Genomic DNA, 119,108 nt, shown 5'->3' with positions numbered 1-119,108 from the left:
TATGTAGCCAAAACTGGCCTTGAATTAGACATCCTCCTCCTCAGTCTCCTAAATGCTGAGATTACAGGCATGAGCCACCACGCCCATTTTAGCATCACTTTAAGTGGCTATCCTCATGTCACTGATGAGGGGACTGGTTCAGGGTGACAGACTTACTTGCCCAGCATCTTTCCACCCACAATGATTGGCATAGGACACAAAGCCTCAGGACTGAGAGCATCCAACCGCAAAGATTCATATACGTCATCCTTGGACTGACTAGATGGTCACACAATCTAGACAAAGCCACGGGTCTCAAGCTCCAACTGGGGACACTGACTTCTAACTAAAGGCAATGCCTCAGCCTCGGGGGGCGGGGGAGAATGCAGAGGTGGTTACATACAAGTCAGGCGCTCCCTAGAATGAGAAACCTTTTCCCCTAGTTAAAAAAAAAAAAGATTTACAATCAGGAATCCAAAGTGTTTAGGCTTCCGCTGTTCCGTGTTGTTTTGTTTTTTTCGGGACAAGATTTCTCTTATAGTCCTGGCGGTTCTGGACTCACTTTGTAGACCAGGCTGGCCTCGAACTCACAGAGATCCTCCTGCCTCTGCCTCCCAAGTACTAGGATTATAGGCATGCGCCACCATGCCTGGCCAGGCCGTCGCTTTTTTCCCCCTTCCATTTTCTTGAAATAAGGGCTAACTATGCAGCCCAAACTGACCTCAAACTCGAGGCAATCTTCCAGCCTCAGCCTCCCCATTATTGGGATTAAACGTGCTGGCTACCACCCTCCCGGTGCAGGGATGCACGAGGCGGATGTCTTTCTCTGGTCCTCCTGCCGCTGGTGGATTTGGTGATCTGCTAATCCTCAGGAACTCCGGGACCTAGCTACAAGGCACAGGCTAAACCCGGGACGCGCAGGCGCACACCAACACACAGCTACGGCACCGGAGAACGAGGTGGGCGGCCAAGTCCGTCAGTGTCCCGTCGTCCCTGCAAGTAAGGTGCCTCTCTCTCCCACCGCTGGTCGTCTCGCCTCCTCCATCCCGTCCTGCTTTGCGGCGCAGGGGCAAGATGGCTGCTGAGAAGCAGGTCCCGGGTGGAGGTAGTGGTGGCAGCGGCGGCGGTGGCGGCGGCGGCGGAGGCAGCGGTGGTGGACGCAGTGCCGGAGGAGACGAGAATAAAGAAAACGAACGCCCTTCAGCCGGATCGAAGGCAAACAAAGAATTCGGGGATAGCCTGAGTTTGGAGAGTATCCTAGAACAGTGGCCTAACTCGCAATGACTACGTGTCGATCTGGAGGGCTGGGGGCGGGCGAGGCAGCGGGGTGCTGGCACCTGGGCTGCGGGGGCCGAGGCGTGCAGTTTCTCCTGCTCTTCATTTGTGGGATTCACAGATTCTGGGTTTGCCTCTCTTCTGGTCTTTCCTCGCAAGCTCCTCGCCTTCTAAGCTCGCCCCCCACCGCCCAGGTGGTGTGGAGATGTTGGGCAGGGTCCCCCTGTTGCCCCCCAGGTGTCCGGTTGGGGGGCTGAGCTGGGATTGACATTCCAGCTAGCACCCCGTAGAGAGCTCCTGGCCCGTACCTTGAGCCCCTGGACTGTGGAGCGGAAACTGCAGTCTTAACATTTCTCTGTAGGGCTATTGTTGGACAGCTGTTGTGTAGTGGTTAATAAACCAGCTAGATGCTTTGAAAGTGGAGTGTGTAGGGTTGCTTTTTTAAGTAGGTCTTGTAGGCATTTTTTGTCTTGTTGGAATCTTCACGAAGAGCTGGAGGAATTGCTTTCTTGGGTATACGGGTCGGCGTGGGTATGGTTGTTGGTGGAGGCGTCCGTGCTGTGTGGTGTGTGCAGGTCAGAGGTCAATATCGTCTTCCTCACTCTCTACGTTGGGATTTGAGGCTGAGCCTCTCATTAAATCAGGAGCTCAGCACCCGGGCTAGACTGGATGACCAGGAGGCCCCAAGGATCTTCCTGACTTTGCCTTCCCCAACTTTGGGATGACGTATGCACCGCGTTTGGCCTTTTTACATGGGTTCCGGGGAGTCCCAAGTCATGTCCTCGTGCTCAGACGGCAAGTCCTGTGCCGGCTGAGCAACCTCCCCATCATTGTCCTGTTTCTATCAGTTTATATATCATTTGTGTGGTTGCAATAGTAGTATGTGGCTTTTTTTTTAATGTTCTTTTTTTAAATTTTATTTTATGTGTGTGTTTTCCTGCATGTACATATGTGTGCCACATGTGTGCCTGGTCCCCATAGAGGCCTGAAGAAGGTGCTGGATTCCCTGGACCCGGGGTTACAGATCCTTATGCGCCTCCATGTGGGTGCTGGGAGTTGAACCTGGATCCTCTGGAAGTGCAGCAAGTGCTTTTAACCACTGAGCCATCTCTCCTGCTTCTTTTGTGTTTGGCGTCAGAACTCTTGCGCATCCTCTCTGTACCTTCTGAGCACCGAAAATACGGGCACACGCCATTGCTGGAGTCCTTTGTGGCTTTTTGAAATGCAGATCAAATGGAGTTGATTTAGAGGAATTTCTGAAATAAAACATTAAGCGTTTTGTGTAGATTCTCATGGATTGAATAGCTTTATTTTTGGCTCCGGTAGTATCCTTAATACCTGTTAGAATGCCCTGGTTTTATTATGGACTCCAGGAAGAAGAAAAATGAATACTTTTTTATGGAGATTGTCTTATTTTGGTTGACATTTGCTGGTCATAGGTTTTGGAAGCGTGACAGCTGTTAAGGAAAGTTGAATTTGGCAAGCACTGGTGGCAGTGTAGAGTCTGTTTGAATGAGTGACGTGTGCACTCCAGGTAGGCACCTCAGAGGCAGCATTTAGAGCACAGCATCTGGGTTTCGGACCCCGACCAGCACTGTCTTCCCTTCTTGTCTGAAAATAGTAACGGCTGGGACAGTTCACTTTTCTGTAGGTTTAGCCTTGTCCTGAGCCAGGACAACTATTGAAAAGTGATTAATTTAGCAGAATCCCATGGTTAATGTGCTTGGGCTCTTACAGGAGGTTAGCGTGAGCTTTTCCTTGATCTCGGCCCTAGTTCTTCAGATTATTAAGGAGTCCCAGCAGCAGCATGGCTTACGGCACGGAGACTTCCAGCGCTACAGGTCAGTGTCCCGCACACCATGTGTGGCAATAATTGTGGCATGTTCTAACCTAGCTGTTTTTGTTAATTCCTTGCACACTCTGCTGTAGTGGAAAGTGCCTACACAGTCCAGCATTTATATTGAGGCTTCAAAAGGTATGTACTCTAAGTTGAAATTTTTATGAAGGCTGGAGAAATGGCTTAGGGATTAAAAAGCACCAGAGGACCTGGGTTTGATTCTCAGCCCCAGATGCCTCACAACTGTCTGTAGATTCAAGTCTCCGGGGTTGAAGCTCTCATTGACCCGTGCCAACACTGCATGAATCTGCTGCACCAGCGAACACTTAGGCAAACACTCGTACACATAAAAGTAAAAATTACTTGTTATGGTTGGTGTGGTCTTTGATTAAGGAGGTTGAGGCTGGAGAGATGGCTCAGTGGTTAAGAGCGTGGCCGGCTCTTCCAAAGGTCCTGAGTTCAATTCCCACAACCACATGGTGGCTCATAACCATCTGTAATGTGATATGGCGCCCTCTTCTGGCTTGCAGGAGTACATGCAAGCAGTGCACTGTATACATAATAATAAATAAATAAATCTTTTTTTTAAAACAGGAGGTTAGGAGATTCTCCCTGCAAAGCCACTCTTTCTTTGTATTTTTTCCTAAGTATTTTATGGGGAAAACTTTGAAATACGCATTTTTGCTAGGCTCTTAGTGTGTTGGTGCATATTTTGTGTGTGCTTACAGGGTCCAATATGTTTTATGACTTATAAACTATTTTCATGCTTATTTTGACGCAGGCTTGGTCAGCAGAAACCCTTTCAGGTGGGCTCTTTGATATGACTGGCCCCAGTCTTTCCTTATTAAGCCAGGCAGACTGTAGTCAGATTTTTGTATATAATAGAATGTACCCTTTTTAGGGGCTGCAGAGATGGCTCAGAGGTTAAGAGCACTGTCTGCTCTTCCAAAGGTCCTGAGTTCAATTCCCAGCAACCACATGGTGGCTCACAACCATCTATAATGAGATCCGGTGTCTTCTTATGGCCTGCAGGTGTACATGTAGACATACAGAAATATAAATGTACATAAAAAAATAAATCTTTAAAAAAATAGAATGTACCCTTTTCTTTTTTTGTTGTTTTTTGTTTTTTGTATTTCAAGACAGGATTTCTCTGTGTAGTCTTGGCTGTCCTAGACTTGCATTGTAGACCAGGCTGGCCTCTGCCTCTGCCTCCCGAGTGCTGGGATTAAAGGTGTGTGCTGCTGCCACCGCTGCCTAGCTGAATGTACCCTTTTCAAATGACACTTGATTTCATTTTTATTGGGATTGAGCCCAGGGCAGTTGCACACTTGGCAGGAACTTTACTACTAAGCCCTACCTTAGAGTACGTCTGTTTTGGGTATGGAGTTTGGCTTAGTTGTTTTGAGCCAGGGTCTGTATGGTCTGCATTGGCCTCCAGCTTGCTGTCTTCTGCCACCTGCCACCTGCTTGGTTTATAGGTGAGCACCGGGCTTATTGTGTTCTTGTTGTTTTGTTGAGAGAGTCTCACGATATAATACTGGCTGACCTCAGAATTGCTATGTAGCCCAGGCTAGCCTTAAAGTCAGCTTGCCTCAGGCTGGTCATACAGGTGTTGCTCTCCATGCTGGCAGTCTCAGGTTGTTTGTTTGTTTTTTGTTTTTGTTTTTTAGTTTTTTATTTTTTTTTATTTTTTTTATTTTTTTCGAGACAGGGTTTCTCTGTGTAGCCTTGGCTGTCCTGGACTCACTTTGTAGACCAGGCTGGCCTCGAACTCACAGTGATCCGCCTGCCTCTGCCTCCCAAAGTGCTGGGATTAGAGGTGTGGGCCACCACACCCGGCTAGGTCTTTTTTTTTTTTTTTTTTTTTTTTTTGGTGGCAGCTTCTCACAGTGTGACTGGGGCTGGTTTGACAAGTTGGCTCTCAGCTGTCTGGAACTCCAGTTCCAGGGAATCTGAAGCTCTCTTCTGGGCAGGTGCCCATGGAGTCCAGAGGAGGGTGTTAGGTCCCCTGGAAGTAGAGTGACTGCTAGAGGTGGCGGTGAACCACGCATGAGCTGCTGGGAGCTGAACACAGGTCCTCTGGAAGAGTAGGAGGTGATCTGACCTACAGAGCCATCTTTCGGTCCTTTGTTTTTAGAAGGCTTGTATTTATTTTGTGTTCACATTGTTTGTGTGTGGTATGTGCTTGCCGAGGCGCAGCTGTGGAGGACAGCTTGAGAAGGTCGCTTCTCTCCTCCCACCATGTGAGTCTCAAGGGTGGAAGTCAGGTCATTGGCTTGGTAGCAGACATCTTTACCACCGTGCCTTCTCCCTGGCCCCAGTTTTGGCCTTATTGATGGCATCGTAGAGAGGTTACCATGGTTAGAGGCCAAGTGGGCTAGAGTGAGGAAGCAGAGGACAGGAGGCCAGGCAGTTAGAGAATTGCTCTAGGGTTATCACTCTGTAGAATAACCCCATAGTTACAGGAAGGGTTTGTCCGGGTGTGTGCATGGTGCACGTGTGTCCCTTTCCCAGAATAAGTTCAGACTCTTGGCTAAGGCAGCATAAGCTGTGAAACGTCCCAGGTGGTAAACTGCTCCCTTACTGCAGAAAATGCTTAAAGCACTCTCTGAGGTCTGCGATTGTTTCTTCTCTCATGATTTGAGCATCACAGTGTTAAATCAGGTGCTGCGTGCTGATAGCTGGGAGCAGCTCTACCTCGCATTTTCTTACACAGCAGGCTCTCATGGAAACGTGCCTCACTAGCCCACAGTTGCTGTGAGTAAACATCTCATTATTGCTGGCCTTATTCTGGGGACTTGAGCAGCTCTGAACTTGTCTGGCACTGCAACTGGCACCACTCCACAGCTGTGCACATGCAGGCCACACTTCCACAGGGGCTGTCTCTCACTCTCTTTTCTTTTTCCTTCTAGCAACAAAAGTTGAACTGTACTCTATCGAGCTACCTAATAAAAAGCTTGTAATTACATACCCCTTATTTGGTGTTCCTCCCCCAGTCCAAGGCACGGGGCTGGCTCCATTCTTTTTTTTTTTTTTTTTTTTTTTTGAGTTCCACATAGCATATGAATTTATAAAGTTATAACAGCAGAACTTGTTTGTTACCTTAGAGACCCAGAGATTAGCAGGTACCATGGACATTTTCATAGATTTTGGGTGTAGACTTCATTATTTGTTTACTTGGGCCTTTCTGAGATGGAGTCTTAGATAGCTCAGGCTGACTGTGTAGACAAGGTCTGCATTGAGCCCCTGCTCCTCCTGCCTCGGTCTCCGAGCGCTGTGTGTGCACCGCTGTGCCTCCATCTCTGAGTGCTGTGTGTGCACCGCTGTGCCTCCATCTCTGAGCGCTGTGTGTGCACCGCTGTGCCTCCATCTCTGAGCGCTGTGTGTGCACCGCTGTGCCTCCATCTCTGAGCGCTGTGTGTGCACCGCTGTGCCTCCATCTCTGAGCGCTGTGTGTGCACCGCTGTGCCTCCATCTCTGAGCGCTGTGTGTGCACCGCTGTGCCTCCATCTCTGAGCGCTGTGTGTGCACCGCTGTGCCTCCATCTCCGAGTGCTGTGTGTGCACTGCTGTGCCTCCATCTCTGAGTGCTGTGTGTGCACTGCTGTGCCTCCATCTCTGAGTGCTGTGTGTGCACTGCCAGCCATGTTGGCTCCTATGTTTAGTAGTCTGTATCCTGGAACCTTTTTTTAAAAAAATAATTTATTTATTTTTATTGTATGTGCATTGGTGTTTTTGCCTACATGTATGTCTGTGTGAGAGTGTCAGATCTCAGAGCCACAGACAGTTGTGATCTGCCATGTGGGTGCTGGGAGTCAAACCCGGGTCTCTGGAAAAGCAGCCAGTGCTTTTGACCGCTGAGCCATCTCTCCAGCCCCCTGGAAGCGTTTAAGACTGATTCTGGGGGCTGGAGAGGTGGCACAGGAGTTAAGAGCACTGACTACTCTTCCAGAGGACTCAGGTTTGAGTTAATGGCTCATAACTGACTGCAGCTCCAAGGATCTAACAGCTTTTTTTGGCTTCTGAGGGTACAAAGCACACAAGTGGTGCAGACACACATGTAGGTAAAGCATTCTATACAGAAAAACAGTTTTAAAAATCTTGCTAGGCCGAGCGTGGTGGCACACGCCTTTAATCCCAGCACTCGGGAGGCAGAGGCAGGTGAAATCACTGTGAGTTCGAGGCCAGCCTGGTCTACAAAGTGATTCTAGGACAGCCAAGGCTACACAGAGAAACCTTGTCTCAAAAAACAGAACAAAACAAAACAAATCTTTCTAAAAAGTGTGCTGGGGGCTGGAGAGATGGCTCAGAGGTTAAGAGCACTGACTGCTCTTCCAGAGGTCCTGAGTTCAATTCCTAGCAAGCAGCACTTGGTGGCTCACAACCATCTATAATGTGATCTGGTGCCCTCTTCTGGCGCGCAGGTGTACGTGCAGGCAGAGCACTGTAGTCTTAGTAATAAATAAATAAAATCTTTAAAATAAAATAAAATAAAGAGTGTGCCAATGGGAATATATTTAAATATTTTAGGCAAGATATGTGGCTTATACATGTAATCTTAACACTTGGTAAATGGAGGCAGGAGGATTGACTTGGGGTTTGAGGTCAACCTGGGCTATGCAGTGAACTCCAGGCCTGCTTGGGCTGCAGTGGCCAGTGTGTGCTGGTTGGGTAGCTGTTGGGCAGGTGACATGATGTCAGTAGTCACCATAAATAGTCCTCTGAAACTTTGCCTTGGTGTGTTATAGACTCTTTGGCCCACAGTCCCACTGGCTTGACTGAATGGTTCTGGTTTTGTGTTTCACCACAGGGGCTATTGTTCTCGAAGACAAAGAAGACTCCGGAAAACACTCAACTTTAAGATGGGGAACAGACACAAATTCACTGGGAAGAAAGTAACGGAGGAGCTCCTGACTGATAACAGGTGCCAGGCTCTGAGTCCATCTTGCTGTCACTTGGACTCACCTGTGCCCAGCAGCACACTCAGTCCTTGCACTCTCTTGTGTGTCCTCTGACAGAACAGAGCAACGCTGGGGTAGCTGTGCTTTGCTCAGTTGCTGCAGTGCCTGTCTAGCGTACACAGGACCCTGGCTGTGATCCCCATGGTAGCATACACACCCGTAATCCCATCGCCTGGAAAATGGAGGCGGGAAGATCAAGAATTCAGGGTCGTTCCCTTGGCTACTGAGTGAATTTGAGGGCAACCTATCTCAGATTGCCCCTTCTGCACAAGGAAAGATCAGTCTGCGAAGTAATGTATATTGAGCATCTCCGGGGAATCAGTTTCTGGAACTTTAGTTTGGACCAGATGGTTTTCTTCCTGCCTGGTTGTATAGATTAGGTTTAAGGCTGGAGAGACAGCTTCCATGTGAGAAGCTGGGTAGTAAGCCAGGCAGTGGTGGTGCACGCCTTAATCCTAGCACTTGGGAGGCAGAGGCAGGCAGATCGCTGTGAGTTCGAGGTCAGCCTGGTCTACAAAGTGAGTCCAGGACAGCCAAGCTACACAGAAAAACCCTGTCTTGAAAAACCAAAAAAAGAAAGAAAAAAAAAATGAAAATTAGATTTGCATCTGATGAAGGTTTTGTGATGCCTACTGCCACTGAGCCACACTTCAGCCCCAAGATCCTTTATTTTGGTTGGACAAAGTTTTTAAAAGATTAAAGAGCTGGGACTGGTGGAGCAGTCCTGTGATTCCAGCTAGTCGGGGGGCTGAGGCAGGAGAATCTGCTTAGTGAGCTCCTGCCTCAAAACAAAACAAACATAAATGGCCGGGAACATAGCTCAGGTATGGAGAGAGCACTTTGACACTGTCCATGAGCCTGGCTCTAAGTCTAATTCCCATTAAAAGAAAGAGGAAGGGGACTGGAGAGATGGCTCAGTGGTTAAGAGACTGCTCTTCCAGAGGTCCTGAGTTCAATTCCCAGCAACCACATGGTGGCTCACAACTATCTATAATGAGATCTGGTGCCCTCTTCTGGCGGGCAATAGAGTACTCATAGACATGAAATAAATAAAATCTTAAGAAAAAGAAAAAGAGGAAAATAATACTATGCAGAGCAATTTAGAGATCGCTGAGGATCTTGGCAGACTTAGTTACTGACCCCTCAGGAAGTGCCAGCCGCAGCTGTGTTAGGTGTGTTAGTGCAGAGTGAGGTGCAGAACGGTTTGTGTCCCGCAGTCATGCGGCTACAAGGCCCCGTTCTCCCGAGCAGGCACTAGCACTTCAACATAACTGTCCCCTTGAGGGTTTTGTATGTTGATTTGCTTGCTTGCTTGCTTTGAAACAGGGCCTCACTTTGTAGCCCAGTCTTTCCTGGACCCTGTCATTCTCCTGCCTCACTTAAGCCCTTGATTACTGACTGGTCCTGTGCTAGGCCGGCCTAATTTGAGGGGGTAGAGACTTTGTTTGGTTTTTTTGGTTTTTGGTTTTTCGAGACAGGGGTTCTCTGTGTAGCCTTGGCCATCCTGGACTTACTTTGTAGACCAGGCTGGCCTCGAACTCACAGCAATCCTCCTGTCTCTGCCTCCCGAGTGCTGGGATTAAAGGCGTGCGCCACCACCACCCGGCTGAGGGGGTAGAGACTTCTCAGTGAGATGTATCCATTAGTGACTAGCGATGTGAGGTGGAGCCTCGTGGTACCAGAGATGCTGACTTGGGGCTTGTTCTGTGAGGACTCCTGAGAGAGGGGCAGATGGGAGGAGAGGCATGCGCTAGCGCGGTCTCCTGGCCTCTCTGGTTCACTCTCCCCGCTCTCTGTTGTAGGTACTTGCTGCTGGTTCTGATGGACGCAGAGAGAGCCTGGAGCTATGCCATGCAGCTCAAACAGGAAGCCAACACTGAGCCCCGAAAACGGTTCCACTTGCTGTCTCGCCTTCGCAAAGCTGTGAAGCATGCTGAGGAACTGGAACGCTTGTGTGAGAGCAACCGCGTGGACGCCAAGACCAAGCTAGAGGCTCAGGTCACTGTCTTAACACCCAGTTTTACTTTATTGTGGAGATTAGACACGTGACTTAAAAAGGGCCACAGCGAGACAGAGCAGCTTCTTACATTATACTGCAGGTTCCGTGGCCGGACACAGGCTCGACCACTGGGCTGCAGCTCAGATCTTCCTTTCAAAGGATGAGTTAGTCTCTCTTATTTTTCAGTCTCCTGGTTTTTTTTAAAAATAATTAGCTCTAATTGCTTGATTAAAATCAGGCTTCAGGCTTCTTTTAGTGCATAGGTAGAAAATTTTATTTTTTATCTTTTTTGTTTGTTTGTTTTTCTAGACAGCGTTTCTCTGTGTAGCCTTGGCTGTCCTGGACTCACTTTGTAGACCAGGCTGGCCTCGAACTCACAGCGATCTGCCTGCCTCTGCCCCCTGAGTGCTGGGATTAAAGGCGTGCGCCACCACACCCGGCATTGGTTTAGGTTTTAAAAAATATTTTGTGTGGATGTTTTACTTGCATGTATGTATGTGCACAACATCTGTGGTTGGTGCCCATGGAGGCCAGAAAAAAATGTTGCTACTGAGTTACAGACAGTTGTGAACAGCCATGTGGGTGCTGGGAATTGGCCCTGGGTCCTCTGGAAGAGCAGCCAGTGCTCTTAGCCACTGAACCGTTCCTCCAGCACTGCTTTTGTTTTGTGTGTTTGTTTGTTTTTTGTTTTTCAAAATAGGGTTTCTCTGTGTAGTCATGGCTGTCCTAGACTCACTTTGTAGACCACACTGGCCTCGGACTCACAGCCATCCGCCTGCCTCTGCCTCCCGAATGCTGGGATTAAAGGCGTTTTGTTTTTAAAACAAGGCCTTACGTAACTTGGACTTAACTTTATAGACAAGCCTGAATAAGTACTGAGATTACAATCATGTGCTTGGCTATTTTTCTTCAGGGAGTGGGAAAATGCAAGGTTTTTCATCCTGGTTGGCATCACATTCACACTCCTGCCTCACTCTCTGAGTGCTCTAGGATTTTAAAGTGTACAGTGTCATGCCTGGCATAGATACCCAATGTTAACAGCAACAACAAAATTTGTGTGTGTGTGTGTGTGTGTATGCACCCGCATGTGCAGTGACACATTTGTGGAAGTAAGGAAAAGGAAAAACACCTTGGGCTTTGGGTTCCAGGGATCACATTGAGGCTTTCACAGAAACACTTTTGTCTGCTGAGCGTCTCAAAGGCTCAGTGTTGAACCTCTGATGCTTATGGAACAGTCTAGAACTGGTTATTAAGTGAAATGAAGTGACCAGATGTAGATGCCGTTCGGAATAAGGTCCTTAAGCCGGGCGTGGTGGCGCACGCCTGCAATCCCAGCACTCGGGAGGCAGAGGCAGGTGGATCGCTGTGAGTTTGAGGCCAGCCTGGTCTACAAAGTGAGTCCAGGACAGCCAAGGCTACACAGAGAAACCCTGTCTCGAAAAAACCAAAAAACAAAACAAAACAACAACAACAAAAAGAATAAGGTCCTTTGCCCTGAGCTGTGCCTTGGTTTTTGAAGTTTTGAAGTTCTCTCTGGTCTTCGTAGTGGCTTCCAGGCCAACCAGAGCTGCAGAGTGAGACCCTGTCTCCAAAAGAGAGAGAGAGAGGGAGGGAGGGCGGGAGAGAGTCAGCCACCATGCGGGTGTTGGAAGCCATGGGCTAGAACATTAGTGGTTTGTGCTGAAGCAGCTGTTTGTGGTAGCGTGCCTGACTAGTGTGTACAGAGCCCTGGTTCCCCCCATAGCACACAAAAGCACTTCTGAAGAGTCCTCGTTATCCGTTCTTTCTGTCCTCCTGCAGGCCTACACAGCTTACCTCTCAGGAATGTTGCGCTTTGAACATCAAGAATGGAAAGCCGCCATTGAGGCTTTTAACAAATGCAAGTAAGTCCTGCAGGCCAGACGCGATGACTGGCTTCAGTTACAGCCACTTAGACTGCAAAACCCTACAACTGTTGTCCTGGGAGTCAGGGCAGTTCCTTTGTCCTCTTTCATCCCTAGAATGTACCACCTTCAGAATGCTGTGTTTTGATTTTGGCCGTGTGGTCCGTGTGAGTTTGTTTTTTTAAAACATGGCTGCCATAATGTCTGACATTTCTTTGCTTACAGAACTATCTATGAGAAGCTTGCCAGTGCTTTCACAGAGGAGCAGGCTGTGCTGTACAACCAGCGCGTAGAGGAGATCTCCCCGAATATCCGCTACTGCGCATATAACATTGGTGAGCAGGCGCATCACGGCCCCTCGTCTGACTTGGCTTGCTGGGAGGCACATGTGACTTTCCCTGTCTTTTAACATCCACTGTGGCCTGAGGGTATTTGTTTTACTGTTTGGAACTCACTATGTAGACCAGGCTGGCCTTACACTTAGAGATACCCAACTGCCTCTGCCTCCCACTGGCTGGGATTAAAGGCCAGCACCACCACACCTGATTAGGCCTCAGTTTTGATGATCGTAAAAAGTACAGCTGTCTGATGTGCAGTGTGGCACACAAACCCACATACACACAGATGCATGCATGTGTACATGTATGTGTACACACACACACGCGCGCGCGCGCGCACACACACACACACACACACGAGACAGTGCTTGTCTGACAGCCCTGCTCTAATTTACAGACTGCCGGTGTGGTGGCGCACGCTTTTAATCCCAGCACTTGGAGGCCAGCCTGGTCTACAAAGTGAGTCTAGGACAGCCAAGGCTACACAGAGAAGCCCTGTCTCCAAAAATCAGAAAAAAGAAAGATCTCCAGACGGTGGCTCTTTGGTTTTGCTGGTGTCCCTTTGTCTTCTCTACCCCCAAGAACAATTAAGAGTTTGCAACCAGTGTCGTCTGTGACTGCTGGGAGGAGCTTCAGTTCAGCAGTGAGACGAAGTGAAAGATCAGCGTTCTCATGGTCCCTGTGACCTGAAAATGCTGTGCTGGGAGCTGAACCCAGGCGCTCTCTAAACGCAGCAGACACGCTAACCACTGAGCCATTCCCAGCCCCACCAGGGAAGTGCTGTTGCACAGTTGAGCCCACATTAGCATACCATGATTTTTCACAGGCCATAATTACTCTTAGGACTCAGCTTGGCATGGAGCTCGTGAGAATTTACACCAGTTATATGACATGCAGCCACCACTGTTTCCACTGTTTGCAAGGCTCCAGTCGGGTTCATTTTGAAAATACTCATCTTCAGAGCAGATGGTGTTGAGGGCCCACTGCAGTGTGCTCTGCTTCCTGCCCACTGCAGTGTGGTCTGCTTCCTGCCCCCTGTGGTGTGGTCTGCTTCCTGCCTGCTGCAGTGTGGTCTGCTTCCTGCCCCCTGTGGTGTGGTCTGTTTCCTGCCCCCTGCAGTGTGGTCTGCTTCCTGCCCCCTGCAGTGTGGTCTGCTTCCTGTCCACTGCAGTGTGGTCTGCTTCCTGCCCGCTGCGATGTGGTCTGCTTTCTGCCCACTGCAGTGTGGTCTGCTTCCTGCCTGCTGCAGTGTGGTCTGCTTCCTGCCTGCTGTGGTGTGGTCTGCTTCCTGCCCACTGTAATGTGGTCTGCTTCCTGCCTGCTGCGGTGTAGTCTGCTTCCTGCCTGCTGTGGTGTGGTCTGCTTCACTAGAGGAGAAGTGACTATTGGTCTGAATTAAATTGAGTGGTTATCAAGAGAAAACAAAAAACCCTTAAAGATTCCCTTCTCTCTCTGTCTCTCTCTCAGGGGACCAGTCAGCTATCAATGAACTCATGCAGATGAGACTGAGATCTGGGGGCACAGAGGGCCTCCTTGCTGAAAAACTGGAGGTAATCTAAGACATACATGTTTATGAAAGGGGATTTGAAAAAGTCTAGACATGCCGGGTGTTAGTGGTGCATGCCTGTAATCCCAGAACTTGGAAGGCAGAGGCAGAAGGATCTCTGAGTGCCAGGACAGCCAGGGCTACACAGAGAAACCCTTTCTTGAGAAAAAAGAAGCCTAAACATAATTCATTCAGTCCCCGGGGATATTTACTGTTAATATATGTACCTACATTAAGAAACTGTTGGCAAAAAAAAAGAAACTGTTCCCTAAATATTTATTTATTTGTTTTTTTTTTTTTAATCTACTTATTTGTGCTCTGCCTGCATGTATGTCCACAGGTCAGAGGAGGGCATCAGATCACATTATAGATGTTTGTGAGCCACCATGTGGTTGCTGGGAATTGAACTCATGACCTCTGGAAGAGGGATCAGTGCTCTTAACTGCTGAGCCATCTCTCCAGCCCGGGCTTAGTTTTTTGAGACAGGGTTTTCTCTGTGTAGCCTTGACTGTCCTGGACTCACTTTGTAGACCAGGCTGGCCTTGAACTCACAGAGATCCACCTGCCTCTGCCTCCCGAGTGCTGGGATTAAACGTGTGCACCACCACTGCCCAGCCTGTTCCCTAAATATTTAAATACTTAATTTATATGTATGCTTACTATCAATATATTATATGTCTACTATTTTTTTATAGTTCTGGCTGGCTTAGAAATCACAGAGATCTGTCTAGCTTTCCCAGCTGAGTGCCAGGAACAAAAGCATATGTCACTATACTTGATTTATAATCTTACTATGTATCCCCTGCCTGGTCTGGATCACCATCTATAGACCAGGTTGGCCTTGAACTCATAGAAATCCATCTGCCTCTGCCTCCCAAGTGCTGGGTTAGGGTGTGCATCACCATGCCTGGACATTATACCAGTGGGGTAGGGGCGTGGTGGCACATGCCTGTAATCCCAGCACTCTGGAGGCAGAGGCGAGTGAATCGCTGTGAGTTCGAGGCCAGCCTGGTCTACAAAGTGAGTCCAGGACAGCCAAGGCTACACAGAGAAACCCTGTCTTGGGAGGAAAAAAGAGCCATTAAACCTGGCAATCTTTTTTTCTCTCCCAGAGCAAGTAATAGATTCATAGAAAAAGTAAGGGAAAAAAAAAAAGAAAAAAAAAAGTGAGAAATGTAAAAAATAGGGGGAAGAATTTTGACTTTCCCTCAACTAAAATTCATGATTCCAGGGAAAATGTGAAACAAGTAGAAATTCTGTGTGCTGTGTGGTGTGCTGTGTGGGTGGAGAGACAGCTGACGGGCGCGCTCTGCCCACCCGTCACAGGCCACTCTGAGAGCTTCACACTCTGAAAACTGCTTTGTAGGCCTTGATCACTCAGACCCGAGCCAAGCAGGCAGCTACCATGAGTGAAGTGGAGTGGAGAGGGAGGACCGTGCCAGTGAAGATCCACAAAGTGAGGATCTTCTTGCTGGGCTTGGCCGACAATGAAGCTGCTATTGTCCAGGTGAGGAGGGTGGACCCAAGGTGCTGGCGTCCGTGTGTATCCGAGAGTCATCTAGAGCTCAAGATGTAGTGCTACTCAGGTGTTTGTCTCGCCAAAATAGAAATTATCTTAAAGCTGTTTGGGAGTTGGTAAATGTAGAGTTTTTTTATATAATTGTTTTGGAGCCAAAAATCAGGGAATTACATTTATTGAGTCTATTTACAGTCACAGTTGTGGGGAAAAGGAGCTTTAAGAGGTTGGCTTAGCAGAGGGCCACACTCAGGCCAGCAGGTGGTGCAGCAGCTGTTAGGCTCCTGGAGTGTGACCCGATGCCCTCGCCTCTTCGCCTCAGGGCTCCGTCTCACCCTGGCCATTCAGGAGCCCCTGGATGGACCAGAATCTCTTGTTCTGTGTGTGCTGTGCGTGTAATAACAGTGCAGAGCTGTACTTGAAGCCACTCACTGGCATAACTACCTGCTTGTGGCTGTGAACAACCGGATGGCGCCCCAGTGATAGAGCTCCAGCGGTACCCCTGAGGCGGCAGTGACGGCCCCTTAGAGCTCCCCCACAGGAGCTGAGGTGCTGTGGCCTCTCAGGGCAAGAGTGTCTGATGCCTGGCAGGTAGTGGTGCACCCCAAGGTTGTCTGCTGCAGCCTGTGTTGATGAGGGTGTGGTAGCGGCCACACTTTGCAGCCACTGTCCACAGGGGCTGCTGTGGGTCGGGGACAGCAGTTTAGCTGAGCGCATTGTTCTGCCGCTCTCCTCTCCTTTCCTTAAAGCTGAGCAACACACAGCGCCACAAGGCTCATTTTTCCTAAACTACAAGGCTGAAGAACTAACTCTCTTAGGTTTTTTTGTCTTGCATTTATTTATTTTGTGAGTGGGTACACACATAGATACATGCTTGGGTTCTTGTGACTAAGGGCTGACATCTGGACAGACAGGCCTAAAGCTGTCCAGGGCTGGGGCGCAGCTCGCCAGTCACTGGAGACCTCAGCTCCACCCTGAGCACCAGGAAGAAAAAGGCGTCCAAGATTGACCAAAGTTTTGATGATACTGGGAAGGAAAAAGATAAAGTGGCCACATTCTAAACTTGAGTAAATTAAAAAGAAAATCCAGTCAACCATGTGACCTCACCCGGTCGTTAGTTTAAGTGTGTGTTCCTAGCATCGGCATTTTATTCCCTATCCGTCTCATGGCACACACAGTAGCCGGTGGCCCCCTATCGCTGTTATCAGACCTGCCTTGCACATGGCTCATAGCTTTGCTACGTGAAGTGGCTTTATTGTTTGGTTGGTTCTGGTTGTACAGGACTGAGATCAGATCCAGACCCTGAAGCATGCTAGACAGCTGCTCTGCCATGGAGCGACACCTCAGCCCTTTCCCATGCTTTGTTTTGTTTGAAATACTTTTCATTCTGAAGCCTGGAACTTTCTAAGTAGGACAGACCAGGCTGGTCTCAAATTCACAGAAATCTGTCTGCGTTATACCTGGCTGTCCTGGAACTTGCTCTGTAGACAAAGCTGGCCTTGAATTCACAGAGATCTAATCTGCCTGTCTCTGCCTCCCAGGTGCTGGTATTAAAGGCCTTTCATGTTTTTAATTTCTATTGAGAATAGATTCCTTAAGCTAACAACACTATATCTACTAAATTTTTGATATATATATATTTTTTTTTTTTTTAACCGTGTGTGCAGTCACATGTATGCATGTGGAAGTCAGAGGACAACGTAAAGGGAGTCCGTTTCCTCCTTCCACAGTGTGCTTCCTAGCGACTGAACTCAGGTCTCCAGGCTTGGCGGCAAGCACCCTCTCACCCTACTACTTGGGAGGCAGAAGCGGACATTTTTTTGTGAGTCCAAGGCCATCCAGGGCTACACAGTGAGACTCTGGCCTTTAATACCAGCTTGTTCATTTTTACCTCCTTCAATTCTGGAAGAAAAAAAAAAAGCAACCAGCCTGTTTTCATTTCATTTATTTATTATTACGTCTTACATGTTCTTTCTGTGGGGATGAGGGAGACGTGCATGGCACAGCACACAGGTGGTGCCAGAGGACAACCTGAGGAGTCCGCGTCCTCCTTCCCGCACTCGGGTCCCAGTGGTTGAACTCGGTTGAGGGCTGTCCCTGTCCCTGGTGAGCTAGCTCTGCCTTTCTGATGTCTGAGTAGCATGGAGAACATTTACCTTAACTTAAAAAAAAAAAAAGTATGAACAAAAAAACCAACAAAAGGGCCTGGAGAGATGGCTCAGTGGTTAATAGCGCCGCCTGCTCTTCCAGAGTTCCTGAGTTCAATTCCCAGCAACCACATGGTGGCTCACAACCATTTATAATGTAATCTGATGACCTCTTCTGCAGATAAAGCACTTATATGCAATTAAAAAAAAAAACCAACAAAACCCAACCTTTTCTTACCATATTTCCTTGTGTTTCCTCTGGACCTCTCTCTCAGGGCTGGGTGAGGCTGGGTTCCTGTCCCCACGTCTCTCCTGTGGGTGTGGTGGGGAATGTGGCCAGGCTTGCCCTGTGTCTTTTAGTCACACACCACTGTCTCCCAACAATTTCTACCAACAAGTGAAAACAACCCAGGAGTCTCTTTAATAGCAGGAGACACTGTGCCCGACTGTCTGCACACTGGCAGATCGAGTGCGCCCTGAACGTTCGGCGTGTCATAAGACAGATCTAAGATTGCTGATGGCACGAGACTAGTGAGTAGCTCATTCCCAGGCCCCGGAGGCCGTGCCGTAGGCACACCTGGGAACGGGGCCCGGCCAGGCCACGGGTTTCTATGCAGGGAGTTTGCCGTTTGTGTTGAGAACACATCCCTGCTGACCTGGTAGCAGATGTGGAGGGCTGGGATATGGGAGAGGAGTCCTGCCTGTGCATGTTGAAAGGTGTGTCTCCTCTCGAGAGGCATCTTGGCATCAGATACAGGTCCTGGAGTAAATGTGAGCAGTGAATACATAAAGACTTCCTGTTTGGAGGCACTGCCCTGCGCAGGAGCAGTCACAGCACGTTCTCAGATACTGGTGGGCTCTGAGTCACTGGCAAGTGTGGGTGGCACGTGGAAAACAGCCGCTGAGTCTTGTCCTTCATTGCCGTGGGATGTTGTCGTAAAGCCCTCATTGGGGCCTAGCGCGTGAAGGGCCATGGAAGGCTGTCGACCGCCGGGGAAGGCGTGAAGCGGCTTAGTGTCCAGGTTTAACATTTCCTACTATTTATTACCCATCGCCACACAGCTGCACCCCACCCACCTGCGAGGCATGCTGTGGGCCCTCGGGCGGACCTTCTGTGGAGTCTGTTTGGGTCCCTAAGTGGTGCCATGGTGCTCATGTATCTTGCTCAGCTGTCACAGTTACCCGTGACCCCGCTGTGAGAACCTGGTCAGTTTGACTGTGTGGCTGTGAGGAGCCTTCCCTGGAGTTGCAGCAGGCAGCACGGTGCTGCGTTTGTGTTGTTCTATTTCAGTTGCCACAGATATTTAGTCCCCGCAGCTACGCGTGCTGGCTGCATTGCAGAGAGTCGTGAGAGCGCATGCCCCTCCCGCATGTCTGTTGGCCGGCAGCCCCTGCTCTGCTGTAGAGGTGAGCTGATGAAGCCTTGCTGCCCTCAAAGTACAGGAGGCCATGGCCCTCATTTGTTCTCAAGATAGTGAGAGACAGGAACGCCAGGTGACCTCTAAGTGTAGGGTCTGTTTGGTTTAGATTGCACAATTTACAGAGATTTCCTTGTACTATAAAATGTGGGAAAACCACAAGTGTTCTTCAGAAAGTTTTCCCTGAGCTCCTTTGCCTCTTACAGGGGTGGGTGTTCTGAGTGGGCGTCTGGGCTTCCTTGGAGGCCAGTTAAATGTTGATGTTTTCAGGTCGGCTGTTAGCTCTGTGGAAAGTCAAACAGAACTCTGGAATGCTGCTGTTTTCATTTCAGTGGGTCTGCCAGTGGCACAGGTCCATCAGCCTTCTGCCTTCTGTGGCTCCCCAGCTCACTCAGATTCTTTAGAGCGGATAACATGGTGTTGCAGGCATTCAGTTAATGAATGATATTGTCATTTATCTGAGTTGTGTAGCAGAGGGTGACACCTAGTTCTGTACCCTCATTCTTGTCAACTATCTCAACCCAAAAGTTGTTCTCAGAATTGGCCACCTATGACATTGGTCACAGAATGTCTAGAGGAGACAATCTAGCCAGATACTTAGGAGAAGTATCTTTCTGGTTGGATATTGATTAGTAACGTCTGTTTCTTGCTCGATTCTAAAAGAAGTCAGGAACTGCAGCTTGGCTGTCCTTTATGAAGGTTTGCAGACACACTCCGAGCCGTCTCGGGGGGTTGTCATGGCTGGGCGTGTTGACTGTTCACATTTCCTCACTGACCCCCAACCAGCTGTGTGCAGTTCTGCCCTTACAGCAGGGGCCCTGGGGAAAGGCAAAGGGAGGAAACTGTCTGCTCAGGCTTGGAGGAGCCACCACCCCTACTGGGAGCAGACCTTGCAGTGCGGTGGCTCTAAGGTCACCGGGTTCCTGCTGTAGCCCTCGCCCACTGCTCTCTGTGTGGCCTGATGAGTGAACCCTGTGGAACTGTGTATCTGCTGGTCTCTGAGGCCGGAGGTGGGGTGTTCTCATTAGGGAGGGACAGTTCTGCTGCCATGCAACAGGTGGACAAGAGAAAAGGGAAGAAACTTTGGTTGTTGTTCAGTGTGAGGAGCAGCATCCTGAGGGGCTCTATAGGCTTCTCCAGGGGCGCTAGGTGACAGGCCTTAGCAAAGGTAAGTAGTCTGATGGGGAGATACTCAGCGCCAGGGCCTGCAACCAGGCCTGATCTCAGTGTGTCATGCTTTCAGTACAGTCCCCACGGCAGTATGAAAGTGGGTAAGAGCATCACAGCATAGCTTTCAGTACAGTCCCCACGGCAGTATGAAAGTGGGTAAGAGCATCACAGCACAGTGACGTGTAGGAGAGGCCACGAGGGCTCCTGCGCTCTCAGAGGACCTGCTTCAGTTCATAGCACATGTGTTGGGTGGCTCACAACTCAAGCTCCAGGGAATCTGACACCCTCTTTTGGCCTTCATGAGCACCTGTATTCATGCATATGTACAGACAAGCACATATATAACTTTATTTATTTATTTATTTTCTGTGCATTGGTACTTTGCCTGCATGTATGTCTATGTGAGAGGGTCAGATCTTGGAGTTACAGACAGTTGTGAGCTACCATGTGGGTGCTGGGATTTGAACCTGGGTCCTCTGAAAGAGCAGTCAGTGCTCTTAACTGCTGAGCTATCCCTCCACCCCTTAAAATTACTTTTAAGTGATCTCCTGGGGCAGGTGTGGTGGGAGGATCAGTTACTACTCTGCCCTCCTCTGGTTTGCTCAAAACCGTCTTCTGCTCCGTTTGCCACCGTCTAGGCTGAAAGTGAAGAAACGAAGGAGCGGCTGTTCGAATCCATGCTCAGTGAGTGCCGAGACGCCCTGCAGGCCGTAAGGGAAGAGCTCAAGCCTGACCAGGTCAGACACCTGCCTTGTTCTGGGTCCTCCCCAGTCTGTCCTTTCCTCAGGGGTGGTCCTAGGGTCACTGTGCATCACTTGGCCATGGGGTGTTTGTAGAAGTGAGAACTTACAAACAGCAGAGGCCTGGGCTCCATCAGTTCACAGCTCATTCTCATGGCTTCTTCATAGTCATCCCGGGGCCGCAGCCTCTTGTCTCCAGGAGCGCTCCTGGTGCCTGGGGTCCCCTTTTCTTTTCTTTTTTTCTTTTTTCTTAAAGATTTATTTGTTATTATGTGTACAGCACTCTGGCTGCATGTACACCTGTAGTCCAGGAGAGGGCATCAGATTACATTATAGATGGCTGTGAGCCACCATGTGGTTGCTGGGGGTTGAACTCATGACCTCTGGAAGAGTAGTCAGTGTTCCTAACCGCTGAACCATCTCTCCAGCCCTTTTTGGGGGTAATGGGGAGACTCCCCTTTTCTAATGGTGTCATTACTGTGATCCTTTCCGGCATCTGGACTGAAGACAAAAGAACCATTTTATACCTTCTATGTCACCACACCCTAGTCTCTCCCTTGTGATGACTCCACCTGTTGGTGTTTGTTGAGGCAGAATCTAACTGTGTAGCCCAAGATGGACTGCACTTCATGTCCCTGCCTCAGCCTGTGGATAGCTGGGCTTGCAGAGGTTGGTAGCCATAACTGTTTCCACCTGTTCTTAAATGGCATTTTAGCTTACGCAGAAATGGCTATAAAGGTGAGGTGGTGCACACCTGTGACTTACATTCTGAAGACTGAGGCAGGAGGACCACCAATTTGGTAATTGGAAACACTTAAGTAAACCGAGCACGGTGGCGCATGCCTTTTATCCCAGCACTCATGAGGCAGAGGAACGTGGTTCGATGTGAGTTTGAGGCCAGCCTGGTCTACAGAGTGAGTCCAGGACAGCCAAGGCTACACAGAGAAACCCTGTCTCAAGAAATCAAAAAAGAAAAAGAAAAGACTGACGTATTCATAGCTGCGGTCTCTTCCATCACACACAGTAGTGTCTCCTTGGATGGCAGAGGACAAGGATGTAGGTGGCTTAGGGGGCTGGTCCTCAGCCTCGCTCGGGTGCGACAGCACAGGGTACACCAGGGATAGTAGACTGTGGGTCTAAAGTAGACCCTGGACTGTGATCTGGCTGCTTTTTCTGTTTCATAGTTCTACTCGTTGAACCCAGGGCCCTATGCATGCTGGGCAAGTCTTGCGGGTTTTTAAAAAATAGTTTGAGCGAAGATCTCATTAAGTTTCCCAGGCTATAATCAGACCTAGGCTCTTCCTTTCTCAGTCTCATGAATAGCCAGGACTGCAGGTTCATGTCTCCACAGCTGGCGGGACCGTGATTGTAGTGTTTGGGGGTAAGACACAGGGAGCAGAGGACAGGAAGCCTCAACTGCTGCTTCAACAGAAGGGTGTGGCCCAGCATTCTGTCACCCAGCCAGGTTCTGGGTGTCATTGTCATTCTGTGGTGTTAATAGGTGCTGGCTTCTGAGGGCATGACAGCTGGGAGAATTTGTGGCTCTGGGCAGAGAACTTTATAGAGCACAGTAGTTGAAGGGTCCCGAGAGCCAAGGTCCGACCTACTCTGTGCCTTTTTCCCTTTTCAGAAACAGAGAGATTATACCCTTGATGGAGAGTCGGGGAAGGTATCTAACCTCCAGTACCTGCACAGGTGAGGGCTCACTTACTCGTGTGTGTGTTTATATACGTTTAAGTTTCTAAGTTGTATTGTATGTGTGTGGGTGCCTGCGTGTATGTCTGTGCATCCCATGTGCCCATGGAGGCCGGAGGAGGACATTGGGTCCCCTGGAGCTAGGGTTACAGATGGCTGTGGGCTACGGTGTGCGTGCTGGGAACCACACCCCAGTCCTCTGCAAGAGCAGCCAGTGCTCTTAGCTGCCAGTCTGTCTCTTGATCCCCCTGTCTTCCTGTTTGCTTGAGACAGGCTCTTTTCATAGCCCTGGCTATCCTAGAATTTACTGTGTAGACCAGGCTAGCTAGCTTTAAATTCATAGAAATCCACCTGATTCTGGCATCCCATACGGAGTGTCCAGGCCAGTGTAGCGTGGACCTTCACTAGCTGGTCCTTCTCTCACCAGCTCGACCATCACTCCAGCCTTTGCATTTGTTGTTGTTTTTTGTGTGTATGCAGGATCTCACTGATAACTTAGGTTGGCCTCAAACTCTTGGGAATTCTCCTGCCTCAGTCTTCAGCATGGTGGAATTTCAGACATGAACCACCACACCCAGCTTCAGCCAGTGACTTTGGAGCCGCTGTGACCTAGAGCTCACCCCCTCCCCTCTCCAAGCACTGTACTTTATGTCACGTTCGCACGTAATGATTCCACCTGTGACTGTGTGTGAGGCCAGGGTCTGCCTGGCTCCCTCCAGTGCACTCACGGCCACCACCCGTCTGCCCTGCTCACCATGCTCGCTGCTGCTCGCTGCTTTTCTTCTACTCTTGATTTACTTAGTTTTAGAGTCAGAGTCTTAACATGTAACCTAGCCTGGCCTGGGACTTCTACGCAGCCTGGCCTTGCCTCTAACTCATAGCAGTCCTTCTGTCTCAGTCCACTAAGTTCTGGGATTGCAGGCCTGAGATGACATGTTGGCCCTCTGTGCTCTTTCCTGTACTTGTTTAAAATCCCCTTATCAGGAATCCGCCTTTAATCCCATCGCTCAGGAAGCAGAGGCAGGTGGGTTGCTGTGAGTTCGAGGACAGCCTGCTCTACAAAGCGAGTCCAGGACAGCTGGGGCTACACAAAGAAACCTTGTCTCAAAAAACCAAAAATAAATAAATAAAATAAAATCCCCTTATCAGTTTCATTTTTCTTTCTTTCTGTTTGTTTGCCCACTTCTTATAACTTACATAGTGAAATGTTCCTCTGTCTTCAGCTCTTCCTGCCCCTGTTTTCAGTTTTTGTTTGTTGAAAGTAATGGATGATTCTCATAAATACTGAGCCATGGGCGGGTGTGCCACAGTGGCAGGGCACTTTAGTCCCCCAGCCGCCGCCAACACACACACACACACACACACACACACACACACACACACACACACACGTGTGCTTTGTCTGTCTGTCTGTCTGTCTGTTTCCCTCCCCCCACCCCCTCTCTCTCTCACACACACATTCCTCTCTTGTCACACTTGAGCTCCGTTCTTGGGTGCTTGGTATTTGTGAATGTCAAACTGACTGTCAGATGACTCAGGCCCTTGGCATATTGAGCAGGGTTCACCCATGGATGTTATGTGTTTAGTCATCCTGAGGGGAAAGAGGCTCCTGGAGAGCTCGGCAGCTGAGCCTGCGTGGTTTAGAGCCCTAGACTTCACGGCTGAGTTCACCTCCTGACCTGGAGCAGGGACCCTGAAGCCTTTGCTCTGAGGTCACCTTCCCACTTCAGAGGTGGCTGGTTAGAGTGGGGGTTTCCCCTCTCCTAAGCTCTCCACGTGTGAGCTTTGGGGCAAAAATGAGGAGTCAGGAACTAGGTAGCTTTTGTGTTTTCCTGAAATTCTGTAAACCTGTATCTGCTTGTGTATAATAGCTACTTTTAGGAAATTCTCATAACCTTCTCACCTGTTTCTCAAAATTAACTTTTCAGTTATGTTAACATTCTTTGCATACTTCTATCGTTCAAAAGGACTTGGACACTTTCATACCTAATGTAGCTAGAGTCTCCCCTGCTTTGCACATGCTCCACTGGGCTGTGTGCCCCCTGTGCTTTCTCACTTCTCATCCATGTGTGGCCTCTCCTAGTGTTGAGTGGGGCCACGTGGTGACAGCACACTGCCCTGTGCATGAGCCTGGCAGCCGACTGCTCCTCCCCCAGAAGCTGGCTGCTGCTTTCTGAGGGCTGACAATGTCCTCTGAAGCTGGAGCTCTATTCAGGGCCAGGTAGCCCTGCTGTGTGATCCTCCAACCTCCCCGCCCCTCAGTCAGTCCCAGTCAGTCTAGTCCTCTTCCCGGAGCGTGAGCCTCCTTGAGTGTAACCTGAGCTGGCATGTGGTACATTGCAGCTACCTGACCTACATCAAGCTGTCCACAGCCATCAGGCGGAACGAGAACATGGCCAAAGGCCTGCACCGGGCTCTGCTGCAGCAGCAGCCGGACGATGACAGCAAGCGCTCTCCCAGGCCTCAGGACCTGATCCGGCTCTATGACATCATTCTGCAGGTAACCTATGGGACGGGAAGGCAGCCTGCCCTCTGCTGGGTTGAACACAATGATTTGGATAGTGAATGGCTGTCGAGAGCCTGGAGTGACTGTAGCCAGTGGAAGACGAAGAAAAGGCATGGAGGAATCCCGAAGCCTCCTACTCCAAAGTTCAGACATTTTAAGGTGTAGATACTTGTGCCCTCAGGTAGTCACTGAGTACTTCCGCTGTGCTGTGTAAGACACTCTACAGGTACTAGGGCATCCACAAACCTGAGATCACACTGTGTCAGCCTGCTGGGGTTGGTCTCTTAGTAAGCTTGCTACACATAAGCCAAGCGTGGTGAGTCACACCTGTGATCCTAACACTTGGGATGCCCGAGCGAGCTATGTACTGCGTTCAGGTCAGCCTGGGCTCAATCATCTCCAGAAAAGCAGAGACCATAGGCTGGGGAAGTGGCTCAGGAGAGGACTTGCTGCAAGACCTTACTGTGGATGCTCACTCAGAGTCCATGTGAGAAGCCTGGCCGAGCAGTGAGCACCTGTGAGCCCAGCACTAGGTAAAGACCGGAGACCCTGGGGCTCAATGGCCAGCTGGTCTAGCCAGGAGGGCGAGAGAGGTGGGGTTAAAGGACTGCTCAGCAGTTAAAGAGTGCTTGCTATAGCTGGGCGTGGTGGCGCACGCCTTTAATCCCAGCACTCGGGAGGCAGAGGCAGGCGGATCGTTGTGAGTTCAAGGCCAGCCTGGTCTACAAATTGAGTCCAGGGCAGTCAAGGCTACACAGAGAAACCCTGTCTCGAAAGGCAAAAAAAAAAAAAAAAAGAGTCCTTGCTATGAGCTGGGGAAATGACTCCGTGATTAAGAACATTATCACTTTTTTTTTTTTTGGGTTTTTCGAGACAGGGTTTCTCTGTGTAGCCTTGGCTGTCCTGGACTCACTTTGTAGACCAGGCTGGCCTCGAACTCACAGCGATCCGCCTGCCTCTGCCTCCCGAGTGCTGGGATTAAAGGTGTGCGCCACCACGCCCGCAAGAACATTATCACTTCTTGCAGGGCACAGGAGTTGGGTTCCCAGCATCACTGTGGGGTGGCTCACACTGCATATCACTCCAGGGAGTCCAACACCCACCTGTGGCCTCCGTGGGCATCTACACACATGGGCACACACAGACACACACAGAGATACACTTAAATAAAAATAAAAGTACTCTATAAAAGAACAGCAGTGCTAAGGATACTGCTAAGCACAGTGGTACACACCCTTAATCCCAGCACTCCTGAGGCAGAGGCAGGTGGATCTCTTGAGTTCCGGGCCAGACTGGGCTATGTAGACCTGCATCCTTCCCAGAACTCAACTCACATGGCTCACAGTCACCTGTAACTCCAGCTCCTGAGTCTCTGATGCCCTCTTCTGGTCTCTCTGGACACCTGCACAGGTGATATACACAAACATACACACATATTCAAATAAATAAATCATAAGTTTGTAATCCCAGCACTCAGAGAGGCAGAGGCAGGCAGATTGCTGTGAGTTTGAGGCCAGCCTGGTCTACAAAGCCAGCCAGTCCAGGGCAGCCAAGGCTACACAGAGAAACCCTGTCTTGGAAAAAACAACAGATACATAGATGGATGGATGGATAGATAGATAGATAGATAGATAGATAGATAGATATGACAGTGGGCATGATGGTGTGTGACTTTAATCCTAAAATAAATAAATAAGTTTTTTTAAAAAGTTGACACTAGGGGCTGGAGAGATGGCTCAGAGGTTAAGAGCACCATCTGTTCTTCCGAAGGTCCCGAGTTCAATCCCCAGCAACCACATGGTGGCTCACAACCACCTGTAATGAGATCTGGTGCCTTCTTGTGGTGGGCAGGCACATGTGTGAGCAGAATACTGTGTAAATAATAAATAAATCTTTAAAAAAATAAAAAGTTGACACTAGGTGTGATGGTGTACGACTTAATTGCAGTGCTTGGAAGGCAGAGGCAGGTAGATCTGTTAGTTCGAGGCCGGCTGGGTCTGTCCATGTAGTGAGTTCCACAACAGCCAGACCTACATAACAGAGAGACTCTGTCTCAAAAAAGAAAGAAAAATTAAGCAGAGAACCTGGTTGACCTGTGGCCTCCGTGTGCATGTGCTCATGTGTGCACAGGTATACATGCACACAAGCTGCCTGTCACTGTCAAATGAGTGGACCAATCTGAAGTGCAGGTTTTCCAGTCTGTGAAGGTTGGTGAGAGAAGAATTGAGTGGTAACGGACAAAGAGGCTTTTGGTATGGGCAGGGCAGGGACACTGGGTGCAGCTGCCGCCGGGCTGCACGTCACTGGCTTCCCGTTACTTTGAGTGTGGACTCTACTTGTCTTTGCCCTCACCTGCTCCTAAAGGCCTTGTGATAGGACAGGTGGGGCTTATTCCTTACGGTTTTCTTGTTGCATCTGTTGTACAGAATCTCGTGGAGTTGCTGCAGCTTCCTGGCTTAGAAGAGGACAGAACCTTCCAGAAAGAAATAGGCCTCAAGACCCTGGTGTTCAAAGCTTACAGGTAATGTCCTTCAGATGAGAGGCCTCAGCTCTGCATCCCAGCAGTAAGGTCTCTGCCACGTCCTGCCCTGTGGGAGACACGGTCATTGTGCTAACTGGGGCTGCCTAGCTATGCAGAGGACAGTCTGCCCAGTGCCTTTAAAGAAAATCCTCCGCAAAGATGGCAGGCAGGAGTCTCTGGAGTTCTTCATCTACGTTTCTGATAGACTCTAGGGTTAACCGTAGTTTCCTTCTCTTCCTTCCCAGTGAAAGCAGTGAAAGAGCCAAGCATTGGAGAGGTGTTGGCAAACTAGAGCAGCCAGTTGAGGGAGTGTGAGCTGGGGTGAAACAGAGCGTCTCAGTTCCTGAGATGAGTCTTGGTGTGGCTCACTTGAAAGTGGCTGCTCAGCAAGGGAGGAGAGTGCATGCTGTCACCTTCCCTTGGCCCTCATCTCCCTAGGCGGCCGTGTCTGCTCATGTGCTCCCTTCTGTTATGTCAAGGGCAACACCAAGGTTCTGTTGGGCCCCCGTAGAATTTTGCTTTGGCTTTTTGAAGAGAGACAGTTAGAGGTATATAGGCAATTAAGGCTCAGGCATGTAGACAGTGCTGAGTGGGGTTGTGTTCCATCTAGTCAGCATTCCTCTCCTGCCTCCCTCTGGTTGCCACCATCCATGGGAACTGCCTCATCTGCAGTCAGCCACTGAAAGACAGTGGCTTGTGTTGGACCTGCAGAGCCATCTGAAACTGCTGGGGCGCACTTGGGAGTTTGGCAGCAGAGGGCTAGGGCTGGGGTTTCCCAGGCAGTAATCCAGAGTCCCGTTTCCAGATTGGACAGTAAGCCTGACAGCAAGGACGGCAGCCTTGGTGTCGGGCACGGTTGCTTTAGAATACTATGACTCTTTCTCCATCAGGTGTTTTTTCATTGCTCAGTCCTATGTGCTGGTGAAGAAGTGGAGTGAAGCCCTCGTCCTGTATGACAGAGTGCTGAAATATGCAAATGAAGTTAGTTCTGATGGGGGAGCCTTTAAGAACAGCCTGAAGGTGAGCTGCTGCCCTCCCCTTGTTTCCCAGCGCTAGTGAGGGGGGTAGGACTGTGAGCGTACCCCGGCTGGCAGCCCCTCTCCCGTCATCCTGGGTCATCATCTCTAACCCACCCTGCTCTAGGCCTAAGGAGGGCGTGGCTATGACAGAAAGCCATTTCTTCCAGCTGTGGGTGGGCACACCTGTAACCCTTGCCCTGCAGAGGCTGCAGGGTCACGAGTCAGAAACTGTTCTAGGCTGCAGAGCAAGCTCAGAGTCAACCGTGACTGAAGAGCAAAAGCCTTTCCAAAGGTAGAGGGCGGGCAGTGCCACTGCTCTGGTTACAGAGGAACAAGCCTCACGCACTGCTCTCAGATTAGCCGCTCATTGCAACCACCTGGCAAAGGTTAGGAAGCCGTGTCTGCGTCAGAGTGGTTCTGAGCGGAGTGGCTCACTGCCCCGCTTCCTGCTGCTGAGTGTGCGTTCTGTTGCTGCAGGACCTGCCTGACGTGCAAGAGCTCATCACTCAAGTTCGGTCCGAGAAGTGCTCGTTGCAGGCTGCAGCCATCCTGGGTGAGCCGCCGCCCTGGTCTTGCTGTGTCCCAGACTCCTCTACTCTTCCTACCCCCTTCCTACCCCCTACACCACTATTTTTCCATAAAAACGCTGTTTTGGGTTAATCTCTTAGCTTTGCTATTTCCTAGCCTTATTGCCTAGGACTGAACTGTGTAAAGGAATTGAAAACCCTGTCACACTGTCCCTTCTCCCCAGCATCTTCCAAACTCTGCAGGTGCTGTGGGGTGACCACAGTGGCTCTCTCGCTCTGTTCCTACTGACTAGCTCTACTTGAGATTTAGAGCCATGCCTGTCACGCTGCTGAAAAGCCTATTGTGGCAAGAATGTGCCACGTCCCTGTCCTTACTGAATCCCTGTGGATTTTCAGATGCGAACGACTCCCAGCAAGCAGAGGCCTCCTCCCAAGTCAAAGACAACACGGTAAGACCGGCTCTGGCATTTGGGGAGTCAGGGAGTGCTCTGCTCTGGTTCTCGATGCCCTTACTTCCTCCCTTTTCTTGCCCAGACACCCACAAGCCACCCAGATGGTTGGTTAGTTGTCCTCTCCCTCAGGGAAGTGGAGGAAGGCCTTATGCCCAGTGTCAGTAACTGACGTGAGCTGGGACACACGAGGCTGAAGACATGGTGTAGTGCTTAGGAGGGGACCCAGGTAGGCACCACAGGTGGTGCGGCGCAGAGCCTTTTTTTTTTTTTTTTTTTTTTTGGGTTTTTGGTTTTTCCAGACAGGGTTTCTCTGTGTGGTGGCCTTGACTGTCCTGGACTCGCTTTGTAGACCAGGCTGGCCTCGAACTCACAGCGATCCACCTGCCTCTGCTTCCCGAGTGCTGGGATTAAAGGCGTGCGCCACCACCACCCGACCACAGAGCCATTTCTAACTTCACTTGTAGGGGAGCCACTGATGTCTTTCTGACTTCCGCAGACACTAGGCATGCAAGTAGGACACATACATGTATTCATACACGCAGAAAAGAAGTAAGAATAGTTTTACAAAATGAACTTGGGAGCATGCTGTGTAAATTAGTCCTCAGACTTCATTCACAACCTGCGCGCACACAACTGCAGCTGAAAGAAACAGATGAGCTCACTGTGTGCCCGCCCAGCAGAAGTCTGCTCCGGCCTTCTGATGGACGCTTTGATGTGTCTTCCAGCCTCTGGTCGAACGGTTTGAGACCTTTTGCCTGGACCCTTCCCTCGTCACCAAGCAAGCCAACCTCGTGCACTTCCCACCAGGATTCCAGCCCATCCCTTGCAAGCCGCTGTTCTTTGACCTGGCCCTCAACCACGTGGCCTTCCCACCCCTTGAGGACAAGTTGGAGCAGAAGACCAAGAGTGGCCTCACAGGATACATCAAGGGCATTTTTGGATTCAGGAGCTAACCAGGCTCTTCCTCAAGGGCAGGGAGGTCCTGACTTACTCTGTATTACGAGATGGACCGGGCAAGTTCCGTGGCATTAAATCCAAGTCTGCGTTGGCCCAGGCGGAGCTCAGCTCCCTCAGCCCTGTGTCCTTACATCTTGTGTGTTTGTGACTTACTTTTGTAACCTGTCATCTTCTGGGCCCAGAGTCGGGGTCTCTCTGTCCCCTGTGCCTCCTGGGGACTGCTGCTGTCCTGACCCTTGCAAGCCATGGCTGATCGCTTTTGGTCAGTATGTGTTCAGGGGTCCACACCAGGCTTGGGGGGCTTGGGAGTGTTTGTCATGTGTCCCCAGTCCCACAGATTTGAAATGAACTCCTTGCTGTGAGCGTCCAGAATCCCCTGAAGTTTGTCAATGACTGAAACATGGGCAGTGTCACCCAGAGTTATGGTCAGCCTTACCTCCTCCAAGAACAAGCAGAGCGCTCTATTTTTAACTATGTTATACTCGTAAATGACGAAACCAAATCTTCTATTAAAGGCAAAGATGATGGAGACTGTGCCTGTTTTTTCCTGTCCCCTCACCCGCCACCAGCTCTCCCGGGAATTGGTTGACGGCACCACAAGAGCAAGTGCGTGCCTTGCTGGCAGCCAGTGGTGGCTGGCTCCACATGGGAGTTGAGGCAGTTTTCTGAGTCCCCATCTGTAAGTTGAGATGCTACCACATTCTCATCCGCTTCCCTCCTTACCCTGTCGCCATTTTCTTTGGACACACTTTTCCTTAGTTTTTGTTATGGCATCAGTAACAGATGTCACAAGAAAGCAATGAGAGTAAACCTGGCTCTCACCAGTTCCTCCCAGCGCCTCTGGAAAGCAGAGGTCCACCAGGACTGAACTGTTAGCTCCGTGTGGTGCAGAGCGGAAGAACACACTGAGGGCTGAGGGTGGATCCCAGCACAGATACTGGGCTACGGGAAGCATGCTGGGCTGGCCTGGAGGCATTTGGGTGACTGTGTTCTCTCTCAGGAATTGCTTGGGCGTCAAGGAGCCGCAGAGCTGTTTAGCAACGTGGTCCTGGAGCTCGGAGTATTTTTTTGTCTCTGATTTAAGAGTTTGCTTTTCCCCTGTGAAGATACAGCAAGATGGATGGCTACAGCTTGACAGCCGAGCTTAGTCCCGAAGGCTCTGCTCAGTGTCCCAGCTGGGCTGAGGGGGTGCTGGGGTCGTGGCATCTCCTTTTGGGAGTGGTGACAGAACCCAGATCTAGTACATGCCGGCCAGGTGTTCTATGGCTGAGTCACTGAAGCCCGGGGCCTTTATTCCTACCCTCCCCCCTCTGCCCTTACAGCCTCCCTGCACACAGTCTCTGCCCTGAGGCCCTGCTGTGGGGGAGGGGGGCTCCTCTACAGCACAGCCTCGTGGGGAGCCACACTCCAAATGGTTAGGGATGGAAGCACACACTATTCTGACTGCGCTCTCCATTTGAAGGTTGCTCAATGGCTTTCTCTTCCTTGAGGCTGTATATTTCTCCCAGCATCTCTCATCAGCACCCTGAGGAGCACTGGCATTGTCAGCCTTATGCTCACCATGACATAGTGCATTTGGGTCACACACATAATGTGTTTACATGAGAAAATGGACCTGGCAGGGCTCAGGGCTGAGCTCTCTAATTCTTTCCTACAGGCAGGACTCAATGGACACTGAGGCAGCCTGCATCACAGTCCTCAGGCCCAGGGGGTGGGCCCTGTTGTATTGTGGCTGGGTTGAGAGGACTCGGAGAAGCTGCGCATCAGCTTCAGCGTCCCTGTCTGACGGGCAGTGAAGATTCTGCTGGGAAAGCGGGCAGGTGCAGGAGGCCTTTAGACTCCTGGGTGGTTTTCCCATCATGGCCTCCCCTGATGGACGTCCCTTCCCCCAGCTCTTCTTTATGTCTGTCAAGAGTGAATTTTTAGAACCCCTGCTCGAGATGGGACGTTGCTAGGCCTTCCGCTGTAGCAACCGAGCAGTGAGCTGACAGCCTACCTTGGACCGCAGGAAGCACTTCTTCCCGAACGCTGACCACTCAGAGGGTAAGAAAATACCCAAAGATAGCAAAGACGTGTGCTGCTGCTGACTTTTTTTCCCCCCATCCCTTAGAGGACAGTTGTTGCCACAGGGTGATGGGAAACAGATTTATCTGTAGGATTTGTCGATGCGCCAAAGCTTGGGGAGAATAAATTGGGAGCCACCTGCCTCTTGACAGCACCAACTGGACCAATCTAACGTGCTGTTCTTTTAGCCTTAGACACACTTGCGCAATGGCTGCCAGGGGTCTGCAGAGCTGGGAAATGGCTGTGGTCAGGGCTACTCCCAGGCAGGCCCAAAACCCAGCTGTCTGGTATGCGTGCCCGGCTTCCCCTCTGCATCATCTACACAGGAAGGGCTCTGCAAAGTCTCCAGAGGGATTGTTAGTTTCGTGTAGGTTAAAAAAAAAAAAAAAAACCCTAAAATGACATGTAAATTAAATTACTCTTACTGGGGGGGGGGGCGCGGTGTGCACACATGCTCTGGTGTGGATGTGGAGGTCAGAGGGCAACTCCCCACCCCACCTCTGAAACAGGGTTTCTCTGTGTATCCCTGGCTGTCCTGGACTCACTTTGTAGACCAGGCTGGCCTCGAACTCTCAGAAACCCGCGTGCCTCTGCCTCCCGAGTGCTGGGATGAAAGGCGTGCATGCCACCATGCCCTGCTAGAGGGCAACTTTCAAGGGTCACTCTCCTGAGCGCTGTGACAGGAGGCTTGGCCGCAGTTGTTAAATGCTGTTTCTAGTCCCTTGGTGTAGAAGGCCCTGGAAGAGGAGCAACATGTAGCCTCCACACACTCGCTGCGCCGCCCAGTCAGGGGGCCTGTGGCGCCTTTGTTCCTCTCCAAGCAGACCCTCCTGACGTTCCATTTTATCAGGCAGCTCCCCCAGACAGCCCTGCGGATTCCTGGGGCTCAAGCTTGTGCCTGACAGAGGGAGGCTTCTCCCTCTTAACTCCCCCAGCTGGCTGTCCTCTCCAGGCCCTGTTGGTGGGTGGCTCCTCTGTTCCCTGCTGGGGCAAAGAGCATAAGGGAAGGAAGTCATTCACGTTGTCCAAGGGTCAGATGGCAGATTCTATGCAAACCGAGGGCAGCTTTCCTGCTTCCAGGGAAAAGAGAGTTAATTGCCACCATCTGCTCCCAGGCGACAAGGCCCTCTGAAGGGACTCCTGAGCTAGAGGAGGCTTGATCCCTGGCATACTTGCCCAACACCCCCTGTACTTGTCTGCTCAGCCCTCCTCAGACCTACCGGCCCTATGGTTTCACATGAGCTGCCCACCTCAGGCAGTGGTGCAGACTAGGAGCATGCGCACACTGCCACTGCAATCACCACGAGGGACTGGAGAACTCGGCTGATTTCAAACCTCTGGATCCACAGAGGAGGGAGCAGGACAAGGGACAGGGACCAGAAACCATGTCCCAGGGGCTGGAGGTGGGTACCTAGGGTGCCCCCTGTTCAACAGCTAGGTCAGAGCTGGGCTACTAGGTTTTTTGTTTTTGTTTGTTTCCCTGTTTTAGACAGGGAACTCAGGCTGGCCGGGAACTCCTCAGTACACAGGGTAGCTTGGCCTCAGGCTCTGCATTAGTCCCCTGCCTCTGTGCCATAGATGTGGAGACCAGGCTGGCTTTGAAGTTGCCACCTGAGAATGACCTTGCCCACTCCTGATCCACTCACAAGTGCTGGGGTAACAAACATGGTCAACACATCCACCTATATCTCAGAGAATCCCGACACCAGCTATGAATGCAAGCCTCACCTGTATTATCAAGTTTGCTAGAAACCACAAATTTGTTTATTTTAAATTTTAAATTCTACGTGAAGCTAGGCGTGGTGGCGCACACCTATAATCCCAGCACTCAGGGAGGCAGAGGCAGGCAGGTCACTGTGAGTTTGAGGCCAGCCTGGTCTACAATTTGAGTCCAGACCAGCCAGGACTACACAGAGAAATCCTGTCTCAGGAGGGAAAAAGAAAAAAAAAAAAACCCAAACCATCCTATGTGAGTATTTCGCCTACATGCTTTCCTCCGCACAACACGCATGCAAAGCTTAGGTCAGAAGAGAGCATCAAATCCCTGGGAACTGACTTCACAGATAGCGGTGAGCCAACCTGTGAGTGCTACAGCTTGAACCTGGGTCCTCAGGAAGAGCTGCCAGAGCTCTTAACTGTTGCGCCCTCTCTTCTGTCCCTAGTTTTTTATAGCCAGAGGCAACCTTGCATGACTGCTCTTCCTGCCTCTGCCTTCCAGTGCTTGAATTCAAGTGTCAGCACACTGGGGTTTACACAGTGCTGAATATTGACCTAGGGCCTCGTGAATGTTAGGCTGGCCCTCTACCAACTGGACTTCATCCTCAGCAGTAAAAGCCAAATTTAAAGGGTGTGTGTGTGAGAGAGAGAGGGGCCATTAGCTGGGCATGGTGGCACACGCCTTTAATCCCAGCACCTGGGAGGCAGAAGCAGGCAGATCTCTGTGAGTTCGAGATCAGCCTGGTCTACAGAGCAAGTCCAGGACAGCCAGGACTATCAAAGAAACCCTGTCTTGAAAAACCAAATAAATAAATATATATATATAGGAGGGGCTATCATATTTAACTTAATATACTCAAAATATCATTGCAATATGCCATTAATATTGAAGAAGTCAAACATCTTTTTTTCCTTTTCCATGGAAAGGCTTTGCTCATGGAGTGCATCTCAATTTGGCTTAGGCGTGTTCCAATGCCCAGTAGCCACAAGGCTGGTAGCGGCCATGTGCCATATTGCAGGCCTCGATAGAGACAGGAACAGAGTCAGGCTCTCTCCAGTGATTTATTCTTGGCACCATGTCACTGCCACCTGAGTAGGAACCCCCTGCTGAGACGGGTTGGCTCCCCAGCCCTTGGAGTCTTCCTGCCCACTGATGGCCGGTCCTTAGCTGGGAGTTGATTTGATTTGATCGGACAGTGGGCAGTCACACCAGGAAGTCAGCACTTGTTTTTCTTGCAGTGAGTCAATCAGCCCTTGAGCCTTGGAGCATGCGTGGGCCCCCCCCCCCAACACAGTGCTCAAATACAGCCTGGGGGGGGGGGGCTACTTGTGAAGAGGACTGAGGCTCTGGGGCACAGGCCAGGTGCCCTCTGGGTACCTTCCACCACCCCACCCGACCTCCCACGGCCACTTCCTCCTGGGAAGGGCCCTGGCTCAAAGGTAAAGAAGGCTGTGCGGGAGCGGTGAGGGGAAGGTGGTGGTTAGTGCTGACCTCCCGGCCATGCAGTCACTTAAATAGCCCCTTGTGAGAAGCTCCTGATTGCAGGGTGTTTGGAAGGAAATTATCACAGGGACTATAGCGGAGGAGGGCTGGGGTGAAGGCTGGGTGGCTAGCATCTCACTTAATCATGCTGTGCCTGGAGCAGAGGCCACCTTGTTTTCTGTAGCTGTTTGATCTCGGCAGGGCCTCCTGTGGCCTTGTTCACCCCACAACACCCCTTTCCCCCTACCCACCCCCCATCCCCACCCACCCACCCCGAGCCCACCCTGCCCTTCTCCATTGCCATTATCAACCTCTTTCCAGAGCAGAAAACAGAATCTCCTCTCTAGTTCAGTGGTCAAATTCAGTAGCTTGGTAAGATGCAGCCAAAAGGTGGTTGGGCCCCTTCGGTTGCCCTGAGGCCCTGCTGGAAATAGTTCACCTGGCACTAGATGTGAGGGGAAAGCCAGGAAATCACCGTGATCATCAGACACCCAGTCTGACTTAGTAGGACCCACTAGGGCTTCTCGGGGGCTTTTCTACCAGGAAACCGGACGGAGGAACAAGCAGGGTGCAGTGGACTTTCCAGCGACCTCTATTCAGGCTTAGCTGCAGGGCTGATCTGGTTCGGTAGCGACCAGGGAAGGCGTGGCCTCTCCTAAGCTAGCCCGAGAGTCTTCTGAGGGTCCTGTCCGTGCATGGGGAACCGGCTGGGTAGCACGCGCCTTTTAAAATTCTCAGGTGCGAGCAGTTATGGTGGCTCACACTGAAATGACAGCACTCAGGAGGCCGAGGCGGGAAGGTTGATTGCCAATTGGGGCACATAGCAAGAGCCTGTCTCAGATTTAAAAGGAAAAAGTTAGCTGCCTGGTATAAATGTCTCCCAGCTGTCCCGTGGGAGACAGAGCAAGGCCCCCCGGAGGCCCCACCTCTCCTGGAAGGCCCAGCTATAGGGGGGGGGGCAGTTGATAGCGGACCCCTGTGCAACGCAACTCCAGCCAACCTGTTGAGCCAGGGCCGGCGTATGTGCTTTGGTCTGTCTGTCTTTCTCCCGCCCAGCCGTTTCCCCACCTGGGTGTGATCGCTGCTCTCTTAGCTCGGTGTGTGGGTGTAACAAGTCCAAACCTCCGTGGGAGTCGCGGGGGCGCCCCGCCCCTGGGCTGTACCCTCTCCTCCCAGACTGGTTGTGCAGGAGCTGTCGGGGCGGGGCGCCGGGGCATGCGCGGGCCGGGCCTGGTGGAGACACCGCACCTGCAGGGAGGGGCCTCCCAGAAACTGTCTTCCCCGACCGCCGCCTTACCTCGCCAGAGCGCGGCTAGTAGCCAGAGAAGACGCCCGTCGCCTTCCCGCCCTCCTCCCAGGAGAGCCCAGCCTGAGCCGGCACCTGCTTCACCACCATGTTCAAGGGGCTGAGCAAAGGCTCCCAGGGGAAGGGGTCCCCCAAGGGATCCCCAGCCAAGGGGTCCCCCAAGGGATCCCCCAACAAGCACAATCGGTGAGCCGGGCCGTGGGTGGGTAGTGGTGCTGGGATCAGGGTGGTGCAGGGCCCAGGTGTGTTCTTTACTACCTGTTGGCAGCAGCTGGGAGGCCAGTTCTGGCATTTGGTGTCCTGAGGCCAATGGCCCAAGGGAGGACTCTCTCTGGCCTCTGGCCCAGGTTGAGCAACCGTGGGTAGCCTACCACCACTCCCATTCTCCTGAGGCGGGCTGCGGGGGGGCCACAGGCGGAGGGGTGGCCTTTCAGAGGTGCTGGACAGGGTAACTGGGCACAGCAGAATGCGGCTCCGTGCTTGCCACTCAATCCTGAGGGGTCACTCGGATTGGATAACTCTTGGAGCATGGGTGCCCGGTGGGCAGGAGTGAGAGAGACTCAAGAGAAGGATTTCTGGGCTGGATGACACCCTACCTAACACACAACTTTCCCCCAGGCTCCAACTCTGGATCTTTGCTGTCTCCTTGAAGAGTCAGGAGGCCTTTTTCATAGGGGGTGGGGGGGTGGTACCATGTTCTGGTTTGTAGCTCTCTACGGAGCCTCGGCCATGCTCTTCCCACTCACTGGCCTCAAGCTCTCTGAAGGAGGAGGTAGCAGCCCTCCTGGAGTCAGGTGTTGGGGTGCAGAGGTGTCAAGATAAGAGCACAGATGAAGGACTGTCATCCAGGTACCCATTACCTCGATAGGGATCAGGGTGCCAACCTAGTGGCTGGGCATCTGGGCCAACAGGAAAGACAGCCGTTAAGACTCTCACTGGAGTAACCTGTCCCCCTGAGGCCCTGAGCCCAGCCCAGGGTGGGGTGCACACTTCCCGGAGGAAGCATCTCAGCCAAGAGGCCCAAGCTGAGGCTGGGCTCTCCCTGGAGTCCCAGAAGCCTCCTGGCTTTGAGTTCCTATCTCCTGTAGTTCCACTCAAAGGTCCCGCTGAGGGTCCCCTGTTCCCTTCAGGGGTGTCTGCTCACTCAGCTCTTCTCTATCGAGGTGCTAGGACTGTTCTAGGAGATGCCTTGCCAGCGAAGCAGTGACGTTCCACCGCCCCTCAAGGTGCTCACATCAGTACAATAAAAATTAACATGTTGCCTTTAACATGAGCACCCAGGAGACAGACATACGCGGATCTGTGAGTTGGAGGCTAGGCCAGCTAGGGCTACACAGGAAGATCCCGTCTCATCAAACCAAAAACATGGGGCTGGAAATGGCTCAGGGGTCAAGAGCCCTGGCTGCTCTTCCAGAGGACCTCGGTTCGACGCCCAGCCTTCACATCTGCAAGTCCAAGGCATCATTGTCAGGTGTCCACTGGCACCAGGCATACACATGGCACACAGACACACATGTAGGTAAAACATCTGTACACATTAAAAATAAAATAATATGTACCGGGGGGCATGAGTGTGAGGCCCCGAACCTGCTGCTTCCAACGGCTCAATTCTTCAAATGCTTATGAGACCTTTGTGTTGCAGGCCAGGCATAGTGACACTCAGAGTCTCAGGCAGGGTATCTCTATGAATTTAAGGCTAGCCTGGTCTACATAGTGAGTTCGGGGTAGCCAAGGGTACATAGTGAGATCCTGTCCCATGAAAGCAAAACAAAGCCTGTTGCTGAAGATACTAAAACCCCATTTTAGGCAGGCATGGTGCTCACACCAGCACTTCTAGAACTTGGAAAGCCAGCCTAGGCAGCATAGTGAGTTCCAGGCTAGCCTGGGCAGCATAGTGAGTTCCAGGCTAGCCTGGGCAGCATAGTGAGTTCCAGGCTAGCCTGGGCAGCATAGTGAGTTCCAGGCTAGCCTGGGCAGCATAGTGAGTTCCAGGCTAGCCTGGGCAGCATAGTGAGTTCCAGGCTAGCCTGGGCAGCATAGTGAGTTCCAGGCTAGCCTGGGCAGCATAGTGAGTTCCAGGCTAGCCTGGGCTATATAATAAGACTTGGTTGTGGATTCTTGTTGTTGTTTGTGGGGTTTTTGTTTTGTTTTGAGACAGGGTTTCTCTGTGTAGCCCTGGCTGTCCCAGAAGTAGCTCTGTAGACCAGGCTGGCCTCAGACTCACAGAGATCCACCAGCCTCTGCCCTCCCTAATGCTGGAATTAAAGGGGTGCGCCACCACCACCATGCTGCTATTTGGGGTTTTAAGGTAGAAAGAAAGGAAGGAAGCAAGGAAGGAAGGAAATGAAGCAAATCTGGATGTGTCTCAAAAAAATTAAATTAAAAAAATTAGCCGGGTATGGTGGCATACGGCTTTAATCTCAGCACTCAGGAGGCAGAGGCAGGTGGATCACTGTGAGTTCGAGGCTAGCCTGGTCTACAAAATGAGTCTAGGATAGCCAAGGCTACACAGAGAAACTCTGTGTCAAAAACCAAAAATTAAATTAAATTAAATAATAAAAACTAAAAACAACTGCTTCTCCTGAAGCCAACCAGGCTGTCTCCCTGGGCCACCTACCTCCACCCCAGGAGGTAGGTCGGATTGGACTACTTGAGGTGTTCAGGCTTTCTTTGTGGCAGCACACAGCCCTGGCCTCTCCCTTTGCAAACCCTGTGCAGGGGACAGTACCCTCACCCGCCATCCAGGGCTGGGCTCTTCCCTAGGGGGGGGCAGAGGAGGCCCCACACGGCAGGCATGGGGGGGGCCTTCCCATGGTCTTATCCTCCGTCCGTGATTGTCCATCAGGGCTGCGACCCAGGAACTGGCTCTGCTCATCTCCCGCATGCAAGCCAACGCTGACCAGGTGGAGAGGGACATTTTGGAGACTCAGAAGAGGCTGCAGCAAGTAAGAACCCTACCACAGGGGGTGAGGTGGTGGATGGGGGGGCACAGGGAGCCACAGAGTCAATGCCTGCAAGTCCTCAGATGGCCTTCTGGGAAGAGATAGACAGCCTAGTCCTCGACTGTCCCCAGCCCACTCCAGCCACAGGGAGGGCTCAGGCAGCCTTCTGCTTCCTTGTGCCCCCTGCCCCACCCCACCCCACCCCCACCCCGCTTTAGAGGGACCTTTTGCTGTCTGATCTAGGTGGCCACGTACCACACGGATGCCTTAGCCCTCTGCTTAGTGGTCCCCAAGGTGGGCTGGTATAACCAGTCCCAGGCCCGGGGGTGGGGTGGAGTGGGGTGGGGTGGTCAGTGCAGTGGGGGCAGGTCAGAAAGAACATGGGGGAGCCCCGCACGTGGGTTTCACATCTTACGGCAGGACCGGCAGAACGGCGAACAGAACCAAGCTTTGCAGCACCAGCAGGAGGCTGGCCGCAACCTGAAGGAGGCTGAGGTTCTCCTCAAAGACCTTTTCCTGGATGTAGACAAGGCTCGGAGGCTCAAACACCCACAGGCCGAGGAGATTGAGAAAGAGTGAGCGAGCTGGGGCTCACAATGGAGGTGTGGGGGTTCCCAGACCCAGCCCAGCTCTGACCTGGTGGCTCCCACTTGGCAGCATCAAGCAGCTGCATGACCGGGTGACCCAGGAGTGTGCAGAATACCGCGCCCTGTATGAGAGGATGGTGCTGCCGCCGGATGTGGGACCCAGGGTCGACTGGGGGCGTGTGTTGGAGCAGAAACAGGTCAGGGCCCCCCCCCAACACATCCTCAAAACGCTCAGAGCCACACCCCGTGCAGTCAGAGAGCAAGACAGAATGGAGCCTAGCGGGGCTTTGTCTTTGAACCCAGGGACAGCGCAGGGACCCCGGATGGAGGCCTCCTGCAGAAGGCACTAAGAGATGGAAGGACTTGGCTGGGTCACAGTGTAGACGTGGGGACCTTCCAGGAAGGCACAAAGGCTCCCGTTGGAGGCCCGGGATAGGATGGACAGTGTACAAGCCAAGCTGCTGAGCAGTTATTTGATGCTTTGTGCTGACTACCGGGCACCGTGGGGGAGGGGCGGGTCCTGGGTCTGCTGCACATGTCCAGGCAGCAGCTGCCGAGGCTCTGGCAACAGATAACGTAAGAGTATAGTGGGAGGCCTGAATCCCAAGAGCCAGTGGGAGTCGGGGCCTTGGTCCTGACGGCCACATGAGAATGGCATGTCTGTCCCAGCTACGGGCAACAGCTGCCATTCACCCAGGCTGCTTATCTGGCCTGTCCACTCTTTGCCTCTATGACCAGCTTCTCCTGCGGTGGAGAGGGCACAGGTGGCCGTGGGGGTGGAGTGGGAAGGGTTCTCTGGGCTGTAGGACCCAGGCTTTCCTGGAAGGACTGAGGACCTGGCTCCTTTGCAGAAGCTGGTCTGTGAGGGCCAGTATGGGCCTGGGATGGCAGAGCTGGAACAGCAGGTGGCCGAACACAACATCCTGCAGAGGGAAATCGAGGCTTACGGGCAGCAGCTGCGGACCCTGGTGGGACCGGTGAGTGTACCCCTGTCCAGGCTGGTGTGGGTCCCCGATCATTGGCCTTCCAGGGAGAGATGTTGGTTGGGAGTGGCCCATATGTGGGGGAGGGGAATCACACAACATTCTGCTTCTCACTGGCCCCGTTTCTCGCCTTGGTTGAGGCAGGATGCAGCCACCATCAGGAACCAATACCGCGACCTCCTGGTGAGCCAGAGGACGGCTGGGACTGGGTACTGCCGTTGGTGGGACCTCTGTGGCTCGACCCTTTCTGGGGTCACCGTTGCTGAGGCCACCTCTTGGTCCCATTCTTCTCTCCCGAGCGTAGAAGGCGGCATCGTGGCGCCGGCAGAGTCTGGGCAGCTTGTACACACACCTGCAGGGTTGCACGCGGCAGCTGAGCGCTCTGGCAGACCAACAAGGCCGCATCCTGCAGCAGGATTGGAGTGACCTCATGCCTGACCCTACTGGTGTGAGGCGGGAGTATGAGGTTTGTGAGGACAGGCCCGGACAGCAGGGGTGGGCTTGCGTGTGTGTGCGTGTGTGTGCGTGTGTGTCTTATTGCTCAGGGCTGTCCTCACTTCATTCTTTCCTAGCACTTCAAGCAGCATGAACTGCTCGCCCAGGAGCACAGTATAAACCAGCTGGAAGATGACGCAGATCGCATGATGGAGCTTGGGCACCCAGCCATAGGGCCTATCCAGGTGTGGAGGCCCCCGCCCATGCCCCCCCCCAATCCCTACCTTGTGCTCCCCAAGCAGGATGGAGGGCTGGTGGGTAGGGCAAGATTCCAACGCTCATCCCCCTGTGCTCCAGGTCCACCAGGAGGCCCTCAAGATGGAGTGGCAGAATTTCCTAAACCTTTGCATCTGCCAGGAGAGCCAGCTGGAGCACGTGGAATGTTACCGGAGGGTGAGCCTGGGGCTGGGGCGGGGGGGGGGGGGGGGGCTGGGTAGTGGCTGCAGGTGGGGTTCAAGGAGGACAAGACCACCAGGAGCTGTGGTGTGGTACCTAGGTCCCCATGGGGCAAAAATATCAAAGAGTTCTCAGTGTGGTCATTTCACCCCTGGTAGGCGCTAGGTTTTTTTTTTTTTTTAATTTATTTATTTATGATGTACACAATGTTTTGCCTGCATGTACACCTGACGTCAGAAGAGGGCACCAGACTCATTATAGATGGTGTGAGCCACGTGTGGTTGCTGGGAATTGAACTCAGGGCCTCTGAAAGAGCAGTCAGTACCCTTAACCTCTGAGTCATCTCTCCAGCCCGGTTTTTTTGTTTTTTGAGACAGGGTTTCTCTGTGTAGCCTTGGCTGTCCTAGACTCGCTTTGTAGACCAGGCTGGCCTCGAACCCACAGCGATGCGCCTGCCTCCCAAGTACTGGGATTAAAGGCGTGCACCACCACACCCGGCCTAGGCGCTAGTTTTTAAACTATTTTGTGCTCCTTAACGTCTCTGCCTCCTTTCCAACCCCCAACCCTAGGTAGGAGAGAAGGAAGGTTAGAAGGGACAGGATACGTAGAAATCTTTAGCCTTAGTTCCGGCTTCTCAGGTTGTCAAGATCCTTGGGGCAGTAGCAACCTCAGTCGTCAGGCTATCCAGTAAGTCGTCTTTCTTCTCCCACCTACTCCTCGCTGCCCGCCACTCCCCCTCTAGTTTTTCGGAGACAGGGTTTCTTTGTGTAGCCTTGACTGTCCTGGACTCACTTTGTAGACGAGGCTGGCCTTGAACTCACAGCAACCTGCCTGCCTCCCAAGTGCTGGGATTAAAGGTGCATGCCACTACTGCCTGACTTTTTTTTTTTTTAAGAATTATTTATTTTACAAAGCGAGTTCAGGACGGTCAAGATAACATAGAGAAACCCTATCTGGAAAAAACAAAAAACAAACTCCAAAAGATTTATTTTATTTATTATGTATACAGTGCTCTGCCTGTGTTACAGCCGCAGGCCAGAAGAGGGCATCATATCACATTATAGATGCTTGTGAGCCACCTCAGGACATCTGGAAGAGCAGTTAGTGCTCGTAACCTCTGAGCCATCTCTCTAGCCTTCATAACTGAGTTTTTAAAGAAACCAAAACTCCCACTACACTCCCTGGTGAGCTTACTTTCTAATTTTTTAATTTAATTTTGATACAGAATTTCATATAACCCAAACTGACTTCAAACCCACTATATAGCTGAGGATGACCATGAACTTCTGATCCTCCTCAGTGCTGACATTAAGACACGTGCCACCTTTATCTGTAGAAGAGGGCATCAGATCACATTATAGATGGTTGTGAGCCACCATGTGGGTGCTGGGAGTTGAACTCAGGACCCCTGGAAGAGCAGGCAGTGCTCGTAACCACTGAGCCACCTCTCCAGCCCTGTGCCACCTTTTTAAGGTGGTGCTGAGACTTGAACTAAGGGCCTCTCTCCAAGCCAGGCTCTATCTCCTGCCCCTGAGTTACTTTTTCCTTTTTGAAAATTTTTGCTTTGAACTATGTGCACGTACGTGTGTGTGTCTTCTGTGAATATATGCACGTGAGTGCAGGTCCCTGGGGAGGGAGGCCAGTGTTAGGGGGACAAGCTCTCAAGGACAGCCTGGTCTACCTAGCAAGTTCAAAGCCAACCAAGACTACATAGTAAGACCTCATCTCAGAAAACCAACAATAAAAAAAATAACAGACTGGGTCTAGCATGGCAGCCATGGCTGAAAGAGCACATATATATCCTAGTGCTCAGGGAGCAGAAAGCGGGAGGATGGCAAGCTTGAGGCTAGCCTGGGCTACTTAGTGAGACCCTATCTCAAAAAAGATGAAATTAAGCTAGGGGTGTAGCTCAATAGTAGAAGATTTGACTGGCAGGCACCAGACCCCCGAGTACAAAACCCAGCATATTGCCTTATGACACACTAAAAGCTGTTTACAGGGAGCCAAAAATGTCCCATTTACGGACACTGTCTTTTTAAAAGCTCCCACTGCCTGGAGAGATGTAGTTGGTCTTTTGTTTAGCTGGTTGAGATTTAATCTCTTTCTGTTTTGCTTTGATGGTTTGCATGTAGCCTGGGTTTAGCCTGGCTTGAATTTTGTCCTGGTGTGAGTGTAGCCTGGCTGGGGGCCCAGCTGTGTTGCGGGGTCAGGGGGTGGTGGGTGGCCTCTGGCTCTGCCCTTGACCACCCAGTGACCTTAGTTCCAGGAAGAGGCGGACTCAGTCAGCCAGACCCTGGCAAAGCTCAGCTCCAACATGGACACCAAGTACGGCCTTGGCACTGGGGACTCCTGCTCCTCGATGGAACTCCTGCTACAGCTGGAGGTCAGTCAGCCCCAGGGGGCCATCACGGAGCTTTCTCCCCAGAAAAGAGATCCTGGGTGCAGCCCCAAAACCCCAGGCGAAGGGGCCGCTCCAGCAGAAGCCCTGGCCCTCCTACACTTCTGTATGCTATCTGTAATGTGCCGGGAGAAGCCTGGCCGAGCTTCCTCCACTCTGGAGGCCCCTATGGGACTAGCCAGCATCCTTTCCCTCCATCCACCCATCAGTCTGACTTAGACTCCTCCCACGCCACGAAGGCCACGCCCCTCTCAGGAGATGGAAAGGGGACGAGTAGCTTCCATTGCAGCCTAGCCTGAGCTCTTGCTGCCTGGGTCCCCAACAGGGAGAGGAGAAGCAGCTGGCCATGGCGGAGAGGGTTTTGGGGGAGCTGCAGCAGCGAAGCCGGGAAGTGGCCCCACTGCCACAGCGTAGGAACCCACCCAAGCAGCCCGTGCAGGTGGTCAGCATCTGTGACTGGGACTCAGGAGAAGTACGGAAGCGCTACCTTCCCCCCTGCCCCGGCCCCACCCCCTCTCCAATCTGTCCCACCTCTGACCTATCTTTGTCCTTACCCTCCCCCCTCCCCCCTCTTCTCCAGCCTGGTTCCAGCTGCTGTCTCCACGCGTCCCTGTCCCTCCTAACCAGCTGTGCCTCCCCCCCACCCCCCACCCCCCCCCCCACCTCTCCAGGCCTCTACCCTTGACCCCACGTAATCCCATCTACCCCTCAGGTTCAGTTGCTTCGGGGAGAGCGGTACACACTCAAGGACAATGCTGACCAATACACGTGGGTGATTCAGGGCCCTGGTGGAGAGACCAAAAGCGCCCCCGCTGCCTGCCTCCACATCCCAGCACCGGACCCCGAAGCTGTAGCCAAAGTTTCCAGGTGGTTCACCCCAGGATGCCCACAGGCACCAAGGCCAATGCTTTCCTCTGAGGCAGTGGGTGCTGGGGCTGGACAGGGAGACAGACACCTTTCTCTCATCTCCTCTTCCAGGCTAGCCATGGAGCTGCAGACCCTGAAGCAGAAACTGTCTGCAGAGAAGAGCCGCCTTAAGGCCACTGTTGCAGAGCCTTTACAGCCTGGCCAGCAGGGTACCAGAGGATGGCCAGGGAGGGGACCAATGGGAGGGCCACGATGGGTAGGCACTACTCCATCTCCAGGACCCTCCTTTCCTCAGTTAGCCCCTGCACATCCTCCAGCTCCTCCACAACCTGCAGGCACACAGGGAGGGCCCATTTCAAGCAGACATAAGGTAGGCCTGGACCCTCACTAGCGCTTCTGCCCCCAGCCCCAGCAGGCTCAGCTCCAGATAACCCACAGGCTGAAAAGCTCCTGACACAGATGACCCACCTGGCTGGGGATCTGGGACAGATAGAGAGGCAGGTGCTGACCTGGGCTCGGACACCACTGACCCGCCCTTCTCCACTGAAAGACCTAGAGGACCGCATCCACAGCCATGAGGTCAGTGAGCAGCCTTAAGAGCCTCAGGACAAGAAAGGGCCCTGTCCTGAGGGTGCACACACGCCTGGGGCCATGGACTCAGAAAACCGGGTTCCCATCCTGGTTTTTCCACGGACAGGCTCCGTCAACGCGGACAAGTCCCTTTTCTGAGCTTTGATTTTCTCACCTCTGGGGAGGTACCCACATCCTTTGGGCATCCTGAGGGTGAAAATGTGACAATTCCTGGGCCAGAGTAGAGACCCCACATGGAAGTTTTTCTTTTTTTTCTTTTTCTTTTTTCCGAGACAAGGTTTCTCTGTGTAGCCTTGGCTATCCTGGACTCACTTTGTAGACCAGACTGGCCTCGAACTCACAGCGATCCGCCTGCCTCTGCCTCCCGAGTGCTGGGATTAAAGGTGTGTGCCACCACTGCTCAGCCTTGGAAGTTTTTCTAATGAGGGTCATGGGAAGAGCAAGGGAGCCTGGATATCCCATAGGGCTAGACTTCTCAGCACTATAGGGAAAGCCTACCTGGAGGGATAGAAACACTGTCATTGTCAGTCAGTGATGACCGCATCCTCTGACACATGGACCCAGCAGCCTGACGGCACCCTGGGCAGAAGCCCAAGCATGCTAGTTAGCCTTCCAAACCGGTTTCTGTTCAAATATAACATACCATTAGTGTTTGGTTTTTTAAAATGTGAATCATGTTCACTTACAATGTTGTATAACCTGCTCTGGTCTATCTACCGTGCAGTGTGGACGGTGGGGTGGGAGGCAGCAGCTTAGCCTGGCCAGGGAGGAGGGGAGGGGCTTCCCAAGGGCAGGAGCTCCATGAGGATGCTCTGGCACAGGGGGAGGGTCTCACAGATGGGACATCATGGGTACAGGATACCTGAGGCTGGCTGAGGGCTGACTTTGCCTCAAGAGACAGAAGGCAGTACCACCCCATCAGCCAGGGCTCTGTCGGCTCAGCCTGAACAGCAAGCTGGCAGGCCTGACGGGGAGCAAGAGAGTGACGGTACCGAGCACAGGCCACTAATTGCCTGGTCCTTGTTGCTAAGCAATAGGATCTCATTTCATCCCACAATCCATCATTCTACTGATGAAGAGACTCGGGGGGTGGGGGTGACAAGGGTGAGGTGTCATCCAGGCATGGTGGCGCACGCCTTTAATCCCAGCACTTGGGAGGCAGAGGCAGGCAAATCTCTGTGAGTTCAAGGCCAGCCTGGTCTACAAAGCAAGTCCAGGACAGCCAAGGCTACACAGAGAAACCCTGTCTCAGGGGGAAAAAAAGAGAGAGAGAGAGAAAGAAAAGGAGAGAGAGAGAGAGAGAGACTGGGGGTAGGGTGGGGGTTGTACTAGGCTACCCACTTGGGGAGAAGAGGCGGCAGGCCTGGCCCCAAACTTGTACCATGCCTTCACGGACATAGGGGGAGGTAACCTAGAGACCCCTGACTGTGTTCTTTGCCTGCTCCACCCCTGACCCAGGGCACAGCACAGCACCTTCAGAGCCTGGGAGCTGAGAAGGAGGCAGCCCAGCAGGAGTGTGAGGCATTTCTGTCCACTAAGCCTGTGGGCCCAGCTGCCCTGCAGCTGCCCGTGGTCCTCAACAATGTCAAGAATAAGTATAACGACGTGCAAAGTCTGTGCCACCTCTATGGGGAGAAGTGAGTGCTCAGGAGAGGGCCATGGGGGGGCGGCGGGGGGGGGGGCATCGGCGGTTAATGACTGAGGTATCTGACTGTCACTTCCTCACTGCAGAGCCAAGGCTGCTCTGGGTCTGGAGCAGCAGATCCAGGAGGCAGACAGGGTCATCCAAGGCTTTGAGGTCACCCTGGCACAGGAGGGCCCTATCCCTGAAGGCTCTGGGGCACTGCAGGAGAGGGTCAGCGAGCTGCAGGTGTGGCTAAGTGGCAGCTTGCTGGTGGGGGCTGGGTCGGGTAAGGAGTGGTCTGGGTGTCCTGAGGAGCCTGGAGAGCATGCTCCTTCACTCCGCCTTTCCCCACAGCGCCAGCGGAAGGAGCTCCTCCACCAACAGGCCTGTGTGCTGGGGCTGCACCGCCAGCTGAAGGCCACTGAGCATGCGTGCAGTGCACTGCAGAACAATTTCCAAGAGTTCTGCCAGGACCTGCCACGCCAGCAGCGCCAGGTGCGCGCCCTCACCGACCGCTACCACGCTGTGGGGGACCAGCTGGACTTGAGGTGAGTGGATCGAAGGGGAGCCCAGGCACTGCTGCCGATGAGCTAGTGTCTTAACCTCTCTGAGGCTATTTCCTTGCCCGCAAAATGAGACGGTAACTATACTTAATTCCCTCCCTTATCTGTGCTAGGGAGACACTGTCCATTGTGTTGGCCTGTCACTTAGGCCTTCCGCTCTGTCTCAAAATGGAGGAGGCATCCACTGGCCTCCTCTGTGCATACCCTCCTCCCCCACCCCCCACGCTGGACCCGTGCCTGGAGGTCAGCTCTCACTGCTGTATGGGACCTTGTCCTCCGGCAGGGAGAAGCTACTACAAGATGCCAGCCTCACCTACCAGCAGTTCAGGAATAGCAGGGACAGCCTGAGCTCCTGGCTGGAGCAGCTGCCCCACCACCACGTGCAACCCAGCGATGGGCCCAGCCAGATTGCCTACAAGCTGCAAGCGCAGAAGGTGAGGGGCTGGGGCTACAGAAGGCAGGAGGGGGGACAGCGGGGGGGGGGTGCCTAGAGGGATTGCCTGAGTCAGAGCCTGGCCTAAAACTGGGCTCTCTAGCTAACCGTTTCTTTTCCAACCACCTCCCCAGCAGGGACAGCTGTTTGTATCCATGAGGCCAACGCTCAAAAGCAAGAGGGTCCATAGCACAGACCGGGGTGGGGGTGGGGCTTAGGGTTCGGTGGGCTTGGCCCTTCCTGCCCCCACAGCTTGCTCACAGCCACTTTCCAGCCGCTCCTGGTTCCTCTTCCTCATCCTTGCCCAGGCTGTCAGTGCTAAGCCAGGAGCTGAGGGTACAGACTCACTCCATCAGGTACTCCACCTGCTGGGGAAGTCCATCTCAGGCCTGTGGCTGATAAAAACACTTTTAGAGTCACGCTGCCAGCTTGATGTGAGCACCCCCTAGTGGACACTTATGGGAGTGAGGGCAAGTGACCTAAGAAAAAAGGTCGGGAGTCAGGTAGAGGAGGAACAGTCCATTCAAAAGGCAAGGAGTGGGGCTATGAGGGCGGGACAGACCATGCAGGTTCTTCTAAGCACAGGGAGGAATCTGGGCTTCACACTACAACACTGGGAGCACTGGGTGAAGAGGGTCCCCCTTAGATAGTTTGAAAGTTTTCCATGGATGCCTCTGAGGAACCAGGGCAAAAGGCCAAAGGGGGGGGAGTGCGGTCAGGCGGGCAGGGCCCTTTCCAGAAAAATGATATTGAAATTCTTAGAGCATGTGGTACTTTTTTCTCCCCCCCCCTCCCCTTGGTTTTTCGAGATAGGGTTTCTCTGTGTAGCCCTGGCTGTCCTGGAACACACTCTGTAGACCAGGCTGGCCTTCAACCTGCCTCTGAGCCACCACCACCCAGTGCAGCCGCCTTTTTCTTCCTCTTCCTCCATCCTCCTCCTCCTCCTCCTCTTCCCTTCCTTCTTCCTGGTTCTGATCCTAAATGAAGCAAAGGTCACACCCAGACTTCAGAATGACTGGATGAGCGGTGGTCTCCAGAGCCTGATATCCTGGTCCCTGGAAGCTTGTCCACAGTGTCCCTTCTCTGGTGGTGCCCCCCAAGGTTGCAGAGCCTCACTGGAGAGTTGGGTCCAGCATATCATATCTGTGGCCTAATGACACCAGAGCTGAAGTGCAAGAGCCACTGGGCCAACACAGGATTCTAGGGCCAAGAGGAGGGCGTCGGAGAAGGCGGGCAGCCCTGGGTCGCCTTTACCTGTGTGCTGGCTGACTGTAACCCTGGGGGTACCAGCTGGGGGAGAGGGGCCTTTCCCAGCCCCTGTGACTCTTGCTTTCCACTCCTTGGCAGAGGCTGATGCAAGAAATCCTGGGGCGTGAGCAGGACCGGGCCGCGTTGTGCCGCCTCACCCGGGACCTGCAGGAAACTCTTCAGGTGGGTATTTGACTTTAACTTCTCTTTCTCTCATCTCACCAGCCTCCTTCCCTCCCCCTGTCAGACTCTGAGTGACTTTTGTCCCTGTTAGGACTACAAGCTGCAAGGGGATGCCTACCGCTGCTCCTTGGAGCCCACCCTGGCGGTGTCAGCCCCTAAGAGACTCCGGGTGGTTTCCCTGCTGGAGACCAGCCAGGCTCAGGTGAGGCGGGTCCCAGTGGGGCTTGGGGTCTTTTGGCACCAGCTCTGCAGCTCCTCAGGCTGGAGTTGACGCTGCTGTCCTCTCCTCCTCACTCTGCGTCTCACCCCTCCATGCCCCCCCCCAGGAGAAGAACCTCACGAAGGCTTACACTGAGGTTGCCGCAGCGGAGCAACAGCAGCTGCGCCAGCTGGAGTTTGCTAAGAAGATGCTGGAGAAGGTACAGAGGCGGTGCCCACCCTGTGGCCACAGCAGCCAACCTGGCCTGGTGTTGGCCAGGTTGTCATCCTTTCTCCCCTGCAGCCTTAGCCCCTGGTGGGGACATGTCCTCTAGCCCCAGAGAGCCAAGAACCGCATGCTCCATAGCCATCAGCCTCAGGACCCAGTCACACTGGCCACAGGCCATCTAGGTCTCCATTGCTAGTAAAGCAGAAGCCAGGTGCTCTCTATGGCTTGCCAGCTTTTTGTTTTATTTTTTAAAGATTTATTTATTATTACATATAATGTGCTCTGGCTGCATGCATGTATACCTGCATGCGAGAAGAAGGCATCAGATTACATTATAGATGGCTGTGAGCCACCATGTGGTTGCTGGGAATTGAACTCAGGACCTCTGGAGGAGCAGTTAGTACTCTTAACCTCTGAGCCACCTCTCCAGCCTGTGGCTTGCCAGCTTTAATGAGCCACATTTTAGCATCTATTGGAGGAGGTTGGGCCCAAGAGTGGGGAGGTGGGGCACTTGGCAGGGTCCTGTGCACACTATCTGCTGCAGATTTGGCCTGGCTCCAGCCTTGTACCCTAATAGCACCTAACTGAGCCCCTCAAAATCCTGTATCCAAGCCGGGTGTGGTGATGCACGCCTTTAATCTCAGCACTTGGGAGGCAGAGGCAGGTGGATCACTGTGAGTTCAAGGCCAGCCTGCTCTACAAAGTGAGTCTAGGACAGCCAAGGCTACCCAGAGAAACTCTGTTTTGAAAAAACAAACCAAAAACCAAAACCAAAAACAAAATTGGTCTAGAGAGATGGCTTAGTGGTTAAGAGCACTGGCTGCTCTTCCAAAGGTCCTGAATTCAATTCCCAGCAACCACATGGTAGCTCACAACCATCTATAATGAGATCTGGTGCCCTCTTCTGGTTTGCAGGCAAGAACACTGTATATAAAATAAATAAATAAATCTTTAAAGGAAAAAAAAAAATCCTGTGTCCAAGCACCCCATGTCTTCAGCTCCATTGCCTAGGATCTACCAGGAAGTCTTAGAAAGCAGGGAGGGACCTCTGACCTCAGGGCTGGGGTACAGAACACTGGGGCTCCAATCTTTTCTCCACTCACCTCAGGACTGTCTTCTCTCTTTTCTGTCACTGCAGAAGGAGCTTACTGAGGACATCCAAGCCATCCACAGTGCAAGACAGGGATCTGGGAGCCTGGCCCACCCAGGGACGGAGCCAGAGGTCCTGAAGACCCAGCTGGAGGAAGAGAGGAAGCGGGTGGCTGAGGTACAGCAGGAGCTGGAAGCACAGAGGCAGCAGCTGCTTCAGCTGAGGACCCAGCAGCCCGTGGCGAGGCTGGAGGAGAAGGAGGTGGTGGAGTTCTACCGGGACCCCCAGCTAGAGCGTGATGTGGTTCAGGTGGCATCCCAGGTGGAGGAGGAGGGCAAGAGGCGGGCCCACCTACAGGCCGAGCTGGAGGTGGTGGCCCAAAAGGTCGTCCACTTGGAGGGCAAGAGGACGGCCATGCAGCCTCACCTGCTGACCAAAGAGGTCACCCAAATCGAGAGGGACCCTGGCCTGGACGGCCAGGCCACCCAGCTCCACAGTGAGACGCAACGGCTGCGTGAGGAGAACACTGTCCTCGCTGGCCGGCTGGAAGAGCTGAAGGACGAACTGCTGGTCCTGGAGCGGAAGGAGATGAGCGTGAAGGAGAAGGTGGTGGTGAAGGAGGTGGTTAAGGTGGAGAAGGATTTGGAAATGGTGAAGGCGACCCAGACTCTACGGCTGCAGATCGAGGAGGCTGCTGCCCGGAGGAAGGGGGCGACGGAGGCGGTCACCAAGATCCAGGCTCGCATCAGAGACCTGGAGCAGGTGATCCGCTCCGTGGAGCCCAAGGTCATTGTGAAGGAGGTGAAGACAGTGGAGCAGGACCCTGGCCTTCTTAAGGAAGCCTCCAGGCTGAGAAGCCTATTGGAGGAGGAGAAGGACAAGAACGCCGCGCTGGCCAGGGAACTGCAGGACCTGCAGGCCAAGTACAGGGTGGCGGAAAAGCAGCCGCCCAAAGTGCAGCTGCAGGAGCGCGTCCATGAGATCTTCCAGGTGCACCCTGAGACCGAGCGCGAGATCGCCCGGCTCCAGGCGCAGCTGCAGGAGACAGGTGGCAAGCGGGGCAGCGTGGAGCAGGAGGTGGAGAGGCTGCTGCCGGAGCTGGAGGTCCTGCGGGCTCAGAAGCCCATGGTGGAGTACAAGGAGGTGACTCAGGAGGTGGTGAGGCACGAGAAGAACCCGGAGGTGCTCCGCGAGGTTGACCGGCTCAAGGCTCAGCTCAACGAGCTGGTCAACACCAACGGGCGCTGCCAGGAGCAGCTCATCAGGCTGCGCGGAGAACGCGATGAGTGGAAAAGGGAGCGGTCCAAGGTGGAGACCAAGATGGTGAGCAAAGAAGTCGTGCGGCGTGAAAAGGACGCGGTGCTGGAGAAAGAGGCCGACAGGCTCCGGCAGGAGGTGCGGGAGGCCGTCCAGAAGAGGAGAGCAGCTGAGGACGCTGTCTACGAGCTGCAAAACAAGTTCCTGCTGCTGGAGAGGCGGCGGCCCGAGGAGCAGGTTGTAGTGCAGGAGGTGGTGGTCACGCAGAAGGACCCAAAGCTTCACGAGGAGCACAGGCGGCTGAGCCGGAGCCTGGATGAGGAGATGAGGCGGCGGCGGCAGCTGGAGCTGGAGGTGCGGCAGCTGACTGCCGCTGTGGTGGAGGCGGAGGCCACGCTCAGCTTCGAGGAGGACCGCGGCAAGAAGCTGGCTGTTGAGAGGGAGCTGCGGCAGCTGACGCTGAAGATCCAGGAGCTGGAGAAGCGGCCTCCTGCCCTGCAGGAGAAGATCATCATGGAGGAAGTGGTCCAGTTGGAAAAGGACCCAGATCTGGAGAGGTCTACCGAGGCCCTGAGGAGAGAGCTGGATCAGGAGAAGAGCCGGGCGACGGAGCTGCACCGGGAGTGCAAGGGCCTGCAGGTCCAGGTCGACCTCCTTCAGAAAACAAAATCACAGGAGAAGACCATCTACAAGGAAGTGATCAGGGTGGAGAAGGACCCAGCGCTGGAGGGTGAGAGGGCCCGAGTGTGGGAGACCCTTCATCGGGAGCGCGCAGCCCGCCAGGGTCTGGAGGAAGAGGTCCGGAGCTTGCAGGAGCGGATTGACCGGGCTGAGGCTCTGAGGAGGTCCTGGTCCCGGGAAGAAACTGAGCTCAAGGCGGCCCGGGAGCAGGCGAGCCAGGACTGCGGGCGGATGCAGCGAGAGCTGCGAGAGCTGGAGAGGCAGAAGCAGCAGAAAGCGCAGCAGCTACAAGAGGAAGGGAGGCTACTTAGCCAGAAGACGGAGAGCGAGCGCCAGAAGGCAGCCCAGCGTAGCCAGGCCCTCTCGAAGCTCGAGGCAGCCATTCTTGAGGAAAAGGACAAGATCTACGAGAAGGAGAGGACCCTCAGGGACCTGCACACCAGGGTAAGCCGGGAAGAGCTCAGCCAGGAAACCCAGACGCGGGAGACCAACCTTTCCACCAAGATCTGCATCTTGGAACCGGAGACCGGGAATGACATGTCTCCTTACGAGGCCTACAAGAGGGGTATCATTGACAGAGGCCAGTACCTCCAGTTGCAGGAGCTTGAGTGTGACTGGGAAGAAGTCACCACCTCCAGCCCCTGCGGGGAGGAGTCTGTGCTCTTGGACCGCAAGAGCGGGACGCAGTACTCCATTGAGGCTGCCCTCCGCTGCCGTCGCATCTCTAAAGAAGAATACCACAGGTACAAGGATGGCCGCCTCCCCATCTCCGAGTTTGCCCTGCTTGTGGCAGGGGAGACCAAACCCAGTTCCTCACTCTCCATCGGGTCCATCATCTCTAAGTCCCCACACTGCTCCCCGGGCCCCCAGAGTACCAGTTTCTCCTCCCCAGACCTCTCCGCTTTTGGGCTCTCTGATGATAGCTTCCCCATCGCTGGGATTTACGACACAACCACAGACAACAAGTGCAGCATCAAGGCAGCTGTGACCAAGAACATGCTGGACCCCATCACCGGGCAGAAGCTGCTGGAGGCCCAGGCAGCCACAGGGGGCATTGTGGACCTTCTCAGCCGAGAACGATACTCCGTGCACAAGGCGATGGAGCGGGGACTCATTGAGAACACCTCCACGCAACGGCTGCTCAACGCTCAGAAGGCTTTCACTGGCATTGAGGACCCAGTCACCAAGAAGAGGCTCTCCGTGGGTGAGGCGATCCAGAAGGGCTGGATGACCCAGGAAAGCGTGCTTCCCCATCTGCTGGTGCAGCACCTGACCGGGGGCCTCATCGACCCCAAGAGGACCGGACGCATCCCCGTTCCTCAGGCTGTACTCTGCGGGATGATCAGCGAAGATCTGGGCCAGCTCCTGCAGGATGAATCCGGCTATGAGAAGGATTTGACAGACCCCATCACCAAGGAGCGGCTGAGCTACAAGGAGGCCATGGTGCGCTGCCGCAAAGACCCCCTAAGTGGTCTCCTGCTCCTCCCAGCCGTGCTGGAAGGCTATCGCTGCTACCGCGCAGCCTCCCCGACCCTGCCACGCTCCTGTGTGCGTTGATGGGGGGCTATGAAGAGAGGAAGGGAAGATTGGAGCGCCCCTTGCCCTGGAGTAGCATAATCCCAGGCAGTGGATCCTCCCTTTGGCCACCCATCCCTTACTACTCAATCATTTGTGGTGTTGGGCTCTGTCCCCAAACTTGAGGAGCTAGCTCCATTGTTCCATCCCCCCCCCCATTCCATGCTTCTAATAAATGGGTTATCTTGGTGCTATGTCTTGCTCTTATTTGGGGTTGCAGGATCTGTCTATCTAGGGTGTGAGCCCAGAAGCAGCATTACTTGGAAATTTTTCCTCAAAGTGTGTGTTGTTTGCAGTGGGTGTGCCCAACTCACCTGCCTGAGAAACAGGTGGTCATGGAACAAGACTATGGAAGACCCCCTGGCCCCTCAGTTCCTGTCAGAACTGTCTCCAACCCTTTGCCAATCTCCCCTTTGTTGGCAAGCTGGGTCCCCTATATGCAGAGTGATACCAGAAAACTCAGGAACAAGTTACATTTCCCATTTGTCACACAGAAAGACACCAACAGCTTTTCTTTGATGTGATGACTTAATGTAGACTTCGACCTTTTCCAAACCTACTTTGAGGTTCTTTAATGCTTATACCTCCCTTCCAACCCACCTGCCCTAGATAGGAGAGAAAAGAGGTTTATGGGAACAGGAGAAGTAGACCTTTTTGAACTCAGTTCCTGGGAGCGATTACCTTGGCATAGTCAGCAGGATTTCAGAAGATCAGCAATTCAACCAAAGTTGCTGCTGGAACCTGGAACAGCAGCCAGAACCTGGAGCCCCGAAGCATTCTCTGGAGTGGTTCTCTCTAGAAGCGTCTCAAAGTAGAGCAATGAACAGCCAAACAACACCAAGACCCAAAAAGCCCCACCTCCTCCTGTTTGGGGCATATATATATATATATATATATATATATATATATATATCCTCTCAGGGTCTGTACTAAGATGTGTTTCAGCTGGCAAAAACCCAAGCCCCGGCATGAGGGGGTTCACCTTCTAGTGGATGAACATCACCTGATCTCTCACAAGCCTGCTCCATGCTTAAGTCCACTACATATCCCGCACTTGGAATCAAAACAGAAACGTGCACATCTACATATCCTTTCTATTAAAAAGTAAGCTATATACAATAAACAATTATGAGAATCACCCAGTAAAAGTTATATTTACGAGGATCAGTCCATTTGTATTTGACCATCGTGGAGAAATTATTCCACTGTCTGTCCTACCCCGACTCTTATCATGGTGTCCAAAGTTTTCCTAAATCACTTTATTATAATTTACACTTATCGGCCTCTAAACATGATTTTAGCCCTTAAACTAACGCTTATAGCAATATTGTGGCTACCTAGTCTTCAACCCCATCAGAGACTTAAGGAAGTATCTAATGTAAAGCAAGTGCAGGCAAGCAGCTTCCAAAAGTAGAGGCAGGACAGAGAGAGTTGACTGCCTGGACAGTCACAGGTTTTTCTCTTATCATTGGGGCATCCAGTCTTCAGCCTGCCAGCCCAAAATATCTGAGACTGTTCTGAGAAGCAGAAATTTTGAAGGCCCACCTAGTCTCTGCAAAGCTGGACAGCCAGTTTCTCAGTGTCCTGCTTCGTCACAGTTTGGACAGTCAGTCTGCTCTCAGCAGTAGAGATAAGAACAGTGCTCTGTCCGGTGGCTACTCAGCCACACTTGTGTCTATGATGCCCTCATCTTCACGGAAGCTTGGAGGTGCTGCCAGGAGCAGATGTGTCTCTGTCAGAAAAGCCCTTTATTATTAAGTGCCATGTTCTGTAGATCTCTGAAGTGTTTGAAGACCATCAATTTAATATATAGTGCATAATCACCTATCCAAGTCTATGGATTGATTGACAGCTATCTCAGTGTATCTAAATAGACAAGCATTGCTTGTTTTTAGCTATGCATTATCTACTTAACCTTGAAAACACAAGAAACTAATTAAGGCTTCTTTTGTAATTAACTAAGCTAGTATCTAACAAGACTACAAATAAGATTTATAGGAGGCTGGAGAGATGGCTCAGAGGTTAAGACCTCTGGTTGCTCTTCCAAAGGTCCTGAGTTCACATGGTGGCTCACAATCATCTATAATGAGATCTGGCGCCCTCTTCTGGCAGATAGGCACATATGCAGGCAGAACACTACACATTTATATAAAAAAAAAGATTTATAGGTGACTAACTACTAACTTGTATCTCCAATTATCCTGAATAGTTTGCAGTAGTTAACTCTCATAAGACTAGAACTTTACATCACATTTTAAAATGAGTTGCATATGTACAATATGTAAAGTAAAAGTTGAACAAAATCTTTAATTTCTATTGATCTACAATACCAGTGTAAAATATTTGAGGCTAATAGATTCAATTTTTTCTTTTTTGCTAATAGATCCAATAATCTACCTTTTATCCTATAGTTATATGTCCTCCCCTTTTATTGTTCCCTTTTCCCCTCCTTTTCTCTAACACTAGATAGGATAAAAAGAAAAGAGAAAGAAGGGCTGGGCATGATGACGCACGCCTTTAATCCCAGCACTGAGGAGGCAGAGGCAGGTGGATTGCTCTGAATTTGAGGCCGACTTGGTCTACAAAGCAAGTCCAAGACAGCCAAGGATAACACAGGAAGACCCTGTCTCAAAAAAAGAAAAAAAAAGAAAAGAAAAGAGAGAGAGAGAAGGATAAAGGGGAGAAAGAAAGAAATCCCTAGATGTAACCTTTACTAACTTATAACCACCACCCCCCAGACAAAAACAAACATTGGTAACCCACCAAAGACACCCAACCCTATCTATTGGGAATTGAGGCGTTATGTTATCAAAATTACTTTTTGCTGTCTGGGAGTAAAAATATCTTTTGGGTATCCTTAGAAAAATAAGATATTGGCCAGGCACTGGAAAAGCTAACTGCATCCGTTTCTCAGCTGCTGTTGTTCCTTTTTAACTAATATTAAGAAAATTTAAGCTGAGCGTGGTGGCGCACGGCTTTAATCCTAGCACTTGGGAGGCAGAGGCAGGCGGATCGCTGTGAGTTCGAGGCCAGCCTGGTCTACAGAGTGAGTCCAGGACAGCCAAGGCTACACAGAGAAACCCTGTCTTAAAAAAACAAAAACAAAAAAACAAAAAACAACAACAACAACAAAAAACCAAACCAAGAAAATTTAAAGTCAACAAAGCATTATTTAATCTGTCCCTATGGGTCTTCACACTTGCTCTTTGTTTAATAAGCACATCTTTTAAGGTACGATTCGCTCTACAACTGCTTCTCTTGTAGGACTGTGTGGTATACCAGAAATGTACTTTATATTATAATATGCAAAAAACTCTCCATCTTATTGGATACATATGCAACAACATTGTCAGTCTTAACTTGTGCAGGTATTCCCATAACTGCCATTATTTCCAATAAGTGAGTAATTACACAATCGGCCTTTTCAGAACTTAAAGCAGATGGCAATTGAAACCCTGAGTGTGGGGCTGGAGAGATGGCTCAGAGGTTAAGGCACTGTCTGCCCTTCCGGAGGTCCTGAGTTCAAATCCCAGCACCCACATGGTGGCTCACAACCATCTACAACGTGTTCTGATGCCCTCTTCTGGCCTGCAGGTGTACATGGAGGCAGAGCACTGTATGCACAGTAATAAGTAAATAAATCTTAAAAAAAAAAAAAGAAACCCCGAGTGTGTATCAATGGTATGATGTACGTACCTTTGTTTTCCAAATTCTGCAAAATAAAACACATCTGTCTGCCAGATTTCATTCCTTTTGGCACTCCTAGGGTTACTTCTTGCCCACAATGAAGTTTGCTTATACAAAGAACACGTAGAATACCTTTTAATTATGTCTTCGGCTTGTTGCCAATAGAGAAAATTTTTCTTTAAACCTTTACTGTTAAGGGCTGGAGAGATGGCTCAGAGGATAAAAGCACTGACTGCTCTCCCAGAGGTCCTGAGTTCAGTTCCCAGCAACCACATGGTGGCTCACAACCATCTGTAATGTGATCTGGCGCCCTCTTCTGGCCTGCAGGTGTACATGCAGGCAGAGCACTGTATATGTAATAATACATAAACAAGTAACTCTTTTTAAAAAACCTATACTGTTAATATGATGCTTTTCATGAAAAATTGAGTCTTCTAACACATTTCTTATTAGTAATTGGTCAATTTCCTCATTTCCTTGTGCCAATGGACCTGGTAATCCTGTATGATACTGAATCTGAGTAATATACCAGGGATAATTTCTACTTCTGATGGCCTGTTGCAATTCCATAAATAACAAAGCCAATTCTGGGTCACCAGGTATAAATTCAGCAGTTTCTATATGCAAAACAACTCTTTCTGCATATTGAGAGTCAGTAATTATATTAAGAGAGTCAGGAAAATCTAACAGCACCATGAGGATTGCACACAATTCTGATTTTTGTACTGAGGTATGTGGGCTTTTGATTACACTTTAGTTATTTTATCTGACTTATAACCTGCCATTCCCATCCTGTTTGCATCAGTATAGAAGGTTTGGGCTGCAGGAATTGGTGCTCTCTTTACAATATGAGGAAGGATCCAATTAGTTCTTTTTATAAACTGTACACTTTTGCTTTTTGGGTATTTGTTATTAATTTCTCCCAAGTAGTTACCACAGGCTCTTTGCCAGTCTTCATTATTACCCACAATGACATAATCTTAGCATTAGTAAGAGGCTCTACAATTTCTGCCAGGTCTGTTCCTGACAACTGACTCAGTCTTAGTGTACCTAGTATAATTAATTCAGAAAATTTTTTTCTATGTATGTCTTCAATTTTTTTTACTTTATGTGCTAAGAAAATCCATCCCATGATTTTATCTTCTCTTTGCATAGTGAGCCCAGTAGGAGAACGAGGTGAAGGTAAAATAAGCTTAGCATCAGTTCTACCCACAACGCATCCTGTCGTCTTTGACCTAACAGAATTAACTTTCTTCCTGCTTCAGCCATTCAACACCTTGGACTGTTTACATCTGAATCCCCTTGTCAAGTATGAAACAAGTTACTTAACTCCTAAGTAGCTAATTCAGTTATAGGCCTCAGCCAGTTAATATCACCCATCAATTTTTGAAAATCAAGAGTTTGCAACTGGCCTTTAATCCCAGCACTCGGGAGGCAGAGGCAGGCCGATCACTGTGAGTTCGAGGCCAGCCTGGTCTACAAAGCAAGTCCAGGACAGCCAAGGCTACACAGAGAAACCCTGTCTTGAAAAACCAAAAACAACAACAAGAGTTTGCAACTGATTTCTATGGATCTGTACCTTTTGTGGTCAAATTTTTTGTTGAGTTATCTTATAACCCAAATAGGGGCCAGGTGTGGTGGCGCATGGCTTTAATCCCAGCACTCGGGAGGCAGAGGCAGTCAGATTGATGTGAGTTAGAGGCCAGCCTGGTCTACAAAGCAAGTCCCGGACAGCCAAGGGCACACAAAGTAACCCTGTCTCGAAAAAACAAAAAACCAACCAACCAAACAAACAAAAAACCAAATAGGTAATTGAATCTCCTCTTTGTATTTTTTCTACAACAATCTGTAACTCCAGCATGGCAGAATTCTCTGTGTTCCCTTAAACATTTTTTCTAAAATATCTGCATCAGAATCAGCCAACAAGATATCATTCATGTAATGGTAAACGACTGATTGAGGAAATTGCCTATGAATTATTTCTAATGGTTGTTGCACAAAATATTGACATAAAGTTGGGTTATTCAACATTTGCTGTGGAAGTACCTTCCAATGGTATCTTTCTTGGACCACTACTGTTCAGAGTAGATGCTGAGAAAGCAAACCTTTCCCTATCCTGCTCATGCACAGGTATTTCGGAAAAAACAATCTTTTAATCAATTACTACTATAGGCCATGACGTAGGTAACAAAGAAGGTAAAGGAATTCCAGGCTATAAAGGGCCCATGGTTGAATTGTTCTATTCTCTGCTCTTAGATCTGTTACCATCCTCCATCTTCCTGATTTTTCTTTTTTAAAAAATATTTATTTAGGCCAAGCGTGGTGGCACACACCTTTAATCCCAGCACTTGGGGGGGGGGCAGAGGCAGGCGCATCGCTGTGAGTTCAAGGCCAGCCTGGTCTACAAAGGGAGTCCAGGACAGCCAGGGCTACACAGAGAAACCCTATCTCAAAAACCAAACAAAATTTTTTTGTGTGTGTGTATATTTATGTACACCTGCAGACCAGAAGAGGGCACCAGATCACATTATAGATGGTTGTGAGCCACCATGTGGTTGCTGGGAATTGAACTCAGGACCTCTGCAGGAGCAGTCAGTGCCCTTAACCTCTGAGCCATCTCTCTGGTCCCCGATTTCTCTTTTACAACAAACACAGGTGAATTCCATGGGCTGGTAGACTCTTCTATATGGTGAGCTTTCAGCTGCTCTTGTACCAGTTGTTGAAGTGCCTGCAGTTTTTCTTTTGTTATGGGCCACTGCTCTTACCACACAGGTCTGTTTGAAATCCATTTTGGGGGTAAGGCTGTTGGTATATCAGTAGTCACCCTTTTTATAAACTTGGAAATTCAATACCTGTGAAGTCCTGTGTTTGGGCAGTGGGCACAGCTTGTGATCCTTCTTGATTACACATATCAATACCTTCCCCAGAAGCATCGACCATCTCACCCCTATTTTCATCATTGTCTGTCTCTGTGATTGCAGGGATCTTAATTTGAGTACCCCATTGTTGGGAAAGATCCCTTTCACATAAATGTATGGGCATGTCAGCCACATAGGGTCTCAGCTTCCCTGTTTGCCCTACTGGTCCCACACACTTAATCCACTGTACACTTTGTCTTAATTGAGATAGTTTACTAATTCCTATACATTGTGTATAAACCTTCTGAAGTGTCCAATCTGGCTTCCAGTACTTTTGAGAAAGGATCGTGGCATCTGGTCTTGCCTACACCAAACCTTCTATTTCAACACCATTCATTTTATACTATTAATTTAGTTCTCTGATCATTAACCACTGTTTGCCAGAACACACATCCTTCCAGTGTTCCCAAATGCATCTGGAGCAGCTTTGTCCTTGATTTAAGGAAACAGTAACAGCTGAGAAACTCTATCCCCTGCACTAATTTGCATCTCCTTCTTTACAAATGCCATGTTTTTTTTTTTGTTTTGTTTTGTTTTTGGTTTTTCGAGACAGGGTTTCTCTGAGTAGCCTTGGCTGTCCTGGACTCACTTTGTAGACCAGGCTGGCCTCGAACTCACAGCGATCCACCTGCCTCTGCCTCCTGAGTGCTGGGATTAAAGGCGTGCGCCACCACGCCATGATTTTAATTTCCTCCTTGAGAAGTTAATCCACGGCTTCCCAAGATTATTCCTACTGTTCCTGAAGGTAAATGACTGTAAACGCCAGTGGTTATTTTGTAACCTGTGGGGATGGTGTAAGAGATTTATCTGAGGCCAGATCCAAAGCTGCACTGCCTTCAGTAGATGCATCAAATCATCCATACCTATGCGACTTTAATCCCAGCACTCAGGAGGCAGAGGCAGGTGTATCGCTGTGAGTCCGAAGCCAGCCTGGTCTACAAAGGGAGTCCAGGACAGCCAAAGCCACACAGAGAAACCTTGTCTCATGGGGGAGAAAAAAAAAAAAAAAGCAGGAAAGAACTTTGCAACAGCAACTGTGATTTTGCTGACACGCTGAAACGGCATCTTCCTATCCTCAAAACCTGTACCCACTGTTACTCATTAAGCCCAAAGCACATTAGTTGCCACCTGTAGGCTTCGACTTTTCCAAACCTACTTTATTTGGGGTTCTTTAATGCTTATACCTCCCTTCCAACCCACCTATCCTAGATAGGAGAGAAAAGAGGTTCATGGGAACAGGAGAAGTAGACCTTTTTAAACTCAGTTCCTGGGAGCGATTCCCCTGGCGTAGTCGGGCAGGATTTCAGCAGACCAGCAAGTCAACCAAAGTTGCTGCCAGAACCCGGAGCCCCGAAGCGTTCTCTGGAGTGGTTCTCTCTGGAGCCTCTCAAAGTGGACCAACGGACAGCCAAACAATACCAAGACCCAAGAAGCCCCGCCTCCTGCTTTGGGCTCATATATATATATAGCTCCTCTCAGAGTCGGTACGAAGATGAGTTTCAGCTGGTAAAACCCAAGCCCCTGCACAAGGTGGTTCATCTTCTAGTGGATAAACATCACCTGTTCTTCTCACAAGTCGGCTCCCCATCCCACATTTGGGATCAAAACAAAAACATGTTTACATCCACTACAACTTAGAACACCCTCAGGTGCCTGGAGCACTCCCAAGACCGGGAAAATCACCCAATACCACCCCATGTTTTAGGTCCTCTCAACTGGAACTCATCTCCTTCCAACAGCTTAAAACAAAAATCAACACCAGCAGAGGGCACCCTCCCCTGGGGCCTAGCTCTGCAGCTAAGCCGTGAAGGTGAAGGGTTGGGGGTCTCAGAACCTGACACAGGCTGTCCCATGTCACAGGTTACGAGCCTTGCCCCACCCTCATGCATCAAGCACCCGCATGTCTTTTTGAAAGTGCACCATCAAATCCAACAACATGCGAAACTCGCCAACTTGTAGGCAAGATGAAGGCAAGCCCGGCCTTCTGGTGGCCGATGTAAAAAATCCCTCAGGTGTATTCTCCTCTTGGAAATGGGAGGTCAGGGTTTCATGGAGCAGCTGGAGAGGGGGTGAGGGGTGGACCCTGCGTACATGTTCTCACTGGTAGAAACGCTCAGCCGTGCAATGGCGGGGTGCTAGGGAGTGCTCAGCAGAGAAGTAGGGGTGGGCCAGGGCTGTCCTGGCTGAGACCCGCTGTCTGGGGTCATACTGCAGGAGTTTCTGGGGAGGAAGAAAAGAGATTGCCCCTGGGTGAAGCCAGGCTAGAGAAAGACCCCGACCCCAGAATTTTGTGAAGCCCCTTCCTCTTAGCTGTCTGTGTGTCTCTCTGTCTGCATCCGTGTGTCCACGCACATGGGTAAAGGCATCTGGTGCCGGGGAACTAGAGACACCTGATGTGGGCACTGAACTCTGCAAGAACAGCCATCTCTCCAACCCCAACACGGGGTTGCCTGCGCTGCATACGCCAGGCTAGCTGGCCCATAAGCTCCAGGGATTTTTCCCTGTTCCAGGTCCCATCCCTCTCTAGGAGCAGTGGGGGTTAAAGACTGCTGCTGCCATGTCCTGCTTTAGGCTCCTCAGGAGCTTAATCCACTGAGACCCCACCCTTGCCAGCTTTGTCTGGTTTTGGAGATCAGAAGTGAGGTCCTCATGTTTGCATGGTGAGCACTGCACCAAGCGGACCATCTTCTTAGTCCATGTGTCCCAGCCTTTAAGCCAGGTGTGGACACCCCTAGAGGTTAAACCATTAGTTTGGGTTCCAGGCCAATTGCTTCCGGGTGAGACCAGGTATGTTTCATGTTAGGCAGCAGTCCCCAACCCTGTCCAAAGCCTGTGCATTTGGGGTGGGGTAGGACAAACACCGATCAAGTGAAGGAGAAGCTAACACAGCCAGAGGCCAGGCCTGTCCAGCTTTCTGCCCTCAGGTACATAACCCAGGCAGGACGCCATGGATAGCGGATGAAGGCCAGGGGCTGGGGGTGGGCAGGGAGCGGGGCTGAGCAGGAAGTGCATGCCATCCTGCTGGCACTAGGTTGGAGAAAACACACAGGCTTCTGGTAACCTAACCATCACCTCTATAGAGACCCTGCCCTTCCTTCCCTGGCCCAGCACCAGGGTAGAGACAGACATGGGGATTGCGGTCTTGCGCAAACAGGGGTAACTGTCTGAGGCTCAGTTCGCCACTGAGGGCTCAGTAGGGTAGCAGGAGTCCGGATGGTCAGGACAGCCAGTTCTGCACAGCCAGTCCCGTATAAAGACCAACCCCTGAGAAAAGTACTAATGGGGACACTGAGGCAGGAGGAGGTGTGGTCTCTGCTCAGGGAAGAGCTTCATTGATATGGGGCACAAAGCCCACAAGGGAGACACAAGATAACTAGGAAAAACGGACAACAGTCATTACACACGAGCAAAGCTACTTCAGAGAAGTTTCCAAAGGGAAGACAAACACAGGACTTAATCAGAGGAGGCTCCTGACCGAAAGGGACAAGCTAAGTGTGTACAAAGGTCAGAGGAGTCCAGTTAGGCAAGTTACGTAACAGGTGGCCGAAAGAGGGGACACTCTGGGGCAACAGCAGCTGCTGCTGGGATGCTGTCCTTGCCCACTGGTACCTACCAGGAGCAGGTCCTTGCCTTCGGGTTCCAGCCTGGGTACAATCTCCTGCAGCCCTTTCCGGTCCCACGTGGGGAAGCTGCTCTGGTAGCCCGGCAGCTGGGAGACTCCCGGCCATGTGGCTTCACTGGGGGTCCCCAAGGTGCGAAAGATCTGGAAGAGCTGGTCGATCTCTGAGTCACCAGGAAACAGAGCTTTGCCAGTCACCTGGAGCAGGAGAGAAGAGTGTTCTGTATGACCCTGGTGCTAACACAGAATCCCACACTGGGCAAGTGGGGGGACACAGGAAGGGACATTTTCACAAGATGGGCCTGGTGGCACACACCTTTAATCCCAGCGCTTGGGATGCAGAGGCAGGCAGATCGCTGTGAGTTCAAGGCCAGCTTGGTCTACAAAGCAACTCCAGGACAGCCAAGGCTATGGCTACACAGAGAAACCCTGTCTCAAAAAACCTAAAAAAAAAAAAAAAAAGACTTGCTTCTCCAGCCAGCCACATACACCTCTCAACTCACCTCTAATAAAAAGCATTAAGCACAGTGGACTCTGGCTGCCCTGGTTCTGTATAGCTCAGGCTGGCCTTGAACTATAGGAAAGCTCCTGCCTCAGTGCACCCAGTTCCCCCTTAACTCCTGGTTTTTTGTTTTTGTTTTTGTTTTTTTTAAGACAGGGTCTCTCTGTGTAGCCTTGGCTGTCCTAGACTCACTTTGTAGACCAGGCTGGCTTCGAACTCACAGCGATCCGCCTGCCTCTGCCTCCCAAGTGCTGGGATTTAAAGGCGTGTGCCACCACCGCCCAGCTTGGTTTGGTTTTAATGCTAGGCAACTGCTCTTCCACTGAGCTACACTCTTAGCCCTGTGTTCCAAGTGCTAGAATGACACACACGTGCTACCATGCCCAGCCCAAACCAAATTATTTATAATAATAATAATAATAATAATAATAATAATAATAATTATTATTATTATTATTATTATTAACATTTATTGACTTACATTGTGTGGTGAAAGAGAGAAAGAGCGCGTGGGGGTCGGGTAGGGACAGAAACAGAGAGACAGAGACAGAAACAAACAGACAGACAGACAGACAGACAGACGGATGGAGAAAGAGTGGGCATGTGCACCACAGTGCGAGTGAGGAGCTCTCTCCTCCCACCACAGGCCTTCTAGGGGTCACACTCCAGCTGTCAGGCTGGGTGGCAAGTGCTTTCACCCCAGCCACCAGCTCAAAGTGTGTTTTTGGTTTGTGTTGCAGCCTTGGGAATTGAAGCCATGCGCCTTCCCCAGCTTAGGCGATCACTCTACCACTGAGTTATCCCCCAGAGCCCAGCACGTCCCCCTTTTACCATCTCTGCAAAGATGCAACCGACGCTCCAGACATCCACAGCCGTTGAATAAAATTTGCTGCCCAACAGGATCTCGGGGGCGCGGTACCACAGTGTCACCACCTGTGAGGACAAGAAGCAACATCAATCACGGTGGCTGAGTCCACTGGCGACATCATCTCCTGCCCTCCACTACCTCGTGGGTGTAGGTGCGCAGGGGAACCCCGAATGCCCGGGCCAGTCCGAAGTCAGCCAGCTTGATGGCTCCGAACTCGTCGATGAGCAGATTCTGAGGTTTCAGGTCTCGGTGGATGACGCGACGGGAGTGGCAGAAACTCAGCCCTTGCAGCAGCTGGGAGAGGTAGCTCTGTGGGAGTGACCGAGGGGAAGGGGAAGAGCCGTGAGGCAGAAGGTGGCAGGCAGGGGTGCGGGGGCGGGGCGGCTTTCCGCTGGGCACCTTGACTGTGTGCTGAGGGAGCTCCTGGGTGGGGGCGGAGTCCAAGCGCTTCCTCAGGTCCTGAGTGAGGAACTCAAACACCAGGAACAGCTTCTTCCCTCTGTGGACCACATCCAGCAACCTGGCGGGGAGGGGTCAGTCAGGGGATCCCAACCCTCCATTTTTCTTTTCTTTCTTTCTTTCCTTTCCTTTTTTTTTTTTTTCCCCAAGACTGGGTTTCTCTGTGTAGCCTTGGCTGTCCTGGACTCCCTTTGTAGACCAGGCTGGCCTCGAACTCACAGCAATCCACCTGCCTTTGCCTCCCGAGTGCTGGGATTAAAGGCGTGCGCCACCACGCCTGGCTCCCCCACTTCTTTTCCCAACTCACTTGACAATATTGGGGTGCTTCAGTTCTTTCAGCAAGGAGATCTCCCTGATGGCAGTGCTAGGAACCCCCTCATCCTCCCTGTGGGAAAAGAAGAAATACCAACGGGCCCGAGGAGTTCCTTCTGGCCAGGCTATGTGCATGCGTGCCATTGCTCTGCTCCCCAATTCTGCACAGAAGACCCGTGCAAGAGTGGGGCCTGTGGTCCTCAGCACACTTTACACCCATGAAGCTCCGCACAGCTGGACCCAGGACAAAAGCCAGTCTGAGGGCAGGGAGGTGGGTCCGCTCCTTTGTGGCTACCCTAGAGGTTGGGTGCAATCCCCCCAACCCCCTCCCCCCAGATGAGGACAGGTTTGGGGTATTCCCCTGGGACACAGACGCGGCGTTGGGGGAGAGTCCCAAGACTCACAGGTCCAGCCTGATCTTCTTGAGGGCCACAAGCTGCCCAGTCACTTTGTTCTTGGCCTTATAGACCACCCCATAGGTGCCCTCTCCGACCTTCTCTACCTTCCGGAATGCATCCATGACTGCAGAGCTGCGCTGGAAACAGACCGCATCTGCACATTTCAATCCCACGGGAAGAGTCCCCTCTGCTGGACTCCAGTCTGCACATAACGCCCTGCCCAGCCCCAGCTCAGGCCCGGCTCTCCCCACGCACTGCCTGCCACCCATCTCGCGTGGGAAGATGGATCGAGGTTGAGAGCTGTTTCTTGCCCAGCCTAGCCTAACTCAGCTCCAGGCTTCGTCTCCATTGCCTGGCTACGGAATGCAGGAGGGCCCAAACTTCTGCCTCAGCCCATGCCTCGGTCCAGGCAAACCCACACTCTGGGGCCACAAGAATCTACCCAGAAAAGCTGGACAGGGGAGGGTGACAGCATGAGGCCACAATCCTGCCCTGGGTCACACATCAGGAGCCAGGGCCGCAGCTTTGCCTGTTTGGCGATTATTAGCTTCCACGGAGGTCAGAACCTCAGCAAAGGTAACCACTCTGAGTCCTGGGTCCCCCAACTCTAACCCTGGGCCCCTAGAATCCGCCCCCTCAGCCTCCTACCCCAGAATTCACCAGAAGCCCTCAGCGGGCGGCGGCTTCTGTCAGGCAAGCTGTCTGCTTGTGGCGCCCCCTGCTGGCCCTTGCTGGCTGCAGCCAGCTCTGCATCAACACACGCACTATGTGCCTATATTCTTTATTCAAGAGGACCTTCAGCATCCTTCATGTCCCTCAGAGCTCCAGGGCTCTGGGGTGGGGTATCAGATATATATTTTTTTATGAGAGAGAGGAAGGGCCTCATGTATCTGGGATTGGCTTTACACTCCAAATCCTCCTGACTCTGACTCCCTAGCATTGGGATTACAGGCACAGGCCACCACGGCCAGCTTGGAGTGGGCTGTCGTTTACAGGTCAGTCCAGAGTTTGGGAAAGGGGCATTTGCCCCCTGCACTCTGGTTCCAGACGAAGGATGTCACTGGAAGGTGCGGCTCAGGTCTGTAGAGGGTGCGGAGCAAGGGGAGGGGCCTGCAAGGGGAGGGGCGGGGCCCGGGGAGGAGCCTGTAAGGCGCTGCTGTCTCCTATTGGTTGCTGCCTCTTTTGCAAGAGGAGCCTCTGCTCCAAGATGGCTTTTTCTAACAAGGACACGTCCATCCCCTCCACACAGGTGAGCAGACGGGCCTTCACCACAGAGCCTCCATCTGAAAGACAGACACCGAGGTGTTAGCAGTGACTTCCTAGAACGGCTGCAAGACTCCACTGATGCTTCCGGTGTTTCCAGACGTGTTCACCCCGAGACACTAAGAAAGCTGCCAATCTGTCTCCAGGACACTCAGAAGCTGGGCCTGCCTTGTCCTGCAGGGAGCAGGAAGCTGAACCTTCACATTGTACCTCTGCTGTACTCTGGAAGTCCGGGTTGAGGGAACACTGTCTGCTCAGAGGAAAGCCCTCGTTGGCACCCTGGGATCAGTGTCATTGAAAATTGGAGTGAAAGCCAGGCGTGGTGGCACAGGCCTTTGATCCCGGTACTCGGGAGGCAGAGGCAGGCAGATCTCTGTGAGTTTGAAGCCAGCCTGGTCTACAAAGAGAGTCCAGGACAGCCAGGACTACAAGAGAAACCTTGTCTAAAAAAAAAAAAAAATTAAAAAAAATATTGGTGTTTAGAGAAACTATGGTAAATCCAAGAGGCTGAGCTCCCAAGTAAGTTTGGCCTTACTAGGAGTGAGTTACCCCATCCTGGAAAAGGGGCTCGGGGCCTGTTGACCTGATACATAAAATCAATATTCATGTACTATCAAACAGGAAAAACATTGGGGTGTCCACAAAAGGTGTTTGGATTTGTAATTTTTATTATTTAAAAAGGATTTTAAAATTTTATGTATGTGAGAGTTTATTTGCATGTATATAGGTGTACAGTGTGCGTGCAGAAAAGGGTAGTAGAGTTATAGAGGGTTCAGAGCCACCATGTGACTTGCGTGTGGAACCTAGGTCCCCTGCAAAGGCAGCAAGTGCTCTTCACCTCAGAGCCGCCTCTCAGCTCCTACTTACTTTAAACAGGGTTTCTGGCTAAAAGTGCAGGCTATCCTGGAATTTGCTATATATACCAGCATGACCCAGAACACTTGATCCCTCTGCCTCCCAAGTGCTGGGATTACAGATGTGTGTCACCCTGCCTGGCTTAGAAAAGCTTTCCCAAGCCAGGCCCAGTGGCACATGCCTTTAATCTCAGCACTGGGGAGGCAGAGGCAAGTGGATCTCTGAGTTTGAGGCCAGCCTGGTCTACAAATCTAGGACAGCCAGGGCTACACAGAGAAACCCTGACTAGAGAAACAAACAGAACAACAAAAAGAAGAAAAGAAAACCGTTCCCCTTGAGTTTTCATGGCGTGCCGGGAATCTCAGTGAGTAACTCAATGTTGTAGGGCATCACCACATCTATTTTTGATGCCTTGGAGACAGCAGCTTCCTGGCTGAAGTCCAGCTTGACCTTTGCAGTCTAGGCCATTTGCTAATGGAAGACAGTCTGCAGACAGAACTCATCGTCAAGCCGTCTAGGTTTCCATCACCTACACCAGTCACCCGTGAAAAATGACCTCCTTTGAGCCTCAGTTCTTGGTGCCAAGCTCCAGAGATGATGCTGTTTACCCAGGCCTCAGCGTGCGGCCCCATCTGCATCTGTGGGTGGCACTGTTGCCACTTACCACCACTCAAGGCCCCAGACAGGCTTATCTATACACACGAGCCAAACATTCATAGCGCCCTGAGAAGTCTGGGGTCACGTGGCTCTAGAGAGTTGAGAACAACAGAATCAGAGGTTGACAACATCAAAATGGAGGGCTACGGGGTTGGAGAGGTGGCTCGGCAGTTAGGAGCACTTGCTTTCTTCTGGAGGATCCGAGTTTGAATCCTAGCCCCCAGGTCAGGTGGCTCAGAAGCATCTGTAACTCCAGGTCTAGCCTCTGTGGAAACCTGTACACACACACACATACAACACACACACAGTAACAATAATTAAAAACAAAACAAACAACAACAAAAACCAAGAAAAATGAAAAACAAAGAAGCCAGGCATGGTGGCGCACACCTAGCAGCCCAGCACTCAGGAGTTACAGGCAGGAGGACCTCCATGAGTTCAAGGCCAGCCTGGTCTACAGAGCTAGTTCCAGGGCAGCCAGAATGACACAGATAGAGAGACACTTTGTCTCAAAACACAATGCATTGGAACAGAAGCAGAGGCCATGAGGAGGAGTTTGTTGAGAACTCCTGGATTTGATCCCACTGGAGGGGGAGGTGTGTGTCCGGAATGAGAGATGGAAGATTCAGAACTCAAAATAGGACCCTATGTCCTGGAAATTTGCTTCAGTTTCACAGGGCCTTATAAGTTTGCTCACATTTCTTAGAAGACTAGTTGTTTCTGTGTGGGTATGTGCACACGAGTGCAGGAGCCTGTAGTGAGAATTATGGAATTTTGGTTTCTTTAAAAGACACAGAAATAGGGCTGGAGAGATGGCTCAGCAGTTAAGAGCACTGTCTGTTCTTCCAGAGGTCCTGAGTTCAATTCCCAGCAACCACATGGTGGCTTACAACCATCTATAATGTGATCTGATGTCCTCTTCTGGCCTGCAGGTGTGCAAACAGGCAGAATATTGTATACATAATAAATAAATCCTTTTTAAAAAAAGACAGAAATAGCCAGGCATGGTGGTGCATGCCTTTAATCCCAGCACTCGGGAGGCAGTGGCAGGAGGATTGCTGTGAGTTCGAGGCCAGCCTGGTCTACAAATAGAGTTCAGGACAGTCAAGGCTACACAGAGAGACCCTGTCTTGAAAAACTAAAAAAGAAAAAAGAAAAACTAAAACAAAACAAAACAGCGTGAGCCCCAGTAGGTGGAGCAGGTCATTGTTGGTCATTGGGGGGCGGGTTGTGGTTTGTTAGTAGTTGTAGTCAAAGAAGAAACAAAGAAGAAAGAAATTAGAGTCAGAGGTAGCTCCCTTTCTCCCTTCTTCTTTCTTTCCTATCTAGTGACAGGAGGTGAAGGGTGAGAAAAAGAAGAATCCACAAAGTAGCACCGGCCAGCTGCAGGTGCCTATGGCTGCCCTGGAGCTGGAGTGACAGGGGCCCTGAGCCGCCTGTGTGGGTGCTGGGACGCCAGCTCGGACCGTCGTGGAGCGAGGCCTCTGCTGCTGGACCGGCTACCCTGCTCCTTTATGTTTATTTCTAAGTCCCACAAGCTTAGTTGGCTTTCTCTTTTATTGTACACCGGGGTAACAGAGGAAGCGGCACACCAGGCCGTGGCTGGCACACCAGGCCGTGGCTGGCACACCAGGCCGTGGCTGGCACACCAGGCCGTGGCTGGCACACCAGGCCGTGGCTGGCACACCAGGCCGTGGCTGGCAGTCCAGGCCGTGGCTGGCACACCAGGCCGTGGCTGGCACACCAGGCCGTGGCTGGCACACCAGGCCGTGGCTGGCAGTCCAGGCCGTGGCTGGCACACCAGGCCGTGGCTGGCACACCAGGCCGTGGCTGGCACACCAGGCCGTGGCTGGCAGCCCCGGCACTGCGGCCTCTTCTGTTAGGAAGGGTGGAGGAGAGGTGGGGCTGCATCCATTTGAAGCCTGGGCCTGAGGCCTCAGTTTTAACAGGAGTAGAGTGGGCAGGAGGGGTCGCCTAGAATCCCAGCTCGCCGAAGGGCACAGCGGAGGGAAAGTCCCACTGGGAACAACACACGGAGCCTCTGTTTAACTGCAAGGCCCCGGGTTGGGCCTTCAGCACTGACAGGAACTTACATTAAACACAGAAACGAGGGAACGGGAGATGGGTTAGGGGTTAGGAGCATATACTGCTCCTGCAGAGGAGCCGGGGTTCAGTTCCGAGCACCCACACCTAATTGCTCACAGCCATTTGATTCCAGCTCCAGGGGGGATCTGAGGCCTCTGGCTTCTATGGGTACCTGCAAAATATGCACATACCTATATACAGATAGACAGAAGCACACACACACACACACACACACACACACACACACACACACACACTAAAATAAATCTTTTTGAAAAAGGAAAAGGCTGGTAGTGTTTGCCTAGTACCCACTAGGGTTTCAGCTCCCTCCACTACCGCACAAAGTGGTCATGTAGCACATGTCTGTAGTCCAACACCCAGGAGGTGGAGGATCAGGAGGGTCAGGAGTTCAAGGTCATCCTCCAATGCACAGCCTGTTTGAGGGCAGTCTAGTGTATAGGAGAGGCCATCTAAGGACAGCAAGAACATAACCACTTGCCTAGCACACAGGAGGCCCATGGTTCAAGCCCCAGCACACAGAATAGTCACCCTGCTGACACGTACTCCTTTTACTTGACTTCATAAGAAGCTGTCCTTGCACTGTCACCCTAATCCCACCATGTTCTCACGCCTGCCCACACCCCTGCATCCTGTGTCCTTCCTAGTATGCCCCTGGTGTGCTGTGCCTCCCTCTTGCAGTGTGTTTATAACCCTCCTACCTTTTCTCTGGGACTTGGCTTTGTCCTCCCGGCACACACTCCACTGAGCATGAGGTGAGTTCAGAGTTCACGGGCCGCTCATGTCTCACATCACACACCCCTCTCCTTCCCACCGATAACCATTTACACCACTGTTCACCTCTGCTCTGCTTCTGCCTCCCACACCCACCTTGGAGTGCACCTTGGACTGGTTGTTCTAGAATCTTCCACCCTCGGTATCTTCCTGCCCTTTCACTCCCACCCACTGCTGCCTCCTTCAGCCCTGTCAGGACCTTGGGACTCCTGCTTTTTCTCTCACCTTCTCTGTCCCCTCAGCTGGCCCTAATTACTCCCAGCCATTTTCCTGGTTCTGTAGGGAGAGCAGCCTTTGCCTCCAGCCTCCCTGCCCACATCCTGATAGGAGAGAAAGGCCGCAGACCTCTGTGCAGAAGTTACGTAACACACACCTTCAAAGTCTTCTCTTACTGAGCAGTTTCCCTTATCTGCCTAGAAGCTCGTCCCTGTGACCTGGCAGGCTTGGCCTCTGGCTCTGTGACAACTACTCAGGCCTTTACTAAACAGTAACTCTCCCTCATCACAGCCCCTGTCTCTCCTAGGAAAAAATTCCTTTACCTTTGTGTGGCCACCACTGAACTGTGCCCCTCTTACCTTACAGACAGTTGTGAGATGCCATGTACTAGGAATTGAACCTGGGTCCTCTAGAGGAGCAGGCAGTGCTCCCAACCGCTGAGCCATCTCTCCACCCTCCTCCTAGCTTTCTTTTTCTTTTTGGTTCTTAACTTTTTGAGGAATGGCCTTGCCAAGATACCCAGGCTGACAGTGAAATTCCTGGGTATCTAGGATTACAGCCCTGTACCACTAGGTGTATTTGTTGCCAACTACTTGACTATTCAAAACAGCTAGCAGAGAAAAATTTTAAACATTCCTAACACACACACACACACACACACGCACGCACGCACGCACGCACGCATGCACGCACACACACACACTGTCTACAAAGATGGCTATGCCAATTGTTCTGATGTGATCATTCATTGCCTACCATGGCCAGGCATGGTAGTGCTAATCCCAGCACTCAGGAGGCAGAGGCAGAGGCAGGTGGATCGCTGTGAGTTCAAGACCAGCCTGGTCTACAAAGTGAGTCCAGGACAGCCAAAGTTACACAGAGAAATTCTGTTGGGGGGGGTGGGGAACAAAACCAAAAAACCTCACTGCTTACCATGAACAATGTACTGAAATGTCACCTTGTGCTCCATAATATGTAAAAACAATCACAATGTGTCAATTATTGTTTTTTTGTTTTGTTTTGTTTTGTTTCAAAACAGAGTTTCTCTTGTAGTCCTGGCTATCCTGGATTCCCTTTGTACACCAGCCTTAAACTCAAAGAGATCCACTTGCCTCTGTCTCCTGAGTGCTGAGATTAAAAATACTTTCTTTCTTTCTTTCTTTCTTTCTTTTTTAAATATTTTTTTGTATTTCTAGACACTGTTTCTCTATGTAACCCTGGCTGCTCTGGAATCACTCTGCCTGCCTCTGCATCTCGAGTGCTGGGATTAAAGGTGTGCGCCATCATTGCCAGGCTTACAAATGATTTTTAAAAGATGAAAAATGAGATCAGTTGTTATAGCCAGTGAGGCTTATACAAACTGAGATTACTTGATAATTACAAAACAGGGAGCCCTCAGCCTGGAGGAAGGTGTTTGGAAACACCCCATGTCAAGACAGGAACCCCTGGGGCCTTGGATAGCCACAAAAGGTATCAGATCCTGGGAACGGATCACATAGATAGCATTGTTCACACTAGTTTCCTGGTTGGCTTTAGATGCAAAAATGTTAGGAAGGTACCTCTAACCAACTTCTCCTTTGTCCTCAGAACTTTTAACTTGGACACAGGGCACAACACATGTTTGATGGACCTTTGTATCCTGACAGGACTTAAGGCCAGGCCCAGAAAAGCTGAAAAGCAGCCACACAGTGTGCTCTCTGTCCAGGTGAGAGGTCAGGAAAGGCATGGTCACACTCTGCCAACAAAGGGCTCCACTCACTGGCCAGTCTTTAATCCAGATCAGTGTGGCATGTATGAAATACCCAGAAGATGAAGGAAAAAAGTCATGAAAAATAAAATCAAACAGGAGCTGGAGCACTGGTCCTAGAGAACAGCACGCCAACATATTATGCACGCCAAGGCAAACATGAGAGAGTGTGTGCATACAGTAAATAAATAAATAAATAAGCATTAAAAAAAAAAAGATAAAAGAAGCTGGGCGTGGTGGTGCATGCCTTTAATCCCAGCACTCGGGAGGCAGAGGCAGGTGGATTGCTGTGAGTTCGAGGCCAGCCTGGTCTACAAAGGGAGTCCAGGACAGCCAAGGCTACACAGAGAGACTCTGTCTTAAAAAACCAAAAACCAAACCAAAATAAAAACTCCAAACAAATAAAAAGATAACAGATCCTTCGTGTCTCCTCTCATGTCTCCCAAGTCAATTAGGAGGGCAGGAACTCTCACCTTCAAATCTTAAATTTGAATAAGGGGAACTTTTTATTAAATCCAATATAATTGAAATCAGCACTATTTAACTAATATAACTCATCCAGAACTATAACCTTCCATGGATTTCTGTTTGTTTTTCAAGACAGGGCTTCTCTGTGTAGCCCTGGCTGTCCTAAACTCGGGTTGTGGACTACATTGGCCTCGAACTCACAGATATCTGCCTCTGTCTCTGCCTCTGCCTCCCTAGTGCTGGGATTAAAGGTGTGTGCCACCACTGCCTAGCTGCTGAATTAACTTTTAAAATGCTAAGAAAAGCCTAAACATTTATCTGGCTGTGGTTACACATATGTCAAATCCCAGTACCCAGGAATCAGAGGCAGGAGGATTTACATAGTGTGAGACTCTGTCCCAAAGCAAGGAAAAGTGTGTGTGTGTTGGGGGGGGGATTATGTAATAGCTGGGTCTGGGGGCACATATATGTCCTGACCTCATAGCACGAGGGAGGCAGAGGCAGGAGGACCACAAGGTTTTAGGTTTATTTGTTTGTTAAAGATTTGTTTATTTATGATGTATAGTGCTTTGATTATATTTATGCCTGCACACCAGAAGAGGGCGCCAGATCTCATAATAGATGGTTGTGAGCCACCATGTGGTTGCTGGGAATTGAACTCAGGACCTTAGGAAGAGCAGCCAGTGCTCTTAAGCTCTAAGCCATCTCTCCCCTCTTGACCCCTTTCAGAGGGATCTGATGCTCTCTGCTGGCATGCAGGTGTATGCGCAGGTATAATCAATCAATTAAAAAAAAAAGTACTTGTTGCTTTTGCAGAGGAAGGAGCCTAGTTCAATTCCCAGCACCCACATGAGGCCTGACAACGGTCCATAACCCTAGGGTCAGGACATCTGACGCCCTCATCTGGCCTCCACCGGTACTGCATGTATGTGGTGCACAGACAGACACGCAGGCAAAATACTCATACGCATAAAACATAACAAAAATAAATCTTTTTTTCTCTAGCCAGCTCCACTACTGAGCTGCATCCCCAGCCCCCTCTCTGTTCCCTTTTACTCTTTACATTGAGTTAGGGAAGCAAATGCTAGCAGGAAGAGAGAAAATAGATCCCCCTCCCATGTCACTGATAAGCCCCCAGGAGGCGAGAAGTCACTGGCTCCCTCTCCAGGACCTGAGAGCTCAGCCAGCTTGACTCTTGTTTTTCTGTTTGTTTTGTTTTAGTTTGTAATGGGGATGGAAGCCAGGACTGATGCATGCTGGGCATCTACCATTTAGCCATTCTTCAGCCTTGCCTTCAGTGCTCTATGCCAGGCTCTAAAACCAGTTCAAGACTGTTTTTTTTTTTTTTTTTTTTTTTTTGGTTTTTCAAGACAGAGTCTCTCTGTGTAACCTTGGCTGTCCTGGACTCACTTTGTAGACCAGGCTGGCCTCGAACTCACAGGGATCCACCTGCCTCTGCCTCCCGAGTGCTGGGATTAAAGGCGTGCGCCACCATGCCTGGCTTCAAGACTGTTTTTATTGCCCCCCCTTGCATTTTATTTCTCTTACCTCGACTTCCTGGCCTGTCATTACAACCATATGCTCTCTTGAGCCTTGGTTTCCATGAAATAGCCGTAAGATGTACACTGAGGGCTGGTGAGCATATTAGGAAATGCCTAAGCAAACTGCCATACACACTACCTCGGAAGCCTGTGACTTCTCTTTTGTCACTTCCCCCTGGCGACATCTCTTCACCATCCCTCTCTCTGATTTGGCATCATATGGCTGGTCCTTCCTAGTCTAATCACAGCTATTTCCCAAGAGTCCTTGATGGTAATCCCACGAGGTCAGAGGTTTGGCACAACCCATTCCTAGTTCTTTTTCTGTTCTTTGTGTGTTGGCTTGTGCGTGCCATGCACATGTGTGAGGACAGGAGGTAACCTTGGCAGTCCGGCCTCATCTTCCACTTTGTTTGAGGCCAGGTTTTCTCCTCGCCACTGTGTACACCAGCCTGAGCTCCCGTCTCTTGCAGGAGCACTGGAATCAGACACCTACTGCGTTTCCTTATCCTGAGGGAATCTGAACTCAGGTCCTTGCATTTCTATGGCAACCACTTTACACACTGAGCCACAGCCCTACATCTCTCTGGTACTTTTGTTTTGTTTTTTGACAGGGTTTCTCTGTGTAGCCCTGGCTGTTCTGGAACTCACTCTGTAGGCCAGGCTGGCCTCAGGGATCCGTGATTAAAGTGCTGTGATTAAAGGCATGTGTCCTGGGTCCAGTGCATCCTCGATTTACAGAAAACAAGGCCCGGCCCAAGAGAAGAAGGCTGTAGGGAGGACAGCTTACCCCCTTCGCGCTCCAGCTCCCCAAGAACCATGTACAGGAAGCCCACATGCGCCTCAAAAGGCTCTACCAACTTGGTGCAGACGAGCAGCTGGCACTGATCAGACCCGTGTGGTGCTGTCAGGGTCACCAGGGAGCGTGTCATATCGTAGAGGCGCAACCTGGAGGGGACAGAAAGTGTGATCATTTCTACTCACAGACAAGCCCACCACCAAGCGCCAAAGGTTGGAGGAGGCCAGCAAACGCATGGAAGCCCACGATCAGCCTCAGCCTGACCCGAGAAATAAGATATAAGCAACAGACCAGAGCAAGTGCTCCCACTGTCTTACAGAGGGGGGCGTCACTGCCTTTCAACTCCTCACTCTTGCTTTGAACTTGGTAAAGTTTTGTAGAGACAGCATCTCGGTATGTATCCCAGGCTGGCCCTGAACTCACCTGCCTCCGCTTCCCAGCTGCTGTAACTAAAGGTGTGAGTCACCATGATTATGTTTTCCCTTTTGGGACAGCACACTGCCAAGCTGCCCAAGCGGCCCTTGAACCTGAGATCCTCCTGCACCAGCCTCCCAAGCTAGGGCTACAGATGTGGGTCACCACGCTTGGTGTCACTTTACTTTCAAGTGGTTTGTGACACAATATACAACTAACACAGTATATATGGTGTCAATGTGTCCCCACACTTACCCAGATGATCACTCACACACGCACACACGAGAAAGCAGAGAAGTCACAAAAGCTATGGGTGGTTGTCTGGACAATGATACCACATGTGATTTTGCTTTCTTCACTCCTTTGTGGGTGACTTGTTTAAAAAAAAAATACAGGGGGCTGGAGAGGTGGCTCAAAGGTTAAGAGCACAGACTGCTCTTCCAGAGGTCCTGAGTTCAATTCCCAGCAACCATATGGTGGCTCACAACCATCTATAGTGTGATCTGATGCCCTCTTTTGGCCTGTAGGTGTATATGCAGGCAGAGCACTGTATATATTAAAAAAAAAAAAAAATACAGCCAGGCATAGTGGTGCATGCCTTTAATCCCAGCACCCAGGAAGCAGAGGCAGGGGGATCTCTGTGAGTTTGAGGTCAGCCTGGTCTACATGGCTCATTCTAGGCCAGCTAAGGTCTCAATCTCCCCCCACTCCACATATATATGACCCTTACCTGCCGAATGTCCGTAGTGTGCTTCCTTCGGGGACTTGGCCATCACTGACTTCCCAGGGAAAGTGATAGATCCCAGGCTTAGGCAGCATCGCTGGCACCAGGAACAAAATAGCTGAGATGGAATTTGGAAGATTCCTGGTAAATCAAGCCAACCACAAAGACATGAGAGACCAGCCACATCTGGAAGAGTAGCCTTAGCAGGAAGGGTTATGAAAGGGAAAGGCTTTTATAGGTTATGAGCTCACATGCTAATATACAAGCCTGCATCACACACCGACACATGTGCATTACACATAAATAGAAGCTACAGGGACAAGTACTGTTCCCACTGCAGTCTCTATACTCCACCAACCGCATAGAGCAGAGGTCTGTAAAGAAGTACATACTAGCTGGGTGATGCTGGTACACGCCTATGATCCCAGAATTCTGGAGGCACAGGCAGGCGGCTCTCTGAGTTCGAGGCCAGCCTGGTCTATAGAGTGTGTTCCAGGACAGCCAAGGCTACACAGAGAAACCCTGTCTCAAAAAACAAAAGAAACCAAAAAGACGCACATATGTGCTCCATCTTTGTTGGCCGGAGGCTCTCTCTTGCTGCTCACACCTGGCATCTGACTTTTATTTTATGTGTAGGAGCGTTTTGCCTGCATGTATATTTGTGCACCAAGTATGAGGAAAGGCTCGAGGGAGCCAGAAGAGGGTGAAGGATCCCCCTGGGACTCAGGTTACAGTCATTGGTGAGCCATCAGGTGGGTGCTGGAAATCCAACCTTGGTCCTCTGGAAGAGCAGCCAGAGCTCCTAATTGCTGAGGTGTCTTTCCAGCCCCAGCCATTTGAAACCGGCTATAGATAAAACAGAAATAAAGAAGCCTGACTCACTCACTCTAATGGAACAGTGGCTACAAGCTGGTACCTCAGCAGCTTGTACTTTTAATCCCAGCATGCCTTGCCTGCAACTGTGGCTGGGGATATAGCTCTGTTGGTGGAGTGCTGCCTATCACGGTTCAGATCCCCAGAACTGAAGAAACTGGATGAAATCTGTAGAGGAAGACAGAAGGAGCTGGAAGATTAGAACAGATTGCTAGAGTTTGTTTGAGACCAAGCAGAGCAAAAGTCAGAAGCTGGGCTGGCTGGAGAGATGGCTAGGGGTTAAGAGCACTGTCTGCCCTTCCAGAGGTCCTGAGTTCAACTCCCAGCAACCATATGGTGGCTCACAACCATCTATAATGAGATCTGATGCCCTCTTCTGGTGTGTAGGTGTACATGCAGATGGAGCACTCATACGCTAAAATAAATAAATCTTAAAAAAAAAAAGTCAGAAGCTGAGAGAAGCCAGGTTGACTCAGGCAGCTTAGAGAGGAGTTTGAGCCAGAACAGCTGAGTTGAACCAGCCAGCCTGCGTTCAGAAAGAACAAGTAAGGGTGAACTTATTCAGCGGTAAGTCTCAGAGGCTGAAAATATTCTAGGCCTGGATAAGATTGTACAGAGGCTGGAAGCTTCCAGGACTAGGCCTAGGCTAGCAGATGGAAGCAGTAAGCCTCCAAGAAATTTAAAACATGGAGCTGGGCAGTGGTGGCACACGCCTTTAATCCCAGCACTCCAGAGGCAGAAGCAGGCGGATCTCTGTGAGTTCAAGGCCAGCCTGATCTACAAAATGAGTCCAGGACAGCCAAGGCTACACAAAGAAATCCTGTCTTGAAAAACCAAGCCAAACAAACAAGCAAACAAACATGGCAATAAAAGTTACCTTAACAGTAATCCCAGAACTCCCTTTTAAAGTTATTTATTTTTTTTTAATGTGTATGGGTGTTTTACTTGCATGTGTATCTGTGTACCATTGTATTTGCCTGGGCCCTGTGGATGTCAGAGGCATCAGATGCCCTGGAAATGGAGTTACTACAGATGTCTGTGTGACATTTGGGAACCTGGACCCTCGTTAAGAACAGTAAGAGTGCAGAGGCAGGGGCTGGAGAGATGGCTCAGAGGTTAAGAGCACTGCCTGCTCTTCCAAAGGTCCCGAGTTCAATTCCCAGCAACCACATGGTGGCTTCCAACCATCTATAGTGAAATCTGGTACCCTCTTCCGGTATGCAGGCATATATGAAGGTGAAACACTGTATACTTAAATAAATAAATCTAAAAAAAAAAAAAAAAAAAAAAAAAAAAAGAGTGCAGAGGCAGGTGGATCACTGGGAGTTCAAGGCCAGCCTGGTCTACAAAGCGAGTCTAGGACAGTCAAGGCTACACAGAGAAACCCTATCTTGAAACTGCCCCCCCCCCCCCCGCAAAAGAACAGTAAGAGTTCTTAACCACTGAGCTATCTCTCTAGCCCTTTTATTTAAAAAAAAAAAAAGATTTTATTTTTCCTTATGTGTGTGTACGTGCAGCAGTGCACACCTACGGAGGTTAGAATAAATTGTCAGTCTCCTGGGACTAGGCCTAGGCTAGCAGATGGAAGCAGTTATAAGCCACCTGATATGGGCGGTGGGAACTGAACTTGGGTCCTCTGCAAGAGCGGCAAGTGCTCTGAACTGCTGGGCCATCTCTGCTGTCCCTGCACGTTTACTTTTTAAGACTGGGTTTCATTCTGTGGCCTGGCTGGCTTCTAACTCTCCTCCTCCTAGCTCTGCTTCCCAACTGCTCATACTTACAGTATGCAGTACTGTATGGCGCTCTGTGGGCAGGCTTCTTGCTTTGGGAAATGATCCTGTAAATGTCTGATATTTAAGTCGCTCTGTGGCATTCTGTTGCAAAAGTCCCTGGCAGGTAACATAATATCTCTTATGATGCTAGACTAGATTCCAGATGAGTAAAACATCTGCTTAAGGACAGAGCCAGACACCAGGAATGCAGATCAGACAGGAGCGTTGCATGCGAATTAGGTTATCTCAACTATAATCATTCTGTAAATATCCTTACTTTTAGGAAAACTTTAAATATTTGTAAATAAGGAGTTGGTCCACAATGTTTCCTCAATCAGCACCAAAACAGAGAGCGAATAAATAAAGCTGACCTGCAGGTGAGATAAAGCAACAGTGACAAACGTTAACTAGAGAATCTGGGTGAAAGGTGAATTGCTTCTTCTTTCTTTCTTTCTTTTCTTTCTTTTTTTCTTTTTTCTTTTCTTTTCTTTTTTCTTTTCTTTTCTTTTTTTTTTTTGAGACAGGATCTCTCTGTGTAGCCTTGACTGTCCTAGACTCACTTTGTAGACCAGGCTGGCCTCAAACTCACATCAATCCACCTGCCTCTGCCTCCTGAGTGCTGGGATTAAAGGCATGTGCCACCACCACCCGGTTGTGAATTGCTTCTTTATTCTCTTATTGAGGTTTGGTCAAAAAGAAAACCCCAAAACTGGTGGTGAGACTGCAGGCCCCTGTAAATGGTATGAAAGGTGGCCCCTCACTATAACCAACAGAGCTCCGTCTTAGCTTGGAGCCACACTGTGTGGGAAGTGGCCTGCCTTTATCCTTTATTTCCCTTCCCTCTTCCTTTGGCTCAGGACCTGTGCCTGAGTTTTTCCTGAAACTCAAACAGGTTTTAGTATGTTAGTTTTAGACAAAAACCATGTAATAGCCATGCAGTGGTGGCACACGCCTTAATCCTAGCACTCGGGAAGCAGAAGTAGGTGAATATCTGAGTTCGAGGCCAGCCTGGTTCACAGAGTGCCAGGACAGCCAGGGCTACCCAGAGAGACCCTATCTTGAAACAAACAAATCAACCATGTACCTCTAGCTGGCCTGTAACTCACAACATTATGTAGCTGACCAGGCTGGCCTTGAACTTAGATCTCCCTGCCTCTGTCGTCTGACAACAATCTTCTTCAAAAGATAAATTGCATTTATTATTGGTATATGCACATCCATGTTACAGTGCACAAGTGGAGGTCAGCAGACAGCCACATGGAGTTGGTCCTCTTCCTCTTTTAAAGCCTTTATGTGGGTTCTGGGCACTGACCTCAGGCCTGTGGGCTTGCACCTTCAGGAGGCAGGTGCCCTTATCCACTGAGCTATCTCGTCAGCCCAATGTGAATCTCCTTGGTTTCCCAGACCTTACATGACTGTGTCTTCTATCTCAGATATTTAACAATCTCTCTGACAGCAGGGTCTTCCCCCTCCAGCTCTAAGACAGCCCTGATCGCTCTGCAGCGCCACACCCATCTACTTCATCCGCTGCAGTTCACTGAATGATCAGATTTCAAACAGTGTGATCTGCTTTCTTTTTTCTTTAGAAGTCTGCTTTGCTCCACTCACCAGGTAATCAACCCCATGACCAGCCATTCGGGTGCCTGTGTCCCTTGCGAACACCGGTTTTGGGGGCGTTATTAAATACAGGTGGATGAACAGATCCGGGAGGAGAATGAACATCTAACCTACACTGGCTGGGCACTGAGCTCATCCCTTACAGGCCGCAGGATCGGGAATCTGCCAGAATCCGGCCTACATCAGCATCTCTAGCTCTTTCCTGACTGTCCACCCAGGCTAACGGCTTCGGCAGTAACTGTCAGTCGGTTCTCGGAGGCTATCTGAGTCTCCTCACCTTGCCATGCCCAATTTTTGTACTGATTCTTTTGTTGTTGTTGTTTTGAGGCAGGTCCTCACTAGGTAGCTTTGATTGGCTTGGAACTCAGAGATCTACCCGCCTCTGCCTCCTGAGTGCTGGGATTAAAGGAGTCCCCACCACACCTAACCTGTACTGTGACCCTTACACAATTATAATTGAGACCCATAGTTGAAAGAGCTGCCTTAAGCCAAAGTAACAGTTTTCTGCAACCCAGCTTGGTCTTGAACTTCTGATCTTCCTGCCTCAGCCTCCTAAGTGCCAAAAGGCAAAGGCAAATTTCCAACTGTCAATAAGTCTGACCAGACCTTTTACTCCCAGAGACACTGCCAAAGGTAGTGTTTCCCCTTTAACCCATTAAGCAATAACCTTGGTTTTTATCTCATCAATAGCTTGTGTTAATTATGTTTGGGATATAAGCTTTTGATAAGAGGAAAATTCACAATAACCAGACTAAGCAATACACCAGCACTGGGAGGAGTGTCCCTGAAAAAAAGCCGCAGTCACAGCCTTGCTCAGGCTTATTGCATCCCGAGCCAAAGGTACAATCAGCAACAATGATATAGTCTTTATTTTACTTTTCAGTATGCTACTTATTTTCTCTTTTGAATTTATAAATATTGTAGGGCTGGGGATGTAACTCAGAGGTCCATCTCCTGCACCAAGAAAAAAAATAGTGCATTAAAACATTGAATTTTGGGGGCTAGAGAGATGGCTCAGAGATTAAGAGCACTGGCTGCTCTTCTGAAGGTCCTGAGTTCAATTCCCAGCAACCACATGGTGGCTCACAACCATCTATAATGAGATCTGGTGTCCTCTTCTGGTATGCAGGCATACATGTAGACAGAACATTGTATCCATAATAAAGAAATAAATCTAAAAACAACAACAACAACAACAAAACACATTGAATTTTAAACTGGGTGTGGTGGCGCATGCCTTTAATCCCCAGCACTCGGGAGGCAGCGGCAGGTGGATCGGTGTGAGTTCAAGGACAGCCAGTATACAAAGTGAGTCTAACAAAAATAAAAATAAATTGTATTCAAGATAAAGTCTTGATTCATTTTCCTCAGTCTCTGTACAGTTACTATAAAAGGGTCTCACCTATGTTGTTAGAAGGGCATGTTGGAGAGATAACGAAGAAGTGTAGTGCCTTGTGGTATGAAGTCAAAAGACAGCTAAATAGGATGGAGAATGAGTGCATTTTACTTAGCATTTAAATAAGTCACACTGCCCAGGCTGGCCTCAAACGGTCTATATAGCTGAGTATGACCTTGGACTTCTAGAACCACAGACGTCCACTGCGGGTTGCAGGCGCCTGCCACTCTGCCCAGTTTATGTTGTGCTTTGGGACCAAATCTTGGGCTGACCTGAGTGCATGCATGCTAGACAGTGCCTACTTGCGCTTTTTAAGGAATAAAGAACTAAAAGACAAATTGGTGAAAACAGGTCGTCTCTGAGGCTACGGTAGAACGTCTTAGACACGTGTACATTTAAGTATTCGATGACGATAATGATAACGCAGACCAGAGTCTGTATTTCAAATTTTCTAGGACCTGCCAGTTTAGGAGGGAAAAGTCTTGGATTTTAAGATGCAGAGACACTGGACCTGTTCCCTCTCGCTCTAAACCCATGCCTACTGCATAAGCCAGGAAGCTTCGCAAGACCAGGCCCTCGTATGGCGTGCCTCTAAAGTCAGTCAAGTCCGCAATATTTTTAGCCGGAAGGCAATGAACCTCCGGAACGTAACCTTTGTCCTGGTCCCCTCTTGCTCCATTTGGGTGCGTTCCAGTAAAACCAACAGCTTACCGCTAATAACCTCCTCTCCCTACCCTAGACCCTTGACACCCACTCCCCTTTCCCGGGGAGGGGGGGAGTTTTAGCGAGAGGACACCCCCAAAACCTGAAAGTAGGTGAGTCCCACGGCGCAGGCGCAATCCCGCCCCCTCAGAGGCCCTGGACCAATCCGTTGCGCGCGTCTCCTGGGCTTCAAGGTTCCTCCTTTCCGCCCGGAGAGATCACGTGAACATGGAGCAGTGACGTCCCGAGAGCGCCCCACTCCCCTTCCAGCGCCACTTGACCTTCTACCTCGGTCTCCTTGGCGAGGAGCCGCTCAGGGACCTCCCCTGGCGCGCCGCAGCGGATTCGTCCGTCCGGAGGGCGGTCCCGGCGTCCGGGATCGCAGCCGGTCACGCGGGGAGTGGCGGCGGGGCGGGGCGGGGCGGGGCGGGGCCGAGGGGGCGGGGCGGGGCCGAGGGCCGGCTCGGCACAGCTCTTAGGGCCAGGTCGGCAGCGAGAGCTGCGGACACGGTCGTCGCTTTGGTGCCTGTCACTTCTTCGTCTGTCGCCGCGTCCTCCGCCAGCAACCCTGACAGCCGTCATGAACCCCGACCTGCGCAAGGAGCGGGCCGCCGCCACCTTCAATCCCGAGTTGATCACGTACATCTTGGACGGCAGCCCGGAGCAAACCCGGCGCCGCCGAGAAATCGGTGAGGCTGGAGGGCCAGGCCGACCCCTTCTCCCGAACGAGGCGACAGACCCCTGTGAATGAGAACTTGGGGGGGGGGTGTCTCTGGAGTTTAGGGGGTGCCGGGACCTCCTACTTCGATGGGCGTCCGGTGGCAGGGTTAGCAGAAGTATCGCCCTCCGATGTAATAATCTACTGGAGTTAGGGAGGGTGAATGCTCGTTTCTCTTGATGACTTTTAACTCCCCTGCAGAGAACTTGATTCTGAACGACCCAGACTTCCAGCATGAGGACTATAACTTCCTCACTCGCAGCCAGCGTTATGAGGTGGCGGTTAAGAAGAGTGCCATCATGGTGAAGAAGATGAGGGAGTTTGGCATCTCAGACCCCGAAGAAATCATGTGGTTTAAAAAGTAAGTGTACGTCAGCTCAGTAGTGCTAGCCTAGACTACAGCTGCAGTCTGGGGGGGTCTTTTCATTTTTGCTTGGCGTTTGAAGGCTTAAATTGGATATTTCATGATTCAGTTTTATGTGTGAAGAAATACTGCTTTTGCATCTAAGTCTTTTAGTGAGATAGTGTGGCATATTTGTAAAATGTTAATAGTGAATTTGTATCTTATTGTTGAAAAATTTAAGGGCTGGTGAGGCTACTCAGCAGGTAAAGGTGTTTGCCACCAGTCTAATATGAATTCAGTTCCCAGGACCCACACTGTAGGAAAAGAGCCAACTCCCACAGATTGTCCTCTGACGTCCATTTGCTAGAGATGCCTATTGTGTACCCCCTACATACACACACCAAAACTAAATTTAAAATGTAATTTATAAAATTCTTTTGAGCTGGGCAGTGGTGACACAAGCCTTTAATCCTAGCCCTTGGAGGCAGAGGCAGGCTCTTATCTTAGTTTGAGGCCAACCTGAGCCAGTTCCGGGACAGCCAGGAGTACAGAGAAACTCTGCGGGTGGAGGTGGGGGTCGGGGTGGGGAACAAACAAACAAGAAATCCTTTTGTTCCAAACTTCCCAGTTAAGAGTTATTTAAATGGGAAGGGAACTTTCACTTTGTAAGAAAGCTTCCAGATGGCCAGGGGTGTGGCTCAGTGGGTCACAGGTCGCCTAGTATTCCGTGGGCCCTGGGTTTGATTCCCAGCACTGAAGACAAAAAAGAACGATGTCTCCTGATTTTCTGAGAAATTAGTAGTTGCAAGACCAGACACTTAAATATTTTGGAACAATAGCAGATTTAGTTTTTATATAGCGTGTATTTTGAGTATAAAATAATGGGAAATGTGAGAGTAGTTGAAGACCAGGTCAGACCTGAGAGTGGGTCCGCTATTCTAAGAACCCAGCACCGTGTGATGTAATGATGTAGCGTAGCGGTTACTAGTGGTTGTCCTGTGCATACAGCCTGCCTTAGTCCTGTTGTTGGGGAAAGTAGTTTTTTTCTCAGACACTCATTCTGTTGCCCTTTGCCTTTCAGTTACATATAAAGGGGCTGGAGAGATGGCTCAGTGGTTAAGGGCACTGTCTGCTCTTCCAGGGGATCTGGGTTCAATTCCCAGCACCCATGTGGCAGCTCATACTGTCTGTAACTCCAGTTCTAGGGATCTGACACCCTCACACAGACGTATGTGCAGGCAAACCACCAGTGTACATAGCGCAAATAAATCATTAAAATGAAAACCTGTAAAAGATGATATATAAAAACTCTCCCTGCCCCACCCCACTTAGCCTTAATAGTCACTCTGGCAGATTTTGTGCAGGCAGTGCCTCTGCTGCTTCTCCTTTATTCTGTGCACCTCTTCTGGGTTTTTACATTGTAGAGGAACTAACTCTCCAGGGTTTTCATCAATAAAGATAAGTTGGGAGGCTGGGGCTGGAGAGATGGCTCAGAGGTTAAAAGCACTGACTGCTCTTCAAGAGGTTCTGAGTTCAATTCCCAGCAACCCCATGGTGGCTCACAACCATCTATAGTGAGATCTGGTGCTTTTTTCTTTTTCTTTTAAATTAATTTATTCGGATTACAACTTAGTTGTCTGGTGCCCTCTTCTGGCCGGCAGGTGTACATGCAGGCAAAGCACTGTATACATAATAAATAAATAAATAACTTTCTTTTTCTTTTCTTTTTTTTCTTTTTTTCTTTTTTTCAAGTCAGGGTTTCCTGACTTGACAGGTCTGTAGCCTTGGCTGTCCTAGGCTTGCTTTGTGGACCAGGCTGGCCTTGAGCTCACAGTGATCTGCCAGCCTCTGCCTCCCCGAGTTCTGGGATTAAAGGTGTGTGCTGCTGCCGACACCACCCAGCTATAAAGAAATCTATTTTTAAAAAATTGGGAGGCTAGAGATATACCTCAATGGTAGAGCCCTTGCCTGGCATGCACAGTTACCTAAGTTCAATCCCCATCATTACCAAATAAATAAATAAATAAAAATGAAGTAAAATGGGCTGGAGAGATGATCAGAGGGTAAGAGCACTGACTGCTCTTCCAGAGGTCCTGAGTTCAATTCCCGGCACCCACATGGTGGCTCACAACCATCTATAATGAGATCTGGTGTCCTCTTCTGACCTGCAAGTGTACATGCAGACAGAGAAGTCGTGTGTGTGTGTGTGTGTGTGTGTGTGTGTGTGTATTAATTACTTTTTAAAGAAAATTAGGACCAGAAGTATAGCTCACTTTCACATAGCATCTTCTAGTCCCTAGATTAAACTAAATGCTTTAACAACAGGAAACCTTGTTTTGATTTTTTGTTTTGTTTTGTTTCGAGACAGAGTTTCTCTGTGTAGCCTTGGCTGTCCTGGACTCCCTTTGTAGATCAAGTTGGCCTCGAACTCACAGCAATCCACCTGCCTCTGCCTCCTGAGTGCCAGGATTAAAGGTGTGTGCCACCACACCCAGCAGGAAACCTTGTTTTTTTGTTTTCTTTTGAGGCTTTGTTTTGTTCTTTGAGCTAAGTTGGTCTGAAACTCACTTTGTAGTTCAAGCTGGCCTCCAACTCAAAGGGCTCCCCCTGCCTCAGTGTCGTAAGTGCTAGGGTTACATGTATGAGGCACCCTGCTTGGCTTAAGAAGATGAAATATTACTTGACTATGTTTTCAAGAACAAATACAAATGATTACAAGTCACGGCCTTATGTGGTTGTGGCCCTTCTTCCTTCCTTTGAGCTATGGATACAGTGCGTTCTGTGTCTGCTTGTCATTTCTGGGGTGATGAAATGATCTGCTTTGCCCCTCAGGCCTTCCTCAGGCCTCCACCCTTTGGTCTCTTACCAATTAGAAATACTTAGTTGAGCCGGGCGTGGTGGCGCATGCCTTTAATCCCAGCACTCGGGAGGCAGAGGCGGGTGGATCACTGTGAGTTCGAGGCCAGCCTGGTCGACAAAGTGAGTCCAGGACAGCCAAGGCTACAGAGAGACCCTGTCTTGAAAAACCAAAAAAAAAAAAAATAAATAAATAAAAAAATACTTAGTTGGCAGTTGGGCCGTGGTGGCAGATCAAAGTCATCCTAATACATATATACAGCTTGAGGACAGTCTGAGCTACATTCACATTTTTTTCATGTGTGGTTTTAGCAGTCCAAATCAGAATATTCACCAACTTCCAAGTCCTCATTTCTGTTTCTAAAGTTTGTAATGTGTGGGATTTTGCAGTAGAGTAAACCCTAGGAAGGTGTTACCGAATGGACTGAGCTGGGCTTCCCAACTTAAAACTTGCTAAGGTTTTATACCTTCTCAGTACAGCATAGAGAAGGGCCTCGGTTAGGTTCTGTAGAGTGGATGACACAGCACGTTTCGTAACCCCTGTTAGTGCACCGTATGCAATCCGACTAAACGAGATCACAGAGACCTGGAACAAAGTCTTCCCTATGGCTTGTGCCTCCCTTTCACATGAAATGTTAATGATAAGTTTTAGTGCCCTTTGACCCTGTTCCAGTGTTCCTAGGATGTGCCAGGGACATCAGTCAAGTTGGAGGCGGAGGAGACCGGAAGTTGGCTTTGGCAGCTGAGGCTGCTGTGGGTGCATAGTTCCAATCTGCCTCTTGAACTCTGTTGCTCAATGTCAGAATCTTATGTGCCGCTAAGAAAAATGTATCATTCTTTCTGCCCGTTTTTTTATCACTTGCTGTAGATGGCTGATTTTGCAGTTGTGTAGGCTGTGTTTCAAGTTGGTTTCACCTATGTAAAAGGAACTTTTATTCTCCTCTTTCAGTTGCTGTCTGGGAGACATACTGCGTCTGTTGGCTAACCTAGTCCTAGTCCTGGAAGCTTCTAGTCTCCTTAGAATCTAACCTAGGCCTAGAGTGTCTTCAGCCTCTGAGACTTACTGCTGAAAGCTCACCCTTTCTAGTTCTTTCTGAGCTCTGGGTTCAATTCAGCTGTCCTGGCTCAACCTCCTCTCCCAGCTGACTTACTCAATCTGGCTTCTCTCTTGGCCTGTGAATTGCCGTGTTTGGCCGTAAACTAACTCCAGTAATCTTTTCTAATCTTCTGGCTCCTTCTGCCTCCAACCTCTCTCTGTAAAAATGCCTCCTCCTCCCCACCCATTGCCCCTTCAGGAGCTTCCCTTCCCTGCCTGTGCTTGTGACAGCTGGGCATATTCCATTCTGTCACACCTTCTCTGATTGGTCACTTCCTTTTTCTGCCACTCAATTAAACATCACCTTCAAACATGGGTGCTTCCTTCTACAAACTAACTTTCCCTTCGTTGTTTGGGATTAAAGGCGTGTACCACCATGCCTGAACCTAAGCTTTTCTCTACCTGAAACTTGCTCTATACCAGGCTGGCCTTGAACTCAGATCTGCTTGTACACTGGCGTTCTAGCCTATTCACACAGATCTAGAAGGTCTTTGAATGTGATCTCTTGCCAGAGCAGCCATGTTCTGAATTAAAATTCCTCTACACACCTAGTAATACAAATTTAGAAAAAAAAAAAACTTTACCGTTAATTGTGAGATACACTGTGTATGCTTAAGGAGGGAAGAGTGCTAGAATTGGTGAAGCGGAGGTATTTCTGGGAATTTAGGGCATTTACTGGTGTCTTTGTTATATTACAATTTTCTCCCCCCTTCTCTTTTTGGGGGGTTGGGTGGGGGTTCGAGGCAGGGGTTTCTCTGTGTAACAGCATAACAGCTCCAGCTGTCCTGGAACTCGCTCTGTAGACCAGGCTGGCCGCGAACTCACAGAGATCTGCCTGGCTCTGTCTCCCAAGTGCTGGGATTAAAGGCGTGTGCCACCACTGGTTACTATTTCTTCTTAAAACAGGGTCTTTGGGCATGGTCCCACCCAAGATTATAGAAGGCTAAACCTTCCTCGTGGCTCTCTCTAACCTCTCTCTCTCTCTCTCTCTCTCTCTCTCTCTCTCTCTCTCTCTCTCCTTACCTCTCTTTCTCCCTCTCTCTCCCTATCTCTCTGTCTTTCTCTGTTTAGGGTACCCCTCTTCTCCCCTTTTCTTCTCTCCCCATGCTCATTTAATAAACTCCTCATCTAATAGAAAAAAAGACAATGTCTCTTAAGTATGTGGGTTTTTGTTTTGTTTTTGAGACAGGGTCTCTCTGTGTAGCCTTGGCTGTCCTGGACTCACTTTGTAGACCAGGCTGGCCTCGAACTCACAGCGATCTGCCTGTCTCTGCCTCTCGAGTGCTGGGATTAAAGGTGTGCGCCACCACAGCCAGCTACAAAGTTGATTTTGTAAAAAAGTATTTGACATGTGTAGATATTTGCATGTGTGTGTGTCTATGTACCACTCCCCTGCCTGGTGCCAGAGGTCAAAAGCAGTGTGGGTCCCCTGGAACTGGACAGCTGACTGTGAGCTACCATATGGGTGCTAGGAGGTGAACCCAGGTCTTCTGGTCGAGCAGCCAGTGCTTTAAACTGCTGAGACCCCCTTCTTCATCCTGACTTAGACAGAGTCTTGCACTGTAGCAGACATTACCCTTGGACTTTCAGAAACCCTTTTGTCTCAGATTGTTGAGTGCTTTTGACTGTGCTGTTTGCTTTGAAATTCTAATGAGGTCAGTTGGGTTTGTAAAGCTGATCCCTTGGGGCAGGTAAAGGTGTACAGCTCGGTTGATAAGAGTGCTCAGCATGCTTCAGGTCCCGGACTCTGTCCCCAGCCCCCATGTTAATTGATGAAATCTGATTTCTTGACAAGCATCTGCAGGAGGGATTAAGCACCATTAAAATCTAAGGTCTCCGTTTTATTCATTGTTTTTGTTTTGTTTTGATGGGGACAGGGTCTCCCTGTGTAGCCCAGGCATGCACTCCCCCACCCCACTCCACCCCAGCTGGAAAGGTTAGGATGCTCAGGTGCACACCACCATTCCAGCTACAGATTTTGTTTTCAGCAAAATTTCAAGTAGTCTGAGGAAAGGGGAAACAACCAATATCTTAATTAAGAACAAGATTAGTATTTGTGTCCTATTTGCTTTCTCCTCCTCCAAGTCAGGGCTCACAGTTGTAGACTCGGCTAGTCTGGAACTCATTATGTAGACGAGGCTGTCTCCGAACTCTGAGATTTCTGTCTGCCTCTGCCTTCTGAGTTCTAGGCCCATAGGATATTGCCACCATACCCAGCTCCTCTTATTTCCTAAAACTGCTTTTGTGCTAATATCCTTATAGTTATATTTTCCAATTTTCAGAGTATTTTGCTAAGTTGCTCAACCTTTTCAGTTCCCTAGTGGAAATGTTCGTACACGATGCACTCACCATTCTTGGCTCCCAGTGCACCTTACTTCTCAGAACTTCCGCGGTTCTCCTTTCTGTGCCTACATGCAGGAGGAAGCGGAGGGCCGTGTGTGGTCGCATGGCGGTGTCAGCGAGCCTGGGAGCTGCTGGGAGGCTGTGCCCTGGAGGGTGGCATGCGTGCCTCGCTCCTGTCAGGCTTTTGGTGCTTCGCTGCCCTCTGCGTTCTTACTCTGCTTTCCTCCAACTTCCAAACTGGTGTTTGCTTTGTGGCCCAGACTGTCTTCATAATGAAGATCCTCCTGTGTCAGCCTCTTGCTTTTCTGAGGTTACAGGCATATGACACTTCAGCATCTGCTTAGTTTAAAGTAACAATTGGTGAATATGATGTTACAGAAATGGAGACAAAGGCATTTCATTATTTGGGACTGTTTATCATCTACATACTCTTTGTTATGTTCTTTGTTGTTGTTGAGTTTGGGTTTTTTTCCCCCTTTCTTTCTTTGCTTTGTTTGTTTGAGACAGGGTTTCTCTGTGTAGCCCTGGCTGTCCTGGACTCACTTTGTAGAGAAAAGGTCTCAAACTTTTCAAAAGATTTATTTGCTTATTATATATACGTGCCCTCTTCTGGAGTTCCTGCAGATCTGGGCATCAGATCACATTACAGATGGCTGTGAGCCACCATGTGGTTGCTAGGAATTGAACTCAGGACCTCTGGAGGAGCAGCTACTGCTCTCAACATCTGAGGCATCTCTCCAGCCCCATGTTCTTTGTTTTTTAATACAGGGCTTCTCTGTATATGTAGCCCTGACTGTCCTGGAACTCACTCTGTAGACCAGGCTGGCCTCGAACTCACAGCAGCCCACCTGTCGTCCTCCCCGCCCCCCACACAGGTGCTGGGATTAAAGGTATGCACTAGTCAGTTATTTCATGGACATTTAGTTTTCTGTTCCCAGCATACCTGAAAGGGATTTGTTTGTTTTGCCAAAACCATTGACAGCAGAGCCAGTGTTCGCTGAGCAGCATCTCTTAGCATCCCCAGGACTGGCGGAAGTCATCCCCTCTGGTAGACTCTCATCACAGGAGCTCATTGGCGTTGGTTGGCAGAGGCAGTGTCTCAGAGCATCCCTGAGTGGCTGTGAGTGCTGGAGAGCAGAAGGGTCTGGGCAGGTTTGTGCGGTGCTTGCTTTGGAAGTGGAACAGTAGGCAGTTGCTGTGTTTGCTGCTGCTGCTCTTGAGGCAGTGGCCTCTCCATGGAGCGACAGCTGTAGTCCTGCTGTAGTCAGTGCTCTGCTCCTTGTGAAGCCCAAGGTCTCCTGGTGACACCTCTTCTAGTCACTCCTGAGAAGTCACTTAGGTGACATGTCATTTGTATTTCAGGTTCTTTTGGTTCACTCTGAGCCAAAATGTCAGACCGACCCTTAGGAAATCCACAGGAGGCGCAGCACTGGCTGTGCTCAGTTTGTGTTTTCACTGTTCCAGAGGTTCTGTTTTCTGAAAAGGTAGTTGAGGGCTGGATTTCAGTGTCATGCATAGTTCCTTAATCTGAAGCCATGTTCACTAGCCACTGGGGGTAACCTTTTCCTGATCCTGCCCTGCAGTACGTACTTATTCATCAGAGTGTTTGCCTCGGTCCTCTAGGCAGAGACTATCATATTCTTGATGCCAGGCTCTGTGGCAAATGCCTGTAATTCCAGCACTTGGGCCTAATGGTTGAGGAGTCTCAGGAAGTTGAGACTACGCTGAGCCGCATAGTACATTCTGAGTCAGCCAGAGCTGTGTAGTGAGACCCTGTCTCAAAAAATAAAAATGAAAAAGATTATTCTCAGTTTTTAACAGCTCTATGAAGAATGTTTTGTGGCGTTCCTTTTGATCTTCAAAAGCAAGTTGACCCTGAAAGCAGCACAAAACTGCTCACATTGACTCTAAAGCATCCATCCAGTCAGACCAAGGGGAGTAGCGAAATCCAGTGCTTCAGGTTAAGTGTAGAACTTACATAGGGCTTCTTTTTTTTAAAAAACGAAACAGGAAGTCTGAAAGGCTGCAGGTTGTAGACTTAGCCTGCCTGAGATGCTGGTCCATTCCCAGCACCAGGGAAAAAAACAAAAGGGATCTGGCCCTGAGGTGATGAGAGAGGCAAGAGATGCTGCAGAAGAGCCCCCTCTTGGCTCTTTAGGTAGTAAAGTGGTAAATGTTACATTGCAGTAAATAAAAGGGGTCCTCAGTCTTTTGTTCTTCATCCTGAGGGCCAAGATTTTTTTGTCAAGAGTGTAAGTTGGCAAGATTGCCCAAGGTGCTTGTTGCCAAGCTTGACAAATGGAATTTGATTTCTGGAACCTAAAGGTGAGAGGAGAATTATCACACACACTTGTCCTCTGACCTCCACACGAGTGCTGTGGCACCATGCCCTTCTTCCCCCACGGCATGCACACACAGCAATAACAAGAGACTGCGTGGTGGGCAGTTTGTAGCGTGAGGCTGAGACGCTTTTCTTTTCTCTCCTGTAGACTGCATTTGGTCAATTTTGTGGAACCTGTGGGCCTCAATTCCTCCATGTTTATTCCTACCTTGCTGAATCAGGGCACCAATGCTCAGAAAGAGAAATGGCTGCACCCGGCCCTGGAACTCCAGATAATTGGCACCTACGCCCAGACGGAGATGGGCCACGGTTAGTCCGCATCTGAGGGTCCTGGGGAGACCATTTATGAGTTCAAGAAAAGTGACTCCTGCCGTTTGATTTTTTTTTCCCCTCCTCCCCTGCTGGTCTGTGTTTGGGATTTTATTTGTAAACTGTTGCATTAAGTTTCTCTTGTCTGAATTGATTTCCCCATAAAATGGGTCCAGGGCTCTTCCAGTGTTACTTGTTAAAGCTTTTGTTGTTGCCACACATACCTGCTGTTAACAGTTGCTGAGCAGCTTGGAGAGATGGCATTTGAAGGTATCAGAGCGCGCAGCTCTGTCGGTGTGTGGTTGCGAAGGACTGTGCTGGAAGTCCCTGCGAGTGTTGATGCCGCGGCAGTGGCTGGAGCTGAAGCCAGAAGCTCAGGCTGTGCTAACACGGCAGAGGCAGGCAACAGGCACGCTCTCCCGTTCCCCGTGAGCTGCCCCGAAGCTTGAAATGAGTCCTGTGGTCCTCTCCAGCTCTTGGTCGTAGTTTCCCCCCCAAATGTCTGTGGGTCCTTTACCGCCAGGAGTTTTCGGTTAAATCCTTCCTAAATGCTTGGGTGTGTTTAGCAAGTTGTGGTCTTGGTGTGGAGTAGGATTGTTTTTGGAGACAAGACCCGTGGTAAGTGAGTGTGTTGGCTTTTGTTGTTTGCTTTGGGTTTTAAGACTCAGCCTGGGCAGTCGGCCTCCCCTCCCCTCCCATCCCGTGCTGCTATGGGAAGTTTGCACCATGTGCCCAACAGAGATGACCGTTTTAAGTTTGAGATGCTCGGCCTCCTATTTCACCGCCAAGATGGAGGGACTGTGAAAGAGAAGGAAGCTGGGCAGTAGAGCAGGCTCACAACCTGGCATTTGGGAGCCTGGAGCTGGAAGACTGCAAGTTCGAAGTGAACCTGGACCACATAGTGAGGCCCTGTCAGAGAACCCGACAGTGGCGGTGGGTGGGCTGAGCAAACCTTTAGAGTAATCTCCAGGAGCCTGTAGAGTTCCTATGAGCTGTTTCCTTGTGGTGTCAACCCTGAAATGACAAGCCCCATAAACATTTCCTGAGGAGAGAAAGCTTCCTTTCTGGCTGTACTGACCTGCATCCCTCATAGGAGACCTCCACTGTGAAGTATATTGAAGTTAATGTGTCTTTTTAGTCCTCTCTTGTTGGCCTGGTGTTTCTCCTTAAAGCTTAGAGAGAGGACAGAATGAAGGCTTGAACTTTTGGTCTTGAGATCAGAAATTGGACACATCCTGCTTTCTCTGGGAAGGTCTGCAGGCTTCTAATTTGGGGCGTTTTCTTGTATCTGAGTCAGTTAAGTGGTATCTCTATAGTGCACCATAAGGGTGCAGTGGTAGAGGGTTAAGTTTTGCTTCTTGCTGTTTTGTTCATACATTTTGGTCTTCTTCCCCACCCCCACCCCATCCTGTCCTGCAGGTTAACAGGTCGGGTGGTTGGTTCATCTGTATCATGACAAAGTTACCTGACAAAGAATAGGCAAAACCAGAAGCCTTCCCCATCAAGGAAAAGGCAGCTCCCGCAGAACCCTGTCAGCTTTATCTTTTCCCTTCACAGTGGCTTCCCTCCCCTTCAGACATACCAGGAAATCTAGACAGACCTGTTCTGTGGGTCTGTGAGCCTCAAGCCAAGCTGAGGAGGGGCACTCTACAGGGCTCTAGTGTTGAAGGAACGGTGTGGAAATCAGCCTCACATTTCTTCAGGTCACAAAGCAGGTGACCAATTGAAGATGTTGACAGGCACCACGACTTCCTCTGGGAAGGTGGGGCTTCTGTAGTAAAGACAGGTGCTGCCCTGGAAGATAGCACTGGCAGGTTCCTCTCACTGAAGAAAGGTCCTTTCTTCCTTCAACACTTAAAAGATGGCAGAGTTGATTTCCTGAGTCTGACATTGCCTGCTGTGTTCGTCTCAGTTCTTCCCAGCTGACTGGACCTCATGGCTCCCATGAGACTTGTTTCTTGGGTTTTGGCTATTGTAGTTTTCACCTTTGTTCTGTCGGTCTGTCTGTCTCTTTCCTGTGGGTTGGGACGGGAGCCCTGTCTTCTGCATGTTAGACAGGTGCTCTGCCCCTGAGCGGGCTCTGAGGCCCCTCCTTGCTGCTGCACTCTAACTTCTTTACAAGAACAACGCTTGCCTAGTGCACAGAGGGACTCAGTCCAACTCACAGCACTGCATGGAGAAAGAAAATGAGCACACACAGACATGTGGCTATAAACATACACAGTATTTGGCGTTATACCTTTAGTTGTTTTTTGTTTTTGTTTTTGTTTTTTTTGAGACAGGGTTTCTCTGTGTAGCCTTTGCTGTCCTGGACTTGCTTTGTACGTCAGGCTGGCCTTGATCCGCCTGCCTCTGCCTTCCCAATGCTGGGATTAAAGGCGTGCGCCACCACGCCTGGCTCTTATAATATATTATAAATCATCTCACCATGCAGTGTCCCATGTGTAATCAACCTGGAGGAGAGAGACTATTACCTACCTGTGCGGTCCTAAATCTTACCCACTGTGACCAATATTTACATAAGCCTCAAGACACTTCCCCCGTATGTTCTTTTTTATTTTTTTAAAGATGTATTAATGTATTATGTATATACAGTGTTCTGCCTGCACATACACATGCATGCCAGAAGAGGACACCAGGTCTCATTATAGATGGTTGTGAGCCACCATGTGGTTGCTGGGAATTGAACTCAGGACCTTGGAGCCATCTCTCTAGCACCTGCCCCCCTCCATGTTCTTAAACACTGTCTGGTTGTAGTGCTTGCCCTGTCTTCCTCAGTGTGTTTGATAACACTTGTTCTTACTGTAGCTAGCACAGCACATAGATAAGACCTTCCCGGCTCTTCCTTCCCTAGCAGTCTCTGGTTGTTAGCAGCACAGAGCAGCTCTTCTGAAAGCAGAAGGCTGCTGCTCTGGGGACCTGGCATGTGTTTCTTTTTCTTTTTCTTTTTTTTTTAATTACTTATTTATTTGTTTGTTTGTTTGTTTGTTATGAATGCAGTGCTCTGCCTGCATGTACACCTGCAGGTCAGAAGAGGGCACCAGATCTCATTATAGATGCTGTGAGTCACCATTTGGTTGCTGGGAATTGAACTCAGGACTCTGGAAGAGCAGTCAGTGCTCTTAACCTCTGAGCCATCTCTCCAGCCCGTTTCTTTTTCTTACTAGGCACTAGTACTAGTACTAGGTTGGGAGAGGAGTACTGAGATTAACCCAGGGCCTACACACACTAAACATGAACTGTACCCTGAGTGTCACCCCCAGCCTGCTGTTCTCCCCACCCCCATTTAAATCCAGGGCCTCTCTATGAGTTCTAGGCTTGAGTGTGTAGGGTTAACAGTGGTTTGATTTTTGTCTGTGATAGACCAAACCCAAAGCAAATGGTTTTACCACTGGGCTATACAGCCATTCCCAACACTGGCATTTTTAAAGCTTGGATAGTTCACAAATGAAAAAAGCATGTCAAGAATTTAATTTGGTTTGATTTGGCATTTTAAGTAGGATTCCTCTATGTGACCCAAGCTGGCCTTGAACTTGAATCCTTCTGCCTCAGCCTCCTGTGTGCCAGGATCACAGGTGTGTGCCATCACAACCAGTTCTATTAGTTTGTTTCTATATTTTTCTAATTTAAAAATGATTACAAATTCATAAGGAGTTGCAGAAGTAGCACCAAGAGGCCCCACAGACCTTTGGCCCGCGCTGCCAGTGGCTGGCCTTTTGGAGTCTCCAGTTTTGGTGTTTCTGAGGACAGCTCTGGATTTTGGACATTCTTAACCCATGTCAGACTTGAACATTAAGCTCGCCAACCAGAGACCAGAGACAAGACTAGTTTGCAAAGTCCTTGTCCTGGTTTGCCATCCTCATTTTGATGCCAGTGTGGCACGTGGCCAGCCATCTTCATTTCTTCTCTCTGTCTCTTGTGAATGGTTAGCTGAAAGCGCAGCCACTGGCCTCAGAGGGGTCCTAGTAAGTTCTTGCTCCCCAGCTTAGCTGGAGCAAGCTGGGAGGACTGGAAGGCGTGGTCAAGTTCATGTCTAAGATAATTAAGTAGCATAATACTGTAACACGGAACCTGTTATGCACTATCCTTGATTGCGATTATAATGGTCTCACTAGCAACTGCATGTCTTTAATTACTGAAATTGTTGGGACGAAGAGCACTGTCAGTTTTTGTGTTAATTGGCCCCAGTAGGTCCTAGCTGAATATACAGACTGTGGGTCTGTCCCAGCTAGTTTCTAAACAAACAGTGTCCCAGTCCAGACACTTCCCTGATAGTGCACGCAGGAAAACCTTAGCCAGAGTTCATCTTATCACTGAGAGAACTGCCATGTTCTCTTTTTTCTGTGCCACCAAGGACGCCTTTGTTTCCCTTCAAGTCCCCTTTGCAGTTTTTTTCATTTCCCTTCATTTAATTGCCAGGCTGGAGACTTGCCTTGTTCCTACTGTGCTGTGCTACGTGGGTCTGGGTCTCCACAGCCCATCCCTGCTGCACACTCGGCCACCTTAAGAAAGATGAACATTGTCAAGAGTCATAAAGTAATACAGAAAAGGACAGTGCTCCGTCCGTGGTGAAGTGCACATGCTGATTCATACTCACGGTGTTTTTTTCTTCCTCCCTGCTCTATCTGTTCACTTTGTTGATTCTCACACACCCGATGATGCTTCCCTCAAATGCCCGTCCTTGGTATTTCTTCGAAGCTTTGTGCACCGAGGGCGGCCTGAGCCTTTGGACCTTCATTTGGGCATGTTCCTGCCCACCTTGCTTCACCAGGCCACCGCAGAGCAGCAGGAGCGCTTCTTCATGCCGGCCTGGAATTTGGAGATCACGGGCACTTATGCCCAGACAGAGATGGGTCATGGTACAGTGTGTTTAGTCTACCTTCTGGGTGGGCGGGGCCACCCGCCATGAGCTCTTGACGGCACACAAGGTACTGCCGTCAGTTTCTCTGGGCCTCTGTGGAGTCTGGCTCTGGGCTCTGGGCTCTGGGCCCTGGGCCCTGGGCATAGGTTCAGTCAGTGGACATTAAGTGATTTTATCACAGCGATTACTGCTTGTTCCTGACTCTCCTTCAGAGAGGATCAGGAACGACTGCTCAGGCCTGCTTCCCCACCAGTGTTTTCAGTGACCTCAGAAGGGCACATCAATGGTATGAGTGTCTGTTGGCTTCTTGTAGGGAGATTATTATATTCCCATAATCAGAATACACAATATTTATGCCTTGAAGTTGCCTGTACCTTGATGCAATGATTCAGAAAAGTTCTGGAGGTGGTTTGACCAGAGGCTAGCAAACTTAAGCCATGGTTCCCGATCCCTGACATCAGACTACATGTGCCTCCCACGTACCACCTCGTCTGCTTTCCTGAGCCTAGGTGGGGCTAGAGGTGGCAGGTGTTCTCATGTCTTCTGAATTGCATCTGTCTGCTTTTCTCTCTCTCCTGAGGAGCCGTAAAAAATCTATGTCCTGCACAGCCTCCTCTTGATGCCAAACAGTACTTTATAGGCTCCTCACAAGATGCAGCGTGTCATCCGGCTGAGTTGAGCTGTGAGGGCGTCTTTCCTGCTCTGTGTATGTGGCCCTGCGGGCTTCACTGGCACAGGGTGTACTAAGTGCCTAGTTTCTTGACTTTTACTTTGAAGACCATGGCTCACAAACTGTTCGTCTCTGTGGCTCAGTTTGGAAATTTCTAGTGTTTCAGAGTGTTCTGTGAGGCCTGGTACTCTCAAGATAGTTGTCAAACGGTCCCCAGCATTTGTTTAGTGGTGCTACTGAAATGCCGCCCACATCTTTTAATAATTCTTTCCAAAGAATTGGGATGTGTACAGCTTGGATTCAAAGTGAAAATGTCTGTCCCTCTCTGGCAGTACGTGAGACTGAAACCTAAACTTCCTCAAAGAGCATTGAGCACAGACGTCGAGCCAGCCTGGCCCTAGAATGCCACAGAGGGAACCCAGGCATTGGTGGGTTCCTATAGGAACCTATAGGAAAATTAGAGGAAGTCACTTTTTTAAAAAAAGATTTATTTATTTATTATGTATACAGTGTTTTGCTTGCATGTATGTCTGCACACCAGAAGAGGGCACCAGATCTCATTATAGATGGTTATGAGCCACCGTGTGGTTGCTGGGAATTGAACTCAAGACCTTTGGAAGAGCAAGCAGTGCTTTTAACCTCTGAGCCATCTCTCTAGCCTTCACTTTTTTTAAATAATAAGTAAACATTTTCACATTCTTAGTTTGCATTTTTGTGATCATTCTAAAGCAAGTTCTGAATATACAGAAAGCCTAACTGAAGTCTGTCCCTGTCACCCACTGTCTCACTGTCCTCAGAAGGACAGAGGCAAATGGTTCGCTAGAGTTGAAGTTGTCATGTTAAAACTTGAAATGGGACCGAGGTGTGGCAATGTGGCTCAGTGGTAAAGGTACTAGCTGCCACGCCTGATGACCAAAGTTCAATTCCCAGAATCCACTTGGTAGGAGAAAGCTAACTCCCACAGATTGTGTGCTGTGACTCATGTTTACCAACACATGGCACACATGTACACAGAGTTAAGGTAATTTTGTTTGTTTTTGGTTTTTTGAGTCAGGGTTTCTCTGTGTAGTCCTGGCTGACCTGACTCTGTAGACCAGGCTGGCCTTGACCTCAGAGATCCATCCGTACTGGGATTAAAAGCATGTGCCACCAGGCCTGGTGTAAGTATAATTGTTTCAACGTGTAAAAGCACTGGAATGAAAGGAAAGCACACACCTCTGTTACCTAGAGGACACAAGCCACCATTATATTGTGGAGCAGTAATCACTGCTGTGCCCATCATGCACAGCTCATCTGCAGATTCTGAGGCCTGGCTGGGTCTGTGTTCTTGGTCTTTCCATTCTGTGCTGTCCCTGATGCCATGTGATCTCTTTCCTTAGGAACTCACCTTCGAGGCTTGGAAACCACAGCCACATACGACCCCAAAACCCAAGAGTTCATTCTCAATAGCCCTACTGTGACTTCTATTAAATGGTGGCCTGGAGGGCGTAAGTTGATTATTTTTCTTTAAACGTGTTTTGAATGTTTTGTTCTTGTTGTTGTTGTTGAACATTTTGAGAACTTATTATAAGAGTATATTTGAAAAAAAAAAAGAGTATATTTGGAATGTAGACATTATGTAAGAATATAATTATGAAATACAGAAACAAATTGTCTTAAGCTATTAAGCTATTATAGAAGTTTTACACTCTCTTGTGGTACGTGTTACATCTCTTTATCCTTTGTGAAAGCACAGCAGTAATGGCTGCCCTATACTTTGCTTCATTTTTTTTTTTTTATAATCTAAATACCCCCAGGAATTACCATGCCTCCTGTAGTCATCATTTAAAATAAAAGCCCTAGCTGAACATGGTGGTGCACTCCTTTAATCTTGAAGAGGCAGGGCAGGTGGATCTTCTCACCTCTGTTACCTAGAGGGCTACAGAGTTGAGATCATGTCTCAAAAAATAAACTTCTGCCAGGCAGTGGTGGCGCACACCTTTAATCCCAGCACCTGGGAGCAGAGGCAGGTGGGTCTCAGTGAGTTAGAAGCCAGACCGGTCTACAAAGTGAGACCAGGACAGCCAAGGCTACACAGAGAGCCCCTGTCTTGAAATAAATAAATAAATAAATAAAACCTTCCTATTTCTCTTTTAAAGGTTTATTTATTTATTGTGTATACAGTATTCTGTCTGCATCTACTCCTGTAGGACAAAAGAAGGCACCAGATCTCATAATACATGGTTGTGAGCCATAGTGTGGTTGCTGGGAATTGAACTCTGAGCCTTTCAAAGAGCAGCCAGTGCTCTTAATGTCTGATCTTTCTCTTTAGCCTCCTAGTTCTTATTTCTGTCAAAAATGTAAGCTGTTTTGATTGCTATTGTAAATCGCTTTGACATGAAGTTGGTATTTGGTGTTCCCTTTCATTCTGAGCTATGGCTGTGGGATATACATTTCAGGAGAATCAGTAGTTAGTGAACTTTATTGTTTACATTCTCCCTTTTTGTTTATTTTTGTTTTGGGGAACAAGGTCCTGCTGTGTAATCCATACTGATCTGACTCTTAAGTGTCTCAGAATGGCCTCTGTTTTCTTTTTGTTTTTTTTGTTTTTTTTTTTGTTTTTTTTTTTTTTATGGTTTTCTGAGAGGGTTTCTCTATGTAGCCCTGGCTGACCTGGAACGAACAGAGGTCTACCTGCCTCTGCCTCCGAAGTGTTGGAATTCCTAGAGTGAAGCGCCACAGCTGCCTAAAAGATAGAAGTGGAGGCAGTTTATCAAGGAGAAGAGGGGCGTGGCCAAGAAAGGAAGTGAGCTAAGGAGCGAGGATAGGTTCCAGAATCAAAAGGCTGCATTGCAGCAGAGAGCAGTGACATAAGGAAGACAAAGCGCGGGAGCGCACACTCACGCCTCCTGTGCTTGGTGTTGCAGTCGGGAAGACTTCCAATCATGCCATAGTGCTCGCACAGCTCATCACTAGAGGGGAGTGCTTCGGCCTACATGCCTTCGTTGTCCCCATCCGTGAAATTGGGACCCATAAGCCTTTGCCAGGTAAGGATTGTTCATCTGATGCCAAGGTAAAATTTAAAAGTGCAGGGGCTGGAGAGATGGCTTAGCAGTTAAGAACCCTGGCTGACCTTCCAGAGGACCAGGGTTCAGTTCTAGCAGCTCTCCCGTTCCAGGGGACCCAACACCCTCACCTGGCCTCCTGGGTCACCAGGCATGTCGTGTATGGGTATAACACATGGAAAATGCCCACACACATCAGTAAACTGCAAAAAAGTGTAAGGCACAGTTAAACAGAGCGCAGGGAGGCAAGGGATTCGAGCTCGCGAACATCCCCGTCTCTCCTCTTGTCTGGGGTAGGCATCACTGTTGGGGACATCGGCCCCAAATTTGGTTATGAAGAGATGGATAATGGCTACCTGAAGATGGATAATTACCGTATCCCTCGGGAGAACATGCTGATGAAGTATGCCCAGGTATATTTACTTTTTTATTTTCTTTGTTAGGTTGCTGCTGTTGAAGCAGATTGTCACTATGTACCCTAGTCTAGCCACGCTAAGGCTCACAGCTCGCCTTCTGGCCCAGGTCCAAATGCTTGTTGCAGAAGATGGCGCGCTGTTGCTTCTGAACTTCTCTCATTCCAATAAAGACTTAGAATCAAGCTGTGAAGAATGTCACCTACTCGGTGAACATGTGGTTCTCAAGCCTTTAAGGAACTTAGAATCCCCTGGAAGGCCAGTTAGAACCCAAATTGTAAGCCCAGTATGGTGTGCACTTGAGAGGCGGTGGAAGTGAGTTCAAAGTCAGCCTGAGCTTCATAGCAAGCCCATGTCATAAGATCAAGCCCTTGCTCCCAAAATCTCTGGTTCAGGTCGGAGTGGGGAGCAAATTTTAGTATTTCAGACGAGTTGCCAGGTTCCCTGCCTCTCTAGGACACGCTTGGACAATCAGTACATGTTCTCTGGCTTCTTAGAAAGACACTGTGGGCGTGTTTGCTTTCCCAGGTGAAGCCTGATGGCACGTACGTGAAGCCCCTGAGTAACAAGCTGACCTATGGGACCATGGTGTTCGTCAGGTCCTTTCTCGTGGGCGATGCCGCCCGGTGTCTGTCCAAGGCATGCACCATTGCCATACGGTACAGCGCTGTGAGGCGCCAGTCTGAAATCAAGCCAAGGTGAGCCTGGGGTCTGAGATGGGCTCCGTGCTCAGGGCTTGCTCTGACCCTCTTTAGAGGAAAGATCAAAATAACCACCGTTTCCTCTTTGCCACCCCAGCACCTACCTAGAATGCATGATGGGGAGGAAACGAGGGCTGGCAGGCTGCTTCTGTCTTTAGAAATTTAAAACAAAACAAAAAGAGCCAATTCCAGGCCAGACAGAGCTAGATAGTTAAGACCCTGTCTCAAAAAAGAAAGGGCATCTTCGTCTATTTAAATAGCCTGAAGTTCACCTGACATGCATAGAACCCTGTCAAAGAGAGGGGAGGGGAGAGAAGAAAGGAATTAAGTTACAAGACCTGGATTTGGTCCCAGCACCTGCATCAGGCAGCTCGCAACTGCCTGAAACCCCAGTTTCAGTGACTTGGATAGGCTCTCTGGCCTCCACAGGTCCTTACATACATGTGGTATACAAATACTCAGGCATATGCATATACATATTAAAATAAAACTTTTTGCTGGGCATGGTGATGCATGCCTTTACTCCCAGCTCTCAGAAGGCAGAGGCAGGCAGTTCTCTGTGAGTTCAAAGCCAGCCTGGTCTACAAAGTGAGTCCAGGACAGCCAAGGCTAGACAGAGAAACCCTGTCTCGAAAAACAAAATAAAACAAAAAAAAATATATGCACTGTGCGTGTTCTGGAAAACTATAAACATGTAAAAAAAATTTGCAGATAGTACATTTAAAAAATATTTTTAGGGGCTGGAGAGATGGCTCAGACATTAAGAGCACTGTCTGCTCTTCCAGAGGTCCTGAGTTCAATTCCCAGCAACGACATGGTGGCTCACAACCATCTATAATGTGATCTGATGCCCTCTTCTGGCCTGCAGGTGTACATGTAGGCATACAGGCAGGCAGAGTGTTGTATATATAATAAATAAATCTTTAAAAAAAAAAACCAAAAAGAACCCAATACAGTGTGTTGAGCCTTGTGGGAGGTTAGATCTTTTGTAGCGTCCTCTTCACCTGTGAGTTCAGCTTGGGTTTCTGTGTAGCTTTGGGATGTGGTTGCCTCTGTCATAGTGGAAACAGTGTCAGTTAGAGAACTGTCCTGAAGTCAGTGAAGTAGAGTTAGTAAGAGTATTGCCCGGTGCCAGGCACAGTGGCGCACGCCTTTAATCCCAGCACTTGGGAGGCAGAGACAAGAGGATCTCTGTGAGTTCAAGGCCAGCCTGGTCTACAAAGTGAGTCCAGGACAGCCAGAGCTATGTAGAGAAGTCCTGTCTTGAGAAGAAAAGAAAAGAAAAAAGAAAGAAAGATAATATGACCTTACGGAGCCAAAGAACTGCCTCAGACAGAATCCCTAATTCTCAGTTTCCCCAACTGTAAAGCAACAGTAGTGACGGCAGCTGTGTTACAGGGAGGACCTACGTAAGGATGGATTCAGGTGTTATGTCAGAGTGCTTGGACTGAAACCTGGGGCGACACAAGTAAACATTTACTTCCTTACTTTCTTCCTTTTCTTTTTTCTGTTATTTAGTGAACCAGAACCACAGATTTTGGACTTCCAAACTCAGCAGTATAAACTCTTTCCACTCCTGGCCACTGCCTATGCCTTCCAGTTTGTAGGAAGATACATGAAGGAGACCTACCTTCGAATTAATGAGAGCATTGGCCAAGGGGACCTGAGTGAGCTGCCTGAGGTACGGATGGGCTTTTTCATTCCTCCATAGATAGCCTTGGGCTTCATGCTTGCCTGTTGGCAGACATCCAGAAGCTGCCTGTCGGAATTTCCTGAGAGGATTTATATAATCTGGAGATTTTTTTTTTTTTTATTAAAAGCAGACCAGATGTCAAGGTGGAATTTTTATTCATGGGATCTTAAAAAGAGAGATGTGACTGCTTGGCCAAGTATTAACAGTCCAGAGAGAGGTGTGAGAACATGACTCATTCACGCTGGTCAGGTGGCTGCCACTTCTGTTGGCGCATCTTCCTGACCAGCACACTTAGAAGAGGGCCTGCCTCCCTCCCTGTCAAAGGTGGCTTCTCAGCCAGGGTTCTCACGGCCTGCGCTTGTCCCCAGCTTCATGCCCTCACTGCTGGCCTCAAGGCTTTCACTACCTGGACAGCCAATGCTGGGATCGAAGCATGCCGAATGGCTTGTGGTGGGCACGGCTATTCTCACAGCAGTGGAATTCCAAACATCTACGTCACTTTTACCCCAGCCTGCACCTTCGAGGGAGAGAACACTGTCATGATGCTGCAGACAGCCAGGTAAGGGTCACAGATGCCAGGTGCCTGGCTTTCTCCGCCGTGGAGTGCAGGCGTGGTTATGCTTCCATCCTGACTCACGTAGCTTGTGGCCTGTTCTAGTTACGGTCACTGTTGCTGGGAGGAAACACCATGACCAAAGCAACTTGGGTGAGAAAGGTTTTTAAGACAACCTGTCCTTTTCTTGATTCATCCTCAAGTCTCAGATTATTAGTTACCACATATATAAAACAAACTATAAAAAGAGTCCAGCACAGCCAGGGCTACATGGAGAAACCCTGTCTCAAAATCACAAACAAAAACAAAACAAACTACAGGGGCTGGAGAGATGGCTCAGATGTTATGAGCACTGGCCGCTCTTCCAGAGGTCTTGAGTTCAATTGCCACCATGTGGTTGCTGGGAATTGAACTCAGGACCTTTGGAAAAGCAGTCAGTGCCCTTAACCTCTGAGCCATCTCTGCAGCCCCCAACAGATAAGTCTTTAATGTCCATTATCTGGGATTCACTCATAATCTTCTGGGCCCCTCCAAAGGGCCTGGGTCACTTCAGCTCTAGCACTGCTGCTATCCCATGACACTGGCATCTCCAAGCTGCTGGTATCTCTTGTTGCAGCTGGGATGCCCCTTCACCATTAGCCTTCCTGGGCTCTCTTGAGGGACTCCAACCATGTCACACAGTGCCATACCTCAGCTGTTCTCCATGACCCCTTCATTCCTTCAACCCCAGCACCACCTAGGTGACTCTTACACTGCCAAGCTAAGTTGCCAGCACAAAGTACAGACTTGGCCACCTCTGGACCACAGCATCTGGGCTGACTCTGAGGAGACACTTCACAGAAGACCCCACCTCAGTGATGCTGCTCTCCTTTTTGTTTTGTTTGTTTTTGTTTTTCAAGACACGGTTTCTCTATGTAATGGCCCTTGGCTGTCCAGGACTCACTTTGTAGACCAGGCTGGCTTCAAACTCACAGAGATCCACCTGCCTCCACCTCCTGGGTGCTGGGCTTACTGGTCTCCTAATCACAGCTGATTTTCAGCCCCAGCTGCCAGCATCCATCTATAAGTGGTTCTGGTCTCTTGTCAGTCTTGCTGCTTCTCAAAAGAACCCTCAAACTGAATGTCCCTCCCTCTACTTCCTGTGTGTCTCTATCCATCCTCCTGACTTGCTCTCACTCTCTATGGTCCGTCCCCCCCATCCCCCACCCCCGGTGTTCACTCTCTGTCAACTGGCTGCTTGCTCTACCTCTTGAACTATGGTTGATTTTATTTAATTCAAGCAGAAAGCTCTTGGATTAAAGTTGTGTGCTAGGGCTGAGCCACACCACAACTAAACATAGGTTTTTCCAGGAAGTAGCACAGTCTTGGGGTTCACAGTATGATCTCATGTCCTGCAACATCCCTTCTCTCAGGTGACTCTAGCCTGGATTAAGCTGACATATTTTAGCAAGTACTGAGTGCTGTCACGGGTGTGAAATCATTTCAGTAGGGTGGCTAAAAGCGTGTGCTCTGGTGATTTCTAGGTTCTTGATGAAAATCTATGACCAGGTGCAGTCAGGGAAGTTGGTGGGTGGCACAGTGTCCTACTTGAATGACCTACCCAGCCAGCGTATCCAGCCACAGCAAGTGGCAGCCTGGCCAACTCTGGTGGACATCAACAGCGTGGACAGCCTGACTGACGCCTACAAGCTTCGTGCAGCCAGGTGAGTTCCCTTGTGGGTAAGAGGCCGGCTGTGAGGCCTTGTGGGCTGGGCCAGGGAGAGGCATGAAAACGACAATGGTTTCCTCAGCTCTGTCCTTCTGTCTTGCTTAACAGATTAGTAGAAATTGCTGCCAAGAACCTGCAGACTCATATGAGTCACAGGAAGAGCAAGGAAGTAGCGTGGAACTTAACTTCTGTTGACCTTGTCCGGGCGAGTGAGGTCAGTGGTGGCTTTCCCTCACTCTGCTGGGCAGCCCCTTCCTTAGTACCCAGGTCACTGTGGTGGCCTTCTTTTTGAGACAGGCTCTCACTAACCTACACTGTCTGGAACTCACCAGGGAACTAAAACTATAAAACTGACCTCCAAATCGTGGTAGTCCTCCTGCGTCAGCCTCCCAAAAGTTGGGCTTGGAGGCATAAGCCGCCACGCCTACCTTTTCAAGGAGTCCCACACTCCACCGTTTCCCTTTCTTCTAGGCACATTGCCACTACGTGGCGGTTAAGCTCTTTTCAGATAAGCTCCCGAAGATTCAAGACAAAGCGGTTCAAGCTGTCCTGAGGAATCTGTGTCTCTTGTATTCTCTCTATGGGATCAGCCAGAAAGGAGGAGATTTTCTTGAGGTCAGTATTTTCGAAGCCGTGTGTGTGTGTGTGTGTGTGTGTGTGTGTGTGTGTGTGTTGTTTGTTCTGTAGTTCTCTGTGTGTACATACTTTTATTCACTCATCTCTTTCCTCCTAGGGGAACATCATCACCGGGCCTCAGATGGCGCAGGTCAACAGTCGCATCCTAGAGCTGCTCACACTGATCCGCCCCAATGCTGTCGCTTTGGTGGACGCCTTTGACTTCAAAGACATGACACTGGGCTCTGTTCTGGGCCGCTACGATGGGAACGTGTACGAGAACTTGTTTGAGTGGGCCAAGAAATCCCCTCTGAACAAAACAGAGGTAAAGCGAACAGACAGGGTCTTCTCAGCTTCTCAGGTTCTTAACTTAATATTGTGCGGTTACCCATAACTCCACTCCAGCGCATCCAACACCCTTTCTGACTTTAAGAGCTCCCAAAAGAACATACTGATATATAGCGCATGCGTGTGTGTGTGTGTGTGTGTGTGTGTGTGTGTGTGTGTGTATTTATATTTGTTTTTCGGTTTTTTGAGACAGGGTTTCTCTGTGTGCCTTGACTGTCCTAGACTCACTTTGTAGACCACGTTGGCCTCAAACTTAGAGATCCATCTGCCTCTGCTTCTCAAATGCTAGGATTAAAGACATGCATCGCTGCTGCCCGGCTTTTTTTTTGGCAGGTAGGGAGGTTGGAGATAGAGTTTCTCTATGTGGCCCAGGCTGTCCTGGAACTCACTTTGTAAACCAGACTGGCCTCGAACTCACAGACATCCACCTATCTCTGCTGGGATTAAAAGTGTGCACCAGGCCAGGCATGGTGGTGCACACCTTTAATTTCCAGCAGTGGGGAGGCAGAGGCAGGCGGATCTAAAGTGTTCACCATTGCCAGGTGTAGTGGCGCATGCCTTTAATCCCAGCACTCTGGAGGCTAGGCGAATAGATGTGAGTTCAAAACCAGCCTGTTCTACACAGTGAGTCCAGGATAGCCAAGGCTAAACAGAGAAATTTTGTCTCTAGAAAAAACAAAAACAAAAAAAGTGTGCACCATCACCACCCTGCTTTAATATTTTTAAGAGAAAAGCCAAACATAGTGATGTGTACTTTTAATTATAGTATCTGGGAGGTAGATACCTATGTATTTAAGGCCATCCAGGCTACATAGTGAAACCCTGGCTCAAAAAACAAAACAAGCAGGGCGTGGTGGCACACACCTTTTATCCTAGCACATGGGAGGCAGAGGTAGTGGATCTCTGAGTTTGAGGCCAGCCTGGTCTACAAAGTGAGTTCTAGGATAGCCTGGGCTGTTATGCAGAGAAACCTTGTCTCAAAAAAACAAAAGTACTTGAATTTATGTCTGCACAAGGCCACCATAATCTCTCAAAAAGAAAAAAGAAAAATGCTCATTCACGTGGAGAGCCCTTCCTCACAGTCTGCTCTTCCCCTGCAGGTCCACGAATCTTACTACAAGCACTTGAAGCCTCTGCAGTCCAAGCTTTGATGCTTACCCAGCACAAGTCTGAGCTCCAGACAGCAGCGGAAAATCTCTCCCCCTCAACTTACTAATCCTGGCAAAATCTTCGTCAGATTTATGTAGCTATACAGCAAATGATGGGTTGACATTTTCCTCTCCATAAGTAAAGAGAATCAGGCAGACTTTAGAGATGAAATGAGAAATTCAGTATGTTTTAAGTGCAGTGACACAGAGAGAGGCTCCTGAGGAACACTTCCCCCTTCCCTTTATCCTGCTAATCTCAGAAGGCCAAGGCTTTTGGGTAATTAACAAAGTTTAACTACGAAATACTTGGTTATTTTCACAGTTTTACTGCTAATCACTGGATATATGGTTTTTGAAGCAAAAGTGTTATGTGGGTAGGACTTCCCAGGCTTTCTTGACTACTACTTTCTGATCTACAGCTAAGAACAGGAGTTTGGGGGCCAGAAAGTCATAGAAACCCTGAGGTGGGCTGTGGACGACAGCACATTCTTCTGCCTGCTGCGCGGGTGTGTCACTGTTAACTGTCACATGAACATAGCCAACAAGAGGATTCCTTCAGCCACCCACCAAGGCTCCTGGTTTCCTGATGGGAGGATCATGCATTCCAGGCTCTCACCTTTGGTCCCCACTTTCTGCATAGTTATCTTTACTTCAGGCTTTCGGCCATTGCCTGGACTTCAATCATGGTGGCTGGCCTTCTTCCCTGTCTTGCTTGCCTTCCCCTGAAAGAGCTACTAAGGACACTTAACTATTCTGTCCCCACAGATCAAGTACAGGGAGAGCCCTCAGCTGTGCTATTGCTGGCTCTTGGTGGCTTCGTTAAGTAAATTTTCTGGGACAATCCAGATTTGAAAAATCCTGTCATCCTGTCATAAGCCATTAAAATGCATGGTGGTCACCGGAGTGTTTGGCATAAAGAAATAAATCACTCAGGTCACCTTTTACACCCAGAAGTAACAGAAAGGCCATTTGCCACAAGCCATGTGCTAAGGCTTTTAGTTCAGAAGATGTAATTGGTGAAGTGGGCTGCAGCGTGAGTGGGCGGTGCAGGTAACTGTCCTGGCCTTGCGGCAAGCTGCCAGCAGCCTTGCTGGGTGGTGAAGTGGCCCCTTCAGTTGCAGACCAGTCTATATGCTACAATCATTCTGTGCTTAAAGGTGGAGTGTGGACCTTGTGTGTGTGTGTGTGTGTGTGTGTGTGTGTGTGTGTGTGTGTGTTCATCTTTTTGTGTGGTAGGTTTTTTTCAAGGCCCAGCGTAGCCTTGAACTCTTGATCCTCGGCCTCTTGCGTGCTGGGATTACAGAGGTGTGCCACCATGCCTGGCTAATAGGAACTCTTTGTTCTGTAGAATCACAGTAGCGAGAACATTGTAGCCTGTTAGCAGTGTATCTGTGCACATGCATTATGAACACCGTTCTTTTAGAACAGTGCTGATGACACAGTATGGCGGATGGAAATGTTGGAATGGAGATGTTGACACCTGACATAAAATCCATCCCAGGGGAGTTGATGCATCAGATCCCTTGACATAAGCCAGCCGTAACCTTTCTCCTGGAACAGCTGAGAATTACTGCAGATTGATGATTAGCACCTTGCCACCTCCTTGGGGTTTCTATTGACAGTAGTTTGTACTCTTGAAAATAACCAATAAACTTTCATGACTGAATCTTAGCTCTTAAAATAGATGTGTTTCTGAACTTAAATACTGTATTCAGAGGTGAATGTTGGCGGGCAGCATCTGCTAAATGAAGCAACCCACCGTATCCAGTTGTGTAGACCTTGGTTCTTAGCAGGGTTGAAGAGGGAGTCTACACTACAGGGCCGCCTCCAGCTAACACCTGAGTTGTGTTTTTAAAAAAAGTGTGGAGTCAGGTGCAGCGACGCATGCCTGTGATCTCAGCACTCCGGGGAATGTGAGTTCAGGATAGCCAGGGCTACACAGAGAAACCATATCTAAGGGGTGGGGGCGATATTGGAGTATAAGTGTGGCGGCAAAGACTGTTTGAGGCCAGCTTGGTTTACGTAATGAGTTCCAGGCAGCCAGAGCTACATAGTGACACTTGGTACTAGTGTTTTTAAGTGCGTGAGTGCTTTGCCTACATCGAATCTGTGCAGCACATGTGTTCCGTGACCTTGGAGGCCAGAAGAGGATGATGAGTCCCCAGGAAATGGAGTTAGCAACTCCAAGTCCCAGGGATCCGAGGCCCTCTTCTGGCCAGCCCAGGACAACGCACACACATGGAAAGGAGGAAACATCACTGCTGCTCAGCTTTCCCGATGGGGCCTCCAGGCACACCCAGAGGCCCGGCTTCCAGATGGGTCTGGATTCTGTCAAGCTAAGACTATCCCAGTGCCCTTTGGTTTTCACCTTCTCGGTAGGCCTTGGTTTTTGGTTAGTTGAGGGGCTTGCTATCTGGACAGTGTTTTGTCCGCAGACTTCTCTGCTCTCATGGGCCTTAGAACCCGAGGTGCTCCCTGGACCCTAAAACTCATGTTTTAAATTTTCTCCTTGTTGGTGTTTTGAGATAGGGTTTCTCTGTGTAGCCCTGGCTGTCCTCTGCCTCCCGAGTCCTGGGATTAAAGACGTGCATCAGTAGCCCCAGCTTCATGTCTGAATCTTAACTTGTAGTTTTTCTTCACCGCACAGCTTTTACAGCTTTGAGCTGCAGCCTAGAACTTTTCAAATTCACCACCTGGAGTTCTGTGGAATCAAAAACTTAAACACTTGTTGCCCAGAGTTGCTCTTCCTTTTCTGAGTTCTTGGGGTTTACCTTCCAAGGAAGTGGCTGGTCTGTGGGACCTGATAAGCATTTTGCTTGGTTGCTCACTAGCCTGAGCCAGCAGCCTCCTCGGTGACAGGTTCCTGAGAGGGGAAGGACCAAAGATCAGGAAATACAGGAACATCTGGGGTCAGTGTTGTGGGCTGTCCACCAGAGAAGACTGCTCAGACTTAGGTTTAAGACAATAGAAAGCCTGGCAATGACACTGGGTGTTCAGTATTCCAGTGTAGCCCCAAGCCTTTCTTGAGGTGAGCTTTTAAACACACAAACCATATTCTGGGTTGACATACTTAAATTAAAAAAAAAACAGCTAGAAACAGAAGTGTTGCTAAAAGGTTAGTACATTCTCAGCTCAGCTGGGGACTATAACACCTGGGAGCTACAACACCTCGGCTACAACCTCTCAGGGCTGCGTGGTTCCTGGGTTCCTGTGTCTCAGGATGCCCTTCCATTGGGATACTTTCTCCCCTCACTGCTGTGTGGTCCCTGGGCTTCCGAGGCCCAGGACACCTTTTCATCCAAGAGGCATGCCAACATTGTTGCTAGTACCCACTTACATGGCTCACAACCTCCTGGACCTCCAGCTCCAGGGAATCTGACCGCTGGCCCCTGAGAGCATAAAAACCCACACATAGACACATAGTTTTCCAGGCAAGGTGGTAGGACACATAATTTAAAATACCTCTTAGCCAGGTATGGTGGTGCATGCCCTTAATCTCAGCACTCAGGAGGCAGAGGCAGGTGGATCTCTGTGAGTTTGAAGCCAGCGTGGTCTCCAAAGCAAGTCCATGACAGCAGAGAAACCCTGTCTTGAAAAAAGTCAAAATAAATACATAAATAAATAATAAAATACCTCTTAAAAGACTGCTGGCAGGCTGGAAAGATGGCTCAGTGGTTTAAGAGTACCACCTGCTCTTCCAGAGATCCTGAGTTCAATTCCCAGCAACCACATGGTGGCTCACAACCAGCTATAATGTGATCTGATGCCCTCTTCAGATAAAGCAGTCGTGTACAATAAATCATTTTTTTTTAATTACAAAAAAAAAAAAAAAAAGACTGCTGGCCACTGGTTGGCAAACATTTTATTTTCAGTTGCTATGGATTTATCATTTAGATAAATCCTTTGGTTCCTGATAATAGCCTTTAGTGCATGTTACTACTCAGACCTGTAGAAATGGTGATAGAAGGTTATTGTCTAGGACTACAGCTTGCAATTTACTGTTAAATTGCACTGATGACCTGACAACACTTTTGTTTGTTTGTTTTTCGAGACAGGGTTTCTCTATGTTATCTTGGCTGTCCTATACTTTGTAGACCAGGCTGGCCTCGAACTCACAGCAATCCGCCTGCCTCTGCCTCCCGAGTGCTGGGATTTAAGGCGTGAGCCACCATGCCCAGCTCTTCTCTTTTCTTTTTCTTTCTTTTTTTTTTTTTTTCCAGAGACAGGGTTTCTTTGTGTAGCCTTGACTGTCCTGGACTCACTTTGTAAACCAGGTTGGCCTCGAACTCACAAAGATCCACCTGCTTCTGCCTCCTGAGTGCTGGGATTAAAGGCATGTGCCACCACGACCGCCCAGCAACTTTTTTTTCCTTAAATGTATACAGTGCTCTACCTGTGTGTACACCTGCAGGCCAAAAGAGGGCATTAGATCACATTATAGATGGTTGTGAGCCACCATGTGGTTGCTGGGCATTAAACTCAGGACATATGGAAGAGCTGTCAGTGCTCTTAACCAGCCATCTCTCCAGCCTCCCCCCTCCGCCCCCGCAACACTTTAAATAAAATCTTAGATAAAAGTCTGTAATGGGATAGGCAAGGTGTCGCAGGCCTTTAATCCTAGCACTTGAGAGGCAGAAACATGCAGATCTCTGTGAATTTGAGTCCAACTAGAGCTACATACTGAGACCTTGTCTTTAAAAAAAAAAAAATCTGGCCAGGTGTGGTGGCACACACCTTTAATTCCAATACTTGGGAGGCAGAGGCAGTCGGATCTCTGTGAGACCAGCCTGGTCTACAAAGCAAGTCTTGGATAGCTACGGCTCTTGTTACACAGAGAAACCGTGTCTCAAAAAAACTGAAAACCAAAACCAAAAAAATCTGTAACAAGAGCACCCACGAAAGTGTCTTAAGAGTAGTTCTAAAACACTATTACATAGCTGGCCTCAAATTTGTGCTACAGCTGGTTTTGACCTAGGAAATTTAGTCTTGGTCCAGCCTAGGTTTTACAAATTCTGGACGTGGTACGTCCATTGTTTGTCCTTGTTGCTGATTTTGGGTTTTCGGACAGCGCAGCCTTGACCTTATCATTGACCAAGAAGTTCACAGTCAACAAATAACCCTCAGAGCCCCAGGAACCCCTTGCTGCCAGTCCCCACGTTTTCCCAGTGCCTATAGGCAGCTCCTAGCAACTCCCGAGCATCCAACCGACGCCCTGCCTGGAGAAGCGACCCGTCGCGGTGCGCGCTGGGAGTTGTAGTTCTTCTTGGCACCTCCTGTGGGTCGGCCAGCGAGTGAGCCGGCCAAGGGACTACAGTTCCTAGAATGCTCCACGCCATCCTCTATTTGAGGCCAGAGGCGGCGAGGTGGGAACTTCGCCGGCGCAGAAGTGGGTAGGCCTGGCGGAACCGGACGGACTCAGTGGAGTCGGAACTGGGCCTCTGTTTGGGTTGGGTTTCCGCGACCGTGTTTCTGAAAGGATGGCTCCTAACAGGATCCTTAGGGGATAGGGAGAAGCACGGCTGTTCCTGGGTTCCGACGGGATGGGCCTACGGGGGATGGAACATTGAAGGGCACCGTGCATGGCCTCGCCGGGCGCTCCCGGAACCGCTGTGGCTGAGGGGCGGGCTCGCGATTTTTAAAATGCCTTCACGGAGTTGTTTGAATAGGTGTGAAGACGCGACATTATTTTGGGACACTTTGGCCCTTACAAGCCACTCCTAGAAAATGCCCCACCTTCTGGGAAGCCGCGGGGGAATGCACACGTTCCTTGATGTGATATGAGCCAAAATGAGTTTGGACTTGTAGGTCGCTGAAGTTGCCGTTGCACGGGAGAAACGCAGCCATCCCCCTGTGTCCACTACCCCAGAAACACTTTGCGTGTTACCCAGAGGCTAGGCACACCCAGAAGACAGATGAGCGCTGCAGCCGCCTTTCTTCCTAGGCATGTGAAGGTGCGTTTGGGTGACGTGGAAGAGACAAGAAAGAGGGTGGAAATGTTGGGAAACTGTGTTCCCAGTATGACATGTTTATCCGCTCTCTGATGGATTCTCCCTACAAATAGTCCGAGGAGTTTCCCGGTAAAGGGTTTGGGCCAGGATGTGGTTACCCTCAGCACAGGCTTCCGGGGTAAATCCAGGGTAAAGGATATGAACTACCTTTTTCAAGTACTCTCCAAGCCAAGGAAAGCCCAATAAGTGATAAGAAATTTTCATATGCTCTTCCCACACACACACACCTCGGTCTGTTTTTTGAGACAGGAGCTCAGTCTAGCCCAAGAACTCCCCAATATGGTTAAAGCTGGCCCCTAACTCAGCAATCCTGCTTTGGCCTCCTAAGTGCTGGGAGTACAGATATGACCCACTATGCCTAACTTTTTCTTCTTTTTAAGAAATTTTAAAAATTTTTATTTACTTACTTATTTATTTATTTTGGGTTTTCGAGACAGGGTCTCTCTGTGTTAGCCTTGGCTGTCCTGGATTCACTTTGTAGACCAGGTTGGCCTGGAGCTCACAGCAATCCGCTTGCCTCTGCCTCCCGAGTGCTGGGATTAAAGACGTGCGCCACCACACCCAGCTAAGAAATGTATTTTTTTATTTTATGTGTGTGGGTGTTTTGTCTGCCTGTATGTCTGTGCTCTGGGAGGTCAGAAGAGGGTGTCAGATCCATCCACACCTTCCTCAGTGGAGTTACAGAGGCTGTGCTGGCAATCCAGCCTAGCTTCTCTGGAAGAGCAACATTGCTCCTAATGGCTAAGGGAGGCATCTCTTCAGCCCCTAGTTTGTTCGTTCTTTCTTCTTTCTTTTTCTTTCTTTCTTTCTTTCAGGGAGGGCGTTGAGACAGGGTTTCTCTGTGTAGCCCTAGCTGTCCTGGAACTCACTCTGTAGACCCGGCTGGCCTGAAACCCAAGATCCACCTGTCTCTACCTCTGAGTGCTGGAATTAAAGGTGTGTGCTGCTGCCGCTGCCATCACCACCACCCCCTCATCACCTACCCAGGCCACTTTTTCTTTCTCTCTTGTTACATAGCTCAGGTTGGCCTGGATCTCGTGATCTTCCTGCCTCCGCCTCCCAAGTTCTGGGCTAGAAGCTAACTGTGTGTTATCATACCCACCTGGGGGAATCATTTTTTATTTTTGGTTTTTTGAGACAGGGTTTCTCTGTGTAGCCTTGGCTGTCCTGGACTCACTTTGTAGGCCAGGCTGGCCTTGAACTCACAGAGATCCGCCTGCCTCTGCCTCCTGAGTACTGGGATTAAAGACCTATACCACCAT

General features: G+C 50.0%; 5 protein-coding genes and 1 long non-coding RNA gene across 14 annotated transcripts; 3 read left to right on the top strand and 3 right to left on the bottom strand.

Moving 5' to 3' along the window:
- The first annotated feature begins 1,005 nt into the window (after positions 1-1,005).
- Positions 1,006-31,017, top strand: SRP68 (signal recognition particle 68). Its single transcript, XM_084750117.1, has 16 exons — positions 1,006-1,231; positions 3,029-3,095; positions 7,904-8,017; positions 9,857-10,052; positions 11,854-11,936; positions 12,162-12,271; positions 13,742-13,824; positions 15,187-15,327; positions 20,710-20,808; positions 22,442-22,506; positions 24,850-25,006; positions 27,439-27,533; positions 28,424-28,553; positions 29,030-29,105; positions 29,476-29,528; positions 30,257-31,017. Exons 1-16 carry the CDS (start codon positions 1,054-1,056, stop codon positions 30,482-30,484), a joined length of 1,875 nt encoding a protein of 624 aa, XP_084606243.1. The 5' UTR covers positions 1,006-1,053; the 3' UTR covers positions 30,485-31,017.
- Positions 31,018-37,019: 6,002 nt separating this feature from the next.
- Positions 37,020-55,587, top strand: EVPL (envoplakin). Its single transcript, XM_084750105.1, has 22 exons — positions 37,020-37,243; positions 39,903-40,002; positions 40,420-40,574; positions 40,657-40,783; positions 41,438-41,563; positions 41,714-41,752; positions 41,874-42,035; positions 42,142-42,249; positions 42,362-42,457; positions 44,721-44,843; positions 45,184-45,330; positions 45,571-45,725; positions 45,837-45,934; positions 46,132-46,304; positions 47,775-47,953; positions 48,048-48,186; positions 48,295-48,488; positions 48,787-48,937; positions 50,284-50,367; positions 50,459-50,569; positions 50,694-50,786; positions 51,933-55,587. Exons 1-22 carry the CDS (start codon positions 37,146-37,148, stop codon positions 55,377-55,379), a joined length of 6,105 nt encoding a protein of 2,034 aa, XP_084606231.1. The 5' UTR covers positions 37,020-37,145; the 3' UTR covers positions 55,380-55,587.
- On the bottom strand, positions 49,722-51,947 carry LOC311579486. The gene is made up of 2 exons (XR_014773166.1): positions 51,898-51,947; positions 49,722-49,913 (listed from the first exon to the last, which is right to left on the bottom strand). It is a non-coding gene; the product is annotated as an uncharacterized lncRNA (long non-coding RNA).
- A 7,417-nt stretch (positions 55,588-63,004) lies between the features above and the next one.
- Positions 63,005-68,634, bottom strand: CDK3 (cyclin dependent kinase 3). Its single transcript, XM_084750122.1, has 7 exons — positions 68,167-68,634; positions 67,758-67,835; positions 67,391-67,511; positions 67,130-67,300; positions 66,955-67,056; positions 65,616-65,819; positions 63,005-64,222 (listed from the first exon to the last, which is right to left on the bottom strand). The coding sequence occupies exons 1-7, from the start codon at positions 68,427-68,429 to the stop codon at positions 64,100-64,102; spliced, it is 1,062 nt and encodes a 353-aa protein (XP_084606248.1). The 5' UTR covers positions 68,430-68,634; the 3' UTR covers positions 63,005-64,099.
- A 291-nt stretch (positions 68,635-68,925) lies between these two features.
- Positions 68,926-86,503, bottom strand: TEN1 (TEN1 subunit of CST complex). 8 transcript variants are annotated; one of them, XM_084750128.1, is made up of 6 exons: positions 86,182-86,353; positions 85,383-85,456; positions 82,641-82,734; positions 79,725-79,859; positions 78,572-78,729; positions 68,926-69,443 (listed from the first exon to the last, which is right to left on the bottom strand). In XM_084750128.1, the coding sequence occupies exons 4-6, from the start codon at positions 79,811-79,813 to the stop codon at positions 69,235-69,237; spliced, it is 456 nt and encodes a 151-aa protein (XP_084606254.1). In that variant the 5' UTR covers positions 79,814-79,859; positions 82,641-82,734; positions 85,383-85,456; positions 86,182-86,353; the 3' UTR covers positions 68,926-69,234. The 8 variants fall into 8 exon arrangements, with proteins under 8 accessions (XP_084606254.1, XP_084606253.1, XP_084606256.1 ...); XM_084750127.1 differs by lacking the exon at positions 82,641-82,734; XM_084750130.1 differs by lacking the exon at positions 85,383-85,456.
- A 27-nt stretch (positions 86,504-86,530) lies between these two features.
- On the top strand, positions 86,531-113,504 carry ACOX1 (acyl-CoA oxidase 1). 2 transcript variants are annotated; one of them, XM_084750116.1, is made up of 14 exons: positions 86,531-86,767; positions 86,998-87,157; positions 100,783-100,943; positions 102,995-103,102; positions 104,522-104,641; positions 104,957-105,072; positions 105,601-105,770; positions 107,292-107,454; positions 107,835-108,025; positions 109,543-109,722; positions 109,836-109,941; positions 110,199-110,342; positions 110,461-110,667; positions 111,791-113,504. In XM_084750116.1, exons 1-14 carry the CDS (start codon positions 86,659-86,661, stop codon positions 111,839-111,841), a joined length of 1,986 nt encoding a protein of 661 aa, XP_084606242.1. In that variant the 5' UTR covers positions 86,531-86,658; the 3' UTR covers positions 111,842-113,504. The 2 variants fall into 2 exon arrangements, with proteins under 2 accessions (XP_084606242.1, XP_084606241.1); XM_084750115.1 differs by lacking the exon at positions 100,783-100,943 and adding an exon at positions 95,924-96,084 and having other exon boundaries at positions 86,532-86,767.
- The last annotated feature ends 5,604 nt before the right edge of the window (positions 113,505-119,108 follow it).

This window comes from Acomys minous, assembly GCF_964271855.1.
Source record: "Acomys minous genome assembly, chromosome: 12".
Classification (NCBI taxonomy): Eukaryota; Metazoa; Chordata; class Mammalia; order Rodentia; family Muridae; genus Acomys; species Acomys minous.
The sequence above is the reverse complement of the archived record's forward strand: the minus strand, read 5'-3'. Positions and strand labels throughout refer to the sequence as shown.

Excerpts from the sequence above, each read along its gene's own strand:
- ACOX1 (XM_084750116.1), top strand. The coding sequence starts at position 86,659 with ATGAACCCCGACCTGCGCAAGGAGCGGGCCGCCGCCACCTTCAATCCC. Across the intron at positions 100,944-102,994 it reads CCAGACAGAGATGGGTCATG|GAACTCACCTTCGAGGCTTG; the intron begins GTACAGTGTGTT and ends CTCTTTCCTTAG. Across the intron at positions 107,455-107,834 it reads ACCTGAGTGAGCTGCCTGAG|CTTCATGCCCTCACTGCTGG; the intron begins GTACGGATGGGC and ends GCTTGTCCCCAG.
- EVPL (XM_084750105.1), top strand. The coding sequence starts at position 37,146 with ATGTTCAAGGGGCTGAGCAAAGGCTCCCAGGGGAAGGGGTCCCCCAAG. Across the intron at positions 40,784-41,437 it reads GTGTGTTGGAGCAGAAACAG|AAGCTGGTCTGTGAGGGCCA; the intron begins GTCAGGGCCCCC and ends GCTCCTTTGCAG. Across the intron at positions 48,489-48,786 it reads GGGGACCAGCTGGACTTGAG|GGAGAAGCTACTACAAGATG; the intron begins GTGAGTGGATCG and ends GTCCTCCGGCAG.
- CDK3 (XM_084750122.1), bottom strand. The coding sequence starts at position 68,429 with ATGGGTGGCAGGCAGTGCGTGGGGAGAGCCGGGCCTGAGCTGGGGCTG. Across the intron at positions 65,820-66,954 it reads GTTGCATCTTTGCAGAGATG|GTGACTGGCAAAGCTCTGTT; the intron begins GTAAAAGGGGGA and ends CTCCTGCTCCAG. Across the intron at positions 64,223-65,615 it reads AAGGCAAGGACCTGCTCCTG|AAACTCCTGCAGTATGACCC; the intron begins GTAGGTACCAGT and ends CTTCCTCCCCAG.
- SRP68 (XM_084750117.1), top strand. The coding sequence starts at position 1,054 with ATGGCTGCTGAGAAGCAGGTCCCGGGTGGAGGTAGTGGTGGCAGCGGC. Across the intron at positions 13,825-15,186 it reads TCCTTGCTGAAAAACTGGAG|GCCTTGATCACTCAGACCCG; the intron begins GTAATCTAAGAC and ends ACTGCTTTGTAG. Across the intron at positions 20,809-22,441 it reads AAGAGCTCAAGCCTGACCAG|AAACAGAGAGATTATACCCT; the intron begins GTCAGACACCTG and ends TTCCCTTTTCAG.
- TEN1 (XM_084750125.1), bottom strand. The coding sequence starts at position 82,464 with ATGCCACAGAGCGACTTAAATATCAGACATTTACAGGATCATTTCCCA. Across the intron at positions 78,730-79,724 it reads ACACTACGGACATTCGGCAG|GTTGCGCCTCTACGATATGA; the intron begins GTAAGGGTCATA and ends TGTCCCCTCCAG. Across the intron at positions 69,444-78,571 it reads GGAGCTGGAGCGCGAAGGGG|ATGGAGGCTCTGTGGTGAAG; the intron begins GTAAGCTGTCCT and ends TCTGTCTTTCAG.